Raw genomic sequence first — 127,337 nt, 5'->3', positions numbered from 1 at the left:
AAAATTTCTAGTAATCAAATGATATTTTCGAATTATCTTCCTTGTGAAGTAGCAAAATATTTATGACGTGCCACACTGCAATGTTTATATAGTTTATTTTATAGTATGAAATTAACATAGTAAAAAAAAAGGTTTTCTGATGCCAGCAGTATTTAGTAGGTGAACGAATAGAATCACTCACTTGCACTTGACATATCTGAGTAACTATTTTATTTTAGAAAGTAGATTTTGCTAGAAACCTTTATGATGAATCTATGACAAACTAATGCAACTAAGCGGCACAATATTAAAACAAAGGGATACTCACTCAATAAACGCCCAGAGTATCTAAAATTTTTTTTTTTAATTTTTAAAATATTTTTTGTCAATTTCAATCGGACATTTCTCCATATCCTCTTACCACTGTACTTGCACTAGTTCGTGTGTGGGCGTTTCTAGGCGATCCCTTGTACCGCGCCCAGTCTTCGAAGTGCAAGCGCCGCTAGGCGACGAAGGCAAACAAGTGTTTTGGGTGTCTGCTATGCTCGTAAAATGCGAGGAGGACAACAAAAGCCCATGGAGCGTCCATCGGAAAGCTTTTGGAGCGTAGATTAATGTTACTGGCGGTCGGTCGGCTGGCCGTGTTGCTATTTTGTTATTTACCCGCCGCTCGTTGCTAGTACGGTTATTTATTTATTTATGCTAATGTTGCTGGCAGAGCCGCTGACGCTGCATTTGCATTGTTTAGAATGAGAACAGCGAGAAAACGAGCGCAGCAACAAAAAGGGGGCACAGACAATAACAACTATAACAACAACATGTGCAACAGCAACTGCAGCTACAGCGGTAGCAACAAAAACACGACAAGTGGCACTCACGCGACAAAAGCCCATATATAAAGTGTTCTCATGGTTATCTCGTTGCCTGTGCGATACTTTCAAGTGTTTCACATGCAGAGGAAAAATTGATTTTTATCAATATAATAAACAATACACATATTCACATATTTCACTACACATAATTTGCCTTAAATCCAAAGCAAACTAATTCATAGTTTTAAGAATTCACAATACCTAATAATATGTACCAAAAGTTTTTCTCACTGTGTGCGTATATTTTGGATACAAGCACGTAGAAAGTTCGAAGTTCCCATCGCGTAGAAATTGATGGAAAATTCTCAGCACGTTCGTCAGTTGGTTCTCCTGCTCCGCTTGATTGACAACTGGGCGTCGGATCGCCCAGCTCGACTTGAATCGTTGGAAGTATGGGCTTGAAATGCACCTGTGGCTCCAAACTTCAACGAAACCAGAGGCGAAGATGTCGCCGCTGGGCACGATGGTCGATGGGGATCCAGGTTTAAGACCAAGTTGATTTACCGATTCAGCGGATATCACCGAAAGTAACCACCTTTCACAAATGGCTGGAATTAAGTTTGATAATAAGCAGAAATGGAAATCAGAACTAGCAAACGTTAGGTACTCCAAACGAAACTCTACTCACTTTTCATATATAAGATTTGAATTAAAATTTATTTAATTTTTTTTAGTTCAACCTATCCAACATACCTTAGTAATTATTGGCATTTAAAGGCAACACCTAAATAATTTTAAGCTTCGAAATTGAGCTCTGTTCTTGATATATTTTCTAATTCACCATGAACTCCGACCAATCGGAGAGTGACTTTGCGAGCAAGGTGCGCTTCCACCTCAGCAAGGACGAGTTGGAGCGGCAAATGAGGAAAATTCATGACCATGAGGAATCCAAAGACGGAAAAATGCGTCCATCAGGAAGCGAAAACAGTGGTCATAATTGCAACGCGAGCTCGTCCACTAGTCTGCCACGGCTGGAGTCGTGGATCTTCGAGAGCGTTGGGGGTTACTATCTCGCCAACGAAAATTTGGCCAAGATGAGTTTGCCTCGTCAGGAACAGTTGCTAATGAGGGATCTAATCTATGCCTTCTCGGGTGTTCCCTCTGCATATGTAAGGCCTGATATTCAGATCGATCAGATTTCCGAAATGTCTTCAGTGGATATAGCCAAGGTTCGATTCCGATTGAAAAAGACCTTCACCGGTCCTTTTAGGGCTTTGGCCCATGAAATATTGCCCCTGATAGGTTACTATATTAGTGTACAAAGCTATATAGAGGAGACCAATATGTCGCCTAACTGCGGAAGAACACGACTGACCTTAGCCACTGCCTTAAGTGATCAACTGGAGGACTATTATGATCTACAGTCCAAATTGGAAACGGATTTGCAGGACAACAAGTTGGATCTTAAGGAACTGGTGCGACAGGTGCGTCCTTGGTTGCCTATTTTGAAGACTTTTTCCAACATGACCTGCAGTGCCCGTGGTAATCTGACCAGCGCCCAGGTACTAACATTGCTGGACCAGTTCTACCGGGATCTGAAGGACACTGATGTGGATCTAAAGGAGCGAGTGAACAAAATTTTGACTTTAACTAGTCGCGTTTACATGAAAATCGCTCAGCTGTGGATGCAAAAGGGCGTTCTATTCGATACGCAGCATGAGTTTTTTGTGGAGGACACAGAGCCCTCGAGTACAATGAGCAGTACTCTATTGGCGCCGGAGAAATGTTGCCACGCCTACTGGGCGGAACGGTACCGCCTTTTGCCAGACCGTTTGCCCGGCTTCTTGCTTTCCCAGGCGGATGAAATTTTTCTGGCCGGGAAGTATCTAAACATTTTGAGACAGTGCAATGTTTCATTAAAGCTGCTACAGCGGCCACTATCTTATAATCAAGACGCTTTGGGGCATGAGGAGATCATTAAAACGAGCTATGAGTTGCCAGCACAGAAGTTTCTCAAGGTTTTGGTGGAGGAGCACAATTTGCCTTTCCACATTCGCAATTTGAAGTCCTATTTCCTGCTGCAGGAGGAAGGCTTCTCCGAGACTTTTCTGCACAAATGCCAGGAGTACCTGAAGTACAATGTGGACAGGTTGATACCCGAGAAGCTCCAGACCCTTCTAGCAGAGACCCTGCAAAAGTCCAATGACTACATCAAGGATAATGTTCGCTGTCAGCTTAAGAATTGCGATGTAGCCACACAATTGGGTAGGCAACATAAAGCCAAGAGAGCTGAAGAAAATGAAGAAGAGGAAAAGGAGAGCTGCAGCGAGCAGGATCCTCCGGAGGCCCTGAATCTCTACGGCTACGAGGCATTAGCTCTTGGCTATGAAACGAAATGGCCACTAAGCTATATTATCTACCCGGAGCTTCTAGAGCAATTGCAGATGTTGCAGCGTGTCCTGTTTTTTTTGCACTATGTGAAACATCATTTGACAGTCCTTTGGCAAAGTCCTTCTGAAGGTAGGGGTCTCCAGCTCACCAATCGATCTGGAAAACTCCGCCACCGTATGCTAATGTGTATGCTAAGTCTGGAAAACCACATCATGCAGGACATCACCGAACCCCGATGGCAATCGTTGACCTTAACGGTGGACAAGGCCAAATGTATCGACGAGGTACTCAACAAATTGGAGAGCACCGTAGAAGAATGCCTGCGGCTGGGGCTGCTACCCACTGCCAACACCTTTGTGAAATCTCTATACACACTCGGTCATGTGTGTCTCAACTTTAGTGACTTTGTGGAATCCTCGATAGGAGAAAAAAGTATCAAAGATCTCGAGCAGGAAGTGATCGAGTACGAAGAGGAATTCAACAGCTTTTTGTCCAGCATTTTGGAGTTGGTTAGCCAGTTGGCTAAGACGAAAGACTGTGCAGAACGGGACTCCTGCAAACGATTGCTCAAACGACTTGGGGAGTTCATCGAGTTCTCCGATTCGGATAAGGCTGACGTTTCCACTATTTAATGAAGGGATTTAAAACGTGTCCAACAGCTTCGCCAAATCACCCGTGCTCTTTACTCTCCATGCCCATTAAACCATAATTAATTTAGTCCTGTGTTTACTTAACTATATTATAAGAGCGCTCTTGCTAAATAAAATTAACTCTTTCATTTACTTCATTAATCCTTTGAGATTCAAAAAGCTACCAATCCATTACCCACAAGTGTGAGCTTGTCTTATGGGTATGACACCTGTGGCGGTCTTCCACTTTTGAGTTATTGTTAAGTGGCGCACAATGGGCGTGAATAATCGATGTGTGCGTTTAATTTCTGGCCAACGAGCATTATGTCGAGTCACGGTGGCAAGTTTGGGGGCTAGTGCAACGAAAGCGGCGATTTGCATAAGATCGTAAATTATTTTAAATGGCGGTAAAGAGATTTTAATGCAGTCCCGCAGCCTCAGCCTCCGTCTGGGGATAGCCCGATTCGATGGAGGGGCCAAAGCCCGCTGCCAATTTGAATTCAAAGGCCAATTGTTATGTAAATGCACTTGCCTCAGTTGCAGACGCACGCAAGCGCACGAAAATTGTATTAATAAATAAATGGGGAAAAAAGGAAAACTCGCGAGCGGCTGTCCAGAAATCACTTAATACTTATCGCTTTAAGGACAACAGGTGGTCGACGTCGATGATGATGATGCAACGCAAAATGTATCTGCAACTTTGCATTCAACTGCCCAGAGCGGGCCAATAATAATGCACTCGAAATTATGGTTAAGTTCAGATGCATTGCTTCCGAAATGTATATCATTATCTGCTTGCGAAAATGATGGACTGCCGCTGTCGGTTTGCATTCAAATTTACCCCTGCCTCAATGCCGTTTACCTGGAGTACTTTGGAGCGGATTGACCAGAGGTTGCATGGCCGTGGGAATTCCCCCAGCTCGGCTTGGAGACGGACCACGGGGTTTTCTTTCGCCGTTATGGGGGCAGGTTCATTAAACTCGGGGCACGCCTCGTCCACGGGATGACTTCATTTGTGCACACAAACCAAACATAATGCCTAGAAATGTCATAAACTTGAACCCGCCAGCTGGCCGTCGAGCGGAAGCGGCTCTTCAAGGTTCAATGGGCCCCTAATTGAGAGCCGAATTTTATTTGGCAAACGGCCAGAGGCAGTCAACCGTTTAGCGCGATGGGTGGGTCACTTTGAATGGCCAACAGAGTAGTTAAAAATAGAGGGAAAACACCATCTCAAATGTGCAATGGCTTATCTAAAAACGAAGCATAAAAAATAACATTAAAATGGCGTTGAAAGTTAATACATAAAATTCGATTTTGTCTTCATGGTATGATTAAGTTTCTGGTGATGAATTTCAACTTTCTATTTGCAAATTAGACGGTTGTTTGCAATTTAAAAGAACAGTTTTTGAATATATGCCAGCCTATTATTAATTTCCGTATCACACCTTTATTAATAATCGTACAATTCCATAACGAAATCAATTGAAATTTAAATAATAGAGCATTTGATCACATTTACTAACTATAAGGACGCATCAAAACTTTTAACCGTCTAAATCGTCCACAATAATATCGCTGTTCGATTTGGACATCATTTTCGGAGGAGCCGCAAATTCGGGATGGCTGGACTCCTCCCCCTGAGATCCGCTAATGGGTTCGTAGATGAACTGGCACTCGCCCAGTTCGCCCAATTTGACCCTTTCCTCGTACCACCGCAGTCGATCCGTATTTCCACCCAAGGATTGATCCAAAAGTTGACGCCTCTTGCGACCACGTTCCAGAAACTCGATATAATCGATTGGCTCGAACTCTTTGAAGTTGTTCAGCATCTCGATGGCATCTTCGCACACCTTTTCATAGGAGTCTGCGTTCTCAACCTCTCGTTTTACCCTCTCCGCAATCATCTCACTGCGCTGCATGTCCTGAAGCTCTAACGGCAGGAGTCTGGCCCTTATGTTAGCAATGTCGTTTTCCACTGTGGCAAGGATATCCGAATGGGACTTTTTCTTGGCAGCCTCGTAGGCATGACGCTCCTTCTCCAGTGCCGTCTCCCTGGCCAATTTCTCGGGATCCATTTGCTTGCGGGACATCAGAATGGTCATCATCCGGTTAAGATTAAGTTCGTCCCACTTGACTGCCATTTTTTCGTTGTAGTTCAAGCCGCTGTAGTTCTTCTTACCTCTGGGTAGTACAAAAATAGATTGAATATTAGCTGGCGATATTATTAATACCTACTTAATCTCTTCGCCGCCTTCTCCGCCATCTTCTCCGGACTTTTGGCCCTTTTTCCTGCTGGCAAGCTGCTCCTCCTTTTCCTTTTTTTCCATTTCCTTGCGGATTTCCGCTTCAGCCTCCCGCTTTGCCTCTATGATGTCCTTGTTGAGTTCATAGTACTTCTGTTCCCACGACTGAATGCCCATCTTGCGGCGCTCCTCCTTCAGCACGTACTTTATCAGCTGATCGAGCTCATTGGGCAGGGGCACATCGAAGGAATGGGGCAGCTTTACCATTCTTATACTACTGTTATAATCGCCAATGCCCAAGATCTTATGGGGAAGAGAGGGTCGATGCTCCGTTATCGCTGTAATGATACCACCGCCAAGGATCTCGGTGAGGCAAGCATCATCGTCGCGGGCTGTTTAGAGATATTGTAAATACCTTAGGTTCACAATTTAATATACAAGTATATATATACCCAGTATATCCCACGCCTCGAGGATTCCATCGATTCTAGTTACGTACAAAACAGCCGGACGCGTTTCACTCCAGGCGACGGCGGTAAGGTCACAGGCTCTTTTTCGCCAAAAGATGGGTGAATAATTATAGTCCTCCTTCCAAATTGCCAGGATGGTCCGTCCAATGGAAGCGAACAACTCCGGATAGAATGGGTTCTTCTTCACCATGACCACAGGTCCATCATGGACCATGGCAAAGGGAGTCGAACTGTTAATAAGCTCAGTGGCCTCTCCCTCCGTATATGTGCCCTGCCAATCAATCCGGCTGACATGGCCATAAAATGTGGATACTATCATACTCTGGCGCATAGTGGGTGGATCCTTGGCTATCGTCTTGATAGGATAATTCGAGGGATTGGCTTGTATCAACTTGGCAACGGGAGTCAAGCACGAGAAACACGAGGTGTCCGCTATGATACCAGTTATCGGTTCCGGGAAGTAAAGGTTGTAGGTGGGTTTAATGACCATGGATTTAAAGGCGGATTCACTCTGGGTCAACTCCTTGGGCAGCATCCGGTTGCGCATCTTATCCTTAGCACTCTTCCCTCCTTTGCCATCCAAGTCCCAGAAGCTGATAGTGCCATCGAAAGCACACGTTATAAAGAACTTGTGATGGTTTCGAATATCGGGGTCATTGTAAACCTTTCCAAATTGACTTAAATATATGGAACGACCCAGCCAATAAAATGCTGTGATGGCTCCTTTCGGTGAGCAATCCAACAAGGAAATAGTGGCCGGCACGATGACATTGTCCTCGATGTCAATAGTCCAATTGAGGAACTCCCCAATCATAACTCGGTATTTGGCCTGCGCCGCCGTCAAGTACTCCTCCTCATCCAGCTTCTCGCAGCGACCTTGAAGATCCCACAACACCACCTGACCATTCTTACTGCCTCCCAGCAAGATATCTCCATTAAAAGGGCAAAATGTCAAGGCGGTGTTCTCGATTGGGGCCTCGAATTCCAATTTATAGTTTAGGTTATCCGAAAAGCTCCACAAGAGCACGGGATTGGGCTCAAGAACTGCACGCTGCACATAGTCCACCCGGTTAGTAGCCTCGTTTACGGTAGCCGGAGTACTGAATGCATATGAAACCGCTATGAGTCCGGATAGTTTGGGGTACCAATCGTAGCCAGCCACAAAGCGCTTGTTGCTCTTCGAGATGTTGGCAAAACAGAGGAACTCCTGCAGATAGGGATTGGTGTACTGCACCACTTGTCGGGAGGATATCAAGGAATAGTCATCACTGGCGAGAATTCCCTTCAGGTAAATTTGAATCAAACTAAATCTATACTATACCCACCGATAGCTATCGATCTGATTAAATTCAAGGGTATTGAGCAGCATTTCAATCTGGGCGGACATTTCCGGGGGTTTCTTTTCGGGTTCCACATAGGTACCCGGCTTAGCTTGGGCCTTCTTCTTCTCCTCCTCCTCGTCCACATCCGTTTCATCCAGCTCAAGGTCTGTGGATGCATTTATTATTATGTTATACTATTAAACAAACGAAACCTACCTTCATCATCAATCTCATACAGATACTGCGACCAAGCATTCGACGGAAAAGTCGGGTTAGTTTGCTGCTCTCTTTCGATTTTTGGAGGAGCAGACTGCACCGACACATTAACCCGCTTTTTGGTCACGTTTTCCCATTTAATGTTTTCGTTGGGCAAAAGCTCGAGCACTCCATCCCGGACATCGCGTGTCATCCGGTAATCGAAGGCCACATGCCGCGGCATCTGAATGGGATACACACTCTGGATCTCCACATCGATGGGTTCGTCCTTGAATCGCTCCACCATGATGGTCATCTCCTCATCGGTGCCATGGCTCACCCATCGGCGGGGCTTTTTTCTCAGACGTCGCTGCATCCGCCAACGTTCGAAGTGCTCCATATTCTGGATGATACTCATGGCCATTTTGGACTCCTTGATGCTGGAGTAGAAGATGAAGGGTTCGCCCTCCGGCGGATCATCTTCCTGTTCGGTCAACAGTGGACAGAAACCAATGAGGATAAAGTGCTCCGGATTGAAGTTCTTGAACTTCTTCATCAGATCAGCTGAATTCTCCAGTTCGTCGAAGAGCACATCTCTAAGGTCCTTAAACTGGACTTGTTTCCATGGGAACTCTTGCGTCACATTGATGCCCACCTCAATCTTCAGGGCCTTTTGAGCTTTCTCACTGCATAAAGACCGAAATAGAGCTGGGTATTGAAGGCTTTACAAATTCCCTACATAACTTACGAGACCATGACCTTTTGGCAGCTGGGGAGGGACATGAGGGTTCGCCACGACTCCTGGACATTGAACAGCTGTCGCGGATCAGCGACATCCTCATCGGAGTCCGGCTCCTTGAACTTTTTGAAGTAGGGCTTGCTCCGCCTGGATGATAAAGGTGCCGCAACATCGGTAACCTCCGAATCGATCGGCAAACCTTCTAAGTCACCATCTACTTCAGATTTTCCCGTGACCTCGATATCCGTGGTCGACATGGTTAGTGAGTGAGCCTCTCTATACCTTTTGATAAAGTGTCGTCCGATTAGTTTGTTTATATGTTTTATTCCTACTGACAACCGGAAAACTACGATTCTGTCATGGCAATCCGGGAGCATGCGCAGGAATCAGATGCAATATTATTAGGATTTTACACATTCAAGGGCACAACCAAATCATTTTATTGCCAACTTTTTCAAAATAAAAGTTACATTTTTCCGTAAACATTTTTTTTTTTTTGTTAGGAGCTGAATGGAGTTTCTCTTGGCCCAAACGTGAACGCACATAAATAGAATTAAGTTGAAACATTTTCACTCATTTACATGGACGATTCGCGTCGGCCTGGCAATTTTTCCTCAACGATTTTTGAGTGGGTGATTGCCTTGTTGTCGCTGTCGTTTCGCCTTTGTCGCCGTTGTTGTTTTTGGGGGGATACGCTGTTGTTGCTGCATTTCACATCATTATCTTTGACCAAATACGGAACTATGCGCAAAAAACGCAATTGTGTGTCACTCACAGAGACTTCAAACCCGAACGAAAAAGCTACGAAATATGTGTTTCTTGTGCGATCTGTGGCAGTTGTTGTCCGAGTCCCAGTGCCAGGTCCAGTCCCAGTCCCAGTCCCAGTTCCTGACCCTCCTCACGTCTGCGATCTTTGCTAGCACAGTGAGAAAAAAAAAAATAAAGTCTGTGTATTAAGACTATATCCTTTTCTTACTGTTTCAGCTTCTAAACCAAGTAGACCAATTAGAAAACATGTAGGCATGAGTGCGGAAAACGGAGCTAAGAGGCTTTTAAAGAATTTATAAAACATTAAAAATAAACCACAATTTTTATATTTAAAGTTGGTTTTATTGTTGAGTTTGAGTTTTGGGTAACACTCCTTACAGGGACCAATTTTTCAGATCTTTTTCTCAATGTAGCCGAGATCGGTTCAACAAACGCCACAATGGAAAGTCTTCGAGTTGACGCACTACGCAATCGAAATCGAAAGTTCTCTGATGGACAGCTGCGAATGCGACTGCCGTGGTGCAGAGTGCACCGAGTCAATGCACCACCGCGATGTTGGTGATGGTGGTGGTGCCACATGAGTGGCACACATTTAATGGATGCACGTCGTTCACTTTCATTCTGGGCGTCTGCCCAACTTTCGATTTTAAATGCAATTTATGCACCTGTCACTCAGCCAGCTGATAACTGGCAACTCCGATTAGCCGCGGCTATTGTGCCCAGTGTTGCACTGTTGCAGTGGCAAGTAGCTTGCAACCAACGCCACAAAAGCCAATAAATCAGTGGACAAATTGTTGACAAAACATTTCGTAATTTAAATAAGAGAAAAACAGCGACAAGCTGCCGATAGTTGGTAGCATGCCACAAATGCAGCCCAGTCCAAAAAACTTCCTCATCCGTCTGCAATGCAGCACCACAAAAAAAAAAAAAAAAAAATAACAAAAAACGAAAAACAATGACAATAGTCCACTCTAGCAACTGAAAAACCACAAAAATACAAAACAACATTGGGGCAGGCTGATAATTTTGTGATTGCCACTTCTGTACATGTGTGCATTTGTGTTGCAGCGAAAAGTTGAAGTTTTTTTTTCCAACCAACACCTCTCCCACCTACAAATCCCCCCTTGACCTTATTGGCAACCCCAAAATCATAAGGTTGTGCTGGGAAATGGAAGATAAGATACGCTGTATATTTACATTACAAAACATAATTAATAATTAATGTACAGAAAATTTGACGAACTTTGTGCCTCATGAGTTAAATACCTTATCGTTTTGCTAAGTAAATAACCTGTATCCATTTCTAAACGAAAAACATGAAATCAATTAATAATCCCCTGAATCCCCATAATTTCCCAACACGCCACGCAACACTTTTACTCGACACCAGGTTGCATCTTTGATGATTGATTGCCCAGAGGTAGGTGCTAAAATACCATAATCCCCTTAGAGGGTATCGCCTGGTCCTGGGCTGGCGTTGCCATTGCCATCATAATCGCGAAAAGTCGTAGGCTGTGGCCAACTCCGTGCAACACCGGCAACATTTGGCAGTCGGCAGTCGGCATTCGGCAGCATTCAGGAGTTGTACAACCGGCGACAAAATGTTGCATGTTCGTGGCGCTGTCACCGGGGCTTAGAGCTCTTGGTGGCTTCGGGATTTGGCTTTTGCCTGGACTGGGGGAATGTATGCAAAAAGGTGCTAAAAAGATCAGAGGCAGCGATTTATCTTCATTTGCATTTGACGTCGCTGGCTGTGTGTCAAAAAGGTGTTAAGTGCCAGGCAACAGCCCAAACCGATTCGATTCGACTCGACTAGACTTTCGGCGCCGCTTTTGATGGCGGCCACAGTAGCCGATGCGCATAATTTTCTATATTTTATAACTTTGCGGTAACCAAAATGAAAATACCAGGGGGAGGTGGGAAAACTCGGCTGTTCACACAGAGGCACATCAATCCGTTGAACCGCGACCGCCCAATAAGGCGAAAACCCCCCAGCACGAAACGCTATTATGGCCAGGCAAATTTGCCAAAAAACCTCAAGCGACACCAACAATGGCTACTTCTAGCCGGGCCAAGCAAAGCCAAAAAAATACCCGAAAAAAGCAGAAAACAACGAAAAACAAAACTAAATAGAAACCAAACGAAAACCAACCCATGCTCAACTGAACTGAACTGAACTGAACCGCTAAGCGTTAGATAGTCGCACCGATAAAAGGGACATGAAATTCAAATTTGAGTGCTGCAAATTTGCCTGGCGACTTATCAGCCGAGTGAAATTTGCAACTAGAAACGGCTTCCGTATTACGGCGTTTTGTGAATTATGTGAGAAATTTGTTTGTGGGCTAAATAGTTTTCATGATTTGCCGGCGTCGCCGCCCGCGGATCACCCACATTCATGATGGCGCAACACGGCGTATGGGTAATGGGACGAGAAGGAAGTGCCAGAGATGAAATCAAGATAGGGATACAGCTAAAAAAATAAGTTCGCCGCAAGGCTTCCCTTAAAGGAGTGACTACAGATTGTCTGAAAAGTGAGAAAACTTCACAAAGTTCTCAATGCAACACTAATGGCATTGGCTTATCAATTTTCCTGCCAAAAACTCGCTACATTTTCCCTTTTCCCATGAAAAAATTGGCTAATTGCTTACAAGTATAACAAGCAACGAACTGTGAAAATATAACTTGATTTTAATAAGCAACTGCCAACGAAACATTGCAAAATATTAATGAGAGGAAGCGCTGAAATTGGTGAAAGGGAAATTGCCGGCAAACGACGTTTTGGCTGTCCCTCTTGTAACTTAATATGAGTAAGCCAAAACAAAAAACAATAATAAGTTAGTTGACTTTACTGGAAAGACGTTCACATTACCTTTAAAAGATATTGCAAGACACTTACTCGTTCTAAGGTCCAACTAATGAGACAAAGGTCTAGATTCAAATTCTTTAAAGCAAGAAAAGAAGTAATCGATTCTTATGATACCCCAATTCTAAGAACATACGATTGGTTTGTAAAGAGTTTATTGTTCTTGTCAGTTCTGGTCGTTTCACTGTCATCTGTAAAATTTGAATTCACATCCATATGCCAAAGCTCCATCCACATCGGATTGTAATTGGAGCCCCCGAAAGTGGCAGAGATCGTGGCTGATTCGAGACTTGGTGGCTGGAGTGTGACAGTGATAATCCCCCGAGAAATATGCACACAAATTAGGCATGCATGTGGCCCAGGTAGGATGTGGTATGTACCATGGTTTGGGTGGAGGGGCTGTGGTTAGTGTGCCTTAGTGGCTTTCGGCCATTGTTGGCATATTTAAAGTTGTAAAATAGCAAACCAAACACGTTTGACCGACATTCGTGACCAAAGTGCGGCTGCCGATCCGTTTGGATCCCCAGCTTGGCTGGGGCTGAACCAGGATTTCAATTTCAATTTCGATTTCGCTTGGGCTGGCGACAAATGTGGTCCGCTCCCCAAATCACCAGATCACCAGATCCCCCAGATCCGCCAGTCCCCTCCAGCGATCCCTGCAACTCCATCCGCCAAGCTGACCGTGTGACTACTTTGGCAAATGAAAATGCTTAGAAGAAAAATAAAAGTTGCGCTGATCGCAGCCGCAAAGGCAAAATAATTTATGATGCACTTTTTGAGACTGGGGCCTCCGTCTTCCAGCTCCCTTCATTCCTTCCGTCTCCACTTGGTCGCTGGATAACTCCGTGAGTCATGGGCATGGGCCGCTCCGCTCGCAGCCAGGTGTCGCTCAAACAAAAGTGAAACCATTCTGGTCGGTGGGTCCCCCACTTTATCGGTTGTGGAGACTCAGGGACTTGGGACCTGGGACCAGAGACCAGCGACCACGGAGACCCTAAAATATGGCGCATTTGATATTTATGATTGTCTGCGTTTTAGCGTTTTAATCACATGCCCAGGGTGCACTGACCTGCCGCAACCTACGTACTTCGGCTTCAGCTACTTGCCGGCTACCGAATTGCGGTGAAAATTCCATCGCAGTTGCAGTTGGATTATCAGGGCACTGCAAGAAATATCAAAGTCCAAGGCCAATTACTTAAGTCCAATCAAAATGGATTGCTCTGAATTTAAAATGTAGGAATTAAGAATATTTAAAGAATTTCAGAATATAGTTTTCTTAATCCACATATAACAATTTGGGACTTTGATCTATTTCGGTTTGATATTTCATTTCTTCAAGTGACGGAGGTGGCCCACGGCCCAGCTAACTATGTTAAACAGCGAAATCAGGCTCGGGCCAAGACTAAAGACCAAAGACTGAAGACTGAAGACTGAGGCCTGAAGACTCAAGACCAGGTTGGGGCTCATGACTCCCAGCGTCATCAAGATAAGGCGCATGACATACGGCGACAAGAAGCTACCAGAGCGTGCTCCTTTCAGCGCCTTTTGGCCAGGAGGAGGTCGCTCCATCGCCCATCGTCAGCGTCACGGCCACAGCGGTGGACCAGGCTAAGTAAACAAAAAAAAAAAAAGCATAGCAGAAAGAAAAAAAGCCTTAGCCACAAAACGCTGCGACCAAATTTGGTCAAACGTGCAACATTTCAGCCGCACGCTGTCAAAGTTTTGGCGTAGAAAGCGAAATTTTGCGCGGCTGAGGTAATCCAGGCTACTGATGACGAGAATTACGAGAATGTGGCAACCGAAAAGGAAAGTATTTGTGCGGCCCAACTTTCGGTTGAACTCGTTTGTGGCAGCCACAGAAAAATTGTCAATCGATCTTGGGCACCCTCTCAAGGTCCAAATGGGCAAGACAATTTGTTTTATAATCGTTTAATGCGCTTGTTTTTCCGATGACATCACCTGGAGTCAAGAGTTGGAGTTGCACGTTTTTATATACATATATATAATATATCTTGGATCATTATAATCGCCGGTGCGATTCCCTCGCTTGGCGACGTGGCAACATCAGCATTAACGCGGCCCACGCGGCGAATGTGTAATCAATCAACTGGCCATCGCGGAGGCCAACACAGGAGTGGTTCCCCTTCTCACAGATCTTGGCCAGCTATCGCTAATGGCTGCCACACAGTGTCAGGGGCATTGGTTGCAACTTGCGGGTTGCAGGTTGCAGATGGGGCATGTTGCCCATGTGTAAGTTGCCCATTTGATAGACACCGAACAACGGGCTGATGAGGCTTCGCACTGCCGCATTGGAGGGCGTAATTACATTTTTATTGAAGCCTCCGCAATGCAGGTGCTGCATTTTGTGTTATTTCATCGCAGGCAGGCAGCCAAAGTGCCAAATGGAAAACTCCCATGAAAATTAAGGCTCGTTTCCGGCGTAAACAAAAATCGAAAATTTACATAGTTCACCGCCCCCGATGGCAATTTTAATGATTAATTTTCTCAGGCTCCAAATAAATGAAAAACCCATTGACAATAACGTTCAAATTGTTAACAACAGAAGCTGGTTGAAAAGGGAGCTAAACGATATTTAAATGCCCTTCCTTAGCTTACCTGCTAAATAGTCAAGTTCTGGAAAGGAACAAGAACATAACAAATTTGTGCTTAAGGTGTGTATTACTAAATCAAGTTGTGTGATATATAAGAAACTTTTCTGATAAGTGCAATTAAATTGCAAACAAAACAATTAAAATAAATGATCTGAAATCACTAAAGTTTACGAAAAGAGCAAAGTTTTCGTTATCCACCGAGAGTATCGTATTTTTCCAAGTATTTTGCCAAGCGCGACTTCAATCGATATAAATCTACAATTTTAATTTTATTTGGCAAGAACTCGCAGCAATATATGAATGCAATGGTCGATAAACATCGACGGGCACGACTCATACCCGCTGCCAGTGGCAGATCTTGGCCAGATTCGATTCCCCGGGCCCAGAACTAGCTGACATTTTCGTGGGTGTGGGCCGCCAAACAAAGCCAGCTTGGGGACCAAATGAAATACAAAAAAAGGTCAACAGGCAGCAATCAAAATAACTGAAAATAACTCAATTTTCTGGAGCAATTAACATGGTGCCGCGATCGCAGATAGGCCCACACACTCCTTTGGGGCGGCAAACTTGAATAATTCGCGCAGACGAAGAAAAATTGCATGTAATTAACAGTTAATAATCAAAAATTACGTATACGCATGCGCGGCCGAGTCGCGGCAATTAATTTGGCCATCGATTTTGGTCGGCACTCTGTGAGCTGTGAGCTGTGAGCTTGGAGCCGTCATGAAAGCCACGTTTGGCCTCCCTGACATCCAGTGGCAGCTGGGCGAAGATGGCCAACAAGAAAGAGCTTCACCCGCAACGAAAGTTTCGCATTCTTGCCTTTGAGTGAAATGAAAAGTGAAATTATTTATTATTAATGAAATTAATATATAATCATGTTTTGGGTGCGTATGCGCTTTGTTTTTGCGCGACAGCAGCACGTACATATGTTAAATCACAAAAAAAGCGACGATAAATAACCAACAAAACGCCGGGACCAACATGACCAAGTCCAACACGTTTCGCAGCATCCAGTGAAAAAGGCCAAAAAATATACGAAAAATATACGAAAAATACTTTTGGCCAGGCTTTAAAAAGTTCACTTTCGTTTGTGTCCAAAAACTACGTCTTACATGGCATCTGCTCCCAGCAGCCGTATGATAATGAACACGTAAAATTGGGGGGAAAATGTTCGAAAACTGTGCGCAAAAGCACAAGAGCACAGCAAAACCAGTTGCTGCACCAAAAATCATTGCAAATCGAAGGCAGATGCTCCATGTGGATGAGGATGTCTTCTGCCTGCTGACAGGCTGAAGGTCGCCAGAATGTGTGCTCAGTCATAAATATGGCCTGAAATATGAAGTTGGCTGTGAGAAATTACCTGCAGAGCACTGCTAAGTAATGATAAAGGAGTGTCATTAATTTATAGCCACTAAAGAGTACTCCAGATGCAAGAAGTACACTTTATTTGTTGGCCATTACAATCGGTACAAGCCAGACAATTGGGGCTAACAATCTGGATTTGTTATATATTGAACCGACATTTCCCTATAGAATTGTACAATAAACCAACCGTATAAGCCAAATAAATTTAAATCAAATAAAATATACCGCATTGGCATAAGTGGCCTCATCAGGAGGAAAATTTGCAAATTAAGTCTACCAATTTCGGTTGAGTAATTTGCCATAAGAAGTAAAGTAACTACATACAACTTAATTTGCCTTAATGGCATTCATAAATTGCACCCTATAAAAATCAAATGAAAACCAAGTGTTTCCTCCAGTCGCGTTACAAATTAAATGCGAAATTTATGCAATTTCAATTTCCTTGTGGCCTTTTTAATTAAAACATAAATATTTATATGGAATATTTCACATGGCTCGCACACTTGCCGCAGCCTGGCCAAAATTAATTCAGCAAATAAATAATAAAATCATTTACAATATAATTGCAACGGGCCAACAAAAACACTTTCACCTTCGCCACGAAGTCAAGTCTTTTCCCAATTTTTATTTTTTTACTTTTCTCGGGGGAGGTGAGAGGGTCTGATTTTATTTTTTCGCTTGGTCTTGGCTTGGTTTTTTCACAGTTCGGGCCATTGCTGTTTTTATTTATGCTTTGTGGGTGTTCAACATGCACCATTTGACTTTTTACCACTGTTTTTCCTCGACTGCCGCATAAACATATTTATGCATCGCAGCGTTAGGCTTTTATGGGATGCCAGAGAGCCTGCAATTAGCCGGCGCCAACTAACGTGGCTTATGCCAAGAAAAACAAATCGTCGCAAAATATGTGTGCTCGGAAATTGCATTTCATTTGGCCATTTGACACGGCCATGGCTCCCACCGAAATCTTCGATCAACATCATAATAGAATCTGCCATTTAGCACCTGACTCCCCGCCATCTACAATTAATTAAGCATTAAATGTTTGATTTGCACTAGGCACATACATAAAACATGGCTAACTTCGCTGGAAGGCGCGATCATGATGCCATCGCAATTTTGGCCAGATAGGCAATCCAAAACTCGACACAGTGGTTTCAGTGGGTTGTATGCGGAAAACGGACTTGGGATTGCTTCCTTATTACAACTCAAGACATGAACAAGAAGTGGCCCCATTTAATAGTATTAAACAATCAAGTTACAAACAATATACGTATGCCTAAAGTTGTTAAATATAATATATTACAAAGGAATCAAGCTTTCCTGATTTTTGGTTTCCTTGAGGTATATATATTTTGCATTTTTGTATAGAACCTCATTTCCGCCGCTACAGGAACTACTTTAAACTTGAGTTCCTAAAAACCAACAAAAATAACCCAAACCAAAGTGCAATTATCTGCTCCTTTTTCAGCTAAGAATGTGCAATCGAATTCCGGAGAAACTTCCAATAACAGAACTTAGAACAACCCATCCATTCTCAACCAGGTTAATGCCCATTCAATCGGCGTTGATCCAGTGTTCACTAGTTGACTGCCTGCCTGACTGGATGACTGCCTCACTGGCTGTCTGGTGGCTCATAACTCATTACTAAGTGGCAGGCTTTTGTTATGTGGCACAAAATGTCAATGAACTCCGGCATGGGTTTTATCAACGGTTCCCATTCCGCTTAGAAACACAATGAGCACAAAGAAAACGGAAGCGTCCTCGGCGCTTATAATTTGCGGCCACTAAGCATGCACTTCCAGTCGGAGATATATATCAAAATATATATATATAAATGTATCTGAATCTGAACATGGCAGACGCATCCGAAGGCCGTTCGAGGAAAAACGGACCGCTGGACCGGCGACGGAGGTGTGCATGCTTAAAGCGCGTTAAACGATGATTTAATGCCAATAAATAAGTGTAAACGTTCATTACAGATAATTAATGTATCTGCACAGAGGTCAGACAGTCAGGGAAAAAAGTGAAACTTTAATTAGACGGCTTAACAGCATTATGGCGTGGACGATTAAGACTTGAGTTACGTGGTGCGGTGCGGCAAATTGACATTTCACCTGTGCGAAGTGGTCGTGGTCGTCTCTCTGCAGCTCAGCTCGGCTCAGTTCAGCCTGCCTTCCTGCCATTGATCTCTTTATCAGGTGGTTCGGGTCTTCAGTGTCTAGACCCTGGGGTTCCGGATCGGAGAATGGTGAATGGGTGAGGAGGGAGGCTTGAGGTCTTCGTCGTCTGGGATTTTGGACGGGCGTTAGTGCTGCACATGCCCCAAATCCCGGCAACAATCTCAACTCTGCCCGCCTGACAATGTCGCCCAATTCGTCTTGCACTTTTCATGCCCGCCGGCTGGAAATTTCGTATTTCTTATACATATATCTTTTCTCGGTTTTTTCCTCCATCGACGAGCTGGGTTTCAGTTTTCAGCGATCGTTTTTCGGTTCGGTTTTGGGTTTCGGTTTTGGTTTTGGTTAGCCTTTTCAATTTAAAATGTAAATCAAGTGTGAAAAACAAAATCTGCAGCGAAAGTGTTGCAATTGCAATTTGCTCGTTGCGATTTTGACGTTTCTCGCTCCGAGGCTGTGTATTGATTTATTTTGATTGTTAATCAATTTGGCGAGCGCTGTCCCCCGAACACTGTCGCTCTGGTAATAGTTCAATGAAATTATAAATCAGTCGGCCAATTCCCGTCCACCCGATTCCGGAATCCCCCATCACCGTCCCCATCCACATCCACATCCTCATCCTCATTCCCATTCCCTCGATTTTCAGTTATCGCAAGCCAGTTGCATATCGAGTAATTCAAGACAAACTCGAAAGAATGCAAGTGACACACTTTTGATCTCTTTCACTGCGGCACCATTAACCCATTGAGGGTGGCAAATAAATGGGCGTAAAACTGAGGGGTATTGAGATAATGTCAATCTTTGGTTAATCAAGAAAGTCATCAACCTACATACCTGCTTGTCTATTTATGAATATTTTTAGCTAAATTCGATTTAAAGGGTTTCACATCAAGATTTATTCATTGGAATTTTCTGCAATTAAACAGATGAAGTTATGCACTTCAACCTTTCTGCCTAGAGTTTTTCTCGTTTGAACAAGATATTTGTGACAGACAACCAATTTTTTCTAACCAATCTCCCATTTCCTAACATTTAGTGGGTTTGCCTTTACTAGGTCAGAATATTAACATGCAAGACACATTGCCAGCAAATTCTTAAAAACTCAAATACCTTAAGGTACTCGAACAGAACTTTCCTTGGCCACAGCAAGAAGCAAACACCAGTGGGTTAAGCCGATGGGGAGGTGGGTCATTTGTCAGCAGGAAGCTGCTGGAATCGAGGAAAGCCACTGCCAATGCCGCTTTTGCAGCAAAAGCAAAAGCAAAAGGTTATGGCGCAATTTGCGCATGCGCACGCAAATTACGCGCCATAAATCATGCGACGGAACGCAAGGCGACTTTTGTGGCCATAAAGCTGGGAGGTTTTTTTCTTTCTGATTTTTCGCTTTGCGGCTCCCTGGGCTTGGCTTTTTGTGGGAGTTGCCCCAACTGTCACCGTTGCTGATTGCCGGTGGCTGCCGCATTGCGAGATTAGCGAGAAGCGATAAACACATAAACCAAAATAAATTGTAAAGAAAGTAGATGTGGCTATGGATATGGATATGGATATGGTTGTGGACACACATTCGATGGTCGCGTGCGTAAGCAATTAATGGTCATATGGTGGCTCCAAGAGTTGGGCAGGCGGCTGCGACCATGTGTGCATCTGTGGTCGCTGTGACATTTGCTATCCTGACCCTGACCCACAAAAAGCTCGGCGGTTCGCTTTGGCAAATTGAAAAAGAAAACTCAACTAGAGGCATGTCAATCACTGTGGCACTCCATCGCCCCCCAGCCACCCACTCAGGTGGCATGCAAATCTTCTGCTTTACCCCAGGTATTTCACTTCTTTGCCAATTTTTTGTCTTCGCCTTTATTTTTTTTTTTTTTAACACTTTTTGCACTTCTTGACGGTCGCGGTTGGCTGCTGTGCCCCCAAGGTTAACGGCGCAAACAAAGCGGGCCAAACAGCCAAATGGAACCGGCCAAAATGAAATGGAATGAAGCTCGTCATGGACCCCAAAGCCAGCGGCTAGAGATGGCCAACTGACAAGCGCTCCGATTTGGATGGGAATCAATCCGAAATGTGGGAGCAGAACCGGGTTTATGGATATCAAATATCGGTCAGTTTGGAAATAGTCGTAAATATAACTAGGAGGAACACTACAAGATCTTGAATAATGTTAATAAATGTATCCTTTAATCCTTTTCAATGCCAATATGCATATTTTGTGCAGTAAATCTATGTTAAACCATCTTGTCATAAAACACAAGCCTAAATCTTTTAACTATCTAGTCTAAACTGTGGTTCGGTACATTCTAAAATTCTATCTTATAAACTCAAGTATTTTAATGATATTTTGCTTTCAAAAAGTTCTAAGAATGGTATTTAACTGCTTAGTCTTGGTACCCTTTCCATGTTCTTTCTTCAAGTACCCTTCAAACCAGTGCTAAATTTAATTATCTAAATATATCAATTTCAGTTTGGCATTCACCTACTTTTTGCTCCCTTCGACTGACCCAGAATCACTGATCACTTCTGGCAGCTACAAGTGCTTTTGGGTATCCCAACTGCCGGCCGGAAAAAATCACGAGACGAGTGCCATAACTCTCACGCTCCGATTTCGACCGTCTCTAGGCCCATGGGCACTTCGGCGCCGACTTTGTTCTTCTGGCTGCCAAAGCCAGGCCCAAAACGTCACTCCAAAGAGCCAACACTCAGCTCGGTTCGCGTTCTTCTCATCGTGTTTATAGTTGTTTTCCGATTCGGATTCGGATTTGTTGAGTAGCAGCGTCTGAGGAGCAGCGGCATTGGCTCCATCTGACAGCTCGTACTGCCTGGCATGTATGTTCATTTTTATGGATTTTTCGGGAAGATGTGGATGTGGATGGGGATGGGTATGGAGCATTGGCCGTAGAACAGCTGCATTCTTGGAAGTCAAAAGCGAGACGTTCTATGGTTGTGTGTGGCTATGGCTTCTAACTGTTGCTGATTGAAGTGAAGACCCGTCTGGCGGCCAGATTCGCAGGGCGTTGCAGAGGTTTCTGATTACAAATTGAATTTTATTAGTTTGCTTGCGCCCGCATTGATTTATGATTTTTCTACCAAAAGAAATCTATACATAAATACAAAAAAAAATGCCCAAACTAGAACTGGGCTTTTGTAGGTTGTCTTTAATTAAGACCAAGTGTCAATATGATTTATGCTCCACACATACTCGTTGCTATAATTAAAGATTCGAAATCATCTCAGCTTGTTGTGGCTTTCCCTTTGGCCAACACCACATTTTTGTTTGGTATTTGTGGATTCGAGAGGTGGACACATTGCGTGCGATTGCATTACGAGTGAAATTTGCCAACTTTTACAAAAGATCTTGGGATATTGATAACCTTTTTGCCTAGGTTTTGGATTGCTGCCGCCTCCGACTTGGCTTTGCTGCTCCTTCTGCCGCCGCTGACATCATCAAATTCGAATCCAAGTCCAAGCTGGCAATTTCATTTCGATGGCATCCATTTGGGTTGGCTTTGATTACATAAATTTGGCGCCGTCTGCGATCGCGATGCGATGCGATGTAAGCCGATGTGATGCGATGCCATGCGGTTCGGTTCCATTTGCATCTTCAAAGTCCAAGTGGAACCTGGAAATGTGGGTCAGCGGTCTTCGACTTGGGTGCGGCTCCTTGGCTCTGGACATCGCCATATGTAATTACAATAACTGCAACTTCCAATGCAACAACGGCGATGCAGCGGCATCAAAGCAAACAACACAGCACTATACACAACACTACACGACTCGATCTCAAAGTAAAATGTCTCGAAACCTGTCGCTTTTAATTAAAGGCCCCGCAAACTCCGACTCTAAGTAACTTTTCATGTTCCAAGTTATGCGCACAATTTTAAGCGACAGCCCCCACAAAGGCATTCAACATCAAAATAACTTTTGCATTTAGTCATAACTGCATTAAAAATGTTATTGTTGCGGTTAAGTATTGTAAATGTTTTCGCTGTTCGTATGCAAAAAAGAGGTGGTAGCATAGAAAAAAAACTGGGAAAATCTCAAATTTTTCGGCTTGGGTTCGCTGCTCAGGTCCGACCGACCCACTTCTGTCATGTTGTACGATAAATACTTTGAGATTTATTGTCTGCCGCGGTGGCAGGCATAATTACAATTTATGCCCAAGGTGGTCCCCCCAAGAGCACCCGGCCAAGTCCCGTCTTGTGCAATAGACCCCAAAGCGTTCAACTCCTCCCCGAGCCGCCAGCTTCATCTCAATCCCAGTCCAATCCCAGCACCAATCTCTGCCAGCTTGCCAAGTTCAAAAGCGTGTTTGAGGAAGCTGTCGCCAAAGACAAAGGCACATACAAATTGCCAGGGAAGCCGTCTAACGAGCCGACCCTCTGACAGCCACTTCGGTGTTTACCTGTCTCGCAATTGCCATTATTCTTGCCTGAATCGAAAGTGAACACCTCACAATATTGGGAATATGAATGCTGGAAGTGTGGTTCGAAGATCGCATACCCCTTGTAAGTAACGCCCCCACTTAAAAATGGTTCAATTTCGATGTAAACTATTTTCATTCACTACAATGAGAAACAGGTTTCCAGTCAAAGTATATCTATCTATTATTGCTTCTTAAGAAAAATGTCAGGGTATTTTAAATATAATTATTTTCATTAGGCATACAAAAGTCGTACAAAAATATTTATATAAACTGCGCATCAAGCATTACATAATATTACATAATAGTTTCGGGTATCAGAAATTTGTATACTGATGCCAAAGAGAAGTGAGCTTGCCGCGTTTCAGTTGTTTCGGGGATCTCGATTGTGGACGTATATTCTTCAGAGTGCAACCAACGGGCAGACTTACCTAGAAATTTTAAAATGAAATTTAGGTATAAATTAAGATCATAAGATTTATGGTAAGTCAGACTTACGGATTCGGCGGTCACACGGACGGGCTCCTTATCCGGACAGACCACATAGGTTTGGGAAACATCGGAGAGAGTCTCGGGCTCGGAATCAAAACTGATCTTGGGCTCGATGGGTGCAGGAGTGGGCTTGGCAGCTATTTAAATACCAAAAAAAAAATTAAAAATAATTAATTTCCTTTAAGTTTTTAATAAATTTAAAGACATTTAAAATTGATAGATTTTTTATACTTACACCTGACGTAAATGAAAAATGTGCAGCGTAAAGTTTTTCCATCGGTGGTGGTGGCTTCGTATTTGATTGCGTGATCGCCGACTTTAAACAAAGAACCCGGAAACTGCAAATATATAGTTTAAGTAATGATATTCTAAAAGCCATTTGTTTTTCTTACATGTGACTTATAGATCTTGAGCAGTTTTCCCTCGAATCGTGGCTCATCCCACACCACGGAACGCAGATTCTGGTGCTCCTTCAGATATACTTCAATGGATGGAGGACAATAGTTGGTGGTATCTGAACCCAAATCCACCCGTGTGCTTTCACTAGATGCAGGAGCAGCACTTATAAGCTTGGCTGACTTGGGGGAAAAGGGCTCCAGCCTGGAGTAGGAAGATGACCCAATATCTGGCGAACTAAAGCTAGGAAATTCCGATTGGCGAAGTGAACTGTGTGTGGAAAATGAACCAAAGCTCACTGGCTTGGGAGATGATTCCCGAGAAAGAGACTCTAGTTTCGAGTAGGGTAATGACTCAGAATCTGTGGAAACGTGGAAATTGGTAAAGGAAACTGGTTTTGGAGTTGCATCCAGGGCTTTGAATGCAGGAAATGAGTATGAACTACTAGTGGACAAGGTCGCAAATGGAGCCGGTCTGGGAAGTGATGATCTCGAATAATCAGATATTCCCGAAAAGGTAAATGGATTTGATTCTCTACGTGTCGCAGCCTTAACAGTAATTATTGTGTGGCATCCAATTGTGAGCTTGGTCTCCGGATCGTTAACTCTAAAGTCGACCTGATGGACTCCAGCTGGCAGATGACCCTGAAGTTGACCAGCCCAAGCGGGATGGGCGACCAATCGGCCATTCTTAAGATTGGTTTGGGGTCTTTGAAGAGTCACATGAGCCTTCTGCTCACCGGCATGCAGCAAGATTACAACATTTTCCGGACACTTGATATAGGGCCTAATCTGTTGCACATTCTGGATTTGATGAGGAGTTACTCTTTCCGGAGAATTCCACTTCGAGGATAATTGATTTCCAAGCAAACCGCTGCCGAATGGCTGACAGTTGAGATCTGTACCGAACGACCAGCCCTGCAACACCATGCAGGCGGTCAACAAGGATCCGGTAGGTACGAAGCCAGCATTGCACTGAAGATGGCAAACGTCACCAAATCTGGATGGACCCTGAGTGCAGCTCGCTGGGAGTACAACTCCATTTCGGGCGGGCTTTAGAGCGGGGCAGATTCCAGGTCTCTGTACACGAGGTTGGTTGATGGCTGTGAAAAGATATGGAAGAGATATAATGCCAACTGTAATCTATTACTTAACTTATTGACTCACCAACACACTTGGTCTCGGGCCCCTCCCAAATTCCATTGGCGCCACAGCTCTTGATCTCAGGACCCTGTAGAACATAGCCCGGATTGCAGGAAATTCGGCAGCGACTGTTGTAGAAGAGCTTCTGCTTATGGCGATACCTATTGCAGTGGGACTTGCCATTTCGTGGTGCCTGGAATCGAGGGCACAGATCCCTGGGTTGCAACTGATTAACCCACGAAGTTTTGGATACTTCAGGACGCTGGGGAACGGGTGCTTTCGATGTAGGTATGTCAGCAAGGGGCGGAAGCTTTGGGAGACCTTCCCACTTAGGCAAAGATGGAAACTTGGGCTCTGGGTAATCGAACACAGCCGGTTTCTTTGGATTTTCGGGTATTTCATTGGACAGCTCTGTGAAATCAGGATACTTTGGCTTCTTGAATTCGATTTTCGGAGATTCAGGCAGTGACGAGGCAGTGGGAATCTCCGGCAGAGCGGGGAACTTGGGGAACTCGCAGCGGAAGCCTCCCATCTCGTTAATACACGTTCCGGTGATACAGCTAGTCTTGTCTTGGGCACACTCATCGATGTCCCGGCAAGTCTTTTGATCACTATCTAGTTTATAGCCCGGTGGACAGCTGCACTTGAATGAACCCTCGGTATTGGAGCAGCGATGCGAGCAGCCACCGTTTTTATTTTGGCACTCATCGATGTCCACACACTTGTCGTCCGATCCCAGGGTATAACCCGGATTACATTCAATTGGAGCACATCCTTCGGCGGATCGCTGAGTGCCCGGCGGACAACCCACCAGAGCGGGACGACAGCTGCGACCATCGTCGTTGAGGATGTAACCCAAGGGACATCCGCACTCGAAGGTACCTGCCTTATTGATGCACTCGTGGCTGCAACCGCCGGAAAGAAGGCCGGCACACTCATCCACATCCTGGCAACTTTGCTTGTCCTTGGCCAGCTCATAGCCTCTTTCGCAGGCACAGGCATGGGTACCTAAAAGATTGATGCAGATGTCGCTACAGTTTCCATAGTCCTGCGAGCACTCATCAATGTCGGCGCAATCGAATCCATCTGGAGTTAGCTCGAAACCCGTTTCACAAGCGCAGGCAAATCCCCCAGGTTGATTTAAGCAGAGCTGCGAGCATTGGCCATTGCTATCGAGGCACTCGTCAATGTCCTGACAGGTGCGCATATCCTCGGATAGAGCATGGCCCAAGGGACAGGCGCACTGAAAGCCACCTGGCTCATTCTGACAAAAGTGGGAGCAATTCCCATTGGACAGAGAGCACTCATCAATGTCCAAGCATGTAGGCGCTGATGGGGCTTCGGATGAGGTTGAATCAGTAATGAATGAGTTGTTTAGTGATGTGACTATGTGGTTATCCAAGCCCAGGGCATATCCCGGTGGACAGAGGCAGGTGTACGAACCATTGAGGTTCTCGCAAAGCATTTGATCGCTGCACCCATGAGTTCCCTGCGAGCACTCGTCGATGTCGAAGCAATAGCCGCGAATGCCATCCAGTTTGAGGAGCTCATAGCCGGCGGCACATATACACCCATACGAACCTGGAAGATTTCGGCACACCTGCTGGCAGCCACCGTTATTTACCAGACACTCGTCCACGTCCTCGCAGCTCTTGCCATCGGCACTCAATCGGAATCCCTCGCGACAGGAGCAAGCTCCTCCTCGGGCAGTCAGGCAGATCTGTTCGCATCCGTTGTTGTTTACCTCGCAAAGATTCTCAGCCAAACAGGTGTACTCCTCGACCAGGTTAAGTCCTTCGGGACACTGGCACTGATAACCACCTGGTGTATTCTGACAAGTGTGACTGCAAAGGTGCGTATCCTCTGCGCACTCATCAATGTCCTGGCAACTGAATCCCTCACTGCGGTAGCCCGTTGGGCAAATGCAACTGAAGCTGGTATTATCCTCACTGGCTAAACAGGTTCCCGGGGAGCACTTCTCAACTCCATTTTCTGTGGAGCACGGAGATTCCGGCACCAAACAGGAATGCTGATCCTCTGATAGTTCATAACCCTTGGGACACACGCATCTGTAGCTTCCCTCCGGCAAATCCTGGCATTCGTGGGCACATCGTGTGCGATTCAACTGAGGATTCTGCAGATCCGTACAGCTATCCAGGGCACAGCTCCGCTGATCTTCGAGGAGGTGATATCCTTCAGCGCAGGAGCAACGGAATGATCCAATAGTGTTCTCGCACTTCTGCTGACAGACCGCGTTATCAAGATCCTCAGGACCCTCAACCTCGCACTCATTAATGTCCTGGCAATCAGTGCCGTCGGCGGAAAGTTGAAAGCCAGAATTGCATGCTCTTCCGGCGGGTTGTTCTTCGGAAACTTTCACTGGTATTTCGTTGCTCTCCTCGATGGGATTCTCCACAACTTCTGTGGTCTCGGGTTTCTCCTCCAGCGGCACCACACAGCGATAGGAACCAGGCAGATTCTCGCAAGCACCCTGACAATTCGATGACAGCTCGGGATTGGCACATTCATTAATGTCTGAAAATAGACATATACCATTTAATGTGAACTTTTTTTCTTCTTAAAAATAATTTATAAAAACATACCAACACAATTCTTTCCTGACTCGTCTAAGTAATAACCCTCTTGGCAGCTACATTTATATTCCCCTGGAAGGTTTTCGCAAATTTCCGAACAACCACCATTCGATTCTAGGCATTCGTCGATGTCTTGAAAAAGAATAATATTGTTTAGCAAATTGTTTTAATTTAATTAATTATAATACACCCACCGAGACAGGTAGCATAATCGTTAGGATCCAGGGTATAGCCCTCTCGACAATCGCATTTATTGATGGGCTGGTTTTCATCTGGATAAAGCAATCGCTTGCAAATGTGTGCACAGCCTCCATTGTCTTCCCCACAATTGTTATCCAAGAATTTTGGTTCATAAGGATCTTTGGTGGGCTCAACAGATGCATTGCTGGAGTTGAGTACATCAGTTTGGATTTCCGCTTCCAGGGGAGTTTCGTTTTCAAGGACCTCGTTCTCAGATTCAGTCTCCGCTAAAGTTTTGTTTTCACCTAATTTCTGAGCAGGTTCCGATTCAACGACTTCATTTGCATGATCATCATTAATGTCGATAACAATTTCTGGTTCAGGCTTGGACTCGGCTTCATCCACTACCGGTGGTGGTGGTGGCGGTGGTGGCTCCCTTTCACTAACCTCTGGCTCCTCATCCTCATCAATCTCACTTTCCTCGTTGTCATCGTGGGGCACAGTTTCATACTCTTCAAATTCATCTCCCCCATCCCAATCTACGTCCTCATCGGTTTCTACATAATCCGATTGGGGAATGCACGTGGGTATTTCACCCACCCATTTCTGGTTCGAGCAAAACATTTCAGAGATTTCGGTTTCAAAGTCGTAGTTATCATCGCACACGAAAAAGGCCACTAGGAAGACCTTCTTGCCCCTCCGGCGGCGATCGAAAAGGGACACCCTACCATGGTTAATCTCCGGCGGAAGGATTTTGGCCGACGAACAGCTCATGTCCAAAGTAGCAGCCAAGGAGACAGGAACTTTGGGCTCCTCTGGAATATCCATGACATTTTTCCTTTTTCGCTCAGAGCTCGGAGAAGCTAAATGGAAATAGAAAAACATAAATTTTTATCATATAATCAAAAAATGAGCATTAAAGAAATCTGTCGAAATTTGAGGGCATATTAAATGGAATTTCCAGGGATTGCAGACATAAGTTCTAAAAGTTTGTGCGATTTTATAACAATAAAGTTGTATATAGATCAAAAAAAAATTAACATGCCCATAACATAAACATAAACGGTTTCCTATGTTATGCATCCAAAATTATTTAGTGCACTTAAAGATTTCTCACCAGAATCCGAAGGCATTAAAACATTTTATTGTTCGCTCCATACCACAAACAGCTGTTCACCCTCACCCCAATATGTTAAAAAAAAAGACCCGCCAATACAATCTTAGAATCTCTGCTTTTAAGGGGAAACCCATAAAAACTAGGTGAATCAATCTTTTGAATCGTTGCCAAAAGTTTTTTCATTGCCATCTAGTCTTCACGGTTTTTTAATTTAATTTGTCATTTTGGGACTTGCTTTGTTTTGATTTACGATCAGTTTGTATATATTCAGTTTTCATAAAGCCGGCCGGTAATTTGGTGAGTAATATTTCGCTAAGATAAATAAGTGCCCCGTGTTAGCCATGACTATTTTGTGTTACACATTTTCCGGAGAGCGTGTCATAAAACTATGAATATATGCTCCATTAGCTATAAACCAAACGGTTTTTATGGCCATTTTGTGGACATTTTAATGGTCAATAGATATACATTTGAAAAAAGAAACATAGTCAAAAAAAATGCTGGAATTTTTAGACTAATTATGAAAAAATTATAATTATTTGTCTTAAATTCAATTTTTTTAAAAAATTGGAAAGGATTTATTTTGGGTTATTAAAAAACTATAATGTTAAAAGGAGGATTATATATTGAATAAGACTGAATGAAAATTTATGGATACATTTTACATTCTCCATGCCATCATTTTTTAGATGATATATTTCGTAATACCCAACCAAACCAAAAAAAAAAAAAAAATCGCTATAATCTAAAGAAGCACAATCCAAACTATAATAATCTTTTACAATCCCCAAAATTCCGTGTAAGCTATCCAATAAATTTCCCATTTCCACAAAATTCGTGATATATTTTCGATTTCCACCCACACTCACCTGAAGCAAATGCAACGCATGCTAGCGCGCATAAAACATATTTCGCCGCCCACATTCTGCAGCCCTATTTCCGATCCTTATAGAACAGCTTCCACACACCTTTCCACTCTCACTTGTGTCGAGTTCTTGGGTTCAAATTTTATAAAAAAGAATACATTAATAAGATTTCACGACATTCGTTTCTTTTTTTATTTGTTCTCCAACATATTTATGGGACAAGATCTATATATGTAGCGGCATATAGAGGAGCAAAGCCATTAAGATTAAGGCGGCTTTATAAATAGCACATGTTCAACACTTTTTACATATATTCACAGGTCATTCGTGAAGTAAAATGGTCGGTTTTACATCAAACGAAAGCACTTTTTGCAATTACAGTTCAATGAGAGTTCCAGTACTTTAATTGATTTAAAACACATAAAAACAGTCTGTATATATACTTCAGTAGTTTAAGGAAAAACCAGGAATAGTATTTTTATTTGGGAAAACGCACCGATTCCGTCGAGAGCCCAGAGAAGACTGAGGAGCCAAAGAAATTCTGACTTTTCTCGAAGGGAACGAGAAAACAGTTTTCCGATGTCTCCAAAGATATATATACGTTTATGGGTGTATATATGCTGATATTTCATTGATATCATAAAGCAAATTAGTGCGAGAGCGCACAAATGTCACCAGAGGGGGACGCGAAGAGGGAGGCTATTTTTACCCATGGTATTATCATTAGCATTGGGCTGTGAAAATTAATGAGGTTCCGTCATCCATTGAACTTGATCGCATTGATCCTTCAGCAGCTGTCAAATGCGGTAGCCTCTAACATAATTTATATTAGCTGGGACTATGTAGAATAAATAGGCTGCTCAGTCACTATGTAGATTATCACAAATGGTTTTTAGTCGAACATAATTGGAAACAATAAGACCTAGAACGTTAATATAGTTTGAAATTCTAAATATATTTCGGACATAATGTATTTACACCCACACTTACCTGTTTCAAATGCAAAAACTCATAAAGCATTTTCGCTTCCCACACTTAAGAATCGTTTATTCCATCCTTCTACATGTCAATAAATTTGCTTTTTCATTTTGACATTTCTGCCTTAAATTTTACTCGTATATTTACATTTAATATTCTTTTCAACATTTTTATGCTAAGGAAAATATGTTAAAATGCGCAAAGTATTAGAGATTAGGGCACCTTTAAAAATAACTCATGATTATATTTTTTGATCTTCTTTAGCTAATTTAATTGGTAAACTTATAAAAATTACATTCATATAAAAGGTGTAAAAGTCTGAAAATATTAAATTTGATTTCAACTGAAATTATTTAAGTATTACAACGCTTACACATTATTTCTTTGATTTTGAAAGAAGACCATCAATAAACAAATTGCCCATCTAAACTCGAGATAATGGATGAGTGTTAAGAGGCGAAACTTTCGCATGGGGGAGGCCATTACATCACAAGATTGGTCGACTGGGTCCCGAGCACTTTTGCTCTATTGTTGAGCGCATAATTAAGCGCCGCTTAGCTTATGTAATTAATGTCAAGCCAAATGGCAGTGCCAAGAGCCCGAAGTGGAGAGTCTAATGAACCAGCTGCGTGTGCTGATTTATATGCGACTTTTTGAGCTGGTTTGTTTGTACACAAGTATGTTATAGGTCTGTCTGTCTGTCCATCCGCCTGACTGTTTGTTTGGCCTGGCCAAATTGTGTTTTGTCACCGTCACCATCGCGGACGACGTCTCTCGATCGCGCACTTAGGCCTCGTTTATGCGCAGGCTCTGCTCGGTACTCCAGTTTCTTGGCCCATGTGAATGTGACATAAGTCGCCGGGTGTACGGCTATGATATATGAATATGACAAAGCGACATGGACAACTTTATTGGCTCATGAAAAGCGCTGTCACTGCTTGACTGACATAAATCACCGAACGGCAGAAATAGGCATTCAGCGCCACAAGAGCCAATCGATTGCAGCAAAAAAATCAAAAAAAAACTGCCTAAAAAAGTGTTTGGCCAAAATAAATCAAAAATCAATCTTTTCGAAGGGCCCCTCGACGATCATCTCTGTGCGGCGGTGTGGGCCACAGTGAAATCTAGCGCAATCGAGCGATTTGCATAGGACAGAATATGGCGAATCGATTGCATAGTTGTTATCTGATTGGAACTGTCAACCCAGGCGGATATTTCGCTTCATTCATGGGCATGGACAAAAACCCATATGGAAATTAGAGCAACAATTGGACATCGTGCAACGTTCTAAAAATAATAACCGAGTGGAGCCTTTATTGACCAACAGACAAACACACAAGCCCACGTCAGGAATGTGAGCAAGCGAATGCACGCCACCTATCGGGCGAACGAGGCGTATTCCGACACGCTACCTCCATACACACACACGGTCAGATTTTCGTATCTGAAGCCTTGTTCTTCACTTTCCCTTGTTGTGTTTTCACTTTGGTGACGGGTACTCATAGGCTACCAGGGTATGCCAGCCATTAAGTGATGCTCAAGATCGGTAAACATTAGATTATATACATTTTTCTAACAGTTATCATAATAACTTATAAATAGGTTACATATGGGCAGCCCCAAATCAATGATAGTGCAAAAATTTGTAACAAAAGTTTAACATTTTCTTGGATATTGCAACTATAAGCTAAATATGTATAGTACATTTAAGAAATATACGAGATATTCTTAAGCAAACTGATTACACTGATTAAATAATTTATTTGGCACAACTTCCGCACTTAATTTTGTATAATTCATTACAGTAACAGGTACTCGCTGGTCTAAGCTCTCGCTAGTCGGTGCCTCACCTTATTTTGTTGCAGACCTAGAACCCTTTTAGCTTTTGGCCTATAACTACCTTAACTATGACTATGGTAAGTGTGCGCCCAACGCGCATGACCTCAGCAATTTCACTTCACTTGAAGTGCAAACGCACATGCAAACTGTGGGACTCGAAGTGCTCCATGGGTCCGGTTGACCAGTCCGGCTCAGAACGGTCCGGTGGTCCTGTTGCGTGCCCAGTAAATGGCAATGGTAGGGATGTGAATGGGGATTGTCGGCGGTGGTCGAGTGCCGAACTGACCCTTCACTTTAGCAGCGAATGTTTTGGGTCAGTGCTCAGTTGCGTTGAGTTCGTGACCAAAGGCGGGCGTATTTCTTATACCCAATTCATAATCATATTCATATTCGATATAAATAAATCCTCGGCTGTTGCTAAAGCAATCCACATCGATTCCCGCTCCGATCGGCATGGTACCGCGATTGTCTGGCTCGAATTGAGAAGAAGTCATGGGCTGTGCCAGCAGCACTCCCATGGTTGCAACGGCGGGCAGCGAAATGCTGAAAGCCGCCAGCCATGTCAAACAGAAGGGCGAGGCCGTCGTGGAAGGTGTGTGTGTTTGTGCTTGAGTGTGTGTGTGTGTTACCAATCCGTGCTGGCCATTAGTTTAGGTGTTGGCCAGCAGATGACATTTAGGAGTGTGCAGTCGAAGGGCAGTTGCAAGCTGGCAGTCGGCGTATACTTGATATTTCGAGCGGATACTTAATTTTCAGCGAAATACAGTCATAGATCTAAACTCAGTTATTTGATGTTAAGAATTCAAGAAGTTATTCTTGTCTTGGCAATTGACATTACAACAACTACCTTCTTTTTAGTTCACCAATGATGGATGGATTTGAGTACCTTTTCCTAAGTGCTTTCTATACTCCTACCTCGATAAACTAAAGTCCTTGACCCCTGGCTCAAATCAATAATAAATTCAGCTAATTACCGGCCACCAACAAGCTAGTAAATTCCCACTTAATGCCAAAAAGAAATTCGATACATCCAGCCGCAATGTATGTAATAATTTTTGGTCGTACTTCGCATTATTATAATAACAAGCCACGTAATAAAGGACAATTGGCCAGCGCAATGCGTGCCGCGGAGCCTTTTTGGCCTGATTTTTCGCCATTCGGCCGCCTTTCAGTGGGTCGCAAGTGAAAGCTGGCTCCATTGCCATCACCCGACCATATTTTTATACATTTATTTAACGCATATGAAGAAAAACGACTTGGTTGCGTGACCAGACGTCAACGAATTAGAGCAAAAACATTGGCTTAAAAATTTTATACGTACATGTGCACTGCGGAAAAGTACTATTATTAAATGCGGACTAAACTCTGCAAATTGGCTTCAATTATTCCAATATAATGTAGTTTGGAAATAAAATTGGTCATCAATTCTCTTTGCAGGTGTAGTTTAAGGAACTATTTAAATTTATATCTTTAAACTAGTGAAATGATAATAATTTTCTTACTGCACATTTATATACTACTTATGTATTAGCACTCCCCTGTCGGAAGCGACAATTGAAAGTGCTTTCATTCCTGTGCTTTTCTTGCAGACGCCTCTGAAACACTGACCACCACTTTGGACACGGCCAAGGAGACCGTTGGCACGGCGGTGGCGGGAATTACCACTGAGCTGGGCAACGCCTTCAAGGAGGGCACTCAGGCTCTGGACGAGGCCAAGCACAAGGTGATGGAGGGTCTGCACCTGGAAGAGCCACAGGAATCCGAATCGAAAACAGATCCGGTAGAGGCAACGATGACCAGTTCCCGAGCACCGACGCCCAAAATGCAGGAAGATACGGATAGCCTGAAGACCACCACTCCAGAGCCGGAGATCGAACGTGCTCTGGCCAACGAGGAGGAGAGCCCACCGACTCCGAAACCCTCGCTGGAGGAGATGGTTCTGATAAGTGCCGAAGTCTCGCAGGCAACTGCTGCGGATGCACCTGCTCCGCCGGCTGCCGAGCCTACATCCGCTCCAGCAACAGATGCACCCGCAACCGAATCCTCCGCTGCCGTGGAGTAAGTAAGCCTAGAGAGCACCTGAAGCATCGCAAATCCGTAATCGCTAACCCGTAACCCCCGTAGCCCCATCGCAAATCCGTAACCTGTAGCGCTACTGCACCCTGAAGTTTTCGCGTAGTTTCTACCTGCAACGTTCGCTTATGATTCGTAGTTCCCGTCGTAGTATCCCGATATTTACATTTATTATGGCCTAATCAACATACTTTCTCCTCTCTCTTTTCTTGACTTGTATGTAAATTGTAAATAAACTTACTCTACTTCTATGTACATATCATATACTCTGCCTTTGTTTACTTGCGACCTCAGCAAATCAAACTAACAAGAACATCAACAGCAAAGTCATGTGCGTAGTATTGTGGTAATATTTTAAATATATTTTACACGTTAATTGATATTTTATTCGGCTTGTCGAATAAGTACATAATTGCAGAACTAATGACCTTTTCAAGTAAAATATATTATTTGAGATCGTTAAAGTTTGGCAAATACCACTTTTACACACACAATCTCACTTATATACTAAAAAAAACTAAACACACCACCAAAAATTAAAACACTAAAAGACAATCCACACTTAAATTCTTATACACTGAATCATAACCCCCCAGAAATCGTAAAGTGCGCCGCAAATTGGTCAAAACGAAAAAAAAGGATGAAGAGGAACATAGACCCAGTACCACCGAGTGGGAGAAATTCGCAGATCAGTTAGCCAAAAGCAAGAAGTTTAAGCCCTACGAGAGCTTTGCCCACAGTCAAAACAAGTTCTCCGTTTACCAGGATTACACCAGTCTGAGGGATAAGCCGAATCACTACGATGGTCATTTTAGCGGTGGAAACTCACAGAGTGCATCCCAATCGGATTTGTCCAGCGGGCACATAACTCCAGCCCCCTCTCGCCGAGGGCAGCGGGAGTTTGCCAAATTCGTGGGTTCCGAACAGGCGGGCAGTATATCCCGGTCCAGTTCCAGACTCTCGAATGCTGCCACTTCCAGGACCTTCGATTTAAATCCACAACGCGAACGCATCAGTCTTTCACTGGCCACTCGCATTGGTTCCGGTATTCAAAGAGCTCCTGCTGAAAGGATTTCCGGTTGGGGTAGAGGAAGGCCGGCTCCATTGGTGGAGGAACCTGGATACGGGCGCAGGATGAGCACTGGAGTTATTCAACAACCTTTGAAAGCCGGAAGAGAGAAATTCCTAGGCAATGGAAGTCGCCGGGCAGTGAAACCCATAACCCCGACAAGGGAAAAGTCTTCCAAGAAGCAGCCTTCCAAGATTATTTCCTCGCGAGAGTCATCTTATTTGGATTTCGATCCTCGCAGTCCACTAAGTATTAGCAAAACTTTACCAAAGGATGTAGTACGGTCCAGAGAATCATCTTTGAATGAGTTTGATTCCATTAAGGCTCAAAGAACACCCTTAAAAGGATCAAAGCCCTTAACTAAGGCTGTAGTGCCATTAAGGAATGTATCTTCCAGAGAACCATCTTATTTGGAAATAGAGTCTTTGAAAACCAATCACAATCCTTCAAGGCTACAAAAACCTTCAGTTAAGGAGACTGTTAAGTCTAGAGAGTCCTCCTACATAGAATTTGATTCCTTTAAAGAGGATAAAAGTCCGCGGAAATCAGAAGCTATGGAAAAGAAAATTGTACGCTCAAGAGAGCATTCATACCATGAAATTGATTCCTATAAAGCACAAACGAGTCCTTTTAGAACAGCTCCACCTATGCAATCAGATAAAGCCCCGAAACTACCTCAGAATTTCACCCAATCAAACAATATTCCAAAGGAGAACTTACCTCAGAGAGATTGCAGTCCAAGTGATGCAACCCAAACTTCAACAAACCAAAATCAATCCTCCGCACCCCAAACACCTAAAAAGACAGACACTCCGAAAGCTGTTGTTCCCAAATCAAAGATGCCATCCCCACCGATTTCCAGGGCTTCCAGCGCAAAATCCTCAGACAGCAGCAATTTAGATGTGATAATCCAACCCATGAGCAGTCTGAATACACCTAGTATAAAGTCCTTTACCCAGTCACCGGATCAAGTTGTCATGGAGGGCTATGAGGATTCCGATCTGGAGGCTGCGCTGGCCAGACTGGAAATCTTGAGAAGATCAACGGCCACATTGCACTCCCTAAGATCCTGCAGTCCTGGCAGGCACACCTATACAGGCTCCTTACTAAGTTCTCGACGTACTTCGCCTTGGGTGATGAGGAAGAATTACGGAGGCACTCTTGGCCACAAAGTAAAGCCACAAGAATTGGTGGAGTCCCTGAAAACTCCACAGGCCATTCATCAAACCCTCGAACGCTGCGATATTTGCTACAATGAGTTTCTTATAAACTAGCTTGCTTATCCTATTCTTAGGTGGTTAGTTTTCATAAACGAGGATAAAAGCTAATGTTGAGCTTGTAATACTTTTGAAATTCTTATATATTTATTAAAATAAATTTATACACGAAATTACTGCCGTAAGTAGCTGAGAAGATTGTTCTAATCTACTATTTTTACTTTCATTTCGAAATATCATAAATGAAATGTTAGATAGGTACTTAAGAAAATGTATATTTTTTTATATAACCTAGAATAACCACATGGCTCAATGGGTTATTTAAATAAATTCCACCTACATATTTACGCTGAAAATAAAAAGTATATGTATTAATAGATTGTTTAATATTGTGCAATCCCAGGATAAACTGTTGAACCACAAGCTAAGAAGTTGTGTGCTATTGCAACGATTTAATTGCGAAACTTTTATGGCTGGCAATTTGTCTCCCGGGAGTTCAAATCAAAACCGATTCACCCAGCAGTAGGATTTGGGTTCCTCTAATTGATGACTTAATAACGAAATTGAAATGTTTATCTTGCCGTTCACTCAATTATTCTGCCACTTGAAGTTGGCTGCCTCGGTGCGGCGGTATGAAGTTCGATTTTACGTTTTACGGCTCCACGTTCCCCGTAGCCGTGATTCCACATGGCGTCCACATCCACATCTCCCGTCCGTGACTTAATGAACTATTAACAGCAATGATAGTAATTTGTTGCAGCAGCAGCGGTGGGGGCAGCGAATGAAATTGCTTTCGGGCAACAACGAGTTGTCTTCATGGCACTTTTTGGCAAACAAATAGACAATTCAACAAAGCGACATGCAGACAAATGGCTACAGTGGATACTACCAGCAGCAGACATATATCTGCTTGGCTTTTCGCGGGGGTGTTACCTATGTTTTGGTTTTACTCACCCCCCACCGCACCCCCATGCACCTGCTCTAGCCTTTTGCCTGCAAATTGAGTTTGGCTCTGGCATCTATTTTGGCACGATTTTCAAATTACGTACATTGACTCGCAAAATGTTTGCTTTATGCCGCAATTAATTCCCAGGCGGAAGAAACAGTGCCCCACAGGGGTGAGCGGGTCCAAAAGTTGAAGGTCTTCGTCGGTCTCTGTGGCGTGACATTGAAAGTGAAAGAACAAGTTTTGATGGGCTTCGCTTTGTTTTCTATTTTTAATGACTTTGGCATGGCCACTTGGTTCATTGAACGCAGTGCCACGCACAAAAAAAAAGAAGAAAAAAAACGAAAAGTAAGCACCGCTAATGATCTATGAAGTGCAAGTGTCTGTACTTTTACTTTCATTTATCAAAAGTGGAGGCGTCATCTCTTTTGGCCGAACTGAGTGGAAATTAGCAGCTGGCCAAATGCAGAAAATGCATCTTAGCACTTCATTTTCTGGTTATATCTCTCGTTGCTCGTAAGTTTGTGGTAAAACGTGCTTTTAATCAAATTTACATGTGCCACTCATACGCACTGTAGGCTGGCAAAAAAAAAAACCTGAAAAAACAGCAAATTTTCTGTGCGAAATTGATTTATGCAATTGTTGTTTGGGGCAAGCAGCAGCTGATTTGTTTATATGTTCAAGCGGCAGCAACAAGCATGGCAAATCAATAAGTTTATGCAACAGGCGGCGATAAAATCTAAGAAATCAACGAAGACAATGCTTTAACAGAGCTTCCTGCTACAGTTTCGTTTTGACCAATTTTTACATACATTTTTCGACCAGTTTTAACAGCGCCCACTGACTTAACAGTGCTCTGTGCGCATGCGCATTTTTTGACTTTTTCGGATTTTCAATTAATGTCTTTCCTTTTCATTTCCATTTCAGTTAATGCGGCAACGCACTTGCTGCTGGCTGCAAATAGCAATCATTTGTTAGGCAAACATTTCTACTTTTCGGCTGCTTTCGTTTGGCCTTTTGCCAACATTTTGCATAACCTGGGTCAAGACGGAAATGCAGGAGGAGGCCGGCCATTAATAATCTTTGGCTCTCGGCTTTGCGAGGCCTCAGCTGCCCGCTGCTGGTGACTTCTTCAATGCGTTTCGCCAGAGCCTTTTGTTTCTGCCGGTCGGCCAGTTGGCCCAAAACGTGCCCGGGCCACAAGCCAAGCTCAAATAACAAAACCCTGTACCACTCACCCAGAAAGCAAAATATTCGCAAACACTACACTTAAATTATGACTTAAAGTATTTACACATCAGCAAAGGAACAAATTGATTAAAATAGAACACAACTTTGAAGTATCTAATTGCATTATTTAATAAACATTTTATTGTTAAGAAACAGCCTTTTAAACAATTAAGATGACAATGAAACACAAATGTTATTATTTCCTTCGCTTTATGCAATCGCCGTCCAGTCGGTGACCCAATCTTTTTAACCTCCGCCTTTTTTCCGACCTGCACTCCCTGCTGCAACGAGTCGGTGTTCAGTAGCCTCCGCATAATCCAAATTAAATTGTCAAGAGAAATGACAATTCAATACACACAATCTTGTTAAGCAAATATGAAAGAAAATACCAAAACAAAAAGCACTCTGTCATCCGTGCTCTCCAACAAAAGCGGAGACAGCAGGAAAGAGTGAGAGTGAGGCGAAAATCAAAACTGAAAACCAAGACCCAGACAGAGATGGAGGTTCCAAAAAGTGTCAAATTAAACTGTCAGAGCGACTTTTAACCCATTTTCGTGGGCCATTACATAAGCTACTTATCAGTTGATAACTGGGCTCTCGGGGTGTTGGAAATACTAATAGGGAAATAGAAATAGAAATGCGAGTGCGTAGGTGGTGCGACTGTGGAGCGGTCAGGCGCATAAATCAGCTTGGACACTCAGCCACTCGAGTTCATTCGCTCATGCGTCAGCCGAACAAAAGACTTAGGCAACGAACTCCAGACGCTGTTGCAACAGAATGCATTCCTTTCGAGTGTGTGAGTGTGTCAACAGCTGGGACTGCCACTGCATATTCTAAGCCATGTGTGTGTCTAGCCCTACCCTATTCAATGCCCACCCCCCCACGTTGCATTCCCATGTGAACTCCGCTAATTCGTGACTACTTTGTTGGGCGAATGCTGAGGACTCCAACAAACACATCGCCAGATGCACCGAGAGAATTGCCTCGAATAAATTATACAAATTAAAATTTCTCTAGGTAATAAGTGCACTATGAATGTGAAAAAAATCTATAGAAAATCTTATGAATCTTACATCAACTTTCGGGTTTTAGTTTTGATTTCTTGATGTAGAATCTGTAGCCATTCTTTATCGTCATGTAAATAATACATTTTTCTCCCTATGCCTTTAAAAACAAGAAAGAACACTTAATGCCCTATTCACACGCCCGTCACCCCAAATAAGACTGGGGAGGGGGAAACCCTCTGTGATAGATTCGAATGACCCACTCCCAAGGCTCGAGGTTCGAGTCTGGAGCTACCGCCTCGAGGACTGGCGCTTGTGAGTCAGAGATCGGCTCGCTATATGTCCCATTTCGATGGCAGCACCCTGCCCACGCCGCAGGCGCAAACACTTTACTTTTGTTTTCGAAACGGTCGCAGTTGCAGTTGCAGTACCCAGTTAACTTGCAAGTTGCAGTCCCAAAATGAACTACCCAAATGAACGATGCAGGCACACAGCTCTCATTCTTCGTCGTCAATTGGATTCGGCTGTTTTCTGTTTCCATTCGAGGGGTTTTTCTTCTTCAGGGTTCGACAACGTTGCGGTTGTCGCTTTCGTAGTCACACAAAGATAGAAATCGCATGACACGATCTTGTAGCCCGAAACAGGCGCCAGTAACCCAGTTTTCAGGTTTCAGACCAACAGCAAAAGCAAAGAAATACATACAGCAACAGCAACAACGCCAACTACGATGACTCCCTTTGGCCAAAGCCAAATGAAAATGAAACGTTTTGGGCATAAATAAATAATGACAACAGAGCAGCCACCAAAAAGGCAACAACAAATGATCAGACAGTCCTCCCTGGATTTGCATTTGTTTGCATACCTCTGCCACAAGGGTATAAACCGTTTATGGACGGGCTTGGTATAAAATGAATACTCAAAATCATTGATAAGGCTTTTATAGCATCATCTAGCGTAAAATAAAACAATTAAAGCGATTTATTGTTGCCTTGTTTATTCATATTTTTTTATATGGAGAAATATAAGAGTTTCGATATTCTTTCTCTCAACTACAATCGAATGATATAAATCTTTCAATCTCCTCGCATAAAACTATAAAAGATGCACTTGGACTTTCTTTCAGTCTGTGAGGGTAAATTGGCTTCTGTTCACTAACCAAGCGATTTCTTGCTTACGATTTTGTTATTGTTTGTTTGCTGCCTGTTATTTGTTTGGTTTTTTTTTTTAACTGCGGCATTTTGGTTTGTTTGTTTCAAGTTGTTTGGGCTCAGCCTAACAAGCTGGCGACATCGACGTCTGCCCATTGTCTTTGTGCCCCACCGTTTTCATGTGGCATTTTTCTAGATTCAACCAGCCAACCCAGCCCACCCCCTAAAAAACATGCGCTGACCTTTGACATCGTCCCCTGGATAAATCCAGACGCTCTCGATCTTTTATTGGGCAGGGAGAAAACAATTTGTATTTTAGTGAATTTTGTTTTTTCGGTTTAGAAAAATAGGTTTTTCTTTTTTTTTTTAACAAAAAATATAAAAGCCTTAAAGTTAATATGTAAGCTATGTAGCTATTGTAAATCAAAATGCATTTATCTTTCTTTCTTATATTGGTTATAAAATCATCTTCCGATGAAAGAAAATCAATTTAAGTTTATACTAAATTTGGGATGTATAAACTTTGCTTATGTGTAGCAACTGAACGGCGATGGCGAACACGGTACATTGAACCGCAACTTCAAGGCAGACCCATAAATCGATAGATGCCGATGCATAAACGTCAAGTTTTCGCTCAACTTCAATTCTAAACCGTCGACGGCAAATTTCACTTTCATTGGCAGTCCGTCACCCACGACATGGGGATCGGCGATCCGCGCGTCTGGGAAAGCGATTCACCCTACGCATCGATGGATGGATGAATCGTCTGGGATCCACGGATCGCCGGACTTTTTCGCAACGGTAGCCGAGAGACGGGGGGCGACAGACCAACGAGCATGCCAAAAATTGCATTTTCTACAACAAATCAAGGTGACTGGACATCAAGATAAAAACATAACAAACGATTTGACTAAGCCAAATGGTAATAGGCCCCGGCAACACAACATCGCCAACATCATCAGCAGGAGCAGCGATCGTGGCCACGAGCTCTGCAGCTTTAGCTGGAGCTGGAGCTGGATTTTAGCCACTGGAGCGATCATCGAGCTGCTCCGCCGTTATTGTTATTGCCATGGCCAAAAGCCTGGCATCGCATCGGATGGCTGGAGCTCCTGGCTCCAAATTTGGTGCGAAACTGCGTTGTCGCGGGCGCTTTTTTCCCCTTCGTGGATCGGGCACAGTGGGACGAAGGATTAGGGATTGGCAAGGATAGTATTTTCCTAACCAAAAATATTGCATTTTTATTAAAAACAAAAGTGACCATTGAAAGTATCTCATACGAATGAATTTAAATAGGTTAAAACCTTAAAAGCTGACCTTCAAATAAACGTAGATGAATCCACTGTGCTATGGTTGTCGTGCCTGTCGTCGTCGTCATATTGAAATTGAAAATAAGAATCGTATTTGGTAATTGCAATGAAAGCGAAAGGAGTGAAAACTTTTCTGCTGTTGTAGGTATGTTATTTTGGCCACTAAGATAGATCACCAAGGATAGCGGCCGAGCAGCGGTCACTTTCTATCTATCGAGCCGAGCGGTTCAATGACACGGTCCCAAACGCCCCCGCCTTCTGTCCGCAGACGATTTTTTTTCATTGGGTAGTGTGTTCATGGGTTATAGGTGGGGAGGTATATATTTTTGTGAAGTGAACTCGAGCTGATGGCACTTATCGCTGGCTAAGCCGAGTGCCTAAGCGGCTAAACGGCAATAACCACATCAAAATGCCAATGAAAACCTTTTGACATTTTTATCACGCACAGTACCGCAGATCGAAGATCGGAGATGGAGCCCCGACCAAATGCTAATTGACCTTGACATGCGGAAGATTTGAATGCGACGATACAGCGCGCCCCGTTCCCCATGCCCCATCCCCCGTTCCCCACAGTGCATCAGATGCACTTCAAGAGCAACTCGAGTGGCCGCTGCACTTGGCTTGGATGTCTGGGTTTTGGGTCTGGGTCTTACCACCACTGGATGGATGTACATATGCACATGTATAAGAAGTAAGAGGTACGGGGCCCGAGGTCCGAGTTAAGTGGTAAGTGGTAAGTGTTGCGGTTGCAACATCATCAGCGCCAGCATCGAAATGTGAATGCATATGCACAGTGTTAATTGCAATCGCCACTGCAATGTGACCAAGGTGCCTGCAGTTCAGCGAGTTAAGTGTAATTTATAAATAAATTAATCAAATTATGGAAGCTATTAGGTTTCCAGCTATTAGCTAATCAAATGTGTAAGATGTTAAGGGAGCGAGCCCTTCTATCTTCAACAACCATTTAAAACAAGATTGTTAATTGCTTAAATGTTTTAAATCTGAATTACAAAATTAAACAAGACCGAATTGGGGAGGTCTATCCAAAGTAGGTGGACCCAAACATATTCAATTATTTTTTAACACTTGAAGATTCGAGCGCACAAGGCCAAAAATTTAAATTATTACTTTGGTTTTCTCCATTAAATCCATGTAATTTTAAATAAATCTTCCGGAATGATTAGGATATGTGTTCCTTGCATGAAAAGATACATTTGTGTATCTTGAGTGAAAAACTTGGAAACACTTTCAAAACAGCTCAGCTTCTCGGTCACACTTTAACAACATTTAACGAAATGATGTGCAGTGGGCCGCACCTGATTAAATGTCTGGTGAATAAACAACGAAAGTGCAACAAGTTGGGGGCCATAAAAATGACACCAGTTGGATTGGTCGCAGGGGGGGGGGTGGCAGGAGGGGCAAGGCCGGGCGACACTTCACCTTGTGTTGTTCAAGTTGTTGTTTCTGCTGTTGGGAGCCAACGGTTATTATTTTACACGCTTTCAGCTACAACTTTATTTATTTTGCGCGCGGCGTCTTAATGCCTTGTGCTATAAAATGAGATTTTACGCACTAAGCGCGGCATTTTGTTAAATGCCAAACCGGCAGACAATTTCATTGGGGGGTAGGGAAATAAAAGTGAAACAGAAACTAAACCAAGGTTGCCCCACATAGTGCCCACCTGCCACCTGCCACCGATTTTCACCGCTCACCGCCGAAATGCCACATGTTGGCCACTAAAATTGATAACTCTATTGCCCATTTTCTGATTTAGCTGACTTCGCTGCTGGCTGCCGCTCGTCAATTGCTCACCTGATGATTGATTTTGCTGATTGCCAACGAGTTTGCATCGCACATCTCGCATTTGCATTTCGCATCTCTGCATATTTACCGCGGCCAATTATAATTAATTTCCCCGGCTTGTCGCTCTCTCTGTCGCGTGAATATCGCAGAATCCGATGCATTTTGTCAACATCAACTTCAGCGGCGTTGGAAAACCGAAAACGAAAGTCCGCCAACTGACTGAGTGACCGACTGTCACCGTTTCAGGTGTCCATTTATTACCTGTCATAATCAATCGGTATAGGGAAACGTCAAGGTGCTGAAAGTTGGTAATAGGTTTTGGCCATAAATATGAAAAAAGGCGTTTAAGTTGATCCAGAAAAAGTGCCACAGGTGTGCAAAAATGAAATAACCTCTACCAGATTAAGATCTAGATAATAATTTGAATTCCTACATATTAAATAACTAGTAGATGCTTTGATACCTCCTATGTATGTAACAATAGACAATTGTGCAGTTGATCAGCTATAAACAATCTTATTTCAATTCAAGGATTCCCCGAAGAGAACTTTCAATTTCCCTGGAAAGAGAGAGTAGAGCTCCATATGGAAATGGAAATGGCGAAGACCTTGTCCGTCACTCAGATGCGGTGAATGTGAGAGTACTGACCTGGCTTTGCCTTCATCCGCTGGCTCACTGACTGACTTGCAAGTGATCAGTGATCACTGATCTGCTGGACGATGGGTTTCCGCAGGGGGAGGGGGACTACGAGGAGGTTTTCCGAGCCTTAAACGGATTGCAATTGCAACTGGGAATGGTTGGTGGGGCTTCGTGCCTAAAACATTTTGCATAATTTGTTTTGCTCACTTTTTATATGTATTCCAAGGCTTGTAATTTGATTGCGTTGTTGATTTTATTATGAAAGTTGCGAGACAACAATAACAACAGCCAGATTAGCATTGCCCAGTTTTCTTTGGGAACACAGAAAGAAATGGCAATCTATTCATGCATATCATTTGTATATATAGTATATATAGATTACGTATAGATAGAGTATGTATAGATTACTCTACTGTATAAGTTGTATTATTTTTAAGAGAATATCAGTATTTTTGTAACCTTTTATATTCCGGAGATTCTGAAGGGTATAGAATATTTTTATAGATTTAATTGATACATTTACAAATTACTTATATCACTTTAATCGCTCAATATGCATATATAAATCTTCCTTTTTCTGTGCAGACCGACTCACAAGCGCCAACATTTTTATTTGTATTTTATATTTCTTTTTCATTTGCGGCGTAGCATGTTGCCAGCAATTGAATAAAAACCCTTTTCATGTCAATGCAACATTTGTTGCTCTGCCAGTCGCAGTTCGATGTGGACTAGCCAAGCTGCAACAATCGGCGGCGCTTGGCTTTGTACTTGTCTCTTTGGATTTGTATTTGTATTTGGATTTGGCTGCTGCTGCTGCAGTTGTTTCCTATTAACGATAAAAATCACATGACACGAACTGGTCGCTCGATCTGGCTCCATTTTCTGCACTTTTTCCCTGGGCCGCGCTTTGTTTTGGTTTTTTTCCCCGATGCCGCTTCAAGTTTTTGGATTTGGCGCCGGCGCCACTAACCCAGTTTAAGCCCAGTCGTTCGGGCCCATTTTTAAATCCGACCTGGGCTGGCCAATTATGCCACATTATTGTCCAGTTGATTGCCGCTGTTATCGCCCTGGAATGACAGGATGCGGCGGCCAATTGGCAGGGCCACGGCCAATGCCTGGAGATTACGCAACGTCAACGTCAATTAAATCAGTTTTACTCCAAATATTTTAAGCCAATGTCAACCGAAAGAAACCGAAACGTTAAGGGGATGGGAAAATATATGGACATCGTCTGCCCATCGCACGTACACCTTTTGGCCGATCTCGATGTGGCAGTGGCCACGCCTGATTGAATTTATGGCCGACCGGCGGACCAACTGACCAACTGCAAATCGAGACCCTCGGGGGGATTTGGGGCTTTGTTTACACAAAACTTTCACAAATTAACCCAACCTGTGAACTGAAAAACTCAAAACTTAATGCATCCGAAAACGCATCGACTCGATTAAAATGCTGCAAACTTAATTGGGGCACCAGTTTGTCGCACATTCTGGGTGGCCCGGGTACAGTGGCCGCCATTAAAAGAAAACCCAGTAACTTTAAATTATAAGAAATGTTGGTAACTTGTGGCAGATTACAGATACTCAGTAAAAGCTGATAACATGATCGTGGAAAATCCTCGAAGATCAAGTAAACTCTATTCTAAAAATACTACTAATTAAAAATCCACTTAACCACGGTTAGCTCACTGTGCATCCGTATCTATATGTGGTCTTCCTGCAGCACCTTGCCCATTCCGCCCGACCCTGCCCAGCGGCATGTGCTCGGTCAAGTGCAAGTGGCAATTTAAAGAATCGGGCGAGGAGGCTTCGCTGGAGCGATGAATCGGGTGTCCCGGTGTCCCAATGTTGGCGCCCCCATATGCGCATAATAATTTGGATGGAGTGCCGAAGAAAGTTGCCTGGTTCCTCGGCATCGTTTCATGTAGTTGAGGTTGTTTCGCAGCGCATGTTGCTTGTTGGCTGGTAAGTGAAATGAAAAGTGCATAAATCTGCCGATCTGGCAGCGGAGTGCAGCGTAAAAAGCGGGGCGATAAGAATCGAATCGAAGGAGCCTTTTTTCCCGTTTGGTTTTTGGTTAAACGCAAGACAAAAGAACTTTCGCTTTCGTTGCGCTCTTTTTTTTCGGCGAGGTAAAAGTGGCCAGTGGTGGTGCATTATTTAACCAAATTTGGCCATTGAATGCAACCGGTCGGCAGTAGGTGCCCCAGCCATCGATATAACAATTATGTGCGTTTAATGAGCAGCGGGAGCAGATCGAGGAGTTGCCGATCATGCCGCTGACGGCTGAGATTGATTGCGTAAGTGCATAAGGAAAACGGTCTGCCGAGTTGCAACATTGTCACCCGCTCCCGTGGAGCGTTCACTTTCACTGCTGCCCCCACACCAGAATCGCTTAGAAGAGTCAGCGATTTTCGCTTGTTAGCTTTATGGGATGGAGCAGTCGTCCGTTGTGCATTCGGTCGATCGATGGTAAAAGTGATAGTCGTTTCCAATTGGAGATTATTATGGCTTAAGTATTTTACGACTTATATAACCACACACACACACACACACACACATAACACCACGCACGAGACGTCAAAGCAATTAAGCTACCCAAACACACATGGCCGGCGATACCAATGCAGGCACTTTTCTAATTAATTTCGAAAAGAAGCAGGGGGTTTCGGTAAAAATCTCAATAAAATTTCATTTTCATTGACAGCCGCTTTTCAACTGCAGCTCCACCAATTCCAACATCGCGCTGCAGTGCCGCCCCAGTCGCATGATGAAGTGTGGAGACGGCAACAACAAGAGCCACCACTCGGTGCACTTAATTGACAAGTGTGAAACTTTCGATTTCTATACACTTTTCTATGATCTTGCCTGCTATGATTTGTTGTGTCTAAATGTCACAATTCTTCCAAGTGATGGGCGGATCCCGGGCGGACAGGACAGGAGGGTCTAAGGAGGAGGAGGTGGAGCTGATGCTGGGTGCGTCTGGCCAGATCCAAATGGCGTGGAGCTTGGAGTCTGGAGTACACCGAGCCTGCTATCGCTATCGGCAGCTGATGGCTACGGCGATAATTGCCGATATCTGGCGACTGGTCGGGTGCGTCTCGCGTGCTGACTTGACAAAAAGGCAGCGCAATGCCATCAAATGATTAACTAACGGCTTGGATCGACATGAAACGTGCGAAATGGGTGAAATTTTCTTGGCGTGTTCGAGTGCCGGCCGGTGCGATTTTACACTACAAAAATTATGTTTCAATTATGCCAGAAAATGAAAGTTGGTGCAGAGACCACTGTAATGGCTTAATTGCTGCCACCGAATTGCGGGTAATCCAAGAGATCATAACGAGATATCTTTATTTCTTTTACTACGAATTTGACGGCCAGATGACCTCATGCAGTCACAGTGCGACTTTGAATTTCGTTTTCTTCATGGCTTAACAAAACTTTTTTTCGATATCCTGAAATTACAATTTATAACAACCTTCTATAATATTATAATGATGAGAGCAGTTTCGGCTAAGATATAAAATAATATTTATATGGAAAAGTTAAAGTATTGCCTCAAGTTTAAATTTAGATTCGAAAATACTCAAAAATTCATTAGAGCTTCACCAGCTTGTTTAGTGCCGCCTTTCAAAATCTGGAGTTCTCAAAGTTGCAACCTTCCCAGAACAGACAGCCCGTCAGTTTGGTATTTCAACATGTTTCTCGGCAAAGCCATAATTAAAAATCAATTTGGCCAAAAAGTTCCTATTATGCAAGAGCCGCCGCGACAGGCTCGTAATAACCAGGTTCGTTGCCTCAGTCTTTTGTTTGCCGTTTTGTCAAAGGTGCAGGCAGGCAGGCTGGCAGGCTGGCAGGCTGGCAGTTCCCCCATCTGCCGCCAGACATCAACGTGAGCCGCACATATCGAGCATAATATCGCGATGTGGAACGGCATGGTCTATTGGAACCCGGGTTCATGCTATGTCAAGCATGATTTCGCTGTTTGGGGGCCGTGCCTCAGAGACCCATTAATGAGCACACAAACTGGCATTTGACAGATTTTTTAATTAAACCATACAAATTGCGATTCTTCACGCTTTTCGCCACACGAAACAGCGCGGATATTATTGCTGGCCCACATGGCCGTAGGCATTGAAGCTCCTCCCGCTCCTTTCCTTTCGGAGGAAAAAAACTGGCATTCCAGTTAGCGATAAGCGAGTAATCTCGGCAAGAAACTAATGAAATGCCACCGTTATCGGCTATCTGGCAGCTGGCAGCTCCCGCGTAAATGCAATTTAAGGAGCGGGGCAAAAAGAAATTTGCATAGGCGCCGAGCTAATGAATTTTTGCTGCCTGCTTACATAATTATCGGCGGCACCATTATGGCCTAAACCTGGACCTCGTGCTCCAAGTCCAAGTGCTCCTTTCACTTTTGTGCGAGTGCGCCTGCCTAATTATTCCTGCCCGGCCGTGTCCACATCCATTGTGTCCCCTGTGATTTCGCACATAATTAAGCTGCGCAAAATTTACATTAAATTAATAGTTTTATTGTTTTGTCTCCGCCTGAGTTTGAATCGAGCCGGAGTCATGCGGAAGCGTTGCCCTACCAAAAATGGGCAACTAAAACCTGCCACAAAAAATCCAGAAGTGAAAAGGGGTCATAAGCGATTACCACTAGCGGCAATAAATAAAGAAGAAGCCAAAGACCCTCATTTCACTTTCTTGACAAATTGCAAAAGCGAAAGATTAGATTATTTAATCTGGTTCTAAAATATCAAAATTAACCCATCTCTTCTACAGTTACATAAAACGAAATCTTTTGTTATTAAATTACTATAAAAATTAAGATTTCTTTAGATTATTGAATATTTTATGATTTTATATACAAAAAGCCCAAAAAGAAACCCGAAATATATTTTTCGTTTGCTATTCATTCTGATGACTTCATTTGGAAGGTTCTCTGGTATCAAAGTTCAACCGACAAGGGTTAAAAATTGCAAATTCAAAATCTGACCTTTTTAGCAACTTATAAATGAAATGGCAAATTTAAAAACTGGTTTTTAGGTAAAGCGTGAAATGAATGAAGGCAAAAATCGGTTATCAAGAGGTCGAAAGGTAACTCGATAAAGTAAGTTCCTTTCAGTCAATTCGCGATCTTGGACTCGAGCGGTTATTGCAATGTATCGAAGGTTCCTAGGGCTTGTCATATGTGCGCCACTACTACTGCTCGGATCAGGAAGTGAGGGACGAGAAAAGGATCCTTCGTGGTCAGGATACTATAAGGACAATGGAACTCATTACTTGCTGTACGGAAAGCCAGAGGATATCGCACAAACACCCAACTTTGGAAATATATCCTCGAATCCTTTCATCAACGCCCTGGAAGCCCAGGAAAGTTTTCCGACAAGAATCGTCAATGGCAAAAGGATTCCGTGCACAGAAGCTCCCTTCCAGGGATCCCTGCACTACGAAGGATACTTTGTTTGTGGCTGTGTGATCATCAATAAATTTTGGATCCTAACTGCTCACCACTGCTTTTTTGGACCACCAGAAAAGTACACCGTGCGAGTTGGATCGGATCAACAGAGACGAGGTGGTCAGTTGCGTCATGTGAAGAAGATCGTAGCGTTGGCGGCCTACGATGACTACACCATGCGACACGATCTGGCCATGATGAAACTGAGATCACCGGTCTACTTTGGCAAATGTGTTAGGCCTGTGAAGCTACCCTCCACCAAAACAACAAAATTTCCCAAGAAATTTGTAGTCAGCGGATGGGGTCTTACCTCGGCTAATGCCCAGAATGTCCAACGCTATCTACGCCGCGTGCAACTCGACTATATAAAACGGTCAAAGTGCCGAAAAATGTACAAAAAAGCCGGGCTGAAAGTATACAAGGACATGATCTGCGCCAGTCGAACGAGCAAGGATAGCTGCTCCGGAGATTCTGGTGGTCCGCTGACCAGCAGTGGCGTCCTTTATGGAATCGTGTCCTGGGGCATTGGTTGCGCCAACAAAAACTATCCCGGTGTTTATGTCAATTGCAAACGATACGTGCCTTGGATTAAAAAAGTCATTCATAAATATTAATAATTTAAAATACAATATAAACTGTATTATAATAATAATAGTAACATTATTAGCAAATACATTTTAATATAAAATTACACATTTCAATAAAGTTGTAGCACTTTAAATGGTTTCTTTATATTACTTGTGTTATGCCCCAAACTAAAAAAGCAATTAATTAAATTAAATTGTTTGATTTAAGTCAAATTAATCACGTTCAACTGAAAAGCCTGGCTTATGACAAGAATTTAACAGCATTTCAAATACGAAGAGCGCTGCGGGTTAATTTTTTGCCAGAATCCGCTAATTAGCTTAACCTACTTCAACGGAGCTAAAGCTAAATGGTCAACAAGAACCGGGAACTAAGAGGTCAAAAGGTGAGCTTTTGTTCTAAGATGGCTCAGTCGAGAGGCGATCGTTGCTGCGATCGGTTAAACGTCTTTTAGGATGATTTCAAGTGTATCGGGAATAGTTCTTATTGCGAATCTGTGGATCCTGGTGGCAGGTGGTCAATTGAACAACTGGAGCGGTTACTATGTAGACAATGGCACCCACTATCTGCTTTATGAGGGGCCACGTGTGAAGCCCCAGACTTTTTTACCCGGAAATATATCCACTAACCCCGCCATAAATGCTCTGGAGGCACAGGACTACCTGCCAACTCGAATAGTGAACGGCAAGAAGATCAAGTGCTCCAGGGCACCATACCAGTGTGCTCTTCACTATAATAAATACTTCATTTGTGGTTGTGTTATACTTAATCGGCGATGGATTCTAACTGCCCAGCATTGCAAAATCGGCAATCCGGGAAGCTATACAGTTCGAGCGGGATCAACGCAGCAGAGAAGAGGCGGTCAACTTCGACAGGTTCAGAAAACTGTGTGCCATCCGAACTACAGTGAATACACCATGAAGAACGACTTGTGCATGATGAAGCTGAAGACTCCACTGAATCTCGGCCGGTGTGTGCAAAAGGTGAAGCTTCCCTCCACGAGAACGAAGCGATTTCCCAAATGTTACCTGGCCAGCGGATGGGGTCTGACCTCAGCCAACGCACAGAATGTCCAACGATATCTGCGAGGCGTGATAGTGTGCAAGGTGAGGCGAGCCAAGTGCCAGCAGGATTATCGGGGCACCGGGATCAAGATCTACAAGCAAATGATCTGCGCCAAGCGAAAGAACCGAGACACTTGCTCCGGAGACTCCGGAGGTCCACTGGTCCATAATGGCGTGCTCTACGGAGTGACGTCGTTCGGAATCGGTTGTGCCAGTGCCAAATATCCGGGAGTATATGTCAATGTGTTGCAATATACTCGCTGGATTAAGAAGGTCGCAAAGAATAATTAATTTCTGATTTATGCAAAAAAAGTCAAACAAAAATTTCATCAGTTTCATAATTTATTATAATTTGATCAGATGCCTTTGTGAGTTTACGTAAATATTAAGTTCGGAATTTTAAAATAAATTATAATACTAAAGAAATTACCTAAAAAGTGTCTATGGTTAACAATACATTGGATTCTCGTTCAAACAAAAAATCCATGCTTAAGATTGCGTTGTCAGGCCCCCAAGAGAAAGAACATAGTATATATTTATAGCACCGATTAATAATCATGCCAAATTCAGTAGGTCGCATGCCAAACCCGGAGGTCATTAGCATTCTTGATTCCCAGCTAGCATAGAGTTCGCGACCAAGGGTCAAGAAGTCGACTTTCAGTTATCGGTCATTATTGCTTCTTTACGGTCCATTTGTTTTTGTACGGATGATGAACATTTTGGCGTTGATTTTACTGCTCATTTCTGGTCATAAAACCAGTGCTTTATCGCCCCAGGAACGGATCGTGGGTGGAGTAGAGGTGCCCATTCATCTTACACCATGGTTGGCTTCGATTACGGTGCATGGCAACTATAGTTGCAGTTCGGCATTGATTACATCCCAGTGGTTGGTCACGGCTGGACATTGTGTTCATTATCCAGATAGCTACTCCGTTCGCGCAGGATCTACTTACACTGATGGGGGTGGTCAGCGAAGGGACGTAGTGAGTGTTATCCTTCATCCAGATTTCAAACTAAGTACTCTGGAGAACGACATCGCCTTGTTGAAGTTAGATAAACCCTTTACTTTGGGAGGAAATATTCAGGTGGTGAAGCTACCGCTTCCGGGTCTTAATATACTTCCACTATCCCTCTTGGTTGCCGGTTGGGGCAATCCAGATGCCACTGCCAGTGATTCGGAGCCCAGACTACGTGGCACAATGGTGGAAGTTATTGATCAGAGACGCTGCCAGCGCCTTTACTCCCATCTGCATCGTCCCATCACGGTTGATATGGTGTGTGCAGCAGGAGCTGGACGAGATCATTGCTACGGAGACTCAGGAGCTCCTTTGGTTCACCGCGGCAGTAGCTATGGAATCGTATCCTTTGCGCATGGATGTGCTGACCCACATTTTCCAGGCGTGTACACTAGACTGGCCAACTATGTTACCTGGATCTTCAACGTCCTGGAAAGTGGTTGAAAAATTGATATGATATATTAAAATTGAACAATATAATGCACGAGATTTTTTGTTTTTATTTATTCCTTTATCATTGTACCAGTTCTTCCTGCATCTGTTGGATGCTCATCGCTCCTGGAATACCCGATGCATTATACAATCCGCCAGCATTTTCCCAGCCATCTGAGGAGCCGCTCTTTTTCGTGCCCAACCGAGGCGATAAACTCGTACCGCCGCTCGACGGCAAATTTGTGTAAATTATGTATTTGTGCATTTTGATTTCATTTAAACGAAGTTTCCTGATGGCCCCTGGCGCATGTCAAATATCAAAACCGAAACCAGCCTGCCAGCTAGCTGGCCACTTGCGCAACAGCCACATCCAGCAATCCATATCCATATCCAGCCCCATCCCGATTCCATATCCATATCCCCACATACCCACATCCCCATCCACATCCCAATCCCAGCTGGCCAAAATATCACTGCCATATGCGGTGGGCGTGCTCCGTTAATGCTGCACTCTGGCGGCCTCCGAAATTAACATAATCGTGCTGCCTTTGCTGCTGGGATCGGGATCGGGTTTGGGTTTGGGGATTCGGATGCGGATTGCTATTGGGATTGTCTCTGCCTGTGCCCTGGCCCGATGTATCCGACATGAGTGTGATGATGCCCCAACAAAGTGTTGAATGCTGGCGCAGGCCGTCAAGTGGAGGCCCCCGGGCATTGGCACACTCAGTCGCCACCCGCTTAGTTGTGCAATGGGAGCATCGAAAGTGGTCTGACTTTTACATGGATTTTCTTCGCTTGTTTTTTTTTTTTTAGATAAAATAAAGTTTTAATAATATGAAAATATGCTTAAAATTTGCAGTTTTGCAAGTGTATATGTGATTTTTGGGGTTGTGTGTCTTCATATATATAAAAGGGTATCAGCGTTGTGGGGTGTATACGCTTGCTAGTCAGGCATGTAAATCTCTTAAGCATAATTTCACACCGAATCGGCTTTCTTTTATATATATATATGTATATTTTTTTTATCATTAAGTTACTCTTATACAATTCGTTACGTATTCTAGCCTAAATGTATACCATCATTTTATTTTTTGTTTTAGTTTTCGATTTGCTCTTGTAATCTTGTTCTTTGTATATGTGTTCAAAGGTTTTTGTAAATTTTAAACTAGTCGCTATAAAAATGTTTAACTGCAAACTCGCGTATGCATTGGTGACTTGAAGGTGGACCAAAAGCAAATGCACAAACAAATCAACTGTCAACCCGAAAAAATCGTAAAAATGTGTTTAAAAATCGATAGACAAAAGCCATTAATAATTGTATTTGGTTTCTGCAACATGCGCGCACGATAAATTTTACAAAAATGAACGTAAAAAAATTTACAATTACAAGCACATATAATTTGTTTAACATGGTTTTAAACATGTTCGCTTTACCAATGCATTCTTTAAAGCTATATAACAATTTTTTAAATTTCATTTTGCATCGTTAGTTTGGACTCGATTGGATCTCCTTATGCCGGCTGCCTTCTTGGTTGTTCCCCCAACAAGGATAGAAATTAATTAACAGTAAGTGATCAACTAAGGAAGTACTTGAAGACTGACAGTGAAGGATTCCCCAGGGACCACTCAACTTAAGGGGGGCACATATACCCATGAGCTTTAAAAACATTAAAATTTGAGTGTGAATCATGGGGAGAGTAATTTCATAGTCAGCTGAATGGCGTGGGGGATGCCTTGCGATTTCTAATGGGTTAGTTTTTACATATTTAGTTATTGCAAATGTGTTAGACTCAAGTTCAGTTTAATTGTAAGCTTCCTGCGCACAACTTTTCTGGGTGTCGTTGCTGTTTCTATTTAACTCCTCAATTTCTATTTCGCTGGATCTTGGCTTTCTCTCTCACATACATCACATATTTTACACTTTAATAATACTTCCTTACACATAATTTATTAATTAATTCATATTTCCCTCTCTGCAGTTATGTAGAGCCAAAGTTGTTTGCTTCTGCTGCTATTGTTGCTAACGCTATTGGACAGCTTCTTATACACCAGTCAGGCCTTTATTAGTTGACTTTCCCTTAATTGATGATCCCGCTGCTGCTCCTGCTTACATTGTTGTGATTGATCGGCGCCAGTTTACGACAAAAACGGATTTGTTGCTGCTTCCGGTTTGATCCACGGCATATTGTTATTTTGCTGCAAAATTCAATGTCTATTAGTTTTATTTCTTTTAATGTTTCAGTTTGCGAGAGCTAATGTACTAATAATAAGCGAATGACATGCAGAGATTTTAGTTTTCTACAGGATTTAGTTAATTTGTTTAATAGTTTTAGTTGCTAGAGGGTATTCTACGAGTTAAATAGCGGAACATGCACATTCGAAAAACATTTTACCCATTCGCATTTATTGCTTAGTGTATGTTTTATTTAAGCGTCCAAGCCTCCATTGATGGCTACAATTAGAAAATATTATGGGTCAACTGGGTTTTAGCAGAGCTTCTGGTTAGGATGAGTATGAATTCTTTTAGAAGCAGCGTGGCAAACTCTTTGCTGCACTCCCCATTCAGCAGCTCATAGTACTCATACTTGCAAAACAAACAAAAAGAAAACTAAATCAAAGAAATCAATTTGTAAAGAAAAAAGCAAGCTAAACAATAAACAACAATTTCTGGCAAAGGTAGTAGTGTGGGATTGGCAGCAACGACAACTTTATCGGCAGCAAACTCACTTCCAGCTTGCAGTTGGCCGACGAGGATGAGGGACCAAAACTCATGACAGTATCGGCCTCAAATCCCAGGGGAGCAACACTAATTCCAGGGGTTTCGGCCAGAGAATCGGATAGTGCGCTGCTATAGCTGGCAGCATAACTTGAATATAGTCTGGGAGTACCATAGTTGCTGTTGATATTGTTATTATCCATGCTGTTGTACATGTAGGTATCATCAGCAGGTGCTGTTGGACTATTAAAGTACGGACGTTCGGTGAATATATCCATATTGCGAATGCCATCGACGCCCGGACTAGGACTTGCGTAATAGCTGTGTATGGTGCTGTTGCTGGTGTAGCTATTCATATTGGTCGCGATGTTGCTTTTTCCAAGGATATTAGTGCTGCTGCTACTTTGATACGCATTATTGTAGACCTGCGAAATGGCCTGTGGCTGGGGGATGTGGGCGGTGGGAATGATGGGATTACTAAACGCACTCAACAGTTGAAATTCACCCACGGACGAGGGCCCCAAATTGAGGCTAGTGGGACGTACGGGAGGCGGAAGTTTTGGCTGGAATGTCGGGTTTTACATGCAACAGTTGCTCAAAACGAAATGACAGAAGGACAAACGATAGTAAAAGGAAACAAAATGCAGACGTGAAATGATAAGATAGTTTTAAATAGTAAACAGAAATATCGATAAGTCAGCAGAGAGCAAACCCTCAAAAATAATCAAAATATAAGTACAAGTACGCAGAGTTTCCCTAACACCGCAGACGCGCGAAATCCTCCAAATTCTGGCAACTCACCTGTGAAGTCGTACTAACGCCGCCCATTACAGGTGCCCAGGGATCTTGGTTCATGCTGACTGAAAACGGGGCCTGTTGTTTCAGCTGATTGATGGACGGCACCTAGAGGTAAACCACAAAAAATAATAAGGAAATCTACAAATATCTATTTAAATCAAATCCAAAATTTAACTCACGGCTGGCTGCTGTTGCTGGAATAGATTCGTCTTCGGTGGCACTACGTTGTCGCTGAAGGGATTGTACGCCGGCTGATTACCCGTTTGCGTCTGTGGCGCAATCGGTTTGATCAGATTGTCTAGGTTAACAAGCGCAGAGTTCTCGCCGAGGAAAGAATGAGCATCCTTTATAGGTTTCTTTGCAGTGGCCCCCGTCGATGGATGCATACTGCTATTTATACCCCCATTTCCGTAGTTCACCGATAGCGGATCCATGTCATCGAGCAGAGAAGCTGGAAATGGTTTCATGGTGATAAGCTCGAAAGTGATGTTGTCATACGAATGCCTTACCATTGTTGTTGTTGGAGGCGTTGGAATTGCTGTGCTCACTCTTGTTCCGGTTGGTAATCAAATCGAACTCATCAAACTCGGGGGATTGTTTCTGAAATTCACAAGAATATTTTACATCATATAAATACACAAAGTGTAAAAAATTAAATTATATTATTGAATTAGCTCATATTAAATCTAATTATCAATGCAGTTCAATAAACTAATTATAATCTTATAATCAATTTAAAGATTATTATACCGCTTACCTTAATGGCGCCAGTTCCAAGTGCTTTCCATGGGTCATCCAGTGCCCCCGCACCCGTCTGAGGTGCTGCTCCTGACGCCCAGGGATCTGCCAAGCCAACTGCTGCTGCTCCTCCTGCCGCCGATGCTGCTGGCTCTGCTAGCCAGGGATCCGAAGATGAGCTACCATTATTTGCCGCATGATTAACGGGCGCAGCTCCCAAAGCTCCGACAGCAGTGGATTTTATCAGCCAGCCTTCAGCAGGAGGGCCGGCCGGAGTGGGTCCACGTCCGTTTTGGTTGGCATTACCATTGCTTTGCAGCCAACCCTCGTTGGAGGAGCCCGAGGCCACCGAGGGCGACTGAGTGCGAGCTCCCCAGGCATCGTTTCCAGCTCCTCCACCCAATGGCGCCGAAGTCATCGGCACTCCGGCACCCAAGATGGTTCGTGGGGCAGCGGAGGGGTTCCAGGGATCCACTTGAGGCGAGGAAGTACCGGACCAAGGATCGGACAACTGGCTGGGAGCTCTTGGGCCTGGCATGGCCCAGGGATCGACAACAGCCGTGGGGGCGCCGCCTGCAGCGCCCAGCGGCGGACTCGAGATACTCGTAGCCCCCAAAGAAATATCCAGCAGATCTAGCAAATGGCTCTGTTGTTCCTCCTTCTTGGGCGCAGGAATAGGTCGTCCGTTTGGATCCCTAAATTGGAGGATTTGATTGGTATTGAAACCAAACGAGTCGTTTTATTTGACGTTCTCTACTCACTTGAAATCCTGCTCACTCTGGCTGAGGGCAAGTTGCAGACGCACATCATCACTGCGTCGCTTGGCCTCCTCCTGCTCCGCTTCCTCTCGTGACATGGCCATGGCCAGCTGGAGTTGCAGCTCCTCCTCACCGGCCGTCTGGGGACGAACCATTTCCAGCTCGGATACCGATTTAGGCGGCTCCTCCTGCCAGCCTGGCGGCAGGTCTCGTTGCGATGGTCCATCAATATAGCCATCGCTGCCGAACCCGCTCGGATTCTGGGCGAATCTCTCCCTGGCCTTCTGCGCCTTTACACGCTCGTTCTTCAGGCGCTCGTCATCCTTGAGAAGAGTGACCAGCTGCTTGGCCTTCTCACGGACATGGGTGCCCTGATCCTTGCCCTCCTCGAAATACACAAACTCTCGCAGGGTTTGAATGGCAAAGATGTTCTCCTTGCACTGCTGGGCCACCTTTTCCGAGCCGGTCTTAATCAGATACTCCAGCAAAATGAGTGCTTTGTACACATGTCGCCAGTTCTTGCCGTGGTCATTAAGACGCTTCCAGATCATCTGCATGATTTCCGAAAAGGCTACCACATTGTTGGTGAGCTCCGCTATCTCGCTCATGATGGCGGCCGAAGGACCCCATGGGTCATTCGAGGTTGCCTCGCGCACTTTGACCTGTGGATATCAATGTTGGGTTTAAATAGATAAATTGACTTATGGATCCTGTAGATCACTCACCTGGGCATCGGAGTAGTTGTGCGCAAGGTTCTTGATGTTTCTGCGCAGACCAGCGACATTGACCTGCATATCGTCCTTTTGCTTTCTCACTGTGTGACAAGAATGATGGAAAGGGGTGTTAACATGGCTATATCTTCTTGATCCAACCCGTTAAGTGGGATAGGGGGGTTATTGGTTGGATTGTGAAAAGGGTTATTAGATCTTATGTTTAGTCTTGCTATCGAAGAGTCCCGCTTTGATGTTAATGCGAATCGGTGTTTGGTAAATTTGGGATTTGGTTTTTTTTTTGACAGTTTCTGCGAGGTTTTTTGAAATGTTTCCAAATCTAAAGTGTTAAGTGTGTTTCGGGCTACAAAATCTGAACAAAAACAAAGAGAAACGTTGAAGATGAATCGGTACCAGTTGGTGTGGAACGTATGTGGAATGTGTTACGTGATCTTTTTGGTGAGTTTTGCTGCTCTGTGTTGCGACTCGGTGTGGTGAGAGTTGAAACTCTATTTCAAATCGAATCGGATCGAATATTTTCAATATGTCCCATTTATAATTGGCGGTTTATTTTTTATTTTTGTTGTGGAAAAGAAATTGAAGTTATATGAGATGAATTAACATTCAGACTTACTTTTCGTTTGTTTTTGCGTTTGATTTGGTTTTTTATTTTCTATACAGAAACTTTGGACTTTTGCTTGAAAAGGCTTGAGATTTTTTTGCTCTTTTTGTTTTTAAATTCGTTTTGGTTTATGTTTATTGCTGTTTAAGTGCTCCAAAGCAAGCTATATATGAGATACAAGATAAATACAATCAAAATACATAGTAAAAGAGTACACATACGGATATACATATTTATATAAAGTCAAATGTCGGTTGTGCCTGTTGTTGCAATAGTGCAAAACACACAAATTAATAGATAAAGTAATCGCCAAACTCAAGTGCACCAAACAAAAAGAGTGAAAGCATATGTGGAAACCGAACTTGATATACGAAACCCTGAGATTTTAAAGCGCTGCTTTAAAAGCCGCACCAGACTTTACAATACTAGATAGACCCAGTCCGAAAGCCTCTAGAAGAAATAATTCAATTTGCGGGCAAACAAAAAGCAAACGGAAAGGAAAAGAATGGCAAAAAAAGAAATAAAACAAAACATGGCAAAAGAGTATTTCCCTTGACATTTCAAAGTCGACTAGGAAATACACAGCACAAAAATAAATCAAGATATAGTTATGTACAAACGAAGCAAAAGCAATGAATGCAACATTTATTTGCCACCGACAGTGCTTAAAATCAATTGAATTTTAACCATTAACAATATATACAATTTGATATGTACAAGCATATTATCATTGCAGCAAATCAATCTCATTTAACTCATAGAGACTCTGCTTGAACTTAACCCATGGCAGACCGAAACAAGAAGCCGCAAAAGTGCTAATAGCCAGGGCTCAAGAATCAGAAAGTGGACAGACAAACGTCTACGGCTATGTCTGGATATGCAAATTTTCAGACCAAACTGCATTATGCATTAAATGGCAACCCACAAGCACAGCGAGAATTTATAGCAAATGAATTGATTTTCCACCGCCCTCTTGGTTCCATCTATTTTTAAAAGCGAAAAATGCACACCGGCTAATCAAATTGTTATCGATTTAGTTGCAAAAGCGGAGAAAGTTCTTTGAGAAGAATTTAGAGTAATGTGGTTCTTGACCATTAAGAATTTCAAATATATATATATTAGTAGTTGGGAATTGAAGCTGATTAAGCATAAGATAATTACGTGTACGAAGTAAGACGAAGTAAGCGTTTTACGGCTTTGTTTGGGAAAAAGGAGATAAAACGCACAGTACGTGTGTTACACACTTTATATCGTTGTTAAATTTATTGAAAATAATATAATCGAGCAATAAATAGAAGAGGCAAACATATACTTGATAAGCGAATACCACATTCTTTTTTATTAGGTTATCGATAAGACTAAGAAATCCAAAAATATACCACGTTCTTGTTTCGAGATATCGTAATTTGATTAGAAATCACTTTATAAACAAATAATAAAGGTAAAACTTTTTTACATATAACACAATGAAGCTTTAAAAAGGTCTTTTCAGCAGTTAAGATAGCAATTAACCTCAGCAAAATCTCAAAAATACTGCTAAGTTAAGTGGCGATTATTAACCAGTTTGTAGCTGAAGAATCGTTGTAGTTTCTGATATAACCACCGTTCTTTATGTGGTCCGACGGGTCTGCATTTATTTTTGTTTATTTTTCGTGTAAACAACGCACTTGACACATATCGAGAAGAGCCGGCCGTGGGGAAACTCCATCGAGAACCCGCCTCAAAACTGTATCTCACAGATAAACCCGTTCCGCAGGCATTCGAGCTATGCGAGAAATCGAGTGAATATGAGGGGGAATACTCATACTCGTAAATGGGCAGTGAAATTCATTGACCGATGTTCGTAGTAGCGATCCACTGCGAAAAGGGCCGTTTGTCTGTCTCGTTTGTTTGTTTTCATTTGGCCAGTGGAAGGCGAAATAATTTAATTAAATGTCGCGCAGTAAGACGGGCGAAAAAAACACTACGCAAATGAAGTGCAAGAGTCAAGTAAAAGTGGGTGGTGGTGGTGCGGTGGTGATGGTGACGGTCTGTTTTTGTTGTGGTGGTGGCCTGAACTTGAGCAAATTGAATGCCAGACGGAGCAACGACGAAGCTTTCTTTGTGTTTCTGTGCACTTGACTTTCGGCAAAACGTCGCCGCTTCGTTTTATTGCCAAAAAATATACAGCTGCGCTTGTGTGGGTATCAAAACAAACAGAATGCCCAACGAGTTGCGATTCACTTTGTTCCAAAGGCTGCGAGCCTTGACGCCAGCCAGCGGTTCAATGAACGTGTATACACTCGTATAGCTAAGAGGCAGAAAAAGCTCCAAACACCGTACTAAACTCGAAATGGGGAGCAACTGCGTGTGCGGTGTTCGCCGATTGATATGCGCGGTGGTACTGATCAGTCTGCGATCACACTCGTTATATCCAAACGCAATTAAATGCGAGCAAAATATTCCACATTCACGAGGCTATTTGACGTGCATTATTGTCAGACGTTTAGCATGTTTCCGCTAAGGTGAAAAATATTGATGAAAGCCCGTCAGTAGCCCCACAAAAGATCGTTCTGATCTACGGTTCCTATATAGATACTTTTTTTCTCATTAAACAACAGGGAAGCTTTTCTATTTAAACCCTACAGGTTGAATTCAATTCTCTTACAATCTTCGGATGAACAAAACTTAAAAGTGTAATGCAGATTTGAAAATTAAATGGAAGCAATTCGTTGTTTCGAATACTTCAAACAAACATTAAAGATTGTACAAAGAGAGACAATAAAATGTCTGTGTTAAACATCTGGCTTATCTGGTAGATGTGGAATTTTCATATTCTGAAGATATCTACGTTATTTTCGCAAATGAAATGTTTGCTTTTGGTTTACGGTTATCTTGGTTCTCGAGATGTTTTTCTATTAGCACCTCAAACAGGTGGAAAGGGCTAGCCGCTGGTGACGAAGGTCACTGCTCGCTCGCTGATGCTGCCCACTGTGCAACACGATCGCCGGGCCCCTCCTCGATCACCCTCGGCGTCGCCCCCCCTCCCTCCTTCACCATACCACTGGCACTGTTGCATTTTCCAATGTTGCTGCATCTGTTGTAAATGCGGGCGTACATTAGGTATCATTTATATATAATATATAGGTATTAATGGCTACATGGGTGCTTTCTGTGCCTGTGTGCGTATGATAACGAGCCAGAAATGCGATTAGATTTCATTTGTGACACTCGAACTACTCGCACACACACACGGGCACACGCACACGGACGCACTGATTGGGGGGCACACGAATGTGCGAAACTTCATTCATTACTCATCCGCCCCCCTCGCATACATAAACCCGTTTCCACCCACGCCTCTGGCAACCCTGGATCCACTATGACTAATCACTCGACCGGCTAACGGCAGTTATCAAATACAAAAAAAAAACAAAAAAATAACACAAAAACCAAAGAAGCGCTATCAATAAGCATATGTAGTAAAAAACGGTTAGCGGGGAATTACGTTTAGACAAGGGGATCTATAATTACGGAAAATTATTATTTAAGAAAAAGAAGCCCCAAAGAGAAAGAGAGAGAGAAATATGTTTGTGGCCCCCTCCCACTTACTCATTCGCTCACCTGCAATGTTTCTGTGTTATTGTTGTTTTTGTTGCTTCACTGCAGTTCGCCTTTGGTTGTGTGTGTGTGTGTGCGTGTGGGGGCTCCGCTCGGCTGTGTATGTGTGTGCGACTCCTCCTCCCCAACTAGTTTTCTTTTCTATATTTTACGACTTTCTTTTCTTTCTTTTTTCGGACTCGAATAGACACGGTCACAAGATGACGATGACGACAATGCGACGTCAACAAAGGGGGAAAATAGTAGAGCTGCGCGCACGATATGGATATCCAAAAATCCTGGCACTTTATCGGGTTTATAGGGCTATCGACGGCGATTGCGATGATATTGCAACTTATTTACCCTTTGCACTCTGCACACAAAACACGAATTATTATTTCTTTCTCTGCTTTTCGCTTTGCACTAGTGGTGGACCAAAATTGATGGGCAGTCGAAATATCGTGATATCGATTTATTATTAAACCTATCGGTTCTTATCAGTTTCAAAATTTAAAATACGTATTTTAAAAATACTAACTAATACAAGAATAAAATTATTTATCTTATTTAATTATCTTTATTTGCTGGCTTGTAAAATTTATAAATGGATAACAATTTATCTTTGACCAACAATTACATTCGTTCTTTTTATTTTTTTTATATGTACATTAATAAATATTTATGCTCTTAATTAGTAGAATGTTAAAATTATCTACAAACAGTCTACATCGTAATATTAACATTTATCGGTATTTTTGAGTTGTCATTCCGATGATAATGAAACATGATAATCCAGAACTGTGACACATCACCTATCGATATCACTCGCCCCTCAAACTTACCAAATTGTGGTGAATTTGCATGCGTGAAAGTGATAACGTTACTTCTCTAAATGTTTACAGTTGTTCATGGATATTTCCAACGGAAAGACTTGAAATTCTGTCTGCTTCTAAATATATTTTCTTAGAGTTTAATAAGATAAGCATTTGGTTTTACATTCTTGTTTTTGTGAGCTGAGAAAATTTTAGTTCCCACTTCTACCGTTAGCAATTACCCAAAATGGCGCCAACAGAACATTTTCAAAAACCAAAAGCAAACTTTGCACTTCCGCTTTAATCATTTTATCAAAAAAAAACGCCAAGAAACTTTGCCGAGTAATTTAAGAAGAGAACAACAAACTCGAGTTTTATTTATGATTTTATTTAGAATACCATTTTCATTTTCGTATAATTACACGCTAAGATCTATTTTCTCATTTTGTTAACGAACTGATAACAATATATTTTCTCGTTTTTTTTTATTCGTATTTTTTTCAGTTTGTGCATGTGCACGGCTACGGCTGTGATTGTGTGTGTGTGGTTTTGTGTGTTTGTATGTGAGTGAGTGCTTTTCGTTATTAACATTAGCTCGATGCGATTTGTTGTTGCTGTCGTTTAACTCTAAGTACCTACTTGTAGATGTTCAACGTTCATACGTGTATACAGTTATTAAATATATATAATGTGCATATGCAGTTGCATATTTGATATCGCCAACTTCCTGTTTCTATCGGTCTTGCTTTCGTTTTTTAATTTCACGGTTTGTTTCAATTTATTTTTATGATCATTCTAAGCCAACCGAAAATATATCACCCACTTCGATGTGTTTCAATGTATCAAAATAGTATCAGCTCTAGACATTTGAGAGAATATAAAAGTATGAGTATTTTTCGAAAATAGTTTTAAATTCCGTGAAATTGAAAACCGAAAGGGTTCCGCTTGCCAACGCCAAAGCACACATACGCGAAATTGAGCCCCCAACAAATAAGCTTAAATCATAAGACTGTCCTCGTAAGTTTGTCCCGAATGCAGGATTACAAAAACCCCAGTAATCGTATCGAATTTTGCATAAAATCGACGAAAAAAACTCAACAAAAAAGCGTTTGGTCCGACAAACTGTTCGATTTAGCGATGGCTTAAATAAAACATAAGAACTAAGTTAACTTAAGGCATACAAATCCGAAACTCGCTCATTCCGCCGTTTGCATGCTGCTCCGTCCGCCCTCCATCGATTCCAGCGCTTCCATCCGTCTGCGATTTACAGTAAAATAATGTGGTTATTTTCGGGGGATTCCCCCCGAGGAGCCTAACCCCCCAGGCGGAGGACTCACTCCTCCGGCGGTTCCTCGGGAATCTGGAGGCTCTGCGCCGCGTGGGGATACTCCGCGTGCACAGAGTTGGAGTGCACCGACTCGGAGTCCTCCTCCAGCGCATTCGCCTTGCTCGGAGGCGGCGTCAGTGCATCACTGCCCACTGGAGGCTGCACCAGATTGGGGATGTACTCGACCGTCTCGTACTCGGTCTTGGCCACCGCCTCGTGGTCCAGATCCCGCTCTAGTTCTCGCTCTCTTTCGCGCTCCCTCTCCCTTTCCAGATCCTGCTGCAGGGGATCTAGAACCACTGGCGGAACCAGGGCAGATGCCTCATCCTGAGCCACTCCGACATCAGTTTGATTGACCGGAGTGTCCGGTGGATTGGGATCCTGGAGTTCCACAATCACGGGCAGCGTTTCATTGGGTTTCGGTGTTGTGGTGCTGGTGGTCGTCGTCGTGGGTGCTGTGGTCGTGATCAGCTCGATGGGAGCCACCTGACTACTGGACTTTGTTGTTGTCGTCGTTGTGGTACTTGTGGTTGTCGTGGTCTCCTGAGTGCTATTCGTGCTCACTGGATTCGCGGTGGTAGACTCATTCTTCTCAACGTCCGCTTCCACAGGAAGTGGCATAGGCGGTGGCGGCGTTGTGGTGGCCAGCAGAAGTGGTGGTGGTAGTGGCGATATCACCGGATTGACCAAATCGGTGCTAATGAGCACTGGATTACCCAGAGTGGCAATAAGTGGCGGCAATAGCTCATTATTGGCCTTGATCAGCGATGGCACGATCACCCGCACCATTGGCTTTGGAACCTCGCGGCCCGTCAACTTCAGATTGGTCACCATTATGGGCAGGTTCACGTTGTATAGCATCGGGAGCACGGTGCACACCTCCTGGTCATTCTCAAAGCACTGGGATCGACCACGAATTCGTGCCTCCTGGACGGCCATCAATCGACACAGCTCGTTCAATCCCACGTCACACATTATGGGATTGTCTGGAAAAGGAATAAAAGAGTTTATAGATTTATTCTACATGATTATTATAAACACAAATCTATAGTATTGCAGTTTAAAACGAATGAGAAACTCGTTTGCGTGCGCAGTTTCTACTCATTTAATACTCAATAAACCCTCTTTAATGTATCTTGTTTATAAGTCAATAAAATAGTAATCTCCATAGTAATATAGAAAAAAGTGTAGAAGCAATACGAGTTCATAGGAAAGAAACCCATTGATGACATACCATCTAGATGTATCTCCAGTTTGCCGGGAACATTGTGATTTTTGCAGCGCGTGTTGGTCACGAGTTCACTCGATATGGCCGATATCTGGTTATTGGTCAAGTTAGCCTGGCAAAGAACGGGCAGTCCCTTGAAGTCCTGTTCCAGCTTGGTGATATTGTTGTAGGCAACCTTAAGGATTTTCAGGCTGGGCAACAAAGTCTACAAACAAACAATATCAATTAGTACACAATAGAATTCTAACATTAAATAGAATTCTTACCATTTCCAAGGGCTTGAGCTCCGCCAGCTGATTCCCGGTCAGGTCGAGGATGTCCAATCGAATCATGCCATCGAAATCGCCCACCTGGAGGTGTTCCAATCGGTTTCCAGCCAAATTGAGTATCCGAAGATTGCCCAAGCCAGCCAAAGCTCCATTCAGAGAGTCGATTCTATTGTTATCCAGATCCAGATTGACTAGCATCAGCTCCTGCACTCCCCGGGGATCGGGCAGCAGTCGTTGGATGCGATTGCTGGACAGCTGGAGTGTCTTCAGCGAACGCAGTCCGTGCAGTTCCGCCATGGAGAACTCTTCGATGTCGTTGAACGAGAAGTTGGCGTTCTTCAGCTTGAGGATGGGCAGTAGCGAGGAATTGAGCGACTTGATGTGATTGCAGCCCATCTGCAGGGTCTCCACCTTGGAGCAGGAGGCGAATTCGTCCTGGGCCAGGTACTCCAGCTCATTGTTATCGGCCATGACCTCGGACAGATTGACGGCATTGCGAAGTACGCGGTCGAAGGATCTCAGCTGGTTGCAGTGTATGTGGACCGTCTCCAGGCTGTGCATACCGGCCATGTTGGCCGGCAGGCGTTCCAGCCTATTATTGTGGGCCATCAGGAGGCGCAACTGCCCTCCATCGGGTAGCTCATCATCCAGCGACGTGATATTATTCGCATTGATGAACAGAGACTCCAAGTTGTGCAGATCGTGAAGCGAGCCATTGAGTGACTCCAGTTGGTTTCTACCCAGATGCAGGATAAGGAGGCTCTTGGGAAAGGATCCTCGGTCCAGGCGCGTTATGATGTTGCTCACCAGGATCAGATTCGTTACCCGTTGTATGCCCCGGAAGTCCTCCTGCTGCACCGACCGTATCTTGCACCGCCCAATGTCCAGAGTCAAAAGGCTCGGCATGTGGCTCAGGGCGTGCTTCGGGATCTCGTCGAGGTCGTTGTCGCCGATGCTTAGGTAGGTGACATTCGATAACCCGCGGAACGGCACCTCGGGCAGCGATCTATAAATAGCGGCAACAAAACAAATCCATTACAATTTCGTATTATTAGACGGAGGGAGCCGTATATTGGACACACGGCCAAAAAGGCAGTAGGATTTGGATACATTTCAGTAAAAAAGTGACTACCAAAAAGTGTGGCAATCCATTCCTAATCAAAGGATTGTTTTGTACTAAATTAAATCTAAGGGGAAGTATACAACTTTTATAAGATGACCTAACTTATGAAATGATCTTCTGAATCTGTTTCAAGTAATTGGGTCTCCTGATCTCTTCTATTTTCAAGCACTTCAAAGTTTTAGAAATTTTCTTGTTTTGTTTGGTATTTCCCGATAATCAGACCACAAATATGCATTGTTTAGTAGATAACACTCAATCGCTGACGACATTTTTTCAAATTCTTGCGTATTCATTATTGAAGTATTTGTTTGCTAAATCTAAAATCGCCATAAGTAACAACTGGATTAGCTGCCAATTTTTTGGCTGATTACAGTCTTGGTAATTTCGCAAAAATGTATGATTTTATGAATGACTCTAATAATCGATACTATACGAGAGAGCAATGCCCCCTAAATCTGATTCACGACATGGGAGTGATTCAAGCCGATCTGTAATTAGTTTTGAATGGGCCCCTATCAAGTTTCGCATCCCTGGTCTATCTTTGGACCCGATGACGCAGCCTTATCAGGGGCTATGGCCCCATCCCGCTCCGCTGCACCTGATCAGTATCTTTATCGACGTCTGCAGGTGGCTATTAAGTTGTCGCCGTCGAGGCGCCAAACGGCCCCCAAGAACAGCAGATTCATGATGGGAACTGGGCTGGATGGCGTGCCAAGTGAATCCTTGGCGCCCGTTATTGGCATGGGGATGTCGACTGGATGTGGATATATGGACTGGACATGTGTAGTACGGTGGCCAGTGCAGCAGATTGATTGGCAGTCTCTATTTTTAGCCAGACGATCTTGATTGATTGCCGGCTCCAAAGAGGAGGTGGAGTGCTACTTTATCTGCGAGCTGCGCTTGTCAAGCCTTGATTATGTAATGAGTGAAGCTGGCCGAGATGGACGCTCCACGCAGATACTGAGATACTGTATCCGTAATGAGCCCGTTGAACTTGAGCACATAGATATCGAGATAGATAGATAGATGGATGGATGGATGGATGACTGGTATGTGCGATCGTGCAGAGATGTATCCACCATTCCTTAACGTCAGCGGTATAATTGTCACACGACCTAAACTGGCCCCTTGATCATTGATTGAACGTAATAATAAAATTCAATTGGACTGCCTGCTTCGCTCTTGACTGACCCCGGACCAAAGACCACGGAACACGGAGAGAGCCCCCAATAGTATAGCATATATATATATGTATATACCCCCAAATCGAAAACAAAAACAAGTTGGAAACATTCCATTTTAGAGTACTAGCAGCATTTGGTCCATTGAACATTGAAGCTCTGTTATTGTTTACTATGCTTCCTGCAGCGATTGAGTAACTAATAGTGAATCGAATCCGTTTCCATCGCAAACATTATCTCTCTTTTTGGGCCCAGACAGATCGGCTGGGAATATTCCATCGGGCACCGGGCACCGCCGACACCCAATAAATTATGTACGAGTAGTTATCATAATTAATTGCCAGCCAGCCAGCGAATGAAGCCGTCAACATTTTTCGCACTTTCTCAGGGCTGTGACTGCAAGCCGATAATGCTGGTTATAATATGCGATCAAACAAATCTGCGAGTGATTGAACACATAATGCACATATAGTGGTCCCCGAGCATGGAACCTTCTTATCGCCCGAGAACGCACCGAAGACCAAAGCCATCAATCCGTCCGAAAAGGCCACATAACAGCTGGACGATCCCAGCCCCCAGATGTCCTTATGTCCCATTCAATAGTTGCCCACACTTCACTCAAGTGCTCACCGATTGCGGGCGATCGTAAAAAGTGATCGTAAACTCGACTTGATTATAATTTGGCGCCAGCCATTAAACATATTTAATAGTCATAAAAAAAAGAAATCAAATAAACAGAAGCTCTTATCACATTATTGCTTTCAGCTGTGGTCTACATTTGGGCTAGCATGATATAGGAATGTGTACTTGGACGAGATCTATCAGTGCAATGGGCTCCAACGTTTGATAACCAAGAGAACCAAAGGCGACCTAACTGCTATTTTCCGAGAAATTCAGCTATTGTACTGTTAGTGATTTTCCCAATTTCACAGATGATCGGAAAAACCAAAAAAGCTGAGTGTCATAACTTAAATTTCTTGGGAATTTCATGCATATCCGTATTTTAAAAAATTATGATGGCGCCACACAGGAAATAAATGATTAACTGATTAATAGATTATAATAATAATTATTTTTACCCTTAAAGGTCAGATAGATAGGCCCTCCCAATTTCTCCCAGTGCATACGAATACACACATGTCTGCTGACGATGCTTTTCCTGGCTGGCTGGCATGATTTGGTCAAAGCGCGATATTAAGGCAATAGGTCAATTGTTATAAATTGACATCAATGTAAAAAGCGTTCCCCGAGCAGCCAGAATCGAAGGCATTGCCACCAGAGGCACGCGCTCTCCGCTGGATGCTGGGTTCTGGATGCTGGATGGCTGGATTCTGGGGGAGATCGGCGATTGGGGAGATGGTGCATAACACTGATTCGATCAAGTCGGCTAATTAAATCATGCCGCCTTCCATGCAAACACGCAAATTGCATTCGCAGAATGATAAATCGAATAGTTTAATCGCGGGGCTATTTCAGATTTCAGAAAACCGATTCAAGAAATGGATTTTCCCAGAACTTAAAGGTCATCTGTTGAATGGAGCAGCTTTCGATAGTTTGCACTTTGTTACGCCAAATATATTCGATGATTTGCTATATTAGTAAAACGTGTTTACGAATGTACGCCTAATCTCAATTTCATCCCACACAGTCGCTATTAAATTTTTTTTAAATTCCAAAAAACAATAAAGATAAGCGTTTTTTTAGCAATATAAACATGAATGAGTCTAGTACTATGGATTGTAACAAAGAGATATTTCCATTCGGCTAAGACAAAGATACAGTTGAATGAAGCTATTGATAAATTAAACAAACGCTTGTCCTTGTGACTGAATTCAGTTTTCGAAAACAATTTTTTCCTGGGGCACGAATTTTTTGGCTCGCTTTCGCCGAATAAATTTCTTTGGGCACAAAGAATCCTGAGTCATATTTTGTTTTGAATCGCGACTGTAAAACAACGGAGTCAAATATCAATGAACCCGCGACAGGCGCTTATGAAATAGGCTCGAATGTTATTTCTATATTCGCAAGTGCAGATCAGTGGATCGACAGCATTTATTTATATGCATTAATTATAAGTGTCAATATGTGCACATATAAAACACAATGCGACAGTGAATTGAAATTCATTGAGAGTCAGAGTCGGAAAACGTGCAGGCGCCGTTGAAAAGACGCCTTCAACAAACTGCAATTATCAATTTTGTGTACGCATTAAGTATACGTCGTATACCTCCAGTCAGCCATACGGCTAAGTACATAGGCGGAATCCTATATAAACACTCGTAGGTGATAAGACCTTATCAGTTATCAATTGAACAAGAAGAAGAAGTAGAAGTAGAAGCAGAAGAAGACGAGACTCGAGCTGCGGCAGCACATCCCATAGTTGGGAATTAGCGGCAATTCAATGCTACTTCCTAATTGAAAAATTAAATCATCTGGGGGGCGGCAATTAAGATGCGACTGCACCATCTCCAACCACGTCCATCTCCTTCGCAATTTGCCCAATTGAGCCATAGATAATGAGGCGGCACTGGGCTCTTTGACGTAAACAAACGACATTGTTATTGTTTTAGTATCTATGTACCGTGTATGGCTGTAAACAAGATCTGAACACCCGAACCGATCTGCGGAGCACATTTTTTCGTGCATTTACATAAGCGTATTGAAATTTGTGTACATTTTGCATTATTATTTTTCGCTCGGTTTTTATTGGGTTTAAGGAACCTAAATTGATAGCCGGCCGAGCGGAAAATTCTGCCTTTCTGCGGAACTTGGCTGTTGGCCTTGAACTCCCCCCCACAGTAGAGAAATTTTGATTGAATCTATGGCAGGAAAATTCCCCCAATCGATCATTATACCTCGATCTACACAAATTGGCACACGCTACCAAGAAATATAAGAGACTGTATTTCATATCTTAAATGTATGCTATATGAAAAGGAGTGCTCCTCTCAGTGCTCCTCTTGTTAACTATATATGGAATGTATCTATAACAACCAACAATCTTAGTTGGCAACTGTAAAGTTGCGACTTTTTAATCTGCTTCTAGAAATCTAGTGACTAAGCAAAGGAATTTGGATAGAGTCTACACCACAGCTGGGAAACCCCTTATAGAGCTATTTGGCTCCTGATCTCGAAAAGCGCAACCGAATCGATGACTCAACTCACTTTAGACTGTTCCACTGCATCCGTAGCTTGTACAAGTTGAAGTTCATATCCGTAAACGAGCGCATTTCCAGGTCGTCGAGTTGCGAGTGCGTGATCTTTAGGTCGATATTGGTGTCGGCATTGAGCTTATTGGCCAGGCTGTCCACGACGGCATTGAAGGATTCCAGTTTCTCGCAGGAGAGCTCCACATGGTTCCAGGCCTTGCCCGTTTCGCAGGTGCAGGGCGAGATCTCCGGACGCACGGAACACTGGAGCGAGGCCAGGTGAAAGACGGTGTACACGAGGGAAGTCATTTTCGTAGAGTGATCTCAGTCACTCGGTGAATGCGATTTCACAATTCTTTGGCCAGAGCAATAATATATATATATGTACACTTTTTCGTTATCTACGATATCTCAGTTCACAGTTCACAAATCACGGTTTTCCGGCTCGAGACCAGGACACGTTGCATTCGCTCGGACGGCGGATTATCAACTGTTCGAGCAGGCAGCTCGGAAAACACGAAAGACTCGGGAAATTACCCACTAGGCGCACATATGCGTGCGTGCGGGGGTTTCCATGGCAGCTCGGTTTTCCAGCAGGATTTCGTTGATTCTCTGAACCGCTGGCATCGGATTTCAAAGCCGCACTGTCACTACTTTTGAAAGATCTTTCGAATAACACACGCGCACCGCACTTAAGGTTAAGTTCGGTCGATCGATCGATCGGTCGTATCGAATCTTAACGGCTGGGATATGGAGAACTGGAGCTGGAGCTGGAGCTGCTACTCCTCCGCCTCCTCCTATCTGCTAGACCTCCTGACCCGCTTGTATATAGATCGCCGATGCTCGGAATTAATCTTCTAAAAAATTGTATTTGCCTGTTTGTTTGTCGAACACCGCGAGTATATCTCTATTGTATTTTATTTATTGATGGGCTGCTGATCACGTCTAGATTGCAGGGCGGTCTCTTTGCGACTGGGAGTGGAAATGCTAACGTTGAGGATTCGTATGTGCTGCTGCTAGCTGCTGCTGCTGCTGCTGCCTGCTGCTGTTGCTGCTGCCGGCGGCGCTGCTGCTGCTGCGGTGCGATATGTATTGCTGCTGCTGCTGCTGCTGGTTTTACTCTCTCTCCGATCTCTTGGCGCTCCGGCGAGATGCTCGAGCGGCTTTTTGGCCAATTGGGGACTTGAGATGCGGCTATAATTGTCCACGACACTCAATTACATGTTCTGTCGGCGCCAGGCATCAATCTCCATCTATATCTGCAACTCAATCCCGATCGCGATGTGCGATGTGTTTGTGCCCCCTTCGAGTGCTGTTGCTTGTTGCTACTACTTGCTACTTGCTACTTGCTACATGCTACTTGCTTGCCCATGTTGCCGCTGCCGCTGGGATCTTCTTCGGAACCTAGTTCTATGTATGGGGCATCATTATATTATCGTGGACACATGTTGGTACTTACATATGTGCTGCTCTTGCTCTACGCACTCCCAACAAATTGTCCTTTACATAGACAGACATCTGGCACTCGCCTCGCTCGCTCTCAGCTATGTTTTTAATTATGACTTTTCGGATCGTATCATATCGGATCGTTTCGTATCCGATAGGATCGTTGGCAGTGTTTGAATGGAACCGGCTTGTTTAAGGATCTGCGCAGCCCAATTGAGATTGGGCCAAGTGAAAATTTTCCACTGGCGCCAGAGCGATTCCGAAACTCTGGCGGGGATGGGATCAGGCAGCAGGGAGCAGGGAGCTGGGAGCAGGAGCCATGCATCAAAGTCCGCTGCCTTAATTTATCTCCAAGTTCTGGGCCCGCATGCATAATTAAACACTGGGCGCCTTAAATGCGCTTGCCACAAATTCCGCAAATTCCCCGGATTGCGCGTGCCAACGATGTCTCCTCCTCCTCGTCGTTGTCGTGGTCGTCGTCGTCGTCTGCAGTTCTGGCTGCAATTAATCATCGGGATCATCGGGGGGCGGCCACTGGCTGAGTGACTTCTGATGCCCAGCCAACACATCCATCTCCATCTTCCATGCAGACTTCCAGCTCCCGAGGAACCTTGGCACGATTATGTTATGTTTAGGGCCGACGGAGAGATTAACTTAATTACATACAGCCGGGCTCATTCATTTAGAGGGATTTCAAAATTAAAATTATTCGATCAACCCAATAATGTTTCAATTAATAATATTCCTCACGTAATTAAACTACTTTTTATTTTAGTTTTGTTAATAAATAAGATAAACTCCTCTTCTAGGAACACATTTTTTTGAATTCCACAGTTTTTTCTATCAAACGTTTTGGAACGTTTTTTTTTTAAAATAAATTCTTTATAGGTTTCAAATCGTCATGATTCTTAAGAAAAAATTCGCAAATCTAGCATTAATTTATTGATAAAAAAGCCGAAGCAATTTCCTAAGAACTGCAGATAGTTTATTAAATTATGATCTAAAACTGGCAGTTTGTAATCAAGTAGAATGTTAAATTCTTTAGCACAGCAACTGCCGAGCTTAGCAGATGCGAATTGTGGTGTTACAGTGCTGAACCGCACTGTAATCAATAACTGTAGGTACGAAAATATACCTCGATTACGTAGCCAATCTATTTTTGGCGCCCAATCATCTCGAGTAAATATTTAAAGAAAAGCGGCAAATATTTATAATTATTATTTATTCATATGTTTTCTTTTCTTTACGGCTTCTTGGTATTTGTTTTTGTTTTTTTTGCACATAAATATTCTCAACATTTTTATGTGACACATTTTCGTGTTTCGATTGCAGGCGACAACAATAACAAGAGTAGCGTAGGCTTCGGAATTCGATGACGATGAAATGGGATGGTGCGGGTTGCTGGTACGATGGGATGGTGCGGATATGCCTCCGAGAATGCTTCTGCTGAAGGCTTATCCACTTGAATGGATCTGCACATTCCGGATTGGTCGTCATCGGCCGTCCAGCAATCATGTGCCATCGGCTCACGTCAATGGCGATTTGGCGCCGGCCAAAATACTTGGCTGGAATTCGGAATTTGGCTGTCGTCACGGGTCTACGGGTCTGTTCTGATTTTACAGAACGTCATGCGACGAGGGGACGCCACCGCCATTTGGGACAATTGAAAGCATTCCGCTCGGTGTGTGGTCTAATATCCAGGTCCATTTAATCCAATTCCAATCGCCATTGTTTCGGTTAATATGTGTGTTTATTTTGCTCATTCATGCAGCGCAAAAATTGTTTTCGATTGGGCTCTGTTGTGTCTTGACCCATTGTGTGTGTGTGTCTGTCTGTGTGTGTGTGGATAAATATCAGTTGGATATTATTATTCTAAATAGTTTGAAGCATTTGCTAAGGGTCCACTCCATGTGTTGGTGTTGTCGCAATCTTCGTCGTCTTCTCGATTTAAACAGAACTTAGCCATTAACTAAATTAAATACAGTTCATTAAAGTAAAATGTACAAGAAGCATTAGGTGGCCAGGCTTCCGTCTCCGCATCTGCCTCCTACTTTTGCTCGGTGAACTTGGCAATCTGCGGATACTTGCTGCTCTTAAAGTCCACATCCCGCTGGATACGCTCTTTTAAACTATTGCGCACCGCATCCGTGTAGGCAGCCTGAATGGTGGAGTCGTGAGCAATGGATCCGATTACGGTATCCATACTGATCGACGAACTTGAGGCGCTACCACCATTGCTTCCACCCAAGCCGACGCTCTGAATAGCCCTCTGCACTCCGTTAGCTAAGAGACACTCCACGCTGGCCGTGGGCTTTTCCGACTGAATTATCTTGCGGCGCTTGGCGGACATGCCCGAGATATAGGCATCCGAGAAGGGCGGCTGGGGACGATTACTCTGCTGCAGGATACATAGATTGAGACATAGTTTAGTGTGATTCAAAAAGTTTTACGGCATAACCTACCTCTGATTGCGTCTGTAGGTCGCGCGTTATCACAGGCAACCAATCATTGGGGAAACTCATGTGCCAGGGCTCTGAGCCCACAATCACAGCTGGTAGCTCGGCTGCCGGTGAACTGTTGCTGCCGCTGGCGGCCACTTCGGCCATCTCAACATCCGTATCCAGAGATTGCTCTTGCGGCTGCTGCTGTTGTGGGTTGAAGGCAAAAGGCGGCGGCGACACAAATGGCTATTAGTGCATAAGTTTCTGGGCTTGGAAAATAGTTTTGAAACCTACCTCGTCGGCAGCTGTTGGAGGAGCTCCTTGAATGCTGCGCAAAACCAGGAATTGTTGGGCATCCACTGTGTCAGTCTGGGCGGGAATCGTGGGGTCTATGTAGATGCACAAAAACTGCAGGGCTTCGTTGCGGAAGTCTGCAAAGGAAATATTGAGTTAACCAGGATACATACGATCACTTTTGGTGTGGACTTACTGGATCGCATCGGTGCGCAAAGCAGGCGCATTAGCTGGCGCCAGTAGAGCTCCGCATTCGCGCTTCCAAGGCACAGGAAGAGAACGCTGTACAGACGCTTGCGGAACTGGTCACAGATCTGTTTGAGACTTTGCTCGAACTGAGCACTATCGACTCCGGCCGGAGCTCCATTACAAAGCTCGATGATTAAACGGAGGCTGACACGCAGGATGTTGCACACAGAGTCGCGGGAGTTGTACTCCGGACGCTCGTACTGCGGCAGGTAGACCAGGCTCTCCCCGAACCAGTCCAGTGCGCGACCAATGGCCCCCGGGATAGTCTGCTCGTTGATGGGCACTCCGACAAACAGGCTGTCGTTGAGGAAGCTGCGCAGTTGCGAACGCAGGTTGTTCGAGTCTCCGCCAGGAGTGAGTGTGGATGTCGGCAAAACAGTTTGTGGCGGAGCAGCTGGCGTGGTTGAAGCAATTGGGGAAGCTTCTCCTGGTGGTGAGGCGGCCGTATCTCCGACGGCGGCGACTGCGCTGCCTACCGAAGCTGTTGGCGCATTATTTCTCATATTATTAATCAAAAAATTAGCGAGTTGGGTGGGTAAATGTCTGGACAGGCGACTGGTGGCGGCCTGTAGTCGCCCCCGTCGGCCAGAGGGCAAGCCTCCGTTGGTGCTGCCACCGCCAACGTGGGCCGTTCGAGTCGCCAGCCGATCACGATTGATGGTTGATCCTCCCACAGGCCGCACTCTCCCGGCTCCGACTCCGGCCCCATTGGTACTGCCAGCACCAACGTGGGCACTTGGAATATGAGTGGTTTGGGTCTGCGCCTGCGCCCAGGCTGCCGGTCCCAGGCTGCTTAGTTGCTCGCTTGCTGGTCGCTGGCGACGCGACGACCACATTGGTCGGATTGTGTTACTGCCGCGTTGGATGCGACCAGTGGTGACTAAATGATGATATGGATAAAATGGAAATTAATGTCAGAGATGGAGGCAGCCGGCGGTCGAGATAGCAAATAAATAGTTCTTCAGTATAGGTTTCTATTAAATTTAGTAAAAATTAAAAGTTTTATCGCGGCCTGATCAGACAGGTTTTTGATAGACTGGGCTTTCCATCTCCGGTTGGTGAGTGTGCGCATGAAATGGATCGGTGGATTGGCGAAATGGATCGTGGACATAAGGTAGTGTTTGCTAGACTTCCCTGGATGGGAACCGTACTCACCAGGACGAGTTACTGCAGCAGATGTAGGTGGAAGAACGGTGGCTCCTCCAGCTGGTGCTGTCGAGGTGCTGCGACTGGTACTGTTGTTTTGGAGCAGCTGCTCCGGTTCCCGAATGTGATGACTATTGCAAGGCAGAAAGCGGTCGAATGCCGTGTGTGTCGGAGCAATGCGTCCGCCCCAGTTGTTGTTTCCGCCAATCTGAATCTGTGGTCTTGATGTCGAGCGCGTTTGGGTGGCCGTGGTGGGTAAGGTATTGGCCCTCTGATCGCCACTGCGTGTTCCACTTGATGTTGAAGCTGCATTTGGAGACTCTCCATTGCCCGATGCAGGAGCACTTTCAGGGGAGGAGGAATCAGACGCAGACTGTTCCGCTGTTTCGTTCGATCCAGCTGCCGGAGCCTGTCGCACGGTCGTCATCACATGCACGGGCAAGTTAATCGACATGACGTTGGGGGCATTGAATTCCACATGGACATCGTTCGGGCGTTGACCATTGACCATTGCCTGAATAATTCGAGCCATTTCCAATTGGGGATCTGTAAAGCAGCAGGAGTTAGTAACAGCTCTCTAAAGCATTCAGTATAGCAAGGGTTAATCTGTTTAGGGTCGGGTCAGTAAAAGAATCAAACTAGCTAAGTGAAAGTGAAACCAAACGAGGGATGCAGTGAGTGAGCAGCTAATATTATGGTTAGTCTGCCATGACTGAGGCGTTGGATTCAACCAAACAATCAAAACATACTGGGCGGTGGCAAAGTCACTGGCACATAGACACGCAGCCTAGGCACTGGTCGGGTTTCTCGTTCGGGAGTTTCACTTTGAGCTTGATCGTGGTCGTGATCTAGAATATTGTCAACAAATAATACAGGAATATTTACGATTCAGAGTCACGAATTACTTGTCTAAGGCCAAGAGTGAATTTGATTTAGCACAGCCTCATCTGCATACAGTATTTGTAAAAAGTTTCTTACCCATTTCGAGACGCTGTTGCTCTTGTGCTGGTGTTGCCGCACCTGCAGCATTTGGCGCCACCATAGGCTCGTCGACGGGATCCTCTACTGGATCACTGGATAAATCGCGAGCGGCGGCGGCAGCCGCATTCGCAGCTCCAGCAGCCGCACTTGCAGCTCCGGCAGCCATTTCCGCAGCGGCTCCAGCAGCTCGACTGGCGATCTCCGCCATGGCCGCTGCACTGCGACTGGCATCGGTGGCCGCCTGCAAATTGGCAGCCTGCGCCGGTGGCACAGCAGTTGGAGTGCCCGCGGTGGTGGGCGTTTGAGTGCCGGCGGTGGTGGCCGTTTGAGTGCCCGCGGTGGTGGCCGTTTGAGTTCCCGCGGTGGTGGCCGTTTGAGTGCCAGCTGCAGAGGCAGAACCAGGTGCTCTATTGCGGAAAGGCTCGTTGATAATACCCGAGGGCTGTGCCAAAAAGTTGGGCGTGAAGATGTTATTGGAGCGTATGTAGCCGCTCTGCTCGACGAGAATGGGTCGGCAGGTGAGCACACGTGGCCCTGGTTGCGACAGGTCAAGCATTAAATCGGATATAGCGTGCTGGGCGTGGGAAAGGTAGTGGAAAGCCTCCGAGACGCGATCAAAGATGCGCTGTGCGTTCTCGCGACCATCGGTGTCCTAAAAAAGGAATTGAATGTTTTATATTTTCTAAAAGGCTGATAGAAAACTCGGCTTATTAACTTACACTCTCCTCGAAAGTGGGATCATTCTGCAGAATCTCATAGTACCGATCAACAAAAGGCGCCAAGCGAGTCTGTACAGCACGATAGTGGTGAATAACTTGGGCCAACACCTGAGGACGAGTGCGTCGCCTGGGTCCCGAGTTGTTGCCGCCTTCGGCAGCCGCGTCATTTGCTGATCCAGCCGAAGATGTGGGAGTCTCTGCTGCAGTGACTAGCTGGCCACCAACAGCTCCTTCCGCCTCCGGCTCTGGTGTTGGCGTGACCGAACGATCTGATGCCCCATCGGCCACTTCGTCGTCCGTTTCGATAACATCCTCGATAATCACAGTAGCAGCTGTGGTTTCACCACTAGCATTACTTGCAGCTCCACTGGCTGCTCCTTCGCTGGTTCCAGCTTCGGCAGTTCCCTGCTGGCTGGTCTCGCCATTCTCATTGGTATAAACCGTGGGCAGCTGCACCACCGTATAGTTGCGTGCTCCTGTATGCGAAAGAGCAGCGGTCACGGCATCTTGGACCATATCGATGATGTTATTGTTGCGTGGCAGATCAGTCGAGGAGACACCTACTTCCACGACAGTGGACTCCATCGACCATCGACCGCGCTGCAGAATGTCCAGTGATTGATTGTTCAGGCCAATGGCGGGATTTTCCAGATAAGCTGCTATATTGTCAGCGCAATCGATCATGTGCAGGGCGACAGTGATGCGGTTAATGCAGAAGGACGACGAGTTGGGATAACGATTCGGAGGAGGACGTGCCTGCTAAGATACGTTTAAATACGCGTGTTGAAAGAGCTTTTATCTTAATGGCTTACCCCTGCTACTGGACCATTGTTCACCGGTATGGCCATGGTGCTCACCAGCATGCCATCGATGGCGCGGAAGTACGGAGAATTGCGCATTCCGGGCGGCTGCGGACGTGCCACATTGCGGAAGGTTCGCATGGGTTCATCATTGTTGCGGGCGTTGGCGCCGCGCTGCGAGAATGGTGGTCGTTCGGCCACATGGAGCACCTTGCCATCCACATCTGCATGGGCATAGATATTGTTGTATTAGATATAAGTGTATATATATATATGTGGGTGCTCCCGGGGGACATGACTCACCATATTCCTTCACCTGCTTATCATCGACCAGAACGCGACCCTGGTAGATGATACGCTGGTTCTCCGCCGCAATGTTAGTCTTCTCGGCTATTTGGTCCTTGAACTGGCGGATGGTGAGCTGGAAATGGGTGGGGTGCATGGATATTAGGAAGCCCCGAGACCTGGACACACAACCTCAAACATTACCTCATTGTCGATGCTGAATTCGTGGATGCGCGCATCTAAGGTCTTCACCTTAAGGTTTATGAGCATTTTCCGGCCGGACTGCGTCGCAAATCAATTGAAAATCTCGTTTTTCTTTCGGTTTTCCCCGTGCGGTGCAAAAAAAACAGTCGAATAGGGTTCGTTGGCGGAGGGGGGAAGGCGGGGAATCTTGTCGGTTTCGCTGTCACCTGCTCTCTCGCTCGCACTCGCTGTCGTTGGCCTTTGGCTTTTCCGGACACGTTTTCGCACTGCTCAACTAGCGGTAAATACGTATACGTTTTCACTGATCTCCGCCTGCGTTCGGATCGGGCAAATATATGCTGGGCTTCTATGCTAACGCGCCGACCAACTTTGCAATTCAACAGCAGCAGTTGACGAGAATAATTACTGGAATTTGACAGTATGGCAGTGTTGCCAACTCTCGTAGTGAAAGAGCAGCCAAATGCCATCTTGCAAAAAGCTAAACTAGCAGGCATTGATAAATAAATTCAATTTTAAAGCTAAAATTACGCGTTCTGTGAAGAGCTATATGTATTGCATGGAGTAGTTGGAAATTATTTTATTGAGTTCGCTAACGATTAAAATAATATTAATAGGCAGATAAATAACCACTTGTCTGAAGATAAAAATATAATATAATAACTTGTCTAACGTTTAATATATCATATATCAAATCAACTTGTCTGAAGTTTAAATATAATAGCTGCATTTGGCTACAAAATAGATAAGTTGTCAGCTCAGCAAATAGTACACAAAATGTCCTAAAAAACCCACGCTATTTATTTTAGAGACACACGCAAAGGAGAATACTACACAGTTAGCTTTGACTCAAACCAGACTGTACGAAATTTTCAGCCTGTCTGGCAACACCACTTGGGCGGTTTTTTTGAATTTGTAGGAAATATATTAATCTATTTTATTTATATTGTTTTTGAGCATTCTTGCTATTGTAACCTAACCGAAAGGTAGAAAATCTCCTGGGAATTGCCTAGACTCCTGCCCACAATGTAAAGCGTGTGGGGCACTTCGATATGAGCGCTATAAAAACGTTTAAAGAACTGCACATGTGAAATACAATTCACCCATCAACCTTTTCGCTCCTAACCCCACACCAACCCTTAATCACCCCACCGCCTTTGACTGCATCCTGTGGGAATTTTTGGGCACTGCACATGAAAAGCGGCGTTTGAATAATAAAGAAAAGAAAACACGGAAAACAGGGGAAAGTCAGCCAAGACGCAAAGGTGTAGGGCAACTTTTCGCTTTGAATATTTAAGTGGCGCTGTGGCATCGGTAGTGGAAGTAAAATAAGCAGAAGGCTGCGAAGGAAAGCCAACCGCAGCTAACACAATTTTTCGCATACCCCTTGCCGGAATTGTGCGGAAATTTGATTTAATGTCTGCGATTGTGAGCCTTTCCACGGGCTCAAAGTGATTGCGACGAGCCCTTATTTTCCGGACTGAAAAGATGCCACGGAAATGGGCACTGGCAGATTGCCGAGTGCACCATTCTCTTTGAGGAGTTTTTTTCTACTGAGTTTTTAACAAGCAATTGAATGATTAATTACAATATTTTCAGAAAAATACCTTGCTTAAAGTTTGTAGGTATTTTTTTTAAGATAATTATGTTATGTTATGTTTTTATAAGCTTGTTGTCAGGATATATATTTAAATGTTTGATTCCCAAATAAAAATGAGAAGAGGTTCAAGTACACGTCTTATGTAAGAGTTAAGCATTTTAAAGAAAATTGATGTACAAATTACAAACAGTTAATTGTATTAAAATGTTCAGCCTACATTTCGCTTACAATATGGATTATGCTTGGCGTGAAAGTATAAATAATAATTATTAACGTTTTTCACCGACTTTGCGCGGCCCAAGTGCAAGTTTTACAATTTACAAATTGCTTTTAAATGGGCTGTGAAAAGTTTTAATGAGTTTTCCACGCAGCCGTCCTTCATCCAAGCGCCCAGTACATTCCGCCCACCGCCTTGTCAACGATTTCTGTTTATGCATTTTCATTTTCATTATCATTCCCTGCTTTTTTTGACCAGCACTGCCCTCTCGTTTTCCGCTTTCCATTTGTTATTAAGCTAACGCTTTCCGTTACTTTTTATTTCTTTTTTTTGCACCAAAAGTTTTTCCTGTCACAGTGGGTGGGCGTGCCACTACATTGAAAATGTTGTTTTTGTGGGCGGGGGCAAAGGTCGCCTTATGAAATTATATCAATCGGGCAGATCAGCCACCCTTAAGTCGCTGCTCTTGGCAGCTGGCAAATGACATTTGCTTTTTCCAATTGTTCATATTTTCATTAAGCAACATTTGAATTTCCCCGAATGTAACCTGTAATCGCTTCACTTCAGAATCAGAATGAGAATCGTATTCAAGTTCGAGTTTCCGCATTGCATGGCTACATTTCTAATTTCGGTCTGGTCAAGAACAGGGCCCCAGAGCAAGTCTCACGTCAAATTAAATCAAGCTGTAATATAAAGAAAATTGAAGCCAAGTCCCCTTTGTGCCATAAACTACGGATGGCCAAGGAGCAGGCGGTGGGGGGGAAAATGAGACTGGCCTTGGTGTGCGAGTGGGTGGGGTGGTGGTGGGGTGGTTTCCGCAGCTGATTGGCAATATAACACCAAGGAACCTCAGCATTCATGGTGGAATTTAACCCGTGTGCCAGTAGTTCAAATTCAACGGAGTTTTGGCCTTAATATTTTACTTTTCTCGTAATTCATAATTAAGAAATTTCTCTAAAATAAGAGCCTATCAAAACATGTACCTAAATATCACCATGAGGAATGCACTCAAGTAATTTATGTGTATTACAAATATATACATTAAATCTTAAAACAAATGAACAACCACTTGTAATTGCCAGTATATAATTTCGACCTGTTAAATGGCAACTGCACTGGCCTTATAAATACAACCGGCAACTAACCGTGCCAATTTATGGTCAACACTTAATCTAAGCTGTCAATGTGGATGCAACACCAAGAAGGTAAGAACTACAAAACTTGGCCAACGGAGGACTGGGTGTAGTGGGTGGCTAGTATCGTAATTGGCGGGGATTACGACAAAACGTAAAAGTGCAGAACGGCATGTGAATGCGGAAGTCGAACTCGCAATTGGCCAAAGTGAAGAAGTCGTAAAGTTTTAGTTGCATTCTGCCGTCTTCGCCTCCGAATTGGACGCTTAATTTATGTTTCAATTCCAATTAGCCAGCGAGGCGCGGGCTTTTATGCTACTTTTCCTTCTTTTCGCTTTCGAGTGCACTGAGAAAAATGTCCTTTTTGTATTAGGAGGTTACGTGTTAAATTCAATTTAGCTTTAGTTTTCGAATACATAAATGTATGTTGTTTTATGATTCGTTTCATGACTAATACATGAATACTTAAGTGTTTAAAATGCCTACTTATACATATGGTTTTTTCTTTATTGTACCCACTTCCCACTTTCAAGATTTCAAAAATCTACGTATTATTTCATTCATCCAAAATAGGCCACATCATCCATTTCCCACCGTGCTCCCTGGTAATTGACTTTCGGCCTGGCCCTGACGCGTCATTTGTAATTGTATATCAGCACGAGGAGCGACGAGGATGGCGGCGTTTATTAGCCATGGCCAAATGCAGCTAATTGAAGTTCAAATTGCGTTGGCGCATGAGTTGAAATGGCAAAGGAAACCGTTGAAATGTAAGCACTCACATGTGATTCCTGTCGGTTCAATAAAACGTTAAGTTCAGTCAGACGACAATGCAGACGTAAACGAAGACGAATCCACTTAAGGCCAAAGCGAAAATCCAAAGGGAAAAAACAAGTAATGCGAAAGCCAATTCGACACTCAAACACAATCAGCAAAGAAAAGCAGAGTCGAATGTTGGGCTGCGAAATAAAATCAAGCATAAATGCAATAATACAATTTATGTGCCGAATTTCATAAGGACCATAATGGACATACAAGCACACACTCTTTCCCTCCACCCCCCCAAATAATCCGCACAATAAAGATATGTGTTTCGAGTGGGACCAACAAAGGTGACTTTCTCAAGTTGGTCAGCAATCGCTGTTACCGTAATCACATTTGGCGCCGAGATGTTGATGCTATTTGCCAGTGTGTGTCATTTTCATTGCGCAAAAGTTTTCCTCCGCTTTTGACGGCAACAATGTCCCCAACACTTGCCCATCGGATATCCGGTCTCTCCATCCAGTTCAGTCCATCCATTCCATCCATCCATCTTCCCATTCTCTGTCTCGTTTGGCAAGTTAACAACATTTGCTTGACGTTTGCCAATTGCATTATGACTCAATTGTGAGTTGAACGATTTCACGGACCATCCAAAGAATCAAAGAGCGGCATTGCATCAATGAGGCAACTTCAAGTTGACTGGAGTGTCGGTCCGTTGAGAGAGGAACAGAAACGGAAACGGAAACAGGGAACTAAGTATAAAGCGGAAGTGAGGCGCAGTTCGATCGAAAATCAATGGAACATTTAAGAAGTGATGCATTTGGATGTTAAATAGTTGATATTAGATATATACTAGATATATTCATATCTGCAAGATTTAAGTTATGAGATGGATATGTTATTTTCATACGTTCAAAACAGTGATGGTTCCTTTTCTGCAACTATTACCACTTCGGATGATACAACTATCCACATTAAGATGCATATATTCATGTGGAAGCGTAACACTCAGATTGAGATGCTTGAAGAGCTGTTGGAACTGAAATGCATTAACAATTTGGCAGCGGCGTTAATGCATCTCCGATGGGCAATAAATCGCGCTGGCCGCAATATGTTTGGGCCACTTGATGGCCCTTCAGCGGACAATTGTAAGCTGCCATCACCGCGGAATGTGGAGCAAGTGCGGCAAGTGCACAGACCTTACCTTATTCCGGGCATTATGCAATGTCTATGGGCCAAAGTCTTGGGCTTCATAAACTGGGTCGACGACACGCCCTTCTCCATCGCCTTCCTCGGCTGATAGGCTCACCCCCGCCGACTTTTGTGGCTGTCACTTGGAGCTGGGCAATTGTAAATTGATTTGCCACGATCGAGGGATAGAGAAATGGATTTCTGAAAGTCACGCAAAGCCAGCCGGCAAAGCTGAAACGAGTTTGAGCAGTGCGCCCGATTATGAGTAATTGGCATTGCGCTGGTCAGGTCTTCTATATATGGCCCAACCAGTGACTTTCCAGCACAGTTGTTCCAATTGCTCCAATCGACATGGCTTACTTCCAGTTCCTCAGCGTTGCCTCCAGCTTGCTTCTACTCCTGGCTCCCACGTGGGCGGGACTGATTGCCCAGCCGACCATCAGCTATGCTGGCGATGAGCACGCGGTGGCCCACACCCAGCAGAATGTGGTAAGGAGCTTCGATGGCACCGTCTCCCACTACGCCAAGTCGCTGGCCACGCCGTACTCGCAGGTCCACAAGCAGGACACCCGGATCAGTAACAATGTCTACCAGCCGGCGGTGGCCAAGACCTTCAGCTATGCCCCAGCTCCAGTTCCAGTCTCGGTTCCAGCTCCGGTTTACACTCACCAGGCTCATCAGGAACCCACCAATCTGTTTACTCAGGCATCGCCCGTTTACCAGCACGCTGCTCATGTCCAGACTCCATCGGTTTACCAGCAGGTTGCTCATGTCCAGACTCCATCGGTTTACCATCAGCCCGCTCAGGTGCAGAGCTACCACCAACCTGGTCATGTGGAGGCACCTTCTGTTTACCAACAGAACGCCCACTACAGCCACCAGCCCGCTGTCATCCACTATTCTCCGGCGGAGACCGTTTCCCACATGAGCTTCGATGGATTCGGTACCCACTACGGATTTTAAGTGATCATTAATTAAGATTATAAAGTATAGCTTGAGTATGCTTGTTAAATAAATTGTTGAACTAAAGCTTTAAATGTTTTTTTAATAATTATCAAAAACTGGCCATTGTTTCTTCTAAGATTCTATTGTGGCAGCTTTTATTTAGTTAAGCTCTGCAGTTAACAATTTGTTATATAATGTTCTTGCATAACCATATTTGAATGATGTAAGCAGCATTTGCAATGGTTTTCTTGTACATCGTGTGGTTTACTCCCTGTTTATCACTCACGTTCGGAGGCAGCGTAAACAAATCATAAAAATCCACACAAAGTGCACCCTACAAATAGCCCCAAGTAGGACATTAGCTCTGGTCCTTACACCAGTCCGTGATCCTTAGATCCTTGGGCAGAAGGATGCAGAGGGCTTACGTGATTTGTGCAGCGCAAACTCAAAAATCGGACATGAAAGCTACGTGACTGGAATGGCAACCGAAGGAGCCAGGAGCATTTGAAAGGGCGAAGGACCATGAAGTGGCATGGCTTATGAACTAATAAGATTCTGCCCATCCTCGTAAATTATGCACATTGACAACTGTAATCGGGAAATTGAAATCAGATTTTTGCTGGCTCATTAATTCTGCAAAAGAAATGGAAAAACTCCATACGCAGCCGGAAGCAAATCGAAAACTTATGAATGCCCGGAGTCAATAACCAATTTGTGTGCTCCTCTTTTTTCCATAGTTTATCTAAATGATAGCTTCATTAGCTGGCCATCAATGTAATGGCCAAAATGATTACCAGAACAGGGCCAGCAACTTCTGGAGCGAACTTCCGAATTGAAAAACCGAGCAAAAGGCAGAAAAATTTGCGAAAAATGAAGCCATAAACTCCGCTTAGTCCGGCATCCTGCAGGACCTCCTGTCATTACCCCTTTGAGCCACCACTTCTGTCCGCCACTTGAGTGCTAAAAGGCGCAATGATAAAATATTTGCCCGACCAGGGCTAGTAAATTTATTGGCTGAAAAGTTGAAACAGCTAACAAAATGCAAAGGAGACGAAGAAAGGCCGAGCCGTTAGTTGTTGTTTTTATTTAGCTGTTGCGGCTAAAGTTTGCCCACTTTCCACAGCCAGGACATCGTCCAGAGGCAAGTTGGCGAAAAATAAAAATGCAAAATGCCCAGTAAGACGTATTTATCAACATAATTACATTTTTTAATGGCCCTTTAAGCCGCAAAATGGCAAAGCCGCAAAGCAAGATAGAGTCATAGCGAAAACTTGCTTCAACATCTAGATTCTTTTCGTGCTTCCAACAAATATTAAGTCAATTTGGGTGGTTTAACGAAAAGTTGTGAAATAATTGTTAATGAGATAATTTACCAGAACTTAAATGATGAGTTCAGTTTTACATGTGGAACAGTAGAATAGTTCACTAAAGATTGATTTTCAAATGGAAATAAGTATTTGAAAGTACAAAAGGAAAAAATAAAATATTACTAAGACTACCTACGTAACAAGATTTTCCAAACTTTGAGGTTCTATATATGCGAATTGTTTTACCATGGGAACTTTCAACTGTAATTAATTGCCTTTAAATTAATAATAATTAATAAGTAGCACAAACCGATTAATAAAATTGATAACACATAAAGCGAATATTCGCATGTGAAAATGTATACTGCTTTTGTTTATTAGTTATAGCTGCCAGCACGATTTTCCAATCTGTTGTTTATAAATAAATCTATTACGAGAGATACAAGAGAGTTAAGAAAGCTTACTCTTTGTGTTTTCTCTTCATTTTATTGTATATGCGATTGCATGCTTCTTTAAAAAATTGCAACAGAATCAAATGATTTTAACTAAAAACCGGTTTGAGTATGAAATATATGCTAAAATTGAATCAAAAATGGTAATGTTTGTTAAAGAAGATCGATAGAAGAGAGCCTTTCAACGTAAGAGAGAATGCATTTGTTGTTATGACTTATCAAAAGAGTCAATATGTTAATAATGTAATAAGTATTTTAATTTAAAAGTGATAATTTGGAATGGGAGCAATACAGTATTAAAATAATTTCGATCCATTATAGAGTATTGATTACAATAGTACCTTGTCAGCATAAAACCCCTTTTATGCCATTATCTCTCAAAGCCTGAATATATGATATATGTATATATAAAAACAAACACTGAGTACTCAGAGTTAGTTCTCGGCACACTGGCCGTCCGGCAACATGTGGAAAATTCTGTGTGGGATCGTCGTTCTCGTGACGATTTTGGTGAATCAGCTGGCTGAAGCAAGGGGAGTCCGCCGGCGAAGAGGCCTTACGCTCCAACTGGACAACTACCTTAGCTACGATGGAATAATGCAGTATCTGGATGAGCTGGCTCTGTCCCACAGTAGCAGGGTGACCCTAAAGGATGTGGGCCGCACCTACGAGAACCGAGCCCTGAAAATGGCGATGATAACCAACGGAGATGGACGTCCCGGAAAGAGGGTAATATTCTTGGATGCTGCCCTCCATTCGCGCGAGTGGATGACTCCCGCCGCCGCCCTCCTCACCATCCATAAGCTGGTGGTGGAGTTTGCGGAGAATTCCGATCTTTTGACTGATTACGATTGGCACATTATGCCACTGGCAAATCCAGATGGCTACGAGTATTCACGGAATACAGAGCGTTACTGGAGAAATACGAGGACACCGAATGGCGGCAACTGTTTTGGCACCAATCTCAACAGGAACTTTGCCGTTGACTGGAATGTGGGTTTTCCGGAACTAAAGGATCCCTGCGATGAGAACTACGCTGGCAGTTCACCATTCTCAGAGGTGGAGGCACGTACAGTGCGCGACATAATGCACAGCCTAGTCGAAAGCAAACGGGCTGTAATGTATCTCTCACTGCACACGGCAAATCGATCGGTCTTCTATCCTTGGGTCTACGATACGTAAGTTGGAAGCTAATATCTTATTAAAGTAAGACGATTTCAGATTTATAATTTACTTATATCATTTATATATGTAGAGCTCCAGTGTCAAACCAAAAGGAGCACGACGAAATCGGAAGATTTGTTGCTGATAGAATTTTTCGAAGCACGGGCACCTTTATTAAAACGTGGCAATATGCTAAATATGCCGGAACATTTGGTGGCACCAGCATGGACTACGCATTGGTCGCTGGATTTCCACTCTCCTTTGTGTTCGAGATGTCTGGAACGGGAAGGGATCATGTGGAGTACAAGTTCTTTCCTCCGGCCAGAGATATACGGCATTTGGCTGAAGAGTCCTGGACGGGAATTAAAGCGTTTGCCGAGAAGACCATTGAGAAATATCCTCCATCCAGGGTGATTTCTTATAGCCCAAAGGTTAAACTTCCTGAAAACGGTGCACCACGGAATTGGGGCTTTAGTTCAATGGCTGGAACAGTTTGCCTCTGCTTTATATATTTGACCAACTGAAATCATTTAAAGCCAAACTGCCTATATTTAAAAAGTTATCTAAAGCACTTATTGAGCTTGTTGATAAGCTATTAGTTGTATTTTAGTTTCTCTTTCGTTTTCTAGCAATAGTTACTGCTAGATTATATGTAAAAACGGAATTAAATCTTGTAAACTCCTACTGTTTTGACACTTTACTATCTTCATTCTTTATTATTTTCCATATATTCCTACTGATTCATCTTTTTTATCAGGCATTTCGCGAAATTTCACTTTCTGCCTTTGCGCTCTTTAAAATATTTTTAATATCCAGCAAGGGAAACTCATCGTCCGGCATTACGCATACGCCTCGTTGTCCGCTTGTTTGCACTTGCTATCAACGTGACTTGGCTGCTTCGCTGGCGTGGAAGAGGGCAGAGTTTTTCGGGTGGGGGAACCGGCATATCACTCGCATTGTCCGATACATTTCACATGCTGCAATTAACGCAACAAATTGCATTTTTAATATGCAAAATTAATGCGGAAAATCTTTCTGTGCGCGCGGACCAACAGAGATGAAACGAAGGCGAGATATATCCAAGTATTTTATTTATAACAGTCATTGTGAAAATTGAAAATTCACATTCACTGTCTACAATTAAAAACAGTTCCTCCCGCCTGCATTTTCGCGCACTCGTTCTGCTGGATATTGTGGATATGGTGAGTATTTAAAATAATAAAATGCCATTACAAAGTCAAAGTTGCCTGGCCCAGGAAGTCGCTGTTAATTAGTTTTTTCGAAGGCTGCTCTTGGCCAGCTGACGAGTCGCCCAGCCATCTATCTGTCCATCTAGCCATTCATGCACTTTCTGCGCGGGAGTTGGGTCAAATGTTTTAATTTCCGCACGAATGTCTCTAACGGAAATTACTTAAAAAAAAATGAGAAGAAAAATACACTTTACCACCCAGGGCGGGATGTCAATGGCCTGGAGGGCTTCTCGTTATCTTGTCCAGGGGCTGGCAATAATTACTAGAAATTGAAGTACTTAGTAAACTCACTCACTCTTGCCGCCATAGAATAGTTTACGCAGATTAGCGCAATTATCGCGCTCAAGCTTCGCCAACTGCACTTTGAGTTACATATGAGTCCTACTCCGATTAGATATAGTATAGGCAATTCGCTCTCGGATCGCTCGGATCGTTCGGCTTAGTTGGCGATTCAGAGTGAAACATGCTGCTGTTTCTGCTGGTTGTGCTGCTCTGCGGAGCGGGCTGGATCATCCATCTGGGCCAGGCCGATCGTCGGAGGAAAGTGGCCAATTTGCCGGGACCCATGTGTCCACCGCTCATTGGCGCCATGCAACTCATGCTCCGTTTGAACCCAAAAAGTGAGTAGTGGCTTAAATATAATACATTACTTTTTAAATGTGGTAAAATATTCGCCTGGTATCAGAATCATAATTATAGGGCCACATAAAAATATTGCTAAAAGAGTTAAATATTTTATATGAGCGGCAACATTTAATTTGCATTAAGAAATAATACAATCAATAGATCTGTAGGAACAATATCAATTACCTAAAACTGCTATCAATCAAAACGCAATTTATTTTATTTGATTGCTTCTCAGTAAAGGTTTTGATAATGTAAACCCAGTGAAGAGCAGCAGATTACTATAAATAGATTTACAATACTTAAAATCCGATTAATTTGCATTTACTTTCAAATGTATCACTTATTGTGATAATTGTAGTGTGTGTTGTGATGATAATATGTAAGTATGTATTACTTATGACTGAAAAGCTGTTCGTGACTGCTGCTGTTTTAACTCACTGATAATAAATAACTAGGTTTCTGTTTTTTTTTTCAAAATTTTCACACAACCGTATAATGAATAATTTATATTTGATGTCAACCGGTTTTCTCACTACCAGATCAACAATAAAATACATTAAATAAGACAAAAATTGGAAAAATAAATATGCACTTGGAGTTTGCATAGCGGAAAACTTTGAATGGCTTAACATTATCAAGAAATTTTATTGGTACTAATACCAAATATAGTAAGCAATTTCAAAGCGAAGTACTTAATCTTAAGCTAATAATTATTTGATATTTTGAACAAACATTCGGAATCTCGCTTATTATCGCTAAGCTATTAATGAATGGCCACTGGCTAATAAGATTTCTTATCAATGAGAATTGCATTTCGGTTCTACACATATAAGTAAATTATATTTATGCTTCTTTAATCATTGTAATTGATTTATTTTGTTGCTTAATATAAATACTTCTGGGTATATTTGTAAAAATATCAGGTTTCATAAAAGTGGGTCGAGAGTACGTGCTGAAATTCGGTCACCTTCAGCGAGTGTGGATCTTTAATCGCCTGCTGATAATGAGTGGCGATGCGGAGTTGAATGAGCAGCTGCTAAGTAGCCAGGAGCATCTGGTGAAGCATCCGGTGTACAAAGTACTTGGCCAGTGGCTGGGCAATGGACTGCTCCTCAGCGATGGTAAAGTGTGGCACCAACGCCGCAAGATCATCACTCCCACGTTCCACTTCTCGATCCTGGAGCAGTTTGTCGAGGTATTCGATCAGCAGTCGAACATTTGTGTCCAAAGATTGGCGCAAAAGGCCAATGGAGATACGTTCGATGTTTATCGGAGCATTTGTGCAGCAGCATTGGACATAATAGCCGAAACAGCAATGGGCACAAAAATATATGCCCAGGCCAACGAGAGTACTCCATACGCTGAGGCAGTCAATGAGTAAGTGGTACACCATACAATTGTATAATGAATTATTAAAATATGAAGTACTACTTGGTAATCCCACACAGATGCACTGCTCTGCTAAGTTGGCGATTCATGTCAGTTTATCTGCAGGTGGAGCTGCTTTTCACACTCACCCATCCTCATCTGAAATGGCGCCAAACGCAGCTCATTCGCACGATGCACGAATTCACAATCAAGGTGATCGAGAAGCGGCGTCAGGCCTTAGAGGATCAGAGGAAACAATCCAAATTGATGGACACTGTCGATGAGGATGTGGGCTCCAAGCGGCGAATGGCCTTGCTGGACGTCCTGCTGATGGCCACTGTTGATGGCAGACCGCTGACCAACGATGAGATTCGCGAGGAGGTGGACACGTTCATGTTCGAGGGTCACGATACCACCACCAGTGCTTTGTCCTTCTGCCTGCACGAGCTTTCGAGGCATCCAGAGGTGCAGGAAAAGATGCTGGAGGAGATCCTGCAGGTGCTGGGCACCGATCGAAGCAGACCGGTTAGCATTCGTGACCTCGGGGAGCTCAAGTACATGGAGTGCGTCATCAAGGAGTCGCTGAGGATGTATCCACCAGTGCCCATCGTAGGGCGCAAATTGCAGACCGACTTCAAATACAGTAGGATTTCTATATATAATCGTAGTTTTCAAATATTTTCAATATTTTTTTAAAACCCTTTTCAGCCCATTCCGTGCATGGAGATGGAGTAATTCCGGCTGGCTCAGAGATTATAATCGGAATCTTTGGTGTACATCGTCAACCAGAAACCTTTCCCAATCCGGAGGAATTTATCCCTGAACGACATGAGAATGGAAGTCGCGTTGCACCATTTAAAATGATTCCATTCAGTGCGGGACCCAGAAACTGTATAGGTCAGAAGTTCGCCCAGCTGGAGATGAAGATGATGCTGGCCAAGATTGTCAGGGAGTACGAACTGCTTCCGATGGGTCAAAGGGTTGAGTGCATTGTTAATATCGTTTTGCGATCGGAAACGGGCTTTCAGCTGGGAATGCGAAAGCGAAACAATAAATAAGTACACTAACTAACTAATTTAAGTGGTAAAATACAAATGGGTTCTTATAGTATTATTCCATAATCATATGTTTAAGCAAATGTTAAATAATAATAGGCTTTATATGTATGAATTTGTGTACATTTCTAAAAATCTAACGTGGCTTTAATGCCAACTGAAATCCATTGGATGATCCCAAAACAAGTTGCAAATCCAAGCGCACCTCATCGCCATAGGGTAAAAGTTCAAACTTGGCCAAAATAGGAGCCAACAATGTTTTAAGTAGCTGCATGCTAAACTTTCTCGCTGGACAACAGCGAGGACCAAGACTATAGCTCAGAAGTTCCAGAGGAGTGTCCAAAAATCGCTCCGCTTCAAAGTGGTTTGCTTTTGGATATCGTTCCTCATTGCGCTGCAGTTCATATAGATTAATATAGATCTCTGAACCGAAGGGAAGTTCTGCATCTCCCACAATGCTATGTGCTGTTGGATATCGAATTAAAATGACTGTGTTACAGATAAAGTATTACTCATACGCACTGTATGGAAAATCCTTCTTCAGTTGCCTCCCAACAATCACTTGTGGTGGGTAAAGTCGCAAATTTTCTTGCAGAACAGCTTCCAGATAAGGTAGCTTTTCCAGGTCCCATCCTTGATCCTTGATCTGAGCCAAATTTAACTCCTCCAAGCACTTTTGTTGAACCGATGGATTTCTAGCAATTGTTACGAGGCAGAAACAGAGAGCTGAACTGCAGAGCAGGTATCCGAGATAATTACAGGTATTAATCTCTCCACAGATTTCTTCTCCTGTGAGTTGGGGATCTTTATTTTCCAGTAGAATTTCCAATAAGGATTCATGGTTCTTTAAAGGCATTGGCCTGAACTGAAACATATCCAAACCATCCCCAACTTTCAATTGCTTTTGACTTTGGTGGCTGGCCATGAGATTCTTGTGTTCTTCATTCAGTCTTTTTATCAATCGATTCTGACGTTTTCTCATAAAAGGAGAACTCAACCAATAGTTAAATCTGTTTGCAGACTGTAAGCTCAGAAAACGTTTTCTATAGAGCTCTGATAAACTGAAAATAGTAACACATGGGGCATTATTGGGATCTTTAGAAAACGTAGTAATTACTTACTCCTTTAAATTCTTGGAATACTCCTCACTGGGTTTGGCACCACACGTGGTCATTACCATTAGGTCCAAAACAATAGGACTCACAGTATTCCAAATATCAAACACCTTTTGATCCGCCTGCTCCGCTAATTTTTGGAGCAGCTGCTCCGCCTGGTGGCGACTTAAATCCATTAACCGTTCCAAGTTTCCCTTGTTGAAAAGACCACTAATAAGACCATGTCGCTTCTGCCATTGTTCTGACTGACACATGAGAACACCTCCAGCCAGCCAATCTTTCATCAGCTCATATCCCGTCTCCAAATGAGTGTCATTTTCCAGAAGCTGTCTGCTGAGCTCTAGATCTGCCAGGGGAATGAAAAGGCGATGGAAGACCCAACAACGACTCAAGGTACCATATTTGGTGAGGTATTCGGTGCTGCGCTGGAAGAAATCTGCCAGCATTTATATAATAATATACTAATATACGTTTGGTTCAGTAAAACTTACTTTTCGGCGTCAGAAATAGCAACTTGTGCATTGCTCCCATCAGCGGCCAGGTAAAGGGTCCTTTCAGATTTTTGATCAGCGATCTCTGCCGGCGGGTCCTGAAATAGTTGAAGGCCGAAGCCAGGCAGAAACAGACGAATGTGGTGGTCAAGATCATGGTGCCAACTGAGCCAAAACAACGTCCCCGTTTGTCTATGCTAATCGCAGGTTATCGCAATCGCCTGCATCTATACTATCCACGGTTTATGACCGTTCGAGGGGCAGTGCTAATCTCACAGGGGTCTTAAATTTCATTTAATCTTATCGATGCTCGGACCCCCTTGTATGTCAAAAAATAACCAAGCGATAGTAAAATCTCCGGATAAGTTAAGATAAGTCTGCTATATTATTATTCTGTAAATAATTACATGATTTGTTTACATGTGCTTACATCTACGGAAAATTGGTTGTATTTTCTTCTTTTTTTTAAAGGATTTTGTATTTAAAACATTTTTTTGTTACAAAAAATATGAGATTTAAATAAATAAACTTGAATAGAAAGATTTAAATTTTGTCGCTTCCAATGAGTTCCACAAAATGTTGCGAATGTATCAGCAACATGTTGCTAGATAAAATGCAACCTTTTATATATGATACATCATTAAAAAGCGAAATATAGGGATTAATTATTCCGAATTATGCATGATTTATTATAAATTTAAATAAAGTGTATATGGGCTGCATAACTTGATTGGCCAAGTCGAAAATTGCCAATACCCGTTTTGGGATGGGATGCCATAGATAATTGCGTCATCTGTGCCATAAAAGATAGTAGTGACTAATAAATATTTAAATACTTACCCAACATTTATTGCTGCTGAGCCGGGTGACACGATTCGAAACTATTAAACAAACCAATTTGGGGCAATCGAGTGGGGAGGACAGCAAAGTACGAGGGACGAACGCCTTGGGGCCATAAGCAGCTGTTGTCCCGGCGAGCAAACAAATCTTTTGTCTTTTGCCCGTTGCGGTTGCCGGGGTCAACGGAGAGGGTTGGTCAACCCTTTCAGGTTTCAGGAGTTTCCAGCACTCGGACTGTCAAAAGTACATTTGCCTTGGTTACGCCACAGAAATATCCCCCAAGCAAGTAATGACAATATCAGCAGACCTTCCTGCCCTCCGACGGCCACTTGTGTATATCTCTTGTATCTTGTATATATCCTTGCCCTCGGGGAGTTGGCAAAACTGGGGTGTTCCTTCAAACCGAGCGGAGTTTGTTGTGTTCCATTTTCATTTTGCGGCGTTGATGAAACTTTAATGACACTCCGCACGCATTCAAGAGGCAAATGGCAGAAGGCAAGGAGGGCCATGTGTCCAGCTTCGTTCTTTGCTTCCAAGCCCCGGCATTTTTCTGCACAATTTCACTTTGAGGCAGCAAACAGACAAAGCCGGCTAATGGCGGCTAATGAAGCCAGTTTTATTGGGGATTTTGTGGGCCGTTGAACCCGGCTATAAGGCACTCCGAAGCTCTGCAACACCGAACCTCCCAAGTTGGCCATAGTGTGCGAATGTATTTATGAGGCCCAGGTATTCAGGCATTCATACGTCAATGTCACGAGTCGCAAGTACAAGGACTCTCCGGCTGGAGTCGAGTGCAATGGCCACTGGTTACTGGCCACGTGACCAAACACCAAACACCGAACATTCCGTTCGCCACCGTCTCGCATATGCAAATGAACAAAAAATTTGATGACAGCGTCGCCGGTGACAATGAAAAGTAAGCGAACTACAAAGCCAACAGGACGAGTGTTACGCAAAAACACAGAAAACACCAAACAAGAGAAATACAAAAAAATAAAAAATAAAACCGAGACCGACAAACGGCGGCAGGACAAAAATCCTTTCACAAGCCTGCCGAATATGAGCTCCTGCGGAAAAAATTAAAACAAAGACATTGCAACAATTTACATTCCCATTGTTCGCCTCGGCGGCAGATACACAGGTTCGCAAAAAATGGCAGATAGTTAGATACAGGCATAGATACACATGCTTACAGTGCGATTCATAATTGATGGCCCATTTGAATATGCTTCAATATATATGCAGCATTTCAAAGCGTGCTTGTTTTCAAAAATGCATGCACTATAAAATATAAATGTCTCTCTAACTTTGGTAAAGAAAAAGCCACTAAAATATATGTTCCTTTCATTAGTTAATTTCTTGTTTTTTAACATTTCAAATTATTTTTTAAACTTTACTTTTTGAGACGCAGTGTAGGTGTTGCCCCCAAACTGCAAATGCAGTCGGTCAGCCGGCAAGTTAGATTCAGAAATGAAGCACCGACACACATGGAAAGCGATGACAACTGAAGTAGAGGATATGGGCTGACAGGACTTAGGGAACTGCTAGGTATAAAATAAATATTAAAGTATTTACAAGCAATGCATGTTAAATAATGCAAATTAAATAAAATATTATGACTGTGTTGTTTAACTGGACTTACTTTAAGTTTACTGCCTAATAGGTAACAAATTAATATAATAAAGCATTTTGATAAATTTAAAGCTTTTCAAAAAAAAATTGTTAATATTTTTATAATAACAATAAATGTAAGAGAAAGAATTGTAAGGTATTGAAAAACCGTGCAGGCCGAAATATTGTTCGCCGTATTCCACGTTGGCATTGTCCTTTTTCTTGGTGTTGTTGGCCACAGGAAGCATTTTGCATGAATTGCCCATAAAAATGCACATCAAGATTGTCTGATGCGACTTCTGCGATAAGCGTGAAAATTTGCTTACTGCCACAGCTCAAACCACACACATGTTGGGAAACTTTAATGTGGTAGAATTCCTCAATTATAACTAATCAGAATGAACGATACTTGGCTAGACATTTCATTTGGCTACTGCAGCTAAAAGGTTTCCATCAGTCTCAGGCACACGCCCCCTCCGCCCACTAACCTGCTGTTATTCCACCTCTTAACCGCCACCACCATTAACCATCACCCATTATAAGCTGGCGCTTGGATAATAATAGTACTATTAATGCACAGAAAAAAAAAATTAATTCAACGGAATATCTACTATTAGTTATATTATTCGGAATGTGGATTGTTAAAAATATTTGCAGTGTTTCTTATCTACAATGGAACCAAGTTTTGAAACGTCAGTGACGTACTTACAATGTACATTTTTATTAAAACTTAAGTGATATGGTATTTTCTCGCTGAATGAAAGCTCCTTCACACACTGGCATATTAATAGTACGCATACCTTTTCCTTGGTCCCCGAGCCCCCATTTTCCGCTTTCCCAGATGTCATATGTCAGGCGGCCGTAATATTACGAGCTGATGACTGCGTTATGATTACTGTCAGCGACAGGCACTCAATGAACAGGAAGTTGAGAGAGTGTCAGCCTCCCAGCCTTTTCGTGCTTGTGGACTTTTCACGCATTTTCCGAGGAGAAAACCACACGCCACCCAACCACCCACTCGCACCATCATCACATGTGACTTGAGGTGCCCCGCAGCGGCAGCAACTTTGACTCGGCAACAATTTATCACAGCCAATTTAACCACTTAAGTGCGAAAAAGGTTTCGGCAGACTGAACTTAACGTGGCTCAAAAGTGAAGTGCAGTGCATGTGAGATAAAGTATTGCATGAATTTCAGGCTGCAATCTGGCCACTGACCACCGAATGTTCGAGTATCTGTGTGTCTGCCGGCGGCATTTATTTGTTTACAATCTGTTTGCGCAAAAGCTGCCGCAAGGCTTAAAAATCTGCATTTGCATTCTGACACCAGCCGGGGATTGTGGGGAAGGTGGAAGGATTTGGGGTCCTGGCGCGTATGCAAGGACTAATTGAAAAAGCGAGTTTCCATAAAAGTGCATATTTTCCTATGGAACTGCAATTTATTCACTATCACATATTTTTGATGAAAATTGACATTTTGTTCTAACAAAAAAAATAAAAATGTATTATTGATTAAATATCAATAATAAAGAATTTTTCAATAATAAGAAGACTATAAGCATTTATTGACCATAGAGCGACTGCTCTAAATTAAACATATTAAAGAAGAGCTTGCTTATGTATAATATTATTTATTTGAACTTATTCAAGATGCAGGTTGTTGTCTCCTTGGACCGCGGATTCTAAAATGATAATGATATAGTAACTTTAAAATCTATTAAGCTCTTACCTCTCCATTATCATTTGAAATGTGCTGCGCTTAAGAATGAATAGCACAAATATGACTATACCGGAACCCAAATGAAAGAAATTTGGTACCCGAAGGACTTGTCGCCAAAAATTGTGCCGCTTGACGAAGTAAGTTATTACCTCAGAAATCGCAGTCACGGCCATCATCACCGACTGAACCGCATGAGCATAGTTCACTCGAATCGAAAGCTCTTTTTCGGTATCATTTATTATTTTATCCGCATGCAATTCTTGTATTATTCTAATTCAGATTGTACGAAAATTTAGCCAAGTCTCAGGGGACTTTATTATCAAAAACTGGTAAATTTATTCGGTTCTTATTATGAATCATTCCAAATCTGGAAACAGAATGGTCCCTAAAAACTCTATTTATTTCAGTAAGCTCTGCGATATAGTAGATATTTGGTGCCACACACACAAATATATATAGCTACTAATATTTTAATTGTATTGTTTCAAATCCTTCGAGTATAGTTTACACTTGTGGTGAGAAAAGGATAATTCTTGATGAGACGTATTCAAGTCTTAAAGTAATGTTAATTTTTCATTTACTTGACATTTTTGTGATGCTGCTTTTATTATACTTAAGTTCCTTTACCAGTTTAATGTACCTGATATCAGCTTAAATAGCCTCGACCATATGCGAATCACGACCTAAAGGACTTCAACTGAATGGCACCAAATCGGCTTTCGACGCTCCCCCATTCAGTCATTTACACACATGTGTGTAAAAGTGCGAATTCATGTTTTGTTTGACAAAATCTGTATAAATCTAAAGACCGAATGCCAGTAGTCAGCTCAGCACAGAGCTCTCACATCGTAGGGATTAAATGGAAAATGGGTGGTTGGTACGGCGAATGCGACGAGCTATTCGATGCCATGCAAATGGATTGCTTTGGGGCCTCTGGGGTCAAATGGAATTAGCCGGCATTTTCAAAGGGGTAGGAGGGGTACAGAGATCCAAGGACCAAGACGCGAGCACTTGTTGCTCCGCGCAAACCATTTTCATAGTCATTAAAAATTTGCATAATTACGGCAGCCTGTCGGCTCATTAACACTTTTGAGGTAGACAGGACTTAAGGACCCCAGGACACTCGTAACCAAATGAGCTTTTCATAAGGCCGCGAGAGAATGTTGAATTATAAATGCATGGAAATTAAAAACAATTACATGATATTCCATTTTTCGCCCACGGCTCGTGCATGTATTAACAAATAAAGTGCCCATAACGATGCTAATCCTTTAAGCCACACCAAACTGTTCGCGGCTATGCGCCCCCACAGAAAAGGGGCGTGGCTGTCAAAAAAAGGGCTATCAATTTGCATTGCGTTTGGCTCATTAGCGTCGCTGCCACTGACCACTTGTAAATTTGGCATGTCTATATGGGATATTCGTAAAATTTATAGCCTTGTGGATGACATTCATTCAGAGAGGGTTGATGCTTTCCCTGAAATATTGTAGAATTTTAAATAAATAAAATTATTTATTTAATTTTTATATAATAATTTATATAATTTCGGAATGAGCTTAAAACGATACATAGCTTACTGGTTTAAAGCTCACGATCCAAACTCTTTGATCACACCTCGCTGAGCCCACCATTTGACAAAATAATGCGGTTTGGTCCCTGCTCGATGGCTCGAATATATTCGAAAAGCTTGAATTACAACGGCTAGCAGGGAAATATTTATTTAAAATATTTTCAATGAGTCGGCTCTGGCCATAATAATATGAATAATTAAATGTCAATAGAATTAAGCCAGACAAAGTGGCACAAACATTGAAATGGAGTAAACAGTAATTTCAATGATAAAAGCCAACAAAATATATGTGTAATTTTAATAGGAAACAATATTAACTTACACAATAATTTGAGACTACTGTGATTAACTAATATTGATTTACATTTAAGGTAGTGAAGTGCCGCTGTCAAGTGAAGAAGGAAACGTATTGCCCAGAATTGCTGAATCTGCAGGGGAAATTTGCTGTGTCGCTAAGCCGTAAGTCCAACAAGAAAAATCACTTTTCTCCGCCAGACGGACAGGGTGTTTTCCACTTTCTTTCTTTTTTTTTTTTTGGTAGTGGGTGGCTTGGGATTTGCTTTCGATTTTGCAGCGGCTTTGCCGAATGATTCCCGCTTAATATGCCAAACACAATTTGACTTTTATTCAATATGCAAAAGATACGCGTCAATTTGTTGCTTGTCTGCGGAACTTTTTAATCTGATCGATGTGCAATTCTTCCTCCTCCGACTCAGGCTCTTTAAATCTTCATTTCACGTGGCTGGCATTAACTTCTGGCGTCTAGTGGCAACATAAAATATGTTGTGGCCAGATTTATGTTGGCAGTTTTACAGTCATTTTAAGCACCACCCCGCCGAACAGCTACTTAAGCCAGTGAGCTCGCGTTGAAAACTTTTGCAACTATTAAAGTCTTAAGTAGAAGTGGATAAAGAGAAGCTGCCACAGTCGGCAAACTGTAAATGCATTTCCACCAACAGCAACAACGATATCACATTGCAAGGGAAAACTTTTCTTGGTCTGTTGTTCTACTTATGCGGCCTGGCCAACACTTTCCGTTCGTTTGTTTGTTTCGGCGGGGACAAGACAAAAACTGACTTAAGCCCACATCCCGAGTTTGGTATGGGTGCTCTTGAGTGGGTCAAAGGGTGTGCTTACCCCAGAGATACCAGGTGTGCTGAATAAAGAGATTAGGGACTCCAGTTCAAAAAGTATCTGCAACTCTTTAAATAAATACATGCAGCATACAAGTAGCATATTTTAATCAAGAGTCTTGAGCATGAGATGTTTGCTTTGAATTGGATATATATTCATGCTTTAGTTACCCACAAAGATAAATTTTTAACTGATACTACACACCTTGTAGGTTAAAACTTTATCCAAGTATTTAGAGCACCTGATAACACTTTTTCCATTTCTTTGGGGCTTAACATTTTTTGACTTATGGTAAAAGCAAACGAAATGTCAAATGATTCTCCAATTCCTCCCGCCAATTCGTACTTTCCCATTATATGCACCCTCTTTAGCCTTAAATCAATGTTGACAAAAGTTTTATTGGATAAGTTTGTTTAACGACAAGCAAGAGTAGACGCACACAAAAGGGCAGGTAAAAAGGCAAAAGTTCTTGCTATTTTGCTGAAAAATCAAATTGAGCAAAAGTTGATCTTCAAGCAGGATAGAGCCAATGGAAAGTGCGGAGTGCGGGGAATGGATGCTGGATGCTTTTTTTTTGCAAAAATCGTTGGACGCGGCAAGTTTGCAATTTGATTTGTGTTCAATGTGCGCGCAATTGATTAGGCATTCTGCAAGTTCATGAATGTCCACTTTCATCAAGAACAAATCAGGACCAATTTTATTATATTTTTGGTATGTTTTGTACTTTCATTTCTAGAGCACATAAATCAATCCATTCATTATACAGCAATTTCTTGAGGAGAACCGACCCTACTTCGTTGAAGGTGTAGCTCTACTTTCTAGTCATATCTTTCTAGTTATGATATACAAGTCAATCTTATAAAGGTGAATCGTTGAATATGCAAATATTCTTTAGCTATATATCTAGTAGTGGATATTGCCCAAATTAATTAATATTAATAGTATGCCTAATTCCTTGTTAAATATTTGGTATTCCCTAAACATTTTCATTATAATTTTCGCAGTGTGTTTACCTTGGAAGTAGACTATCTTCATCTGGAAGCTTGCCAAGTGTGGCACACTGAAATTTTGCGGGAAGGACTAACAACTGTTGCAGGAGTCGTCCGGAATCCGAACTTCACACCCTCGCATGCATAATGGCATTGTGGTTTTCCGGCCGCAGACTCCTGCTGTTTAATATGCTGTTAAATTACATTAAAATTTGAAAAAGAGTTGGGGCTCTGCTGCTGGTTGGCTTTCTGATAAGCGCATTACGAGCTGCAAACGCCGATAGTCGAGCTTTCTCATGTGATCGGATGAATAAGCCAGGAAAAACCAGGAAAACCCAGGAACTGGGGTCTTCAATGTCAGGCGGCAGTAATTGGCTGGCAAATAATTTAATGCGAAATCATGGAATGCCACGCCCCCGGGGCGGCAGTGTGTTGCACATTTAAAATGCAATAACCGGATTAGATTGTGTTGTTGTCATATCGGCGTGTCCTTTTTGGCCGCACTCCGTTGTTGTGTCGCATGTTACTCTCGTATTTATAGAGTTTTAACGCAATCGCAATTTCGGTTGACATTTTGCGCTCTCGGCCATTTCCCATTTTCCAACTTGCCCCAGCATCTGGCTGTCGATAGACGTCGTCTACAGGTAGTCCGCCCCCCAAAAAAAGTGCCTCCCATCCACCTGAAATCTCTAGCCATGTCGAAAACCAGGTATATATGTTTGCCCCATGCCCCTACTGTCTGCTTTATGAAAAATGCATTTTGTCTGTCGTCGGTGGTCCATGAACTGCGTACTGCGGCCGTGTGGCTAATATTATTTCATTTGGCTTTTGAGTTCGTTAGTTGAAGTTCCCAATTCACTGGGGCATTGGCAAATATCTATTCAATTAAGTGACTTAAATTAAATCGCCCTTATTGGCCACTAAATGTTCCATTTGCGCACTTAATTGACATTTAAAATTAATTGAAAAAGTCAAGTTAGGGATTTTAAGGAATATTGTTTTCCATTTGTCATTTCAATGAAAAAACAAGAATACCTAATGAAATCAAGTAAAGTGCTAATCAAACTTAGGAATAAATCTCCTCCAGATTGTTTCTTTTTTTTTTGGAAGTTGTTCAAAAAATCATCCCGCTTCACATAAAAAACGCTGATGAATAAATCTCATAATTTTGTGTGCCATCCATCAATCAAAAATGTGACATCTGCAACACCTGTGGCTGTGTCAGCCGCAACATCCCTTCAAAACTCCATTTTTTTCGGATTGCTATTGATGTTCGTACAAATTAAACCGAATGCAAATAAGTCAATTTCGAATGAAACACGAAGCGAAATTAATGTGCTACAAAATAAATACGACAAGATAAATGTTTTTCCCACTGAGCGGGTGGCAAGTAACAAGATAAACTGATGCCGGCGTATCTCACGGATGTGCGATGGTGTACTAATAAAAATACACGGACACGAGTCCTGCGAAGCGTCCTTGTGAAATGTGTGAAAAACGCTTGTGGCTCCAGACGTTTGGATGTGTGTGTGTGAGTGCGGCACGTTTAGCATTTCAAAAGGCGTATTGTTTATTTTTTCGTTTTTCCCTTGTGTTTCCACATTCAATGTTATTTATCTGCGTTTTTCCTGCCCTCCAAAACTCCTACGATCTTTTCTCCTTTGTAACCCAAGTTCACTTTCCACAGTCCGCTTTTGTAGTTAACTTCTTTGTAGTTTCGTTTGCTTATTCATTTCCTTTTGCCCACATATACACATGAAAAGTTATTTTTTCATCGCACAATGAAAATGAAAATGGGTGTGCGGAGAATAAGCGCAAGACTGGAAAACTTGTCACGTGATAAACTCGGAAAGCAAAAGAATGTCACGTACTGAGCAGCCCAGCGACAACCTTTGGCACTTAAAGTTTTAAGCTCGCAGCTCGGAAATATGTTTTAATTCCATAATCAGCTCGCACTTGGCCAAAACCCGAAATCAATTCCCCATTGTTACCCTACTGTCCTGCCAAAAAGATGAAAAAATAGGGAAAATCCCAGCGTTTCGGAGCGACAAATGCTGGTCACGTAGCGTTTTCCCCTCCTGGAAAAGTGGGGGACAGCTGTTTGGGTGCACTTAGCATTGCTACATAATTTCTGATGGCGTCATTTTAAGAATTATGAATGCCACGTGACTTCTGCTGGGCAAATAAAAGAAAATGGAAATCCGGAAATCAGGCAACAGGATTTTCAGTGTGAAGCTAAGCCGGCATAATCGTTTTTGAAAAACTGAGTCAATTTGAAAGTGGGATATTGACGCAAGGCAATTTTTTAAATTGAAAATTTATTCAAATTTATCGCTTGACCGGAAATTAAAGAAATTTATTCAAGATAAGGAGGAAACAAATGATGACTATTTTTAGTAAAAATACTGCTACTTCTTATAACATTTATAATTGTCCAATTGTAATTATGAATGCTAAAGGGTAACTTACTAAAGAGCTTATCATTTTAGTAATTATAACCAGATACTCTCTAGATACCGTGCTGTAATAAATGTCCTTCTGTGATTTTAAGCCCACGATTTTAGTTTCCCCGTCTTGCAGGTGCAATTTAATTTATTTCGTCTGACCGACGGAAACCTCCGCCAGAAAAACACCTCGGTGACCGGTCAAAGGTGTCACACATAAACCATTCAATCTGACAGCCACTGGGGGAGATATGTATGTATAAGCGAGTTGGTGGAGCTATATGTACATATGTATTCGTAGTGATATGGAAAAGCGATAGACAATGACAGTGGCCAACGCTGACCGCAGTCAAACTTTCGATTTCACTTCGTTAACGTGGCGAGTTGGACACGTTTCCGCCCCTCAGCTCACCTTTTCGTGTTCCGCAATTTATTTTCCCTGCACATTTGTCGAGAGTTTTCCCCCTGCGCTCCATATTCATTTCGGTGGTGCAAATTGCGCACGAAACATGCGAGTGGTAAGTGCACAAAACCAATTTGTAATAAAGACGACGATGGCGAGGAAAAGCTGGAAAAAGCGCAATGCCTTCATTTCATTGTTCATTGTTGCTATACCCAGTACTCGAAAGCGAGTGGGGGTATGCTGTATATGGGGTTATCTACAAGAAAGGGTCCTTATTCCTTCGGTCTCTATCAATATTTTCTATTTGTAACATCCTTCTAACTTTGATCTCAATACTTTCGCTCTCACTTGTCTTAAATATAAATCCTTCAAATTGTTGTCCTTGCGTTTCAATCATTTTCACTTTCCGGCAGAAGATTTTCATTATACGAGCTGGATATCCTTTAGTCAATTTCAGCGACCAGTTCTTTATAGTGTTCAAGGAATAGGTGATGGGATTGGGTCAGTGGGACCGGAGTGGGATTATGCGGCATCAGAAGATGTTGACACATCACGCAGCCGTCCAGGCATTTGAATGCTTTCAATTAAGTTTATGTAGATAAATAGCCGCAACTAGCTGCGTTGACTGAGCCGCTGGAATTGCCTGAGTTGGCTTTAAAAGGACGAACGCGAAGGACGCAACAAAAATGAAACATTGCACGGCTGTAAATTACGCCGGTGGCGGTGGGGATAAAACGGGGTTCTTTGGCGGAAATTGCATTATCAGCGTCAAAAGGCAAAGGCATTTCAGACCCCACAACGAACTTGCCCCTTCTGGTGGCATGTTTTGCCGCCGGCTGCTGTTGCTGCCACTTCCTACTGCACTTCCTGCCCGCCGAGACAATGAGTTGTGATAGCACAACTTTTGCAGCGGCGTCGCGCGTTGCGCATAATTACCGTTCGGGCGGAATGCGAATGGGAGCGGCTGCTTTACCGCCCGCCCAAGACTGATGAGCTGTTTATGACTTGACGCTTTCGCAGTGCATTTAATACCGTTATTGTGGCGCATTTGTAACTAGCAGTTAATAACAGTGCACAGCGCAAACAGGACTTTCTACTTAGCCATGATAGTTTTGCTTACCAATATTACAACGAAGTTGCAGTCGATGATAGCGGACTTTATATATATATATATTAAAATATATATTTTTCCAACTTAACAAGTTCCCATCGAAAATTTTGTTCTCTGTACTGTTGCAGCTGCAAAATGGATTACGTTCGCTGGCCATTGTTCATGGTGTTTATATGAAATTTTAATGAATTGTAAAGCCAGGACATCTTGGAGCAACACACATGTGCCTTCGCCGCTCTATCAGACAAACATTATCGCAGTCCCTACTTCAAGTTCAATAAAGTTGAGTGCCTGGCACAAATGGAAATTTTACGCATACCCATCGAGGCGAAAGGAAAGTGCGGGAAAGTGCCCTTTAAAATCACTTTATTACGCCGGCGTGTGTGTGTGGGTGTTTTTCACCCCCAATGAAGTTGAACGGTAGCGGTGGGGGGCTGGTGGTGGACACATTTGTTGGGGGGGGGGCGACAATTTATAAGAAAATTCCCATCGAACTCCGGCATCGTTGGGCAAATGTCTTTCGGCCGATAAAAACGTACCCGGCACACGCTTTAATCATGAAAAATCATATTGAAAGCTCATGCCCTGCACATGCTGATAGCGAAGGGCGGTCCGCAGATAGTGGGCGTGGCAGCCATTAAATGAATATTTCAACAAATTTGCTTTACAAGTATATTTAAGAGCAGGCCAAAGTGTCTCACAATTCCACACACAAAACAGCTGCACAATTTCCGCTGGAAACTTTGGACTGCAAAGTTTTTGTGTGCGACTTTTGACAACAACAAGAACTGAGACATTTGGCAGGGGAAAAATAAGTTACAGAAAGTCCTCATTCGAAATACCCTAACCTAGTCATAATAGTTATAACTGCAGCAGTCACATATAAAAATTAATAACATTGAACTGAATTACTGATAAATGTAGCTAAAATAAATGAATGTTTCAATACATTTTCGTATGTATTTATACTACTGATTGTAATGTTCAGTAGTTATATTATGACCTTCTCTTAACCCAATTGCCCAGCATACCCTTCTTCGACAAGTTGAAAGTTTTTGCCGCATGCATTTCAATTGCGTAGCCTGCGCCGTCGTCATTTACATGGCAAGTCATTGGACCAAGTGGGCGCCCCGCTGGATGCCTTGCCACCCGGTGGCATGGAGAGCATCTACCGCCTGCTTAGTGTCTTACATCTCTTTGACTCTAATAGATTTTAATCAGCCGCAGGACATGCGCCCGGACGACAAGGACAACGGCAACGACAACGTCGACGACATGCTGTTATGGCCCCCCAAATTCCAGTCCAGCAAACCAATGAAAATCGCCGGGGGCCGATCAGGCCTCGTCTTTAATTATGCCAGTTGGGGGAATTAAAAAGAAATGAAATACTCATTTTTGGCCATTCATATCTTTGTTCGCATTTAAATTGCAGTCCACAAAAAGAGGGCTTTGTTTGTAGCTAAAGGCTTTGAGCATTTCGGTGTAAAAGTGTCAGTTTAGAGCGCGTTTTTCCACACGATTTCCCGGCCAAAAGCTTCGGGGCAGCGCACACACACCTCTAATGAGCCACTTCACATCCTTGAATTCTGCTGCATTTTCCACCACTTTGACACGTTCCATTCTGCTTCATATTTTTTTTTTCCATCCAAGAAGGGTGTGTACTTTTATTTGCGTAATTGGCCAAATGCTGAGTGATGTGGCCAGCGTCTTTATGGCTGAAACAAATTTAATGCCCTTATCGGCATCCGTTCTTGGCCATAAAATGACCCGCTTTTCCGCTTTCCATCCCAGTCCGTTTCCATTGCCAATAAAAGTGTCAAGTGAAACACGTGTAATGAGCATCGGACTTTTGCTCTGCCTGACTTCTGACCGAGTGGGAAAAGTGTTTTAAAATGCAAAGTATCATTATTTGTGGGCATCGTTAAACTTCATTTAAAGCTGCGCAAATGGAGCCAACAGATGACCCCGGCGGGGTCACAGCCTCTGCTCCTGTTGGCGCTTATCTTGTCATTGTCATCTTTATTGGCTGCTATTATCGTCCTGCGGGTGTCCATAATGCCGCATGTAATTTGATTACCCACACAGCCCACAAATTGCCACGCCCGCCGATATCAACAGCTTCATCAGCACTTTGAGGTCACTTTCACGGAAGGAGGTGTTTTAAGATTAAAGTAGGAGAATTGATATTAAAGCATCAACGTCGTTTTTATCATTTATATTAACAAATAGTAAAAGAATACACAAATTTATAATGTAACAAAGTTTGTTACAAAGTATTAAGCAGAAAAATAAATGAAGAATTATTTATACAGAAATTAAGAGTTATCTATAGGCTAAAAGCCCAACTGAAACTGGCGCGTTTGCTCATGCAGCCGCATACAGAAAATCACCGTCAGAACCGAACATATTATCTATGGTTAAGTGAAATATCAATTACTTGATCGGTATACCTATAAATCGAACTTGCGGATACCGATAAGCCCGTGTTGAGCTGGAACCATACGTGGGTGACGTCCTCCGCTGACATTGGCGACAGATTCTTATACACTATCCACATGACTATCTTGAATAAGCAGAATGTAACCAACACGAACATCAGCTGAAAGAATCTCAGAATATACATATTACTGATTCAGAAGAACCTTATAAGGACCTACCAATCGAATTATGAAGATTGTATTCATAATCGTTCCATAAATTCCAAATGCCAAAGATAGAAGCGCAATGAAGCATGCAACGAGGTTTAAGTTGATGGCAATCTGATGAGCTTCGGCTTTCGAGTTCACACCATTGTAAATTACTTCCATTATATTAACAGCCTGCGAATTTGATCAATGATAGTTGCTCAGAATAACCAAAGTTAGTAACTCACGATGGTAGGAAATATAACCATCAGCAGGGCGATCTTAAGAAGGAGAGGCGGGCAAACACACATCCTAAAATTTTACGAAATTCCAAAAAGAAATGACAAGTTTTTCATGTCTGTAAATAGAGCAAGAGAGCACTATTTAGTGTGTATCTCGACTATAAGATACCTGTTACTCAGCCAAGTGCAGATAAGAATTTATTACATGGCCAGTGGTGTTGATAAAAGTGTGACAACTTCTCCAACTTCAGCTAGTTATTTACAAGTGCTAAGCCGCAAGATATCCAAGTGGCGGGAAGAGGACGAGGTCCTCGAGGTCCTTCGAGTCCTGCCACATGTGGCTGAGTAACAGGAACGACAAAGCGGCCAACAGCAATGCCAACAACACTGTTGACATTTTCCAGTTGAACGCACAATAGCCCCCATTCCATTTGGAACCCGTTTGTTGTTTGTCGTCTTGTATCTTGTATCTGGCATCTGGTATCTGTCCTGTGTGTCCTGCCGCTCTGCTAAAATAATCGCCACAATAATCTGTCAACGACAGCTGCTGATGTCATAAAAACCTTTTGAAGATGTCCTTGCTGGAGTCCTCGCCTCCTTGTTTGTGGACCCCAAACAGGCTAATGATAATTTGCCACAATTTACACTCAAACCAGCCGCAGCAACAGGACCTCCTGGCTGTGTGATAAAATCATTGATGGAGCCAAAAGCTAATTGAATGTTAATCGCTTGGCATTGACATTGCACGTGGCAGCCAACCAACGGCGGGGTTGAAAACTGCCAAGGAAAATCGCAGGAAAACGGAGGAGTGGAAAACCCCTCATCCGAAGCTTTTCACAGATGTGCTGCGATAAAGCTCAAAGGTAAGCGGTCAATTTGCATAAAGTGATGATAAATCAACAGAAAAAAGCGACCTTAAAGTTGCTTTTGTCTTCCCCCCCACGCCCAGCTGCACTTGTTTGTTTCGCCTCGTCGAGCAAATAGAAAACAAACAGTCTTTAATATAAAAATTAAATTTTAATACACCCACCAGTTGGGTGGCATAAAAATGCTATAGAGAAGTGGGAGGGTATTCTCTTTGTCTACTTCTATGACATATCGCGATCTGGGATCGGTTTTCTCTCTTCTACTTTAGCAATGCAGCATCAGTGATTAAAAAAATCATTTAATATTAAAAGCATTAATGGTCAGGAAAATAGAAAAGTGCCTAGAACACAGTAGGCCGAAAATAAGGCAACAAATTCGTTTGTTGTGCCTTTGAAAATGTTTGCATTCAAAGTGTGGCTGGTTCTGACAGAAGGACACATTAACTGCAGTCACAGTACGGCAGTAATAGTCGCAGTTAGGAAAACAGAATCCGGACCATGGGACGGCCCTTTTGTGGTTCGGCGGAGTCAAAGTTGCAATTGAAATGCCGGCACAAATGTAAATTCAAACGGGCGGGACGGGCACAACAGCCATAGCAGATGCATCAATTGTCTAATTGTGTGCCGAGACAGAGTCGTCATAATGTCCATCAAAATGAGGGAAAAATGACCAGTACACAATGTGTCCTTGTTCCACGGAAGAAAATTATCACAGAATAAAATTTAAAGTTTGAAAAGGGTCTTAGTTCAATTTTAGTTTTTATTAAGAGTCTCTAAGCCAAATCAAGCTTTTAACCAAGTATTATATTTTATAAAATAATATTAATTTCTTTCAGTGCATTGTTGGCTATGGGAAACTGTGTCTGTGACGCCGTCTGGAGTGTCATGCTCGGCATGGACCCGTGGGATAGGTAAATTTGATTTATGACCTATTATGCGTCTTATGTCCAGCCATAATTTAATTATACCAGGACACACAGCCAGCCAGTCAGACAAAACACAAAATACCGAACGGCAAAGCGACAATGTCTGCAGTTTTTCAACCACATACACACACAATCTGCCACACATAATGCTGTTGTTTAAATCATGAAAATTCGCTTACCTAAATTGCATTGCAACAATTGCAGGATGGTCCCAGCAATTTGCCCCCCTGTCAGTCTCGTTTTTGTGGCAAAAACTAAAGCGACAATCTCAAGCCAAAATGTAAATGTAATTAAAGTGCAGTTAGGCTTTCCTTTCAGGGGGTGTGTTTGTGTGCTTGGCATGCGAAATGAAATTGAAATAAATTATTGACTAATTGTCAACTCAGACGAGGACAATCTGGCACATTTTGGCATGTGGCACGGGGCGTATGCGCAATCAAATCACAAATCAAAGCGCCCGCCGAGAACAACAACAAATGCAGCTAATTTGGCTGGCAAAAATTCCAAGACAGGGTCCTCGTTCTACTCTTTTCGGACACGTTTTCATTTAATTTGATTGTTCTTGTCTGGCCTGTCAATTGGCCAAGTGGGAATTAATCAGCTCGATTGCATGTCTCATTAGTGTCATGTCTTAGAAGGCTCAGCAAAAATTGAACATTTTGACTTATTTTTGAGAAAATCTTAAACGAATTTTAAGTGCAGTTTAGAATAAGAAAATGTATAGTAATAGTAGAATGATGACTTATTGAGTTACCATAAAGTTCATAAGATCATGAACCATAAGTTAATGCTTATTAAGAGTTGATCCATATCTTTAATTACTTTCATGTCTTTTCATCTATTACCTCACTCTCTCTATCACTTACCTTTCATTACGCAACTCGATTGCTGTTCAAGTAATCCCGTTAAAATATCACTGTCAAAACACGCATTCGGTCTATTAAACTGTACCTCTTGGCCGCCTGTCAATGGTTCCAATTGAACCCATTTAACTGGTACCCATTAATGTACCACATATCTATCCACAGCCACTCTGAGCCAAGATGTCAATGTTAAGCTTGGGGGGCCAGCGTGTAAGCCATTTATGCGGAGTTGCGGTTATGCGAGCATAAATATCCGTTAATTAACTGACAATAATTATAACAAGTGCACAAGTGGGCCGGCCAGAGGTTCGCTTTTGGGGGAAAGGTGTGCGAAAAATATGAAATCCAATTAAAGAGCCATAAAACACGACATGCCACGCCCCCGCAGCTTATCACAAAGCCGCTTACCACCACGCCCACCTCCTCAGCACTTAAGGTAAGACCTCATAGAAGGCCAACGCATAACGATGAATTGGCAGAAACCAGTTTGGTCCATTGTTCACCCAGAAGGTCTACTTTACTCGGCTCATGTTTAATTTGCAACAATCGATCTCCGTCTTTATTGACCACCAAACATTAACAATTGCTTAAGCCCAAAGGCCAAGACTTATTTAGAAACCCCAGTGGGTTCCGAATCCATCGAAGCTCATGTGCGACACACTCTCGGCGGGGGAATAGTGAACCGTCTGGGAGCTTCCATAGCTGGAGACGCCCAGAGCTGGAGCATTGTGGGTGTAGGTGGTGGCAGCTGGTCCATGGTTCACATTGGTGGTGGCCAGTGGGGCGGCATAGGACACAGTCTTGGCCACAACGGGAGCGGAAGCAGCATAAACTGGAGCGGGAGCAGAGTACACGGTCTTGGCCAGAACTGGAGCTGGTGCGGAGTACACGGTCTTGGCTACAACAGGAGCGGGAGCAGCATAAACTGGAGCAGGAGCAGAGTACACGGTCTTGGCCACAACTGGGGCGGCAGCAGCATAAACCTGAGCTGGAGCGGAATAAACGTGCTTGGCCACAACTGGAGCAGGAGCGGAGTAAACAGTCTTGGCCAGAACTGGAGCTGGAGCAGCAGCGTACACAGTCTTCTCCACAACGGGAGCTGGAGCATGGACCAAAGTCTTGGACACAATGGGAGTAGCCTGAGTGTACAGAGGAGCAGCACCATAAGTGGTCGTCTTAATAGCAGGAGTGTAGACATTGTTCTGGATCCTAGTGTCGCTCTTCCTCACACTGGAGTACGGGGTGTCCACGGCCTTCGAGTAGCTGGAAACAGTGCCGGCAAAGGACCTCACCACATTCTGCTGAGTGGAGGCGACGGCATCCACCGACGGATTGGCAATGGCCACATGGCTGGCCAGGAGACCAGCATTGGCGCAGGCCACCAGAGCGCACAGAGAGATGAGGTAGCGGAAAGCCATGTTGGAGTACGTGGATGACTGGACGGTTTGCTCGAGTGAAGTTGAAAGCAGGCTGGTTGTGCTGCGACTGATGCTGATTTGGCCAAAATGTTGCGGCTTTTATACGCATCGGACGCGTGCCAGTTTCTGTTAGTTTTTGGTTGGTTTTCTGGTGATTTTTGGTAATTTGAACTGCCCACAATGCGATGGCAGTTCACCTGCGTAACCGCTTGAAAGCCAATTTGCAGGCATGCATTAAACGCGGTAATTAGGTTTCGTTGTGGGGCAAAAAAAGGCTACAGCTCCCCCAGTGTAAAATTAATAACAATTTGCCAAAAACAAAAACCAAAAAATAAAAACAAATGTGTGCCAATAGAAGAAGGAAAAAGAGCGCAGAATTTGTGGCAGTAAGAAGCATCCCAAGTTGGCAACACAATTCAATTTGGAGTAGCGTCAACTTTGGTAATTTCAATAAATATTCATCATGCGCCCGTGAGCAGCAGAGCAGGAAAATTCATTTTCCAAACTTGGCCGAAACAAAAGAAAAACAAGAGTGGGAGAAAGCAAACAGAACGAAGTGGTAGATGCTCTATGCGTAGTGTCAATAACATGGGTTTTTTTCAATGAATTATAATATATCTATAAATAATATTAAATTTATGGCCAATCCATATTGGAACTTTATACTATGATATGCATATGGGATCTTTCTTGAACAGCTATTTAGGACGCACCAAAACTTTCCGACTCCTGATCATTAATTTCAACTTGAGATCTTCCTTCTGGAAGGGCACAAAAACTTCTCGGCTCCCCCTTGGAATAAAAACAAACAAAAATCATAAACAACTGACTGCCACCACTCCGAAAAGAAAAGAACCACTGACACCCCTGCTGATAAAGTTGACAGCAACAAGGAGCTAAGGAACATCCCCTTATTGAGGGGTGGCCTCATATTTGCTGCTCGAGTGGAACTCAATTTAATGGAAAAACACGGCGGGAAAATAAAAGTTGGCCCCCCTCCGTGGCTGGAAAATTTATGAGCTGCTGATAGTACGAGTATTCAAAATAATTCACTTTCCTGATACATTTCGCATTTGGGGTGTGGGGCACTTGAGCTGGCCTCCAATTAAGACAGGGACGGAGCACGGAAAGAGGGAGAGAAAAGAGCACAGTCATTTGTCGACCCATTGAACCAGTTTTTTTTCTTCTTTTTTTTGTGGTGAGCTTAGGCCTAAGTCAATCTGTCATACGAACACACTATAATTTGCGAGTTGGCCGTGAAATTTGGCAAGCCATATGTGAGTTTTGGCTATAAAAACAGTCGCTTGCCAAGAGTTTAGCATCAGTAGCCACAGCAGCTCACTACAAACATCAGCTTAAGTGTTCAATTTTAAATTGTCAATTAATCCAATCTTAGCCATGGCATTCAAGTACGTCCTGTTGTCCTTCTGCGCTCTGGTGGGTGTGGCCAGTGCTGGCTTCCTGGCTCCGGCCACCACCTATGCCGCTGCCTCCATTCCCGTGGTGGCCAAGGTGGCTCAGCCTCACTACGATGCCGTGGGAACCACCCAGCAGAATGTGGTGCGCTCCTTCGGCGGCACTGTGTCCACCTACTCCAAGAACGTGGTCACCCCGTACTCCAGTGTCAGCAAGGTGGACTCCCGCATCACCAACAATGTCTACACCCCCAAGACCCTGTACTCCGCACCTGCTCCCGTGATCACCAAGTCCTTCTACGCCGCTGCTCCTGCTCCGGTCGTGGCTAAGACTGTCTACTCCGCTCCTGCTCCAGTCTACGCCGCTGCTCCAGCTCCAGTTGTGGCCAAGACCGTGTACTCTGCTCCCGTTGCCAAGGCTGTCTACGCCGCCCCAGCTCCAGTCTACGCCGCTCCTTCTCCAGTCGTGGCCAAGACCGTGTACTCCGCTCCTGCTCCAGTTTACCATGCTCCTGCTCCTCTGGTGGCTGCCGCTCCCGCCGCCTATGTGAAGTACTCGCCCGCCGCCGTGGTTGCCCACGCTAGCTTCGATGGATTCGGATCCCACTGGGGATACTAGGTCAGGTCATCTCAACCTTTGTTGACACTTTGTTGAATTGTCTGTACGAAATAAAGTCCGTTTATAACTGAATCAAGCACGAATTATTGTTTCCTGGAATTACATTAAGGAATGGGTTGCAAAGGTAAAAAGGTTGTTCAAGTAAGCAAATAATTTAAGATTAAACATTTTATAGGCGGTCAGTCATAAATCTAATTCTGAAGAAGTTTCCATATGAAACAATTTAATAACATCAATTTATGGCAACACTTTCACCCGTTTTCTAGCCCTTAGCATTTCATTTGTCTAGCGTTTAATGGGGCGTATGTGTGCCAAGAAATGTTGTAACCATTCCAAATCCCTGGAAACCATGGCCACTCACCTCAAAAACCCTTTTTATTCTGTTTTCCTAGTTCAACTCTACATTTTTTTTGCGAGGGCGCAAATATTTAGTGCAAAACTTTCTGTTTTTCTTTGTCGGTTGGGGGGTGCAACAAAAAATTGTTGGCCAAAGTTTAATGAGCCACATGACCCTTTTGGCCTGCGACTCCGTCTTTGTATCCCGCCTTCCCTTCTATCTGTGAACTTTGCACTGGATATTTCAGCAGCTTGACCAAAGTGTGGTTGCTTTTGCTGCCGTTATTGTTATGGCGGCTAAAAAGTTTACCCAACACCCAAACACACGCATAAAAAAGGCATTAACGATGTGGGCCGGAGCAAACTATTTAGCCATAAAGTTGGTCGTTCCGGCGGACAATTTCGTATGCATATTTTATGGATTTTCAAATGCTGCAAAATTGTTTTTCACGACTAGAATTTAATGTTGACAACAATAAAATTTATGCGCGGGACGAGGGACACAACATGAATATATAAACTTGAGCGTTTGGTGGAGGGGCTGGATCGTCCTTGAATATTTTCTGCTTAGCTGCATTTGCATATTGTCCGGATTGGAGTCCAATTCCGTGTCCGAATCCCCGGCTATCCGGGGTATTTGCAATACTTTTTCAATCGCCCGACATGCTTTGTTGATTTTTTTATTGGCTCATCCATATGCATGCCGTTGTTGGACAGGATTCTGGACATTGCATTTGCGACTCAAGTGTTTATCGTTATTGATTGCAGTCCGTGAAATATGACGATAGCCAGCATCATCCAATTTGTCTCGTCCGCCAGAATGCCAAACTCATGGCCGGGGCAATGTGAATTCTAAACCGCACCCAAAACTCCAATTCACATGAAAATCTGCTGCTTAAGTTCCATGCAATGCTGGAAAATAGCCCCAAAGTTCAGAGATGTTCTTTAGGATTGCTTCCCAAATCCGAATAGAACTTTAAGTCAATTTTTCACACTACCAAACATTTCGGCGCGTCGCTCAGACCACATACTTGTGCGTTGGGTCTTGCTCCTTAGGAGGATAATGAGGAATACCTTAATACATATGACTAAAACATACTAAAATGGTTTTTAGCGCCTGAATTCGAAGAAACCGATCACTACTCACCTGAATTACGAAGGAGATCACCTGGATGATGGGCGACGAGGGTTTTATGGAGTGCGTGAAGCAGCCTGATCGGTACAGGTCCTCCTCCATTTCACTGCCATTCTTGTAACAGGATTTTGGGATATTCAGATCGCTCAACTTGTAGTCGTCAGGTCCCAAAACGCCGCAGCACTGGCACTTTTAATAAACGAAGGGCTTAACTTGTCTACCTAACTTATATTAATATCTTACACGCCTTTCGTAGAATTCCAAACTCTTGTGATTCATCCATATTCGAAGCACATCTCCAACAATTTGGTACTGCTGTGCAAACAGAATAGTCAACATCATTTGCAACCATGTTGCTAGGAAGAGTACTGTGGCATACTGCAAAAGTGAAATACATTCTAGGCAATCGCTGTATTTTTTAAAATAATGTTTACAAACAATTACAATGCGTATTTCGCCGGATAAATTCGAATATATGAAGATAAAACCGACGATCAGCAGCGGAACCATTAGGACATTCACGGTTAGAGCGATTATCATGTAGGACCTGAACAAACAATTCCAGCAGCCCATGTGGTCCTTCAGTATGAAATAGTATATGTAAACATCCGCACAGGTGAATATCTGTGGGTGGGAACACCTTTGTAGTGGCTTTTTCTCGGCTTCCATGATAGTACCTACGAAATTGACCACCCACACAAAGTAGATTATGTACTTGTAGATCTGTAGCTTCCCAACGCTGAGTAATCTCTGAATGACTCCTGTTTCCTCATTATCCACCATACTTTTCCGAAAAATACGAATAAATATTATTGACCTAAAATGACACTGCTTTCGATGGTATGACTGCTTTAAAAAAACAGAATTTATTCGGTTCACAATTAGCGATACTTTGTTTTTCAAAACCCATCATAATTTGCGAATTCAGCTAGCTTTTTCTTATTTCAAAGAAATAATTCCAGTCTAATTGTCTTCGTTGGCAAGGTCATGTAGCCGAAGCCAGTATAGTATTATAGCGGCCATACATAAGAACTATTCAGTTGGCAGAAAAACTTGGGTAAGATATATTTATATAATTGGAAAGTATGTATAACCATACCGTAAGGAGCCAGCATACCATAAATATGGGATGAGCTGCCGTCTTGTCAGGATTCAATTCAGTACTTATACACACGAACAGAATTATTAGTTTCAGCACGACGATTGCTACATAAACAAAGATCATCTGAAAATGACACCAAGAATTCATCTTAAAGATTTTTGTAAAACCTCATGCAAACCAACCACTTTTAGAATTCGAATTTTATCACAGATCGCCGCATAGATTAAAGGAACTAGAGTCGCAAGTATAACTACAGAAAGGGATAGGCTTATAATAAGCAAAATATAATGGTATCCCTGTAATAAATTCCACATAGAAACATCTTTGGCTATTTGAGCACCATTAATTCCCTGCCAAATGAAGAATGAATTTGTTAATCAATCAAATTAGCATCCAACTTACTGCCGTTATAGGTAGTATAAGCAAAAGTCCAATTTTGAGACCAAGTGTGGGACAAAAGCACATCCTGTCAAGATACAATTTGAAAATATATCGTTCGTAGAACTAAAACAAATGTGTGTTACAAATTTTTTGAATTTATAAGTTTTACAAAACCTTACCACAATCAATACTCTTTATAAGAATTAGTCAGCTTGTCTTGAATTCTCCGTTAGCCGTATATAAAAGAATAGATTAAAGATCATACAGCAACACTGTTTTGCGTTAATTATTATTATATAATTACTAATTCAATTAAATGAAATACGTACCGTGAATTTCCAGCATAGAAAGAACCATAAATGGGCGGCAGTATTTTCAATACCTGTTTCTGCGGTTAAAGTACAAACGATTACGATAATACCCTTTGCTACACACTTAAAAATCAAGAAAACAAGCGTCTGAAAAAGTCATAAAATATTTTAAAAACAATAATTTTGAATAATTCAAATCTACGCACCACGTTTAAAGCCAATATATGATGACAAATCGCAGCAAATATGGCAACTATGAGAACAACTAGTATAACAACACATAGTGCTAGACTTATAGTAAGTATAACATGATGGTGACCCACCAGTTTATCCAGCAAAGTAATATCTTTTGCTATTTGTGCGGCATTAAATCCCTTAAAAAGTGCGTATACAGTAATTTTATATAAACGGGTTTCTATTTAACTCACTGCGGCAAGATGTATGAATGCCAAAAGAACGATTTTGAGTACACGAGTTGAGCAAATGCACATTATAGCTCAGATTAAAATCAAAAAATCAACATTGAAATTTTGCAAATGCTAATCCAATTGACATTGTTCTCAAGTGTTATATAAACAATATTATTATTTATTTTCACAAATTTGTACTTCTTTGCTCCATTCAACGTTTGAACAGCTTGAAAAAGGCCTTTAAGAAATCTCTGGAATTTGCATAGATTTATTCAGCATCGCAGCTTTTGACCGCGTTTGGTAATGGAAAACAGCTTGGGGGCGGGGAAAACTAGAACTAAACCCGTACACATCCCTGCATGTGGAAAAGCTGCTGTGGAATTTTTTAATCAAACAGTTGCCATTAATTACTGCAAAATTCTCTAGCCACATAACAGACATTTTTTCGACAGCCAGCCGCGCCGGAATGAATGAAAAGAAAACAGGATGCGCTGCCGAGTCCTTCTTCGTGTGGGCGCCTGTATTTGTGAGCTAGGATCTGCGAGATGGTTTCAAATGCCATATGGGTGGAGCAGCAGCAGCCGGGGATGGAATGCCAAGCGAACCGACCGCAGACTCGCCACCAAAAGGAGCAGCAACTAAAAATCAAATTAGGTGCGAACGAGCGCCCGTCGGCGGCAGGCGTTCATTTACTTGGCTCAAAAAAAAAAGAGGAAAAAAAAGTGGGCGTGTCTCGGTTGCGTTTTCGTAATGAATAATTTATAATGGAAACGGGCGATGGATTTTATTTTCTTGTAAGCTCTTAGTTGAGATTAAAATTTTGCGGTTGCCCAAAACCGGTGGAGTTAAAGTACATGCTCCGCAGAATTCGCCTGAATCGGCTGATAAATGTGCGTGGGCTGGTGTCATGTGCACGCTCTTGAATTCAATTTGATACACAAACTGATTTATCGACTCCAAAGCAGTGGCAGTTGAAGCAAATTCAAGGCACTTAAAAAAATACTTACGAAGCTTAAGTATGCTGCAATGTTTGTTCTCAGTTTAGGGGTTCCAAAGTTTTTTATAATAAATCTTTACTAAAATCATATAAATTTCATTGTATCAGCATAATATAAATAGGCTTTATTCTTAGAGATACACAAATATTTTATTATTTGTTTAAATGTATATTATTATTTTTAAGGACATACGCTTTCTTTCAGTGTTCTGTCTCGACTCAACTTGGCACACGCCATTCATAAGTCAGTCGTCGTCAGTGGGAGAGTGGAGTCGAAAGTCGCAGACGATAAAAAATTACATACACTTGTAACTGGTGTCCTCGGGCCGGAGTCCTTGCCGTTACCACTGCTCCGGAGTTATGTCCTGGCCCCGCCTTTGCCTGTGCTGCAGCCTCTAACAAGGTTAATTTGTTGCGATCGCAGTTCTGTGTCATTTATCTTCGCTGTCAGCGGCAACTTCTCGCATAGAGCGCAGCTCCTGGCATCGTTCTAATTTGAATTTAACAAGCTCACTGGGAGGCAAGGATGTGGACAGGGGTCCATCAGAGCCCCAGTCTATCGGGGAGCATTGAAAATTAAAAATTTATTGCCGGGCGTGGTGTCAATCATCGCTGGCATCATTCTCATTTGAGCTGAGAAAGTAATAAAGTATTGGAATAAAAATCACTGGGGACTTGGGCTCCTCTATCAAAAGTGAAAATTAATATTTTTAATATAATTTTATGTTCACATTTTATCCAAAAATAAGTTAAGTTAAAAGTACTTATAAATATTTAATGCATAAATAATTTTTTGAGGCCCTGAACTCCCTCTATAAATTCTCAAAACCCATGTCAGGATGCATAAAAAATCTCGCTGAGCTTCCTGCCACACAGTTGCAGGCACACACACTACATCATCATCAATTTGTGCCTGTGAGCTTCTAGAGCACCCTCATCCATCCTGTTTCCTTTCCGTGCCCCTCTGCCCACATGCATCCTTTCAGGCACTCCGCACTATCCATTGAACGTTTCAATTTCACTTGTTGGCTTCGATTGTCGCCTGTAGTTGCCAAGTTGGGGTAACAATTGAAAGCGACACTTTTATGGTTTTCAGATTTGTGTGATGTTTCCTCTTTCACCCAATTTTACCACACTCTATTCGGTCTGTTTTTTTTTTATTGTCCCCTCACTCTGTCACGTGCTTTATTACACGGGTGCTGTGTTTTTCAGCTACTATTCTAATTGATAAATTTTTGGAAGGAATGCCTTCAAGTATTTTTCACACTTACTTCCAAAGCATTGTCCAGTATTATTTTTATGCCAGCCAAGGTCTCGAGCTTTTATTTCTGCAAATAAAATTTAGTTGCATATTTTGCGGCGCCAAATGGCAGCCACAAAAATGAATGAAATCGTAAAATTCAGACCAGAGAACTGCAAGGGTGGCACTTTTTTACCACTCGACTCACACCCTACAATTTTGTGTGCGGGTGCTACCCGCAACGCACATCGCGGGTACTTACAAACACACAGTATAAATCTGAACATGCAGACAAGACACCCCGTTGTGCGCGCACCCGAATCAATACGGTGCTCTGCGTCGCGGGTGCCGATCACACTCTGCCTAAAAAGGGATGAGTGAGAAAAACACTTATGGGTTTACCGTTAAACACATGGGTGTTTCCAAAAATACTCGGGTGTTTCCAAAAATACTTGTGTGTCTCGTAGATAGGCGAGTCACAGACAAGATGCGTAACTCCATACGTTTTACACTCCATACGTTTACACACTATTCTTTCGGCGTGGCTCTAGACTTTGTCGAATACTTTGTAAAATATGCCCTTCATCTTATTATTATATATTATTATAATTATATATATTATATTATATTTTATTATATTATATATTATTAATATATATATATATGTAATTTAATTATTATATATATATATATATTATATATTATATATATTTTATTAAATATTATTATATATTATTAACGTTATTATTATTTAAATATAGATTCTAGTAAAAATAATAGTAATAGTTATAATGCTAATAGCCGAATCTATGTACATAATGTCACAAAATTCATTTCAAAAATGACTTTATGTAAGATTATTTGTCAGTAGAGTATTCAGCTAGCGACGTGTGAAAAATTAATAAGGCAATGATTCGAAACGGGTGGCACCCATTGAAGAGCAAAGACATGAGCACGAAATTTTTCTTGGGTATTCCCTTTTACCCTTCATTTCTTATACCCGTCACGCTTCCACCCATACAAATTTTAGGCGTACAAAAAATGACCTGAGAACTGCAGCCCGCATACAAAAAATGACGTGCGGCCGATCGTTGACTGTGCGTCCACTCACCCAAATGCTTATTGCGCAGCAGGCCTCGGGTGGTTTTTTTACTCGTAACAATAACACCACGTTGGTAAAACACTCGAGTATTTTGTGTTGCCGCAAGTAGGGTGTCAAAAAACACGGGGTGCCTAGAGTACCGAGTGTTTATCGGGTGGACGTAGAGTGCGAGTGGCGGGCTGCAGTTCTCTGATTCAGACCCTGCTGGACCGCATCCACGCCCAGTGAGCTAATAACGTATACTCGAAAACCGGAAACGCCGCAGACCAATCCAATGCCGCACAAAAGCTGACCCGCAGTTTAAACCCCTTTTGACCCTCGACCCTAAAGAAATTTCTTACTTTTTATGCAGAGAGAAAAATCTATTTTTGCCAATTTTACATACTTTTACAATAACATATCATATTGACATATTCGTCTGAACTTTCGAAACAGCATTACCATTTTTGTACCCGCTTATATGTTTTCCAAGTTCCAAGACAAACTTATGTCGATTTTTTTCCTGTGTAACTCCATTCAAACTTGCATATGAGTGTGTTTTCCGAGCTTGTGTGCATTGGCATTTAAGTGCCGAAACAAATTTTGGGAAAGAGCGGAAAGAGTTTGCAGCCAGGACGTCTAACATAACCTCGATTTGTATGCGTTGCTTCTTCCATTCGGGTTTTGTCTGTCTGTTTGTTTGCCTTTTGTCTCTGGGACTGCCGTCTATTGCCGTCTCTTTCGCCGGGGAATTGCAATTGCATTGCCTCCTCTTTCCCACTCACCATTCAACGCCGCAACGACTGTCCTTGTCCCGCATCCGCGCTGTGTAAATATTTGATTTTTGCATTAAAGTCAATTTGCTTTCATGATTCCGTAATTCATTGTTTACTCCAACTTTACGCCAACTTCTATTACGCCTTCTGCCGCCCGCTTTGATTGTTTATTTTTATATCCCCAGGCCCAGCAGTCTTTGGGTTCGGGGGTGGCCATACTCCCGGAATCCCGCATTTCCGCTGCACTTCCATATCCACTTCCATATAATATCCACAGACTCCGACACACCAGACCGAGCTCAGTGATATCCGCATCATCTTTGTTTGTTGCTCGCAGCAAGGTTTTCCTCCGCCTTTTGTCTGCTGCCGCCTCCCCTTGTTTTTCACCCGGAAAATCCCCGGGCCACCACAATCACCACCATCCTCCAGCGGCAGACTCATCCCATCCTCACTGTTTTAATATGCGCACTCAACGTTAGAAATTAAATCTGGCTCTCAAATGTTATTTGCGCTTTTCGTTTATTTATTTATTTATTATTTGCTTACGCGGCTGCCAGTTTTGTTCCTCGGTTCCTGGGTCCTTGGTCCTGGCCCAGTTTTCATTAGGTAATGCATAATAAGCTCGAGAACTTGCGCCAGTGAATTTAATTCAAATTATTTTCTCTGGGTGCAGATTTTTCGGGCCTGGTCCCTGGCAAAAGCAATTATAAAACTGAATATGAATGGGCGTGTAAGGACTCCAGTTTCAATTGTTTAGACCTTAGAAATGGGATTAGATATGGAATTTTACGTGCAGAATGTCCTTTGCAGATTTTACAAATGGAATATATTCGTAGAATAGTGTTGGAACTTTAGAACTATCTATAAAACTTAATTTTTATTCGAGAAATCATAAACTACAACAGGTTGCAAGCTCAAGACCAGCAAATTCTATTTATTTTATGCTACTCACTTACCATCAAGGATTTTATGTTTACTTTGCTCCACTCTCGGATTCACCATGAACCGCATCGGGAATCCTGCAGAGCCAAATCAATGTGTCGCACCATCAATATCCTTCAGCTAACCGGCATCCTCAGTCAGCCATCGATTGCCATTATTATAAGAGGCGCGTCGCGTGCAATTTTAACGAGCTTACGCATTTTATCGCCACAAGCGGGAAAAGCTGGAAAAGCGGGAAAATACACCCGGAGACCCTGTCATCGCCTCATCATCAAGCGTACGAAGTGGCTGCAGTAAAAAAGAATCTAATTTAGTGCGCGGTTTGCATACAAATGCCAAATACAAGTGCCAATGCCGCAGCGAATCCGGCGTGACAATGATGCCACATGCATAAGTATGTATGGGAGTATATGAGGGTGTTATTTCGCAATTGGTGTCACGATATACATTGATTCGCCATTTGGCTTATGCATTTTTCATTAATTGTCTCGTCCCATCTTGTCGCAGTAAATTGCCAAGAATCCCGCCTGGCAAGCAATTTAATCAAAAATTCTAATTCGTATCCAAAGTTGGGAGCAAGTTTTTAATGACTTTTCCAACTCCGGTTAAAGTTTTAGACGCGCTACAACTGCAATTACTGCAATCGATGCCGGTGTTTCGGTTCTTCGAGTTCCCGGGCTGAGGTGTTGCTCCACAGGACTTTCCACGACTTGGGCACAACAGCAAACAAAACAACGTTGAGCGCAAACCGCTAATCGCGTTACACAAAACTTCGCCTCCAAGGCAATCGAGTGCGAAATTCCACATACGCCCCGTGTGACGCGGCGATAGCGAAGGCATTCAAGTCATTTCCGCTTAAGCAATCAGTTCTAGGCAGCAGTCGTCATCCGTTCCACTCCCATCCCATCCCCTCCAATCCAATCCTATCCTATCCGATCGGATCCCCTCCAGGTGGGCCACCACTTGACGTGACAGCCGCGTGCTGTAGTCACTCTGCATTTGAATGTCTGAATGCCGCAAAACGTTGCTCGGCAAACCGACATAAATACAAACAAACATGGCTGCCTGGCGGCCACTTCCTCATCCTTTCTGGCCATAGATTGTAAAGTGATGAGTAGTGCAGAGAGAGCTTATTGCAAATGGCTAAGAATCCTATTTTCATACATTTTTAAAAGATTTTCGAGAGTATTTCTGTTTACTTACAAAATGTTCTCAAAAATGTCAAAAATCTATATATCTATATATCCACGAATTTCTATATATCCTTTTTTTTGGTCATATGCTAAACGACTGCTCATTGATATTGAGAATAAATAACACGTTAGAAGCCAATCATGTATCTCTAATATTATTTGATATTCGCTGGTTGTGTTATTTTCGCTGTGGGTTCCTAAGCCGGAAACAGGAAACCGGAAATTCAAAGCACCGCCGAGCAAATCAAACGGTTGGCCAAATGCAGCACGTCTTGCACTTTGTTATTGGTTGTTGCTATGCAGCTGATGGCTTTTTGTTGCTGCTGCCAGACACTGCGGACAGTTTGAGTTGCATTGTGCAAAAGTTTAATTACAATTTGTACTTTTTTTGCGTGCCATTTCTGCAAAAAGCGAAGAAAACTTTTTATTGATATTGCGAGTGCACGATTCCCCGCCGACCTCCGGCTCAATGTCAAGTGTCATGTTATCCCGGACTTATTCATGTCCGCCATCACAAAGGGAGGAAAACTCAACCGGAACCGCGCAGAAATTACTTGCAAATTGATTACTGACACTGCCTGCCCCGACTTTGAGTAGGTTTTACTGCTTAATAGTCAATGTCACATTATCGGCGACTGAAACGAGAATATAATACAGTCTCCCCAACGAAGACACTTGTATAAAATAAGAGTTTCGTCCTTTCAACGAGATTCGGCGGAAGAAATGACAAAGGGAAACTTGACAAAAGAAAAAATTATAAATTAATTCAAGTCTGGGCATTTTAAGTTTTGCGAAATGAAGTAGTATTGTG

The 127,337-nt window shown here is 43.1% G+C and overlaps 20 protein-coding genes across 46 annotated transcripts; 9 read left to right on the top strand and 11 right to left on the bottom strand.

Moving 5' to 3' along the window:
* The first annotated feature begins 1,362 nt into the window (after positions 1-1,362).
* On the top strand, positions 1,363-3,964 carry LOC117141525 (gamma-tubulin complex component 2 homolog). Its single transcript, XM_033305016.1, has 2 exons — positions 1,363-1,454; positions 1,526-3,964. Exon 2 carries the CDS (start codon positions 1,634-1,636, stop codon positions 3,812-3,814), a length of 2,181 nt encoding a protein of 726 aa, XP_033160907.1. The 5' UTR covers positions 1,363-1,454; positions 1,526-1,633; the 3' UTR covers positions 3,815-3,964.
* A 1,285-nt stretch (positions 3,965-5,249) lies between these two features.
* On the bottom strand, positions 5,250-9,150 carry LOC117141506 (WD repeat-containing protein 63). 2 transcript variants are annotated; one of them, XM_033304994.1, is made up of 6 exons: positions 8,790-9,150; positions 8,063-8,727; positions 7,850-8,012; positions 6,507-7,792; positions 6,047-6,446; positions 5,250-5,992 (listed from the first exon to the last, which is right to left on the bottom strand). In XM_033304994.1, the coding sequence occupies exons 1-6, from the start codon at positions 9,035-9,037 to the stop codon at positions 5,356-5,358; spliced, it is 3,399 nt and encodes a 1,132-aa protein (XP_033160885.1). In that variant the 5' UTR covers positions 9,038-9,150; the 3' UTR covers positions 5,250-5,355. The 2 variants fall into 2 exon arrangements, with proteins under 2 accessions (XP_033160885.1, XP_033160886.1); XM_033304995.1 differs by having other exon boundaries at positions 8,781-8,832.
* Positions 9,151-23,162: 14,012 nt separating this feature from the next.
* Positions 23,163-30,284, bottom strand: LOC117140967. Of its 3 annotated transcripts, XM_033304194.1 has the most exons (10): positions 30,272-30,284; positions 29,779-29,903; positions 27,807-28,655; positions 27,622-27,744; positions 26,600-27,553; positions 25,043-26,026; positions 23,873-24,978; positions 23,716-23,818; positions 23,487-23,617; positions 23,164-23,419 (listed from the first exon to the last, which is right to left on the bottom strand). In XM_033304194.1, exons 2-10 carry the CDS (start codon positions 29,831-29,833, stop codon positions 23,306-23,308), a joined length of 4,419 nt encoding a protein of 1,472 aa, XP_033160085.1. In that variant the 5' UTR covers positions 29,834-29,903; positions 30,272-30,284; the 3' UTR covers positions 23,164-23,305. The 3 variants fall into 3 exon arrangements, with proteins under 3 accessions (XP_033160083.1, XP_033160084.1, XP_033160085.1); XM_033304192.1 differs by having other exon boundaries at positions 23,163-23,419; positions 25,043-27,553; XM_033304193.1 differs by lacking the exon at positions 30,272-30,284 and having other exon boundaries at positions 23,163-23,419; positions 25,043-27,553; positions 29,779-29,998.
* A 2,468-nt stretch (positions 30,285-32,752) lies between these two features.
* Positions 32,753-37,122, top strand: LOC117140968 (cell division protein FtsN). Of its 2 annotated transcripts, none has more exons than XM_033304195.1 (3): positions 32,753-33,184; positions 34,182-34,650; positions 35,262-37,122. In XM_033304195.1, exons 1-3 carry the CDS (start codon positions 33,085-33,087, stop codon positions 37,006-37,008), a joined length of 2,316 nt encoding a protein of 771 aa, XP_033160086.1. In that variant the 5' UTR covers positions 32,753-33,084; the 3' UTR covers positions 37,009-37,122. The 2 variants fall into 2 exon arrangements, with proteins under 2 accessions (XP_033160086.1, XP_033160088.1); XM_033304197.1 differs by lacking the exon at positions 35,262-37,122 and adding an exon at positions 34,717-34,856 and having other exon boundaries at positions 32,755-33,184.
* Positions 37,123-47,300: 10,178 nt separating this feature from the next.
* On the top strand, positions 47,301-51,099 carry LOC117139229 (mite allergen Der p 3). The gene is made up of 4 exons (XM_033301430.1): positions 47,301-47,327; positions 47,735-47,855; positions 47,938-48,121; positions 50,199-51,099. The coding sequence occupies exons 1-4, from the start codon at positions 47,301-47,303 to the stop codon at positions 51,097-51,099; spliced, it is 1,233 nt and encodes a 410-aa protein (XP_033157321.1).
* A 426-nt stretch (positions 51,100-51,525) lies between these two features.
* Positions 51,526-52,425, top strand: LOC117139226 (trypsin alpha-3). The gene has a single exon (XM_033301426.1). The coding sequence runs from the start codon at positions 51,526-51,528 to the stop codon at positions 52,423-52,425; it is 900 nt and encodes a 299-aa protein (XP_033157317.1).
* Positions 52,426-52,844: 419 nt separating this feature from the next.
* Positions 52,845-53,594, top strand: LOC117139356 (trypsin). Its single transcript, XM_033301608.1, has one exon. The coding sequence runs from the start codon at positions 52,845-52,847 to the stop codon at positions 53,592-53,594; it is 750 nt and encodes a 249-aa protein (XP_033157499.1).
* An 829-nt stretch (positions 53,595-54,423) lies between these two features.
* LOC117139355 (epsin-1) lies at positions 54,424-63,939 on the bottom strand. 5 transcript variants are annotated; one of them, XM_033301604.1, is made up of 9 exons: positions 63,528-63,939; positions 59,318-59,406; positions 58,596-59,254; positions 57,854-58,529; positions 57,606-57,696; positions 57,276-57,547; positions 57,100-57,201; positions 56,310-56,861; positions 54,424-55,778 (listed from the first exon to the last, which is right to left on the bottom strand). In XM_033301604.1, exons 2-9 carry the CDS (start codon positions 59,384-59,386, stop codon positions 55,719-55,721), a joined length of 2,481 nt encoding a protein of 826 aa, XP_033157495.1. In that variant the 5' UTR covers positions 59,387-59,406; positions 63,528-63,939; the 3' UTR covers positions 54,424-55,718. The 5 variants fall into 5 exon arrangements, with proteins under 5 accessions (XP_033157495.1, XP_033157494.1, XP_033157496.1 ...); XM_033301603.1 differs by lacking the exon at positions 63,528-63,939 and adding an exon at positions 59,937-60,075; XM_033301605.1 differs by lacking the exon at positions 63,528-63,939 and having other exon boundaries at positions 56,310-56,741.
* An 854-nt stretch (positions 63,940-64,793) lies between these two features.
* LOC117140501 (leucine-rich repeat-containing protein let-4) lies at positions 64,794-73,570 on the bottom strand. The gene is made up of 4 exons (XM_033303467.1): positions 72,609-73,570; positions 67,137-68,145; positions 66,877-67,075; positions 64,794-66,628 (listed from the first exon to the last, which is right to left on the bottom strand). The coding sequence occupies exons 1-4, from the start codon at positions 72,899-72,901 to the stop codon at positions 65,649-65,651; spliced, it is 2,481 nt and encodes an 826-aa protein (XP_033159358.1). The 5' UTR covers positions 72,902-73,570; the 3' UTR covers positions 64,794-65,648.
* A 1,737-nt stretch (positions 73,571-75,307) lies between these two features.
* LOC117139596 (large proline-rich protein BAG6) lies at positions 75,308-81,608 on the bottom strand. 14 transcript variants are annotated; one of them, XM_033302013.1, is made up of 11 exons: positions 81,158-81,608; positions 80,972-81,089; positions 80,681-80,892; positions 79,869-80,627; positions 79,147-79,801; positions 78,918-79,016; positions 78,178-78,714; positions 76,970-77,902; positions 76,774-76,910; positions 76,501-76,725; positions 75,308-76,436 (listed from the first exon to the last, which is right to left on the bottom strand). In XM_033302013.1, exons 1-11 carry the CDS (start codon positions 81,221-81,223, stop codon positions 76,086-76,088), a joined length of 4,092 nt encoding a protein of 1,363 aa, XP_033157904.1. In that variant the 5' UTR covers positions 81,224-81,608; the 3' UTR covers positions 75,308-76,085. The 14 variants fall into 14 exon arrangements, with proteins under 14 accessions (XP_033157904.1, XP_033157906.1, XP_033157908.1 ...); XM_033302015.1 differs by having other exon boundaries at positions 76,501-76,683; XM_033302017.1 differs by having other exon boundaries at positions 76,501-76,680.
* Positions 81,609-86,022: 4,414 nt separating this feature from the next.
* On the top strand, positions 86,023-87,017 carry LOC117140364 (cuticle protein 76). Its single transcript, XM_033303219.1, has one exon. It carries the CDS (start codon positions 86,406-86,408, stop codon positions 87,015-87,017), a length of 612 nt encoding a protein of 203 aa, XP_033159110.1. The 5' UTR covers positions 86,023-86,405.
* Positions 87,018-89,203: 2,186 nt separating this feature from the next.
* Positions 89,204-90,622, top strand: LOC117141393 (carboxypeptidase B). The gene is made up of 2 exons (XM_033304807.1): positions 89,204-89,936; positions 90,014-90,622. Exons 1-2 carry the CDS (start codon positions 89,224-89,226, stop codon positions 90,444-90,446), a joined length of 1,146 nt encoding a protein of 381 aa, XP_033160698.1. The 5' UTR covers positions 89,204-89,223; the 3' UTR covers positions 90,447-90,622.
* A 1,002-nt stretch (positions 90,623-91,624) lies between these two features.
* LOC117141375 (cytochrome P450 4d8) lies at positions 91,625-94,333 on the top strand. The gene is made up of 4 exons (XM_033304783.1): positions 91,625-91,792; positions 92,723-93,176; positions 93,248-93,810; positions 93,876-94,333. The coding sequence occupies exons 1-4, from the start codon at positions 91,636-91,638 to the stop codon at positions 94,223-94,225; spliced, it is 1,524 nt and encodes a 507-aa protein (XP_033160674.1). The 5' UTR covers positions 91,625-91,635; the 3' UTR covers positions 94,226-94,333.
* A 15-nt stretch (positions 94,334-94,348) lies between these two features.
* On the bottom strand, positions 94,349-95,985 carry LOC117141376 (probable cytochrome P450 316a1). The gene is made up of 4 exons (XM_033304784.1): positions 95,829-95,985; positions 95,344-95,773; positions 94,745-95,283; positions 94,349-94,687 (listed from the first exon to the last, which is right to left on the bottom strand). Exons 1-4 carry the CDS (start codon positions 95,983-95,985, stop codon positions 94,359-94,361), a joined length of 1,455 nt encoding a protein of 484 aa, XP_033160675.1. The 3' UTR covers positions 94,349-94,358.
* Positions 95,986-109,853: 13,868 nt separating this feature from the next.
* Positions 109,854-110,633, bottom strand: LOC117139057. The gene is made up of 4 exons (XM_033301167.1): positions 110,522-110,633; positions 110,307-110,468; positions 110,123-110,248; positions 109,854-110,060 (listed from the first exon to the last, which is right to left on the bottom strand). Exons 1-4 carry the CDS (start codon positions 110,582-110,584, stop codon positions 109,983-109,985), a joined length of 429 nt encoding a protein of 142 aa, XP_033157058.1. The 5' UTR covers positions 110,585-110,633; the 3' UTR covers positions 109,854-109,982.
* Positions 110,634-113,701: 3,068 nt separating this feature from the next.
* LOC117139051 (larval/pupal cuticle protein H1C) lies at positions 113,702-114,640 on the bottom strand. Its single transcript, XM_033301155.1, has one exon. The coding sequence runs from the start codon at positions 114,586-114,588 to the stop codon at positions 113,782-113,784; it is 807 nt and encodes a 268-aa protein (XP_033157046.1). The 5' UTR covers positions 114,589-114,640; the 3' UTR covers positions 113,702-113,781.
* A 1,346-nt stretch (positions 114,641-115,986) lies between these two features.
* Positions 115,987-116,671, top strand: LOC117139054 (cuticle protein LPCP-23). Its single transcript, XM_033301164.1, has one exon. It carries the CDS (start codon positions 115,987-115,989, stop codon positions 116,620-116,622), a length of 636 nt encoding a protein of 211 aa, XP_033157055.1. The 3' UTR covers positions 116,623-116,671.
* Positions 116,672-117,412: 741 nt separating this feature from the next.
* On the bottom strand, positions 117,413-118,882 carry LOC117139053 (protein late bloomer). Of its 6 annotated transcripts, none has more exons than XM_033301157.1 (5): positions 118,775-118,882; positions 118,532-118,717; positions 118,337-118,471; positions 118,106-118,282; positions 117,413-118,056 (listed from the first exon to the last, which is right to left on the bottom strand). In XM_033301157.1, the coding sequence occupies exons 1-5, from the start codon at positions 118,874-118,876 to the stop codon at positions 117,940-117,942; spliced, it is 717 nt and encodes a 238-aa protein (XP_033157048.1). In that variant the 5' UTR covers positions 118,877-118,882; the 3' UTR covers positions 117,413-117,939. The 6 variants fall into 6 exon arrangements, with proteins under 6 accessions (XP_033157048.1, XP_033157050.1, XP_033157051.1 ...); XM_033301159.1 differs by having other exon boundaries at positions 117,413-118,046; XM_033301160.1 differs by having other exon boundaries at positions 117,413-118,009.
* Positions 118,883-119,037: 155 nt separating this feature from the next.
* Positions 119,038-119,683, bottom strand: LOC117139059. Its single transcript, XM_033301169.1, has 4 exons — positions 119,598-119,683; positions 119,378-119,545; positions 119,193-119,318; positions 119,038-119,125 (listed from the first exon to the last, which is right to left on the bottom strand). The coding sequence occupies exons 1-4, from the start codon at positions 119,658-119,660 to the stop codon at positions 119,057-119,059; spliced, it is 426 nt and encodes a 141-aa protein (XP_033157060.1). The 5' UTR covers positions 119,661-119,683; the 3' UTR covers positions 119,038-119,056.
* A 78-nt stretch (positions 119,684-119,761) lies between these two features.
* Positions 119,762-120,435, bottom strand: LOC117139056. Its single transcript, XM_033301166.1, has 4 exons — positions 120,316-120,435; positions 120,094-120,261; positions 119,906-120,034; positions 119,762-119,848 (listed from the first exon to the last, which is right to left on the bottom strand). Exons 1-4 carry the CDS (start codon positions 120,376-120,378, stop codon positions 119,780-119,782), a joined length of 429 nt encoding a protein of 142 aa, XP_033157057.1. The 5' UTR covers positions 120,379-120,435; the 3' UTR covers positions 119,762-119,779.
* Between the last annotated feature and the right edge of the window lie 6,902 nt (positions 120,436-127,337).

This window comes from Drosophila mauritiana, chromosome 3L (assembly GCF_004382145.1).
Source record: "Drosophila mauritiana strain mau12 chromosome 3L, ASM438214v1, whole genome shotgun sequence".
NCBI classification, from domain to species: Eukaryota; Metazoa; Arthropoda; class Insecta; order Diptera; family Drosophilidae; genus Drosophila; species Drosophila mauritiana.
The sequence above is the reverse complement of the archived record's forward strand: the minus strand, read 5'-3'. Positions and strand labels throughout refer to the sequence as shown.

Coding starts and splice junctions, on each gene's coding strand:
- LOC117141525 (XM_033305016.1), top strand. CDS start 1,634: ATGAACTCCGACCAATCGGAGAGTGACTTTGCGAGCAAGGTGCGCTTC.
- LOC117141506 (XM_033304994.1), bottom strand. CDS start 9,037: ATGTCGACCACGGATATCGAGGTCACGGGAAAATCTGAAGTAGATGGT. Junction 7,793..7,849: donor AATCAGATCGATAGCTATCG/GTGGGTATAGTA, acceptor AATTCTCGCCAG/TGATGACTATTCCTTGATAT. Junction 5,993..6,046: donor GAAGGCGGCGAAGAGATTAA/GTAGGTATTAAT, acceptor TGTACTACCCAG/AGGTAAGAAGAACTACAGCG.
- LOC117140967 (XM_033304192.1), bottom strand. CDS start 29,833: ATGTGGGCGGCGAAATATGTTTTATGCGCGCTAGCATGCGTTGCATTT. Junction 27,554..27,621: donor GTCAGGAAAGAATTGTGTTG/GTATGTTTTTAT, acceptor GTCTATTTTCAG/ACATTAATGAATGTGCCAAT. Junction 23,618..23,715: donor ATTTTTCATTTACGTCAGGT/GTAAGTATAAAA, acceptor GTATTTAAATAG/CTGCCAAGCCCACTCCTGCA.
- LOC117140968 (XM_033304195.1), top strand. CDS start 33,085: ATGGGCTGTGCCAGCAGCACTCCCATGGTTGCAACGGCGGGCAGCGAA. Junction 33,185..34,181: donor GGGCGAGGCCGTCGTGGAAG/GTGTGTGTGTTT, acceptor CTTTTCTTGCAG/ACGCCTCTGAAACACTGACC. Junction 34,651..35,261: donor GAATCCTCCGCTGCCGTGGA/GTAAGTAAGCCT, acceptor ATAACCCCCCAG/AAATCGTAAAGTGCGCCGCA.
- LOC117139229 (XM_033301430.1), top strand. CDS start 47,301: ATGCCGCTGACGGCTGAGATTGATTGC. Junction 47,328..47,734: donor TGACGGCTGAGATTGATTGC/GTAAGTGCATAA, acceptor TTTCATTGACAG/CCGCTTTTCAACTGCAGCTC. Junction 48,122..50,198: donor GATATCTGGCGACTGGTCGG/GTGCGTCTCGCG, acceptor AATGTATCGAAG/GTTCCTAGGGCTTGTCATAT.
- LOC117139226 (XM_033301426.1), top strand. CDS start 51,526: ATGATTTCAAGTGTATCGGGAATAGTTCTTATTGCGAATCTGTGGATC.
- LOC117139356 (XM_033301608.1), top strand. CDS start 52,845: ATGAACATTTTGGCGTTGATTTTACTGCTCATTTCTGGTCATAAAACC.
- LOC117139355 (XM_033301603.1), bottom strand. Junction 57,548..57,605: donor CGCCTCCAACAACAACAATG/GTAAGGCATTCG, acceptor AACCATTTCCAG/CTTCTCTGCTCGATGACATG. Junction 55,779..56,309: donor CGGCCAACTGCAAGCTGGAA/GTGAGTTTGCTG, acceptor TGAATTTTGCAG/CAAAATAACAATATGCCGTG.
- LOC117140501 (XM_033303467.1), bottom strand. CDS start 72,901: ATGACTTCCCTCGTGTACACCGTCTTTCACCTGGCCTCGCTCCAGTGT. Junction 68,146..72,608: donor ATGCAGTGGAACAGTCTAAA/GTGAGTTGAGTC, acceptor CGCTATTTATAG/ATCGCTGCCCGAGGTGCCGT. Junction 67,076..67,136: donor AGCTCAAGCCCTTGGAAATG/GTAAGAATTCTA, acceptor GTTTGTTTGTAG/ACTTTGTTGCCCAGCCTGAA.
- LOC117139596 (XM_033302013.1), bottom strand. CDS start 81,223: ATGCTCATAAACCTTAAGGTGAAGACCTTAGATGCGCGCATCCACGAA. Junction 80,628..80,680: donor ACAATGGTCCAGTAGCAGGG/GTAAGCCATTAA, acceptor AACGTATCTTAG/CAGGCACGTCCTCCTCCGAA. Junction 76,437..76,500: donor ACCTACAGACGCAATCAGAG/GTAGGTTATGCC, acceptor TGTATCCTGCAG/CAGAGTAATCGTCCCCAGCC.
- LOC117140364 (XM_033303219.1), top strand. CDS start 86,406: ATGGCTTACTTCCAGTTCCTCAGCGTTGCCTCCAGCTTGCTTCTACTC.
- LOC117141393 (XM_033304807.1), top strand. CDS start 89,224: ATGTGGAAAATTCTGTGTGGGATCGTCGTTCTCGTGACGATTTTGGTG. Junction 89,937..90,013: donor TATCCTTGGGTCTACGATAC/GTAAGTTGGAAG, acceptor TTATATATGTAG/AGCTCCAGTGTCAAACCAAA.
- LOC117141375 (XM_033304783.1), top strand. CDS start 91,636: ATGCTGCTGTTTCTGCTGGTTGTGCTGCTCTGCGGAGCGGGCTGGATC. Junction 91,793..92,722: donor GCTCCGTTTGAACCCAAAAA/GTGAGTAGTGGC, acceptor TAAAAATATCAG/GTTTCATAAAAGTGGGTCGA. Junction 93,177..93,247: donor TACGCTGAGGCAGTCAATGA/GTAAGTGGTACA, acceptor AATCCCACACAG/ATGCACTGCTCTGCTAAGTT.
- LOC117141376 (XM_033304784.1), bottom strand. CDS start 95,985: ATGATCTTGACCACCACATTCGTCTGTTTCTGCCTGGCTTCGGCCTTC. Junction 95,284..95,343: donor TATTCCAAGAATTTAAAGGA/GTAAGTAATTAC, acceptor TACTATTTTCAG/TTTATCAGAGCTCTATAGAA. Junction 94,688..94,744: donor GAAGAAGGATTTTCCATACA/GTGCGTATGAGT, acceptor GATATCCAACAG/CACATAGCATTGTGGGAGAT.
- LOC117139057 (XM_033301167.1), bottom strand. CDS start 110,584: ATGTGTGTTTGCCCGCCTCTCCTTCTTAAGATCGCCCTGCTGATGGTT. Junction 110,469..110,521: donor TGGTTATATTTCCTACCATC/GTGAGTTACTAA, acceptor TCAAATTCGCAG/GCTGTTAATATAATGGAAGT. Junction 110,061..110,122: donor AGCTCAACACGGGCTTATCG/GTATCCGCAAGT, acceptor ACTTAACCATAG/ATAATATGTTCGGTTCTGAC.
- LOC117139051 (XM_033301155.1), bottom strand. CDS start 114,588: ATGGCTTTCCGCTACCTCATCTCTCTGTGCGCTCTGGTGGCCTGCGCC.
- LOC117139054 (XM_033301164.1), top strand. CDS start 115,987: ATGGCATTCAAGTACGTCCTGTTGTCCTTCTGCGCTCTGGTGGGTGTG.
- LOC117139053 (XM_033301157.1), bottom strand. CDS start 118,876: ATGGTGGATAATGAGGAAACAGGAGTCATTCAGAGATTACTCAGCGTT. Junction 118,472..118,531: donor GCGAAATACGCATTGTAATT/GTTTGTAAACAT, acceptor TCACTTTTGCAG/TATGCCACAGTACTCTTCCT. Junction 118,057..118,105: donor TGATCTCCTTCGTAATTCAG/GTGAGTAGTGAT, acceptor AAACCATTTTAG/TATGTTTTAGTCATATGTAT.
- LOC117139059 (XM_033301169.1), bottom strand. CDS start 119,660: ATGTGCTTTTGTCCCACACTTGGTCTCAAAATTGGACTTTTGCTTATA. Junction 119,546..119,597: donor TTATACTACCTATAACGGCA/GTAAGTTGGATG, acceptor TTCATTTGGCAG/GGAATTAATGGTGCTCAAAT. Junction 119,126..119,192: donor TGGTATGCTGGCTCCTTACG/GTATGGTTATAC, acceptor CCAACTGAATAG/TTCTTATGTATGGCCGCTAT.
- LOC117139056 (XM_033301166.1), bottom strand. CDS start 120,378: ATGTGCATTTGCTCAACTCGTGTACTCAAAATCGTTCTTTTGGCATTC. Junction 120,035..120,093: donor ATATATTGGCTTTAAACGTG/GTGCGTAGATTT, acceptor TGACTTTTTCAG/ACGCTTGTTTTCTTGATTTT. Junction 119,849..119,905: donor TTCTATGCTGGAAATTCACG/GTACGTATTTCA, acceptor AACGCAAAACAG/TGTTGCTGTATGATCTTTAA.